The 144,179-nt window shown below is 46.8% G+C and overlaps 2 protein-coding genes across 2 annotated transcripts in view; both read right to left on the reverse strand.

Annotated features, from left to right (window-relative positions):
- Positions 1-4,104, reverse strand: part of ASAH1 (N-acylsphingosine amidohydrolase 1) — a 77,374-nt gene extending 73,270 nt beyond the window's left edge. The window contains exon 1 of the mRNA XM_075347112.1: positions 3,959-4,104. Coding sequence (XP_075203227.1) covers positions 3,959-4,045 — 87 coding nt within the window. The 5' untranslated portion in view covers positions 4,046-4,104. The remainder of the gene's footprint in view (positions 1-3,958) is intronic.
- Positions 4,105-34,680: 30,576 nt separating this feature from the next.
- Positions 34,681-70,319, reverse strand: FRG1 (FSHD region gene 1). The gene is made up of 10 exons (XM_075334459.1): positions 70,222-70,319; positions 68,287-68,382; positions 65,095-65,162; positions 62,774-62,896; positions 60,481-60,538; positions 60,263-60,377; positions 49,683-49,787; positions 45,476-45,567; positions 43,234-43,344; positions 34,681-34,832 (listed from the first exon to the last, which is right to left on the reverse strand). Exons 2-10 carry the CDS (start codon positions 68,346-68,348, stop codon positions 34,796-34,798), a joined length of 771 nt encoding a protein of 256 aa, XP_075190574.1. The 5' UTR covers positions 68,349-68,382; positions 70,222-70,319; the 3' UTR covers positions 34,681-34,795.
- Positions 70,320-144,179: the final 73,860 nt, after the last annotated feature.

Consider the following 144,179-nt stretch of genomic DNA (forward strand, 5'->3'; position numbering starts at 1 on the left):
GGCCGCAACACGCGACTCCTCTACAGTCAAGGGGGCAGGGCCGCAACACGCGACTCCTCTACAGTCAAGGGGGCAGGGCCGCAACACGCGACTCCTCTACAGTCAAGGGGGCAGGGCCGCAACACGCGACTCCTCTACAGTCAAGGGGGCAGGGCCGCAACACGCGACTCCTCTACAGTCAAGGGGGCAGGGCCGCAACACGCGACTCCTCTACAGTCAAGGGGGCAGGGCCGCAACACGCGACTCCTCTACAGTCAAGGGGGCAGGGCCGCAACACGCGACTCCTCTACAGTCAAGGGGGCAGGGCCGCAACACGCGACTCCTCTACAGTCAAGGGGGCAGGGCCGCAACACGCGACTCCTCTACAGTCAAGGGGGCAGGGCCGCAACACGCGACTCCTCTACAGTCAAGGGGGCAGGGCCGCAACACGCGACTCCTCTACAGTCAAGGGGGCAGGGCCGCAACACGCGACTCCTCTACAGTCAAGGGGGCAGGGCCGCAACACGCGACTCCTCTACAGTCAAGGGGGCAGGGCCGCAACACGCGACTCCTCTACAGTCAAGGGGGCAGGGCCGCAACACGCGACTCCTCTACAGTCAAGGGGGCAGGGCCGCAACACGCGACTCCTCTACAGTCAAGGGGGCAGGGCCGCAACACGCGACTCCTCTACAGTCAAGGGGGCAGGGCCGCAACACGCGACTCCTCTACAGTCAAGGGGGCAGGGCCGCAACACGCGACTCCTCTACAGTCAAGGGGGCAGGGCCGCAACACGCGACTCCTCTACAGTCAAGGGGGCAGGGCCGCAACACGCGACTCCTCTACAGTCAAGGGGGCAGGGCCGCAACACGCGACTCCTCTACAGTCAAGGGGGCAGGGCCGCAACACGCGACTCCTCTACAGTCAAGGGGGCAGGGCCGCAACACGCGACTCCTCTACAGTCAAGGGGGCAGGGCCGCAACACGCGACTCCTCTACAGTCAAGGGGGCAGGGCCGCAACACGCGACTCCTCTACAGTCAAGGGGGCAGGGCCGCAACACGCGACTCCTCTACAGTCAAGGGGGCAGGGCCGCAACACGCGACTCCTCTACAGTCAAGGGGGCAGGGCCGCAACACGCGACTCCTCTACAGTCAAGGGGGCAGGGCCGCAACACGCGACTCCTCTACAGTCAAGGGGGCAGGGCCGCAACACGCGACTCCTCTACAGTCAAGGGGGCAGGGCCGCAACACGCGACTCCTCTACAGTCAAGGGGGCAGGGCCGCAACACGCGACTCCTCTACAGTCAAGGGGGCAGGGCCGCAACACGCGACTCCTCTACAGTCAAGGGGGCAGGGCCGCAACACGCGAGTCCTCTACAGTCAAGGGGGCAGGGCCGCAACACGCGAGTCCTCTACAGTCAAGGGGGCAGGGCCGCAACACGCGAGTCCTCTACAGTCAAGGGGGCAGGGCCGCAACACGCGAGTCCTCTACAGTCAAGGGGGCAGGGCCGCAACACGCGAGTCCTCTACAGTCAAGGGGGCAGGGCCGCAACACGCGAGTCCTCTACAGTCAAGGGGGCAGGGCCGCAACACGCGAGTCCTCTACAGTCAAGGGGGCAGGGCCGCAACACGCGAGTCCTCTACAGTCAAGGGGGCAGGGCCGCAACACGCGAGTCCTCTACAGTCAAGGGGGCAGGGCCGCAACACGCGAGTCCTCTACAGTCAAGGGGGCAGGGCCGCAACACGCGAGTCCTCTACAGTCAAGGGGGCAGGGCCGCAACACGCGAGTCCTCTACAGTCAAGGGGGCAGGGCCGCAACACGCGAGTCCTCTACAGTCAAGGGGGCAGGGCCGCAACACGCGAGTCCTCTACAGTCAAGGGGGCAGGGCCGCAACACGCGAGTCCTCTACAGTCAAGGGGGCAGGGCCGCAACACGCGAGTCCTCTACAGTCAAGGGGGCAGGGCCGCAACACGCGAGTCCTCTACAGTCAAGGGGGCAGGGCCGCAACACGCGAGTCCTCTACAGTCAAGGGGGCAGGGCCGCAACACGCGAGTCCTCTACAGTCAAGGGGGCAGGGCCGCAACACGCGAGTCCTCTACAGTCAAGGGGGCAGGGCCGCAACACGCGAGTCCTCTACAGTCAAGGGGGCAGGGCCGCAACACGCGAGTCCTCTACAGTCAAGGGGGCAGGGCCGCAACACGCGAGTCCTCTACAGTCAAGGGGGCAGGGCCGCAACACGCGAGTCCTCTACAGTCAAGGGGGCAGGGCCGCAACACGCGAGTCCTCTACAGTCAAGGGGGCAGGGCCGCAACACGCGAGTCCTCTACAGTCAAGGGGGCAGGGCCGCAACACGCGAGTCCTCTACAGTCAAGGGGGCAGGGCCGCAACACGCGAGTCCTCTACAGTCAAGGGGGCAGGGCCGCAACACGCGAGTCCTCTACAGTCAAGGGGGCAGGGCCGCAACACGCGAGTCCTCTACAGTCAAGGGGGCAGGGCCGCAACACGCGAGTCCTCTACAGTCAAGGGGGCAGGGCCGCAACACGCGAGTCCTCTACAGTCAAGGGGGCAGGGCCGCAACACGCGAGTCCTCTACAGTCAAGGGGGCAGGGCCGCAACACGCGAGTCCTCTACAGTCAAGGGGGCAGGGCCGCAACACGCGAGTCCTCTACAGTCAAGGGGGCAGGGCCGCAACACGCGAGTCCTCTACAGTCAAGGGGGCAGGGCCGCAACACGCGAGTCCTCTACAGTCAAGGGGGCAGGGCCGCAACACGCGAGTCCTCTACAGTCAAGGGGGCAGGGCCGCAACACGCGAGTCCTCTACAGTCAAGGGGGCAGGGCCGCAACACGCGAGTCCTCTACAGTCAAGGGGGCAGGGCCGCAACACGCGAGTCCTCTACAGTCAAGGGGGCAGGGCCGCAACACGCGAGTCCTCTACAGTCAAGGGGGCAGGGCCGCAACACGCGAGTCCTCTACAGTCAAGGGGGCAGGGCCGCAACACGCGAGTCCTCTACAGTCAAGGGGGCAGGGCCGCAACACGCGAGTCCTCTACAGTCAAGGGGGCAGGGCCGCAACACGCGAGTCCTCTACAGTCAAGGGGGCAGGGCCGCAACACGCGAGTCCTCTACAGTCAAGGGGGCAGGGCCGCAACACGCGAGTCCTCTACAGTCAAGGGGGCAGGGCCGCAACACGCGAGTCCTCTACAGTCAAGGGGGCAGGGCCGCAACACGCGAGTCCTCTACAGTCAAGGGGGCAGGGCCGCAACACGCGAGTCCTCTACAGTCAAGGGGGCAGGGCCGCAACACGCGAGTCCTCTACAGTCAAGGGGGCAGGGCCGCAACACGCGAGTCCTCTACAGTCAAGGGGGCAGGGCCGCAACACGCGAGTCCTCTACAGTCAAGGGGGCAGGGCCGCAACACGCGAGTCCTCTACAGTCAAGGGGGCAGGGCCGCAACACGCGAGTCCTCTACAGTCAAGGGGGCAGGGCCGCAACACGCGATTCCTCTACAGTCAAGGGGGCAGGGCCGCAACATGCGATTCCTCTACAGTCAAGGGGGCAGGGCCGCAACATGCGATTCCTCTACAGTCAAGGGGGCAGGGCCGCAACATGCGATTCCTCTACAGTCAAGGGGGCAGGGCCGCAACATGCGATTCCTCTACAGTCAAGGGGGCGCAGCACACTTAAGGCCCAAACATGTTATGAAGTCGCTGTAGACAGTGACAATATAGCACATTTGTATATAATCCTGTAGTAATCGTCCCTAACCTGCAGGTGCACAGCACCGTGCACTGAGGCATTACGCAATGTATTCGGTATATAACACATGCGTATACACGCCTCTGCTCCCGCACTAATCAGTGATCACCACCCGGAAAAGCGCATTACAGCCACAGTCTGCGCTTTACGGCTCCAACAAACAAAGTTGCGGGCAATACCCCTAATAACAAGTCCCTTGCCCGGTACAGTCATGCTCTCCCACTCACCGGGGGCACGTCCTGGGCCAGGCAGCCGACATAGACGGTAAGCAGCAGCACGGACACCAGCGCGGACCCCGGCATCATCCCCGACATCCCCACACTAACAACCCAGGTCAGAATTTATACTGTCACATGACCGAGACCGGGACAATCACTAAAGGGGAGGGGTCAGTGTGTCACATGGTGCATTCACGGGATAACACAGCAGCCGCCCACACCGTGCAGAGCAGTGTGCTGTGTCATTAGCCTGAACCTCCCCGACTGCACTCCGGTGTGATAGGAAGATCACACAACGGTAGACATACACGGAAATAATGGAATAATGTGCCCCATCCTCAGAGACCCCTAGAGAGTGCCCCATCCACAGAGACCCCCAGAGAGTGCCCCATCCACAGAGACCCCCAGAGAGTGCCCCATCCACAGAGACCCCCAGAGAGTGCCCCATCCACAGAGACCCCCAGAGAGTGCCCCATCCACAGAGACCCCCAGAGAGTGCCCCATCCACAGAGACCCCCAGAGAGTGCCCCATCCACAGAGTCCCCCAGAGAGTGCCCCATCCACAGAGATCCCCAGAGAGTGCCCCATCCACAGAGACCCCCAGAGAGTGCCCCATCCACAGAGACCCCCAGAGAGTGCCCCATCCACAGAGACCCCCAGAGAGTGCCCCATCCACAGAGACCCCCAGAGAGTGCCCCATCCACAGTTATCCCCAGAGAGTGCCCCATCCACAGAGACCCCTCAGAGAGTGCCCCATCCACAGAGCCCCCAGAGAGTGCCCCATCCACAGAGACCGCCAGAGATTGCCCCATCCACAGAGACCCCCAGAGTGTGCCCCATCCACAGAGACCCCCAGAGAGTGCCCCATCCACAGAGACCCCTAGAGAGTTCCCTATCCACAGATACCCCTAGAGAGTTCACTATCCACAGAGACCCTCAGAGAATGCCCCATCCACAGAGACACCCCGGGTAGTGCCCCATCCACAGAGACCCCCAGAGAGTGCCCCATCCACAGAGACCCCCAGAGAGTGCCCCATCCACAGAGACCCCCAAACAGTGCCCCATCCACAGAGACCCCCAGAGAGTGCCCCATCCACAGAGACCCCCAAACAGTGCCCCATCCACAGAGACCCCCAGAGATTGCCCCATCCACAGAGACCCCCAGAGAGTGCCCCATCCACAGAGACCCCCAGAGAGTGCCCCATCCACAGAGACCCCCAAACAGTGCCCCATCCACAGAGACCCCCAGAGATTGCCCCATCCACAGAGACCCCCAGAGAGTGCCCCATCCACAGAGACCCCCCAGAGAGTGCCCCATCCACAGAGACCCCCAAACAGTGCCCCATCCACAGAGACCCCCAGAGAGTGCCCCATCCACAGAGACCCCCAAACAGTGCCCCATCCACAGAGACCCCCAGAGATTGCCCCATCCACAGAGACCCCCAGAGAGTGCCCCATCCACAGAGACCCCCAGAGAGTGCCCCATCCACAGAGACCCCCAAACAGTGCCCCATCCACAGAGACCCCCAGAGATTGCCCCATCCACAGAGACCCCCAGAGAGTGCCCCATCCACAGAGACCCCTAGAGAGTTCCCTATCCACAGAGACCCTCAGAGAATGCCCCATCCACAGAGACACCCCGGGTAGTACCCCATCCACAGAGACCCCCAGAGAGTGCCCCATCCACAGAGACCCCCAGAGAGTGCCCCATCCACAGAGACCCCCAGAGAGTGCCCCATCCACAGAGACCCCCCGGGTAGTGCCCCATCCACAGAGACCCCCAGAGAGTGCCCCATCCACAGAGACCCCCAGAGAGTGCCCCATCCACAGAGACCCCCAGAGAGTGCCCCATCCACAGAGACCCCCAGAGAGTGCCCCATTCACAGAGACCGCGAGAGAGTGCCCCATCCACAGAGACCCCCAGAGAGTGCCCCATCCACAGAGACCCCCAGAGAGTGCCCCATCCACAGTTATCCCCAGAGAGTGCCCCATCCACAGAGACCCCCCAGAGTCTGCCCCATCTGTAGCCGCACTTTTAGTATTCTTTTTACAGACCCAAACTCTAGACACCCTCTCCCCATCCCTGGGAGTAATCTGAACTTGGATCCCCATAGCCCTCCATATCCAGGGGCAACATTTTGGCCCTCACTGCACTTTTCAATGTTATATATGGAGGAGGGGGGGTAATTGCACCTCAGACATTAGGACAGTTCCTCCTGCATACTGCTACACTGTCTTTTGAGGCATTAATAAAGGCTTTTCTCCTCGGCGGTCCTAGACCTCTTCAGTCCATCCCCACAGACATACAGTCATGGCTGAAGTGTTGTTACTCTTGAAATTGTTCCAGAAAATGTTTATTTCCTTTCTATGTATTGGAACAAAACAAAAACACATATGAGGAAAAAAAGGCAAATTGGACATAATTTCCCACAAAACTCCAAAACTGGGAGGACATTGTTGGCACGGTATTTGGTTGTACACCCTGTGGAATAAATTACTGCAAACAATCCCTTCCTATAACCATCAGTAAGCTCCTTACACCTCTCACCTGGAATATTGGACCACTCTTGTTTTGCAGACTGCTCCAGGTCTCTCATATTTGCAGACGCCTTCTCCCAACAGCAATTTTAAGATCTCTCCACGGGTGTTCAATGGGATTTAAAGGGAATCTGTCAGCAGAATTTTCGTAATTAAACTAAAAGGTTCCCCTTCTGCAGCTCCTGGGCTGCATTCTAGAAAGGTTCCTGTTGCTACTGGCCCCCTTTGAGACCTAAATAAACACATTATAAATTCTTACCTTTTTGTATGCTAATGTGGTTTTATGGTCACGGGGTCGGGCTGTATTTCGTCCGTTATTCGCCCTCCTGCCGCTATTCGCCGTCCCCCATTGCTCATTTACATACAGTCATGGCCAAAAGTTTTGAGAATGCTACAAATATTAATTTTTACAAAGTCTACTGCTTAATTTTTTCTAATGGCAATTTGCATATACTCCAAAATGTCCTAAAGAGTGATCAGCTTAACAGCAATTACTTGTCAAGTCAATATTGGCTAAGAAAATGAACTTCAACCCCCAAAACACATTTCAACATCATTGCATTCCTGCCTTAAAAGTAGCAGCTAACATTGTTTTAGTGATTGTTCCATTAACACAGGTGTGGGTGTTGATGAGGACAGGGCTGGCAATCAATCAGTCATGATTAAGAAAGAATGACACCACTGGACACTTTAAAAGGAGGCTGGTGCTTGGTATCATTGTTTCTCTTCAGTTAACCATGGTTATCTCTAAAGAAACACGTGCAGCCGCCATTGCTCTGCACTAAAATGGCCTAAAAGGGAAGAGTATCGCAGCTACAAAGATTGCACCTCAGTCAACAATCTATCGCATCATCAAGAACTTCAAGGAGAGAGCTTCCATTGTTGCCAAAAAGGCTCCAGGGCGCCCAAGAAGGACCAGCAAACGCCAGGACCGTATCTTAAAACTGTTTCAGCTGCGAGATCGGACTACCAGCAGTGCCGAGCTAGCTCAGCAATGGCAGCAGGCTGGTGTGAGTGCTTCTGCACGCACTGTGAGGCGGAGACTGCTTGAGCAAGGCCTGGTTTCAAGGAGGGCAGCAAAGAAGCCACTTCTCTCCAGAAAAAACATCAGGGACCGACTGATATTCTGCAAAAGGTACAGGGAGTGGACTGCTGAGGACTGGGGTAAAGTCATTTTCTCAGATGAATCCCCTTTTCGATTGTTTGGGACATCTGGAAAACAGCTTATTAGGAGAAGAAGAGGTGAGCGCTACCACCAGTCTTGTCTCATGCCAACTGTTAAGCATCCTGAAACGATTCATGTGTGGGGTTGCTTCTCAGCCAATGGAATCGGCTCACTCACAGTCTTGCCTAAAAACACAGCCATGAATAAAGAATGGTACCAGAATGTCCTCCAAGAGCAACTTCTCCCAACTGTCCAAGAGCAGTTTGGCGCCCAACAATGCCTTTTCCAGCATGATGGAGCACCTTGCCATAAAGCAAAGGTGATCACTAAATGGCTCATGGAACAAAACATAGAGATTTTGGGTCCATGGCCTGGAAACTCCCCAGATCTTAATCCCATTGAGAACTTGTGGGCAATCATCAAGAAACGGGTGGACAAACAAAAACCAACAAATTCTGGCAAAATGCAAGCATTGCTTATGCAAGAATGGACAGCTATCAGTCAGGATTTGGTCCAGAAGTTGATTGAGAGCATGCCAGGGAGAATAGCAGAGGTCCTGAAGAAGAAGGATCAACACTGCAAATATTGACTTGCTGGATTAACTCATTCTAAGGTGGGCTTTGCACATTATGACATCGCAAGCCGATGCTGCGATGTCGAGTGCGATAGTCCCCGCCCCCGTCGCAGGTACGATATCTTGTGATGGCTGGCGTAGCGAACATTATCGCTACGCCAGCTTCACATGCACTCACCTGCCCTGCGACCGTCGCTCTGGCTGGCGACCTGCCTCCTTCCTAAGGGGGCGGGTCGTGCGGCGTCATAGCGACGTCACACGGCAGGCGGCCAATCAAAGTGGAGGGGCGGAGATGAGCAGGATGTAAACATCCCGCACACCTCCTTCCTTCTCATTGCAGCTGGGAGGTAGGTAGGAGATGTTCCTCGCTCCTGCGGCTTCATACACAGCGATGTGTGCTGCCGCAGGAACGAGGAACTGCATCGTACCTGTCTCTGCACCGGCATTATGGAAATGTCGGAGAATACACCTATGATACGATAACGACGCTTTTGCGCTCGTTAATCGTATCATCTAGGATTTACACACTACAACATCGCAAGTGACGCCGGATGTGCATCACTTTCGATTTGACCCCACCGACATCGCACCTGCGATGTCGTAGTGTGCAAGGCCGCCCTAACTGTCAATATAACCTTTTGGTACTCATAATATGATTGCAATTATATTTCTGTATGTAATGTAAACATCAGACAAACACAATTGAAAACCAGAGGGCAACAGATCATGTGAAAATATAATTTTGGTGTCATTCTCTAAACTTTTGGCCATGACTGTACATGAGGACACCACTCTCATGAACTTTGTGCTCCCGATGTCTCGCACATGACCAGTGGCACTATCGCGGGACTGAGCACTGTGCAAAGCGTGAACGCTGGTGAGGTGACTGCGCAGGTGCGAGATTATGGGTGGCGCTGTGATTGTCATCAGCAGCGTCATCCAAGTACCCGCCCATAATCTCGTGCCCGCGCTTTTCCCTCTGCCTCCACCGTTATGCAGTTATGATCGGTGGTGTGCTGATCCTCCCATCTATTTCCAACTCCAGGGAAAGATGGGTAATAGGTGACGTGGGTTCATATGGCCAGCGCTTGCACATAACGGTGGAGGCAGAGGGAAAAGTGCGTGCACGAGATTATGGGCGGGTACTTGGATGACGCTGCTGATGACAATCACAATAACCCAAAAGAAGAGTCTTTAATTTGCTAAAAGCAGAAAAAACCCAAACAAGCAATAGTTTAGAATGTATAGAACATTTATTGAAATAAGTGCTGTAGGGTATAACAAATAACAGATTGGCTAAAAGGACCAGGAGGAGGAGTGCTGAAGGGGAAAGAAGCCCCACGTGTCCCAGAGAGATGTAAAGGAGTTTATAAAACTCTAGAGGTGATAATAAAAAGACCTATGGGCAAAGTGCCCAAGAAACAGAAAAACCTACATCTTTTTAAAACCAGGCGCTCACATACGGGCAAGGTGCTTCCATGTGTGGCATAAAGATGAGACAGTTCACTCACCGAGGTCAAATCACCCGGTTATCCCGGTACCTATGGTGATTTGACCTTGGTGAGTGAACTGCCTCCTTTTCATCTCTCCGGGACACGTGGGGTTTCTTTCCCCTTCAGCACTCCTCCTCCTGGTCCTTTTAACCAATGTGTTATTTGTTATACCCTACAGCACTTATTTCAATAAATGTTCTATACATTCTAAACTATTGCTTGTTTGGGTTTTTTCTGCTTTTAGCAAATCTAAAGACTCTTCTTTTGGGTTATCATGATTATTGAGTTGTTGCTTGTACCACTATGTGATTCTCTTGTGGTCCTTGTCTGTTTCAATTGAAAATCACAGCGCCGCCCATAATCTCGCTCCTGCGCAATCACCTCACAAGCGTTCACGTTTTGCACAGTGCTGAGTCCCGCGATAGTTCCACTGGGCATGCGTGAGACCTCGGGAGCACAAAGTTCATGAGGGCGGGGTCCTCATCTATGTAAATGAGCAATGGGGGACATCGAACAGCGGCAGGAGGGCGAATAACGGACGAAATACAGCCCGCCCCGTGACCATAAAACCACATTAGCATACAAAAAAGTAAAAATTTATAAAGTGTTTATTTAGGTCTCAAAGGGGACACAATAGCAACAGTAACCTTTCTAGAATGCAGCCCAGGAGCTGCAGAAGGGGATTCTTTTAGTTTAATTGCGAAAATTCTGCTGACAGGTTCCCTTTAACTCTGAATTCATCACTGGCCACTTCAGAACTCTCCAGCGCTTTGTTTCCATCCATTTCTGGGGCTATGCTTGGAGTCATTGTTCTGCTAGAAGACCCATGACCTATGTAAACCCAGCTTTCTGACACTGGGCACTAAATTGTGACCCAAAATTTTTTTGTAATCTTCAGATTTAATGATGACTTGCACACAATCAAGGCACCTAGTGCCAGAGGCAGCGAAACATCCCGAAACATCTTTGAACCTCTACCATATTTGACTGTAGGTACTGTGTTCTTTTCTTTGTATGCCTCATTCCATTTTTGGTAATCAGTAGAATGATGTGCTTTACCAAAAAACTCTATATTGGTCTCATCCACAAAACGCTTTCCTAGAAGGATTTTGTCTTACGTACGTTTTGGCACACTGAAGTGTAGCTTTTTTTATGTCAGTGTCAGCAGTGGGGAGATGATTTTGATGCAAGTGTTTTATTAGTAACCGACAAACTGCAAAAGTGTAAACCCTGACATTTAGCAACAACCAACGTTTCTGTTATGACACCTTTATCAAGGTAGTTGCCTGCAAAGGTTAAAGACACATAGTGAGTATATACAAGTGAAAAGAATTATAATATATACACAAATGTACAAATATATACAAAATGAACACATACTTAATATAGAGATGCTATGTCGTACGGGTCACCTCGGAGAACCGTCTATGAAGATTAGATGTAGGGCATTACATTTTCAAGTATGCAGTGTCTAGTATATAAGGAATACATACGTTAAATGAGCATGTACCAATAATGCAAAATACCAACAAGGGGAGATGTCCACAGTAATGACAATAACAGAATTAATGATAGCAGAATCTGCATATAAAGTTAAAGGTACTCAGGTTTACACAAGGAGGGCCAAGTGTAGCAAAGCCTCATGGTTGAATCCTTCTCCGATATTAACACGGCTACCGATAACATATCCTTCACTTTACATCACAACAATAGTTCCCTCCATTTTCTTGACGCTACAGTCGAGATAAGTACAGATAGATCCTTATCCACTGACCTCTACACTAAACCAACAGTCGGTTGTTAATAAAACACTTGCATCAAAATCATCTCTCCTCTCCTTTTTGAGTGCTTGGGTTTTGCTATTTGAGATACATATTTATTTACCCTATAGTACCTTAATTTATAGCAGTAGAGCCAGACTTTTTCTACATTATGTGTCAGCAGTGGGGTCCTGGGTCTCCTGCCATAGCGTTTCATTTAATTCAAATGTAGATGGATAGTTCATGCTGTGGCTGTGTGCGCACGTTGCATGTTATCATGCTGTTACGCTGCGTTCTGCACCGTAGCGTAAAAGCATGCGTCCTGCGTCCCCAGCACAATCTATGAAGATTTTGCAAATTCCATCCGCACGTTGCATTTTAGAATGCAGCGTTTCGCCTGCTGCCAAGACGCTGCGTTCTAAAAAGCAACATGTCACTTCTTTTGTGCGTTTTGGTTGCATTTTCCACCCACACTCTCTTTCTCTCTGTCTGTCAATGTCGGTCTCTCTCTCTGTCTGTCTGTCTCTCTGTCGGTCGGTCTCTCTCTCTCCGTCGGTCTATCCCTCTCTCCCCTCTCTCATACTCACCGATCACTGACCGATCACCGGCGTGGCGCTGCACAGCTGCCACACTGCGGCAGCTTCTCCAGCTTTTAAAAATGCCGGCCACTCATTATTCCATCTCGTATTCACTGCTTCCCCCGCTCACCGGCGCCTATGATTGATTGCATTCAGACGCGCCCCCATGCTGAGTGACAGCTGTCTCACTGCAACCAATCACAGCCACCGGTGGGCGGGTCTATGTAGTGCAGTAAAAGAAATAAATAGATAATTAAAAAAAAACGGCATGCGGTCCCCCCCAATTTTGATACCAGCCATGATAAAGCCACATGGCTGACGGCTGGTATTCTCAGGATGGGGAGCCCCACGTTATGGGGAGCCCCCCAGCCTAAAAAAAATATCAGCCAGCAGCCACCCGGAATTGCCGCATCGATTAGATGCGACAGTCCCGGGACTCTACCCGGCTCATCCAGAATTGCCCTGGTATGGTGACAGTCTGGGTAATAAGGAGTTAATGGCAGCCTATAGCTGTCACTAAGTCCTACGTTAATCATTGCAGGTGTCTATGAGACACCCCCAATGAGTAACCTGTAAGTGAAAGTAAATAAACACATACACCCAAAAAAATCCTTTATTTGAAATAAAAGACAAAAAAAACACCCTCTTTCACCACTTTATTAAAATCCCCAAACACCCCTCCAGGTCCGGCGTAATCCTCATGAGGTCCCACGACGCATCCAACTCTGCTACATGAAGCTGACAGGAGCGGCAGTAGAACACCGCCGCTCCTGTCAGCTCCACGCAGAAACTGAAGTGAGTCACACTGTCAGCGGAGACGTCACTCAGGTTACCCGCGGCCAAAGGCCTCAGGTGGAGGACTTGAGCTGGCCACGGGTAACCTGAGTGACGGCACTTGTGATCGCGCGGGTCACTTCAGTTACTCAAGAGATTTGTGGTCACCGGTGAGTCCATCACGTGTGATCGCAAATCAAGCTGTGGCACACGCACAGAGCCGCGCGATCACAATGAAGTCAGGTGAAGTTCATCTGAGTTCATTCTGATCGCATGGCTCTGTCTCGCAGCCAGCCATGCTCTTTTTGACAGTGCGGTCCCACTTGGCTCTGCTACAAGTCTGTAGGGATGCAGCAGAGCCGAGTGGGACCGCACTGTCAAAAATGTGCGTTCTGAATGCTTTTCCCACTTTGTCTATGGCAGAGCAAGCATCCAGAACGCATGAATTCTGCAGGAATTCTGCAGTAACAATGCGCCTCAGAGCGCAGCTTTTCGGCTGCGTTCTGAGAGGCACATTCAGTGACTTACACGCTGCGGAATAAAACGCAACGTGCGCACATAGCCTGACACTGATGCCTCCTGAGTCTGCAGGACAGACGGAATTTCTTTGAAACTTCATTGGAGCTGCTTAAGGCCCAGTCACATTAAACAACTTACCAGCGATCCCAACAATGATCCAACCTGATAGGGATCGCTGGTAAGTTGCTAGGAGGTTGCTGGTGAGATGTCACACTGCGACGCTCCAGCGATCCCACCAGCAATCTGACCTGGCAGGGATCGCTGGAGCATGGCTACACGAGTTGCTGGTGAGCTCACCAGCAACCAGTGACCAGCCGCGTGGAAGCGATGCTGCACTTGGTAACTAAGGTAAATATCGGGTAACCAACCCGATATTTACCTTGGTTACCAGAGCACACCGCTTAGCGCTGGCTCCCTGCTCTCCTAGCTACAGTACACATGGGGTTAATTACCCGATGTGTACTGCAGCTACATGTGCACAGAGTAGGAGCCGGCACTGACAGCTGAGAGCGGCGGAGGCTGGTAACGAAGGTAAATATCGGGTAACCAAGGTAAGGGCTTCTTGGTTACCCGATGTTTACTGTGGTTACCAGAGTCCGCAGAAGCTGGCTCCTGCTGCCTGCACATTTAGTTGTTGCTGTCTCGCTGTCACACACAGCGATCTGTGCTTCACAGCAGGAGAGCAACAACTAAAAAATGGCCCAGGACATTCAGCAACAACCAATGACCTCACAGCAGGGGCCAGGTTGTTGATGGATGTCACACACAGCAACATCGCTAGCAACATCGCTGTTACGTCACAAAAGTTGTTCGTTAGCAGCGATGTTGCCAGCGATGTTGTTTAGTGTGACTGGGCCTTTATCCATTGTCCTACTTATCTGCTTATCCTGCATTACAACCTTTCATCAAATTTTCTCTGTCATTCACATCCAAAGAGATTAGCTATCTTACCATGGGTTGTAAACTTCTTGATTATGTTGTTCACCATGGTCAATGGAATATCAAGATCTCTTGAGATGGATTTGTAACTGTGAGATTGTTGAGATTTTTCAACAATTTTGATTCTCAAGTCCTCAGACAGTTCTCTTCTCCTTCTTCTGTTCTGTTTTTAGTGTGGCACAGATCAACGCACAATGCAAAGATCGAGACAACTTCTCCCCTTTTAATACGGTTTCAGGTGTGATTTTCATATTGCCCACACCTGTTACTTGGTACAGGTGGGTTTGACCAAGCATCACATACTTAAAATTGTTTAACTAGTTTTATCTGGCCCATTTTTGAGGGTTTGTGTGAAATTATATCCAATTTGCCATTTCTTCTCTGCTTTCTGTGTTGTTTCAGTACCCACAAAGGAAATAAACTTGTATGACAAAAAATGCGCTAATTTCAATAATTTGGATAAATGCTTCATTTTCTGGAAGAATTTGAAGGGTGCCAACACTTTTGGCCATGACTGTATTTTGGACCTGTGATTCAGTAACTCTTCCTGTCATGTTAATGCCCAAGTATGCTTCGGAGCAGGAATCATTAGTTTCTAGCAGTAAAGGTCATGTCTGACGACACCAGGGCTGTTACCTCGATCATAGATGACAGTTCCTGTTTTGAGGAACTTCTGTTTTTAGTTGTACTTCTAGACGTGTGACTCGCCTCATAATCTGGTGTAAAGTGCGCACATCTGATTGTTGCTGAATATCGATTCCAGTACCACATAGTGACCCTGTGGCAGGCGGGATTTATCTATAGTCATGGACACTGTGATGGTGAAACGTCTCAGGCTTCTTAAAGTTACATAGCAGCGAGAAATGTGTTCACACATTGAGGAACCATCATCAACCAGCACAGAACAGGGGCAAAGTGCGGCACAGGCCTATTGTCACTACATTTTAGCTGTTTGTGCCCCTCAGAGGCCTACTTGGCCACCATTATTAACGATTGCACTTTTCTTTGCTTTAGGGCCAATATCCATTTTTTCTTTTTTTTTATTACCCATCTTTCCACAGGGTAGATGCTAGAGTGTATGGGCTCCTTCCAAGTATGACGTCATTTCTGTCATATGATAGGGGCATGTTCGAAATGTAGCCCAATGTTTCCAGGTGGAATAAACATTATTTTTTAAGTTCAGCTGCATGGCGTGTGCATGTAGCACAGATCTGACCTAACAAAAAACCTTCCTAAAAACATACATTTATTGATAAATATTTAAAATACAAGACAATAATAGATTATTTAAACACAAGCAATACCAAAGGAAGACAAACTCACTAGTGCACTGATGAGGGAGGAGAGCTAATAAATGCCCTACAATAGATACCTCCCTCCTGTACACTACCTGGCAGCGGAGGTCGGCACCCTATATAGTCGATATGGCGCCCCAAATCGTCATTGTCTCTTCCTTACCTACCCTGACTCACCCTTAACTCAATAAAGAAAAAAGTGCACGTGCCTATTAATAAAGTACTAAATAGTGCTCACACAACAGGGCACAATAAATCAGGGGGGCTACTTATCATTCTGATAGCTATCATTCTAGATAAGCTTAGAGACAGGATTTTGGCAAGGCACAGATCTGGCCAAGGTTACAAAATAATTTCTGCAGTACTCAAGGTTCCTAAGAGCACAGTGGATCCATAATCCTTAAATGGAAGAAGTTTGGGACCACTAGAACTCTTCCTAGACCTGGCCATCCAGCCAAACTGAGGAATCATGGGAGAAGAGCCTTGGTGAGAGAGGTAAGGAAGAACCCTAAGATCACTGTGGCTGAGCTCCAGAGATGCAGTAGGGAGATGGGAGAAAGTTCCACAAAGTCAACTATCACTGCAGCCCTTCACCAGTCGGGCCTTTATGGCAGATTGGCCCTACGGAATCCTTTACAAGACATATGAAAGCCCGCATAGCATTTGCAAAAAAACACATGAATGACTCCAAAACTATGAGAAAGATTCTCTGTTCTGATGAGATGAAGATAGAACTATTGGGTGATAATTCTAAGTGGTATGTGTGGAGAAAACCAAGCACTGCTTATCACGTGCCCAATACAATCCCAACAGTGAAACATGGTGGTGGCAGCATCATGCTATGGGGGTGTTGTTCAGCTGCAGGGAAAGAACGACTGGTTGCAATTGAAGGAAAGATGAATGCAGCAAAGTACAGAGATATCCTGGAAGAAAACCTTTTCCAGAGTGCTCTGGAGCTCAGACTTGGCCGAAGGTTCACGCACACGGCTAAAATAACAAAGGAGTGACTTCAGAACAACTCTGTGACCATTTTTGATTGGCCCAGCCAGAGCCCTGACCTCCACCCAATTGAGCATCTCCGGAGAGACCTGAAAATGGCTGTCCACCAACGTTTACCATACAACCTAATGGAACTGGAGAGGATCTGCAAGGAAGAATGACAGTGGATCCCCAAATCCAGGTGTGAAAAACGTGTTGCATCATTGCCAAGAAGACTCATGGCTGTACTAGCTCAAAAGGGGGCTTCTACTCAATACTGAGCAAAGGGTCTGAATACTTATGGCCATGTGATATTTCACTTTTTCTTATTTAATAAATTTGCAAAAGTTTCTACATTTCTGTTTTTTCTGTCAAGATGGGGTGCAGAGTGTACATTAATGAGAAAAATAATGAACTTTTTTGAATTTACCAAATGGCTGCAATGAAACAAAAAGTGAAAATTTAAAAGGGTCTGAATACTTTCCCTACCCACTGTATGTGTTTATAGGTGCATGTAGTGGAGCTGTGCGTGTCCATATTTGCATGTAGCAGAGCCATGTATGTCTATGGACATGTAGCAGAGCCATGTACTGTATGTCTATGGGCATGAAGCATATATAGGTAAGGATGGTTGACCTTAGGGAGATCAACATCCAGCACTGCGGAGCACCATCACGTGTTTTCTTAACGCAGTGATTCTAGAGCAATGCCCCCTGGGAAATATGCAAAACAAGGAAGCCGCGGAGATACCATCACATGTTTCTCAACGCTGGCAGGTAACTAGCCAGGTCTTTCACCGGGAATGAACAACCACGGGAAGGGCAGTCTCCAGTCACGGAAACCACCTATGCCAAAACATGGTATCCATCCACAGACAGCTGTTTCAGGGTATCTGTCCCTCATCAGTGTGGAGTAGGAAACTGGCTAGTGGGAGCAATGCCTTGTAGAAGACTATATAGGTAAGGATGGTTGACCTTAGGGAGATCAACATCTAGCACTGCGGAGCACCATCACGTGTTTTTTCAACGCAGTGATTCTAGAGCAATGCCCCCTGGGAAATATGCAAAACAAGGAAGCCGCGGAGACACCATCACATGTTTCTCAACGCTGGCAGGTAACTAGCCAGGTCTTTCACTGGGAAGGAATAACCACGGGAAGGGCAGTCTCCAGTCACGGAAACCACCTATGCCAAAACATGGTATCCATCCACAGACAGCTGTTTCAGGGTATCTGTCCCTCATCAGTGTGGAGTAGGAAACTGGCTAGTGGGAGCAATGCCTTGTAGAAGACTATATAGGTAAGGATGGTTGACCTTAGGGAGATCAACATCTAGCACTGCGGAGCACCATCACGTGTTTTTTCAACGCAGTGATTCTAGAGCAATGCCCCCTGGGAAATATGCAAAACAAGGAAGCCACGGAGACACCATCACATGTTTCTCAACGCTGGCAGGTAACTAGCCAGGTCTTTCACTGGGAAGGAATAACCACGGGAAGGGCAGTCTCCAGTCAAGGAGACCATCTATGCCAAACATGGTATCCATCCACAGACAGCTGTTTCGGGGTATTTGCCCCTCATCAATGTGGAGTAGGAAACTGTCTAGTGGGAGCAATGCCTAGTAGAAGACAGCCCTTCCCGTGGTTGTTCCTATGAGAAACATGTGATGGTCACTACTCCATGCTGATTCTTCTGGATCTCTCTGCTGCATTTGATACTGTGGATCACCAGCTCCTCCTACTATGCTCCGCTATATCGGGCTCAAGGACACCGTTCTTTCTTGGTTCTCCTCTTACCTCTCTGACCGCTCATTCACTGTATATTTTGACGGCTCCTTTTCCTCTCCTCTTCTCCTTAAGGTTGGGGTTCCTTAGGGTTCAGTCCTAGGCCCCCTCCATTTCTCTCTCTACACTGCCACTATTGGACAAATGATCAGCAGATTTGGTTTCCAGTACCATCTTTATGCTGATGACACCCAACTGTACACATCTTCTCCTGACATCACCCCTGCATTATTACAAAATACTACCGATTGTCTGTCCACTGTCTCCAACATCATGTCCTCCCTCTATCTAAGTTTACAGAAAAAGTCAGCCTGGCACTTTATCTCCTGCTGTCCCCTGGCGTTTAAGACGTGCACACCCTGTTCATAGGCATTTCCAATGGTCTCCTTGAAGCATACCACAGCCTGATTTGAAAGTGGATCTCTGATATGCATTATATGGTTCAATCAACCTGGAGAGATTCTCACTATTACACACTTACCTTTAGGATTTCCATTGGATCCCTATTGCACTAAGCCTGTATTGACGGTTGCCATTAAAATACCCCTCTGTGATGCCATAGGCGATTCATATTCTTCAGCTCCCAAACTTTCTATTTTCCGCTGAGGACTATTGCCAAGGACAGCATCACTTTTTCGCCAGTGTATATTGGCATCATCACCATTCCTTTTCACACCTACTTGTATTATTGCAGCAATAGGCATCATCCCACAACCACGTTTTGATCCAATTGATCCATCTAATGTATAGTCTATGTCCTTATATATCTTTTTTAGTATCACCTTGGTAAAAGCTCTACGAGCTGAAACGTCGGTGTAGTTGTCGCGGGCGGAGGAGGGGACGCCGCGCTCTCCCACTGCTCGGGTCCGGCTGCCGCTGCGGCTGCTGCGGCCTGCCGCTGCCGCTGCTCGGTGGCTGGAGCGATGGGCCGGATCCCGGGGACTCGAGCGGCGCTCCTCGCCCGTGAGTGAAAAGGGGAGTTGGTGTTTTGGGATAGTTTGTTGTCCGTGACGCCACCCACGGTTGTGGTGATTTGTTAACACCACCGCTGCTCGGTATGGGGAGCCCGGGAGTGATGGTATGGAGTAGCCAGTTGTTGATGTGCCCCTCCGTGGGTAGGGGTTGTGGTGCTCCCGGGGCCCAGTGATGGGGTTGGTATGGTGGACAGGCGGGTATGGGGCCTGTGGAGGTGCAGGGGCGCAGGGGCAGCGCTGTGCCATACGGCACGGAGGTACTCACTCAGCCAGTAAACACGACACAGTTCTCGGTAAACAAACGGCTGGTTGGATGGGTCCCTCGGACGGTTCACGGTGCTGATGTTCCCTGCAGTTAGCGGTGACGGTCTCTTCCCTGCACCTATGAAAGTCTCTTTGGTAGCGATGGGTCCCCACCGGTAACCCGCTCCCAAGCTTGGATCTGAGCCGGAGGAGCTCCACTCTTGCCCGCAGGCGCTGGCCCTGGGAAACTGGTGCCTTGGCGGTGGCGGTGTCTCCCCTTAACGGTTGGACTGTTGCCTTCAACGGGACTTGGTTGTTGGGAGACAGTCGTCCCCTTTACTGACGGATTTGGTAACTTCGGCGACTCCAAGCCTTGCCGGGATCCGAAAGGCCCCTGCCCTGGTGCTGACTAATCTTTGTATACCGCTCCGGTACCGCCGGGTCACCACCCGTCCACGGTCCTTTCGGCAACCTCCAATCAGTCTCGCCTGCAGACGGTCACCGCCGTCTGCCAACCTTGCTGTCTCAGTCCGGGGCACACACCCGGACCAACTTCAGGCTTGCTTAACTGTCACTTTCCACTATCTCTACTCTCACTGTTTACTCCTTCTCAGACTCTAGTCTGACTTCAACTGCCTGGTTTTCCCGCCTCCAGGGCTGTGAACTCCTCGGTGGGCGGAGCCAACTGCCTGGCCCACCCCCTGGTGTGGACATCAGCCCCTGGAGGAAGGCAACAAGGATTTTAGTTTTGACCTAGTGTGTACCTGCAGGGAATGTGGGGTGCGTGTGGTGTTGTGACCTGTGACCCCTGGCTTGCCCAGGGCGTCACATAATTGATGAACCTTTTTTTGTGCCTTGCAATAAAATCACCTGAGAAATTTTTTTTTTCATTTCATATTCTCTTATTGAGTGTGCCGAAGCTTGCTCTTTTTTATTTACTCCCTCTATCTGAATCTGTCAAAAACTGAACTCCTCATGTTTCCTCTCTCCCCCAACCTTCTGAAACCCAATATTACCATTTCTGTGTGTCGTTCTACCATTACACCCCAGCAGCACGCCCGCTGTCTTGGGGTTATATTTGACTCCGATCTCTCCATCACTCCCCATATTCATTCACTCGCTCGTTCATGTCAATTCCACCTCAAAAACATCTCTAGAATTTGTCCTTTTCTTACATTTGACTGCAAAAACTCTTGCTGTCGCTCTCATTCATTCTCGCCTGTATAATTGTAATCCTTTACTAATTGGTCTCCCTGTTATTAAATTCTCCCCTCTCCAACCATCCTGAATGCTGCATCCTCTACAACCACTTCACTGATGCCTCTGCTCTGTGCCAGTCATTGCACTGGTTGCCTATCCGCTACAGAATCCAACATAATCTTATCACTTTCACTCACAAAGCTCTCCACAGTTCCGCACCGCCCTACATCTCCTCCCTCATCTCTGTCTATCACCCCACCTGTGCCCTCCGCTCTGCTAATGACCTAAGACTGACATCCTCAACAATTCGAACCTCCCACTCCCGTCTTCAAGATTTCTCACGAGCTGCACCTATTCTCTGGAACACACTACCAAGAACAATCCGATTAATTCCCAACATCCACACCTTTAAGCGGGCCCTAAAAACGCATTTCTTTAGACTAGCCTGTCACCTCACCGCCGTTTACTTCCAATTCCTGTCCCCTGTATCTTCTGACTCCATTCCTCTTCATGTACTTTTTTACACTCTGTACCTGTATAAATTTCTGGCTGGTGACCGGTCTACGCAGCGGGTTTTGAATCCCCTATTAAATCGATGGCTGGACCATATATGACAAGCTTTTCTCCCCCTATTTACCTTTTGTGCCTCCCCTATTTCCTCATAGACTGTAAGCTTACGAGCACGGCCCTCATTCCTTAGTATCTTAATTTTGTTACTTTATATTGTCTCATATTGTCTGTACATGTCCTCTCTGAAATGTAAAGCGCTATAGAATATGTTTGTGCTATAGAAATAAAAATTATTATATTATTATTATCTGGCCTCCACACCGTCCCCCTTATGTACCAGGACCACCACACTGTTTCCCCTTATATACCATGACCACCACACTGTTCCCCCCTTATATGCCATGACCATCACACCATGCCCCCTTTTCCATAATGATCCCACTGTCCCCACCCTGCAAGCTACCCCCTTTTTTTTTAACTGATCCCACTCCATGCTGCCCCCTTTTGCATACTAATCCAACCCCATGGGCTGCCCCCTTTTCCATACTGATCCAACCCCATGGGCTGCCCCCTTTTCCATGCATACCACGCTATGCTGCCTCGTTTTCCATATAGATCCCACTCTACAGGCTGCCCCTTTTTCATACTCATCCCACCCCGCAGTCTTCCCCCTTTTCCTTACTCATCCCAACCCTGCAGGCTACCCCATTTGAAATACACTTCCCACCATACAGGCTGCCCCATTTTCTATACAGATCCCACCCCACAGGCTGCCCCCTTTGCCATACAGATCTTACCATGCAGGCTGCCCTCTTTGCCATACAGATCACACCCCGCAGGCTACCCCACTTTTCCATACAGATCCCACCCAGTAGGCTGCCCCCTTTCCCATACAGATCCCATCCCGCAGGGTGCCTCTTTGTTATACAGATCCTACTCTACAGGATGCCCCCTTTGCCATAAATATCCCATCCGACAGGCTGCCCCCTTTTCCATACAGATCCCACCCCGCTGGCTACCCCCTTTGCCATACAGATCCCACCCAACAGGCTGCCCCCTTTCCCATACAGATCCCATCCCACAGGGTGCCACTTTGTTATACAGATCCCACTCTACAGGATGCCCCCTTTGCCATAAAGATCCCCTCCGCGCAGGCTGCCCCCTTTGCCATACAGATTCCAGCCCTTAGACTGTCCCCTTGACCATACAGATCCCACCCCCAGGCTGCCCCTTTTGTCATACAGATTCCACACTGCAGGCTGCCTCCTTTGCCAAACAGATCCCACCCTGCAGGCTACCCCTTTGACATACAGATCCCACCCCACAGTCTGCCCCCTTTTATATACAGACCTCCCCCCTATACTGCCCCCTTTCCCATGCAGATCTTACTCTATGGGGCCCCCTTTTCCATACAGATCCCTACCCAGGCTACCTCTTTTTCCATGCAGATCCCCCTCTTACTGCCACCTTTCCCGTGCAAATCCCACCACATGCGTCCCCATTTTCCATACAGACCACCCCAGGCTGCCCATTTTTCCATACAGTCCTTCCCCCATGCAGATCCTAGCCCCCAGTATCTTCTTCTCAAGGAGCGCTTACACTGTGATTATGTAAACTCATTGCGTTGCCGTGATTGGAGCTCCACTGAACCTGGAAGTGACGCGCCCATGGAGGTACAGAAATTAATTTGTATTGGACACTAATACAAATGAATACATGTACACCGCCCCCAAAAACAGTAATATCTAGTCTTCACTTAGTATTTTATTAGAATAGATATGACGGAGGACAATTATCACCAGAACACAGGAGGCGGCTGATGGAATGATCTTTATTTATCAAGTCAGTTTACCGTCTCAAGGTCTTTAAATGAATTCGCTGATCAGTACAACTAACAGTAGCAGAGCAGTCGGCAGAACTCTGACAGGTATCAAATTAAGTTTCTGTCGGGGTCGAAGAGGAGGAGTAAGATGGTAGTGATGGGGGTCTTAGCAATCCATTAGCACCTGCAATCTCATCGCTGGGAAGCTATTAAGTGTAGAGAAAGCCCTATCCTCACTAACCACCTAGATGCTGACTTAGGCATATGATGGGTTAAGCTGCCAGGATCTCTACATAGGTTACTATAAGTACGTGAGGTTCTTAGCGCACAATGTGATCAAATTGGGCGAGCCCATCTGCCAACGTCAAGGCGACCTCTTCAGATGGGTCCCTACACTAACTTATCACTACATTACTAACTAACTGGGACTAGAACAAATCTGATATTATTACTACCATTTTATTATTGCTGCACTATTACTTTTTTATATGTTCACCTCTTATCATTTTATTTATTTTTTATCATTTTTCTTACCCTTGTTGTTCTAATTGTTGTATTAAAAAATAAATATTGCCTAATGTTTTTGATCCAGAAGAAGGCAAAAACCCCAGGACACCTACAGGCATTTTGTGTCACAGGGGAAAAATTCCTTCTTGACCCCGAGAAAAGGCGATCAGTCCTAGAAGCCTGGATCAAATGTCTGTTCTATCTACTACTATTCTACTGTTATTTTGTTAAGATTTTTTTCTACTTTCTTATTATTACTCATTGTTATTATTTCTAGGGGCTCATACCTCCGCCGTTCATTTGAGAGGTCCCAGCAGGACGGTCTTATGATGTTTCTCCTCCCTCTCATGAACCAGTTGATGTATCGTTGGTTGTTGTCCTGCTTGATCCTTCTTTGTTGTCTCCTCCTCACAGGGATCTGGATATCCAATTTCAGCTTTTTTGGTGACTTTTCTGTCATGTGTTCTTCTTCAGCCAAGTCTTTGCAGAGGTCTCTCATGATCTTTTCTTCTTTCCTCTTTCTTTTCTCCCTGGCTTCGATGATCTTCGATGGTTGTGGCTCTTCTTCTCACCGCACTGCGAATCTTCTTTGAGCCTTTGGGTTGGTCGACATCAGGCGCAGGAAAGACGAGATTAAGTTAAAAGGATTAATAGCAACATCCAAATACACAACCGCATTATAAAAAAGACAGTAATGTTGCCCTTAGTTTTTTCACTGACCTTCTTCTTGAAGAGGGGAGAAGGCAACATCTTCACACAATAGGCCAGTCTTCTCAGCTGCTGCTTCGGTGTGACGTAAGGAAGGAAACACAACCAGATATTAGGATGAGTCCTAACCGTACAAGACGTGACGGAGCGCCACTACTGATCATTTAGTGCAGAATACAGACTACTGTGCAGCCATCTGTAGTCCTGAGGGGCTGCAGAGAAAATGGAGGGACTTACTGTCCTTCTCTCCCTATAGATTACACTCAGGCGATCTTCTCACTGGTGCTATGAGCTTTAATTGGGAATTTAGTTAACAGGAATGTGTCATTAAAAATTACCTATTGTTTAAATCGAGCTTTTTTGTTACATGTATTTTTTTTATTATTATGATCTTTTATTAAAAAACAATCTTGCAATATTCACACTAACTATTCAGGATTTTTTAGAATCGTATTTCTTGTACTTTCAGAATGAGTTTTCAGCAGGCTCCTTATCATCAGAGGCAGGATTACAGTGACAGGTAACACCTCTACACAGAGCTGATAACACAGGAGTCACCCTTCTCTATAGATGATGATACAGTTGACCCGACTCCCTCTTTCCTCACAATGACTTTTGCACACACTCAACTGGCTTCAGTATAAAACAGAGGACTAGAGTCTGTTCTTTGCTGCTAATATTCATGTGAATTTCCTGCAACAACAGGAAATTAGAGACTAAAAAGCCCCAGTGGCCACTGTGAGAACTGCAAGATTTATAACTGCTATTTCCAATAAAGATCGTGATATGGATAAAAAAAAAAGACAAATGTTATTAAAATTACATTGAACACAAATACCTGATATAAATAATCGGCCGATTTCTCATAACATCTTCTTTTTAGGGTTCTTGGTACTTCCTTGATGCTACAGTTATTTCCAAAATTACCAAAGAAGTTCTGCTCGGAGATAAGTAAAATAATTTGCGAGACCCTGACCCGTCCTCCCCATCAATAGTCCGTATAGGCAGGACCAGCCCCTGTCCCATCCTCCCCGTCAGTAGTTCGTGTAGGCAGGACCAGTTTGGTGCAAACTGTTTGGGTCAGTACTGGAATACTGTTATCCTGGTTATATTTTGCATTACTTGGCTTGTGCAATTAATATTGATGGATACCATTAAAGATGCAGTAAATTAACATCTTCACGACCGCGGGCAGTAAAGTTACGTCCTATTTCTACATGACTTAACGACCAGGGACGTAACTTTACTGCCTAAAATTCATTAGATTGCCATGGCCATAGCAGCGGCTTTCAAATGATGTCCCCTGCTGTTTCTTACAGCAGGGGACCTTTGCTTGACCCCAGGAGGGTGGCATCGCTACCCCCCATCCATGATCGTTGTGATTGGCTGTTCAAATCTGAACCCTCAATCACAGAGAACGCACTGTTTTCGTCTAAAAAAAAAATGCCCTAGATAGTGTGATTCTGTGAGATGCAGCTATGAGGTGCTGCAGCAGCACTAGACCATAGCTGGAGACAATAAAACATGGCGCCCTCCACCCCCTGCAGCTCTGATTGGAGCAATCGTGCTATGCCGTGCAATCACTCGAATCAGTGTGAAGGGGGGCGATCTGACCTGGGGGTGATCACCCTCCCCAGGCTTGTCTTGGCCTGGAGAGCCCTCCTCCAGCATGTCTGCGCCGTGCCCTGATGTTACTTGTAGTACCACGCCGCCGCCGTCCGATCGCCACTTCCTAATCTTGCTGTCGCTTTAAGTATTGCCCTGCACGCTCCCGATCTTCCACTCTGCCTGTCTTCCCTCTGATCTGTCCCGTCCTCCCGCCTATCTGCCCCCCTCACACACCGATCAGCTCCCCCTGCATTCTCTCCTCCTGCGGTCAGTGCGATCCCTCCCTCAGCTTCTGTTGTCCCCCTTCAACGTCCCTTACCTGCTGCCTGCTCCCACCGGGTTGTCTGAGGTCTTCTGCATGCGAGGTCCAATAGCATCTGCCTCCATCGCTGGGTCCTTCCTGGGTCCTCACTTAGCCGTCTTTCTTACTGCCTGCTCCTCTAATAAGCGTCCAGCTTTCTCCTGCTATAACTCCTGCAACTCCTGCAGTTCCTCTGTTGAATGATCCTCCTGCTAATACTCCTAGGAGTATGTTTTTTTTTTTTTCCCGTATCCCCCGTCGCTTTTTAGACCTCATCCATGTGTGCGTTCTGCAGCAGCTGAGCGCTGATCGGGATGCACAGCAGGGATCTGCATCTGTGCTCAATTTTCGGCACAATTTTTTTTTTCTGTATCCCCCATCGCTTTTTGCACCTCATCCGTGTGTATGTCCTGCAGCGTCCGAGCGCTGATTGGGTTGCATATAACGGATCAGCATCTGTGCTCAATTTTGGGCACAACGTTTTTTTTTATATATCCCCGTTGCTTTTTGCACCTTATCCTTCCGTGTGTCTTGCAGCGGCCGAGCGCTGATTGGGTTGCACATCACAGATCTGCATCTGTGCTCAATTTTGGGCACAACTTTTTTTTTTCTGTATCCCCCATCACTTTTTGCACCTCATCCTTGTGTGCGTCCTGCAGCGGCTGATCAGTGATGCACATCACTGCTTGGCATCCATGCATTTGAAAAGTCAAATGGCGCTTCTTCTCTTTTGAGCCCTGCCGTGCGCCAACACAATTCATTTCCACCACATATAAGGTATCTGCGTACTCAGGAGAAATTGCACAATAAATTTTATGGTGCATTTTTTCCTGATTCCGTTGTGATAAAAAAGCTACATGGTTGAAGTAACAATTTTGTGGTAAAAAAAACAAAAAATATATTTTCACTGCTCATCATTATCAACTTTTGTGAAGCCCCCGGGGGTTCAAGGTGCTCACCAAACTTCTAGATAAATTCCTTGAGGAGTCTAGTTTCCAAAATGGGGTTGCTTGTGGGGGAGCTCCACTGTTTAGGCACCTCAGGGGGTCTCCAAACGCAACATGGCGTTTGCTAATGATTCCAGCTAATTTTACTTTCAAAAATTCAAATGGCGCTCCTTCCCTTCCTCCTACTGTGCGTCCAAACATTTGATTTCCACCACATATAAGGTATCTGTGTACTCAGGAGAAATTGTCCAATAAATTATGTGGTGCATTTTCTCTTTACTCCCTTGTGCAAATGCAAAGCTTTATGTCTAAAGTAACATTTTTGTGTACAAAAGTAACCTTTTCATTTTTTCCTTCCACATTGCATTGGTTGCTGTGAAACACCTAAAGGGTTAATAAACTTCTTGGATGTGGTTTTGAGCAGTGTGAGGGGTGCAGTTTTTAGCATGGTGTCACTTTTGTGTATTTTTTGTCACCTAGGCATCTCAAAGTCCCTCCAAATGTGATGTGGTCCCTAAAAAAATGATCTTGCAAATTTAGTTGGAAAAATGAGAAATTGCAGATGAACTTAGAACCCTTCTAACTTCCTAAGAAAAAAAAAATTTGCTTCGAAAATTGCGTTGGTGTAAAGTAAACAAGTGGGAAATGTAATTTAGTAACTTATTTTTTGTGACGTATCACTTGGATTTATGGGCATAAAATTGCAAAGTTTTAAAATTGCGAAATTGTTTAAATTTTCACCAAATTTCCAAAATTTTCACAAATAAACGCGAAAAATATTGGCCTATATTTACCACTATCATGAAGTATAATGTCACGAAAAAACAGCGTCAGAATCGCCGGGATCCGTTGAAGCGTTCCAGAGCTATAACCTGCCAAATTGACACTGGTCAGAATTGCAAAAAATGGCCCAGTCAGAAGGGTGTTTTAGGTGCCAGGGGTGAAGGGGGTTAAAGGGGTTATCTGGGACTATTTTAGTTTCTTTACTGTGCCTAAGAAGTAACGGGCAGGGAGTCTGCATCTACCGGCCTGAAAGGTTCTAGGCCCAAAGTATAACAATGAAATCCTAAATCTAGGGAGCAGTCGGCACTCACAGACTAATGACACTACCCGATCCACCACTCGCACAATATCCAGTCCACATGGCGTCTGCCGACATCCTCGCTTCTCGTAATGTAGTGAAATCTGGCGCTGATCGCTGGTCTCGGTCTTCACATTCAGATGAGATGTAGCAAATTGTGGACAAACAACTTTTTGCTTTCTTTAATCCAAACTGAGCAATTCTATTGGCTGTTTATAAATGCTGTTACCATGGTGACAGATGAAGCTGCTGCAGATTTAAAGGGACAGGATGCAGTCTTTGCGCTATAGGACATTTTACCATAAATTTCACATAACCCTGAATATTACATGGAGCTGCTCACATAATGTGTGGGCAGACGCTTCTGTATCTCTTCATATTACATTGATTTACTTAGAGGAGCTGTAGAGATACCTGGGGTGAAATTTCTTGTGTTGTCATTGGTACTTGTATAAAGCAGGCCTGGTAGTGTCTGTAATGGGCCGAAAAATGTGTTTTTTTTTTATGTTCAGAAGAAATCTCAGTATTGATCAGACATCACCGGCCGCTATTGAAGGATTTTTTTTCCAATGTTCCCATCAACTTTCTGGTGTGTTTCCACCACAGAACACCGTTACATATAGGAGACACCATAGCAATCAGATCATTGCGGTCCAATTGGGGACAGTTTTAGACAATGTGGGGTCCTGGGCAAAAATAAAATTGGGGCCCCAATTCTGCGTTGAAATATTGATATTACTAGTACGTCTACTAACCCATAGCCTGTATAACAAGACACGTGAACAATACCTGGCAATCATGCATGCTACCAAGTATGTGTAGATGGGACCTTATCAGCTCATGTCACCTTCCAATGCAACAATGTGTGGTCCAAACAAACACTTTAAGGTTAAAGAGGTGGCCAACTACAAAGCCTAGTTGCCACATCGATTTAAAGCACGATAAGAAGGCTTTATCGAAATACTTTCTTTTTCCAATTCTGCCTGTGAGTGACGCTATCTCTGTCTGCTCATACCCATCATATGACCTAGGCTGATGTGGCCTCTGATGTCATGTCAACTTCTGGAAGTGGAAGTTGACCTGACATCACGGAGGCAGGATCCGGTCTCACTGAGTGACTGGGCTGTGGGCGGAGTTTCATCGTATGTCACAGTGGAGGACTTATGGAGCGCATGAGAACCTTCACTTCCCCTCTTCTCTCTAGACACCCGCAGTGAATGTGCGTGCAGCACAGCAAGAATTGATCTTCAGTATTCCTGAGTATAAAGATGCCTGGCTTCAGTTTGGCAGAGAACCAATCTGCCCAATTAGTGACTTCCATGGGGGTTCAGGTCAAATCTATGTATCAAACAGGACTTTATCTAAAGTCCGGCTCAACCCGCCGAACCGAACTTCCAAGGGTCCACTCATTGTAATCACAACGTGTGTGTGGTTTCTGTATTTCTGATGTGATAACATTCATGTGACTCCTTAGTGATCATATGATTGGCATGTGTACACACTAAGGGTACCGTCACACTTTAGTGACCCACCAGCGATCTGACCTGGTCAGGATCGCTGGTGCGTCGCTACATGGTCGCTGGTGAAATGTCAATCAGGCAGATCTCACCAGCGACCAGCCCCCAGCCAGCAGCGACGCGTGGAAGCGACGCTGCACTTGGTAACTAAGGTAAATATCGGGTAACCAAGGGCTTGGTTACCCGATATTTACGTTGGTTACCAGCGCACACCACTTAGCGCTGGCTCCCTGCACTCCTAGCCACAGTACACATCAGGTTAATAAGCAAACATTTGCTTATTTACCTGATGTGTAACTCCAGCTACGTGTGCAGGGAGCGGGGAGCCAGCACTGGCAGCGTGAGAGTGGTGGACGCTGGTAACGAAGGTAAAAATCGGGTAACCAAGGAAAGGGCTTCCCTTGGTTACCCGATATTTACGTTGGTTACAGCTTACCTCAGGCTGTCAGATGACGGCTCCCTGCACATTCAGATCATTGCTCTGTCGCTGTCACACACTGCGATGTGTGCTTCACAGCGGGAGAGCAACGTAAAAAAAATGAACCAGAGCTGTGTGTAACGAGCAGCGATCTCACAGCAGGAGCCAGATCGCTGCTCAGTGTCACACAGAGCGAGATGAGGTCACTGCTGCGTCACAAAAACCGTGACTCAGCAGCGATCTCGCTATGTGTGAAGCACCCCTTAGTCTGCACCTGAGGCTTGCTGGTATGATGACCAATAGGGCAGCTGTTACCGGGTGCATATAAACTTTTCACTGTTTGTGATTTTTCTCTCTAGAGCAGACTATACTTTATCTAGATCCACTATTGGGATTTTTGCCTGTGAGCCGTAGTTTAGTGTCAAGTGCATTGTTACACATCTGATGATCGTGGAACATTGAAACGTCTCAGGAGGCACTTGGGTCTAGTATAGGACCAGTCATGCATAAGATGAGATGTGGACTGTCCTTGTAAGGACGGGAGAATTGGGATGTAACAGGCCAGTTACACCCCGACAGGAATGATCAGGACCCATTCCTAGCCCCACCAAGATAGTACTGGCTTTTCCTGAATAGAGGATCATTGGAAGATATCAACCCTTGGACTTCAACATATGGGTGAGATTGCTCAAGGTTTTTTCTGTGTGTGTAGCACGCATGGTGTTGAAGCTTTGGGTGTCTGACCACGGTCAGTCACTGTGGCATCAAATTGTGGTTATCCTTCAGTGCTTTTTTTTCACAATGCTTGGCTTTACCTATGGACGTTAGAGAAAAGGGAGTACCCCCTATTACAATAAGTGTTGGATTCACTAAATACAGATGATCCATGAACAGCAAGCTGTGTATAATATCTCTTTGCTGTCTCAAGAGTTAAGGCTGCTTTACATGGTACGACAGATTGTGCGATTTCACAATCGATCGTACCCGCCCCCGTCCTTTTTGCGTCGCTGCCCGTGTCGCACCAAGTCAGTAACCCCCGTCAGACATACTTACCTCTCGTGCGACCTCGCTGTGGGCGGCGAACGGGCACTTCCTGGAGTGGGAGGGACGTTCGGCGTCACAGCGACATCACACGGCCGCCGGCCAATGGAAGCAGAGGGGCGGAGATGAGTGGGACGTAAACATCCCGCCAACCTCCTTCCTTCACATAGCCGGCGGCGGCCGCATGACGCAGGTGAGCTGCTGTTCATCGGTCCCGGGGTGTCACACGGAGCGACGTGTGCTACCCCGGAAACGATGAACAACTAAATTAAACGATATTATGGAACCTAGCGAGCAGTACACGACTCACGATTTGTGAGCGATACTGCGTCGCTAGGAGGTGTCACACAGGCCGGCATCGTCAGCGATGCCGGATGTGCGTCACAAAAACCGTGACCCCGACGATCTATCGCACGATAGATTGTCTGGTGTAAAGCAGCCTTAATATTCGCTAAAAGGTGCTTTACACGCTGCGACATCGCTAACGATATATCGTGGGGGTCAAATCGCTAGTGACGCACATCCGGCGCCGTTAGAGACATCGCAGTGTGTGACACCAAGGAGCGACAATCAACGATCGCAAAAACATCAAAAATCATTGATCGTTGACACGTCGCTCCTTTTCATAATATCGATGGTGGTGCATGCCGCTGGTTGTTCGCTGTTCCTGCGGCGTCGCACATCACTATGTGTGACGCCGCAGGAATGACGAACATCTCCTTACCTGCGTCCACCGGCAATGAGGAAGGAAGGAGGTGGGCGGGATGTTCCGGCCGCTCATCTCCGCCCCTCCTCTGCTATTGGGCGGCCGCTTAGTGACGCCGCAGTGACGTCGCTATGACGCCGAACGCACCTCCCCGTTGAAGGAGGGATTGTTCGGCGGTCACAGCGACGTTGCTGAAAAGGTATGTGCATGTGACGCTGCCGTAGTGATAATGTTCGCTACGGCAGCGATCACCAAATGTCGCACGACGACGGGGGCGGGTGCTATCACACACGACATCACTAGCGATGTCGCAGCGTGTAAAGCACCCTTTAGATTTATTTCCATAAAAGAATGGTACCCCGGTTCAAGTAAGTGTATCTCATCTATTCTTTGTTTGGTTCTGGTATCCTGGTACCGTCATACAGCAGCAGTTTATCCACAGGTGTGGAATTTTAAATTGTATGTTTGCACTTTATTGTGGGTCATTTACACATTATTTATTGTGGGTCATTTACCCATTAACGATATTATTAAAAGTGAAGTTTTAATTTTCACCTTGGTGCTTTATTATATAATCATGGGGGATCTCAGTGTGAATAAAAGTTGGAAAATCCCTTCAAGTGACGCTTTTCATTTGTAATTCATGGTGAGAAATTCAACTATTTCAATTACCCACTTGGTACATTTTCACGCACAGTTACATCAAGGGAAGAATGGGGGGAAGCAACATTATTAGCTGCCGTCCTTTAATGGTCCAGTTGTCTTTGCCAACTTTATGTGGCAGGTAGAGGTAGGAGAGGCCGCTACTCATGAACCAGAGCTGGCTGAACTCAGAGACAGTCTATAGTGAAAATTTTAGGCCATGATCATATCTTAAAGTCAAACTTTAGAATACCCTGTCTGACAACTAACATTGTTTTCTTATTATACAGTATATTGCTGCCTATAGTGGGTAAGGAAACTAAGGAAAGTATTCAAACCCCTTTAAATTTTTCACTCTGTTTCATTACAGCCATTTGGTAAATTCAAAAAAGTTCATTTTTTTCTCAGTAATGTACACTCTGCACCTGATCTGGACAAAAAAATACTGAAATGTATACATTTTTTAATCAAGAACAACCTGAAATATGACATGGTCATAAGTATTCAGACCCTTTGCTCAGTATTGAGTAGAATCTACCTTATGAGCTAGTACAGCCATGAATCTTCTTGGGAATGATGCAAAAAGTTTTTCACACCTGAATTTGGGGATCCTCTGCCATTCTTCCTTGCAAATCCTCTCCAGTTCCATCAGGTTGGATGGTGAACAGACATTTTTAGGTCTCTTCAGAGACGCTCAATTGGTTTTAGGTCAGGGCTCTGGCTGGGACAGTCAAGAATGGTCACAGAGTTGTTCTGAAGCCACTCCTTTGTTATTTTAGCTGTGTGCTTAGGGTCATTGTCTTGTTGGAAGGTGAACCTTTAGCCAAGTCTGAGGTCCAGAGCACTCTGGAAGAGGTTTTCTTCCAGGATATCTCTGTACTTGGCATTCATATTTCCTTCAATTGAAACCAGTCGTCCTGTCCCTGCAGTTGAAAAACACCCCCATAGCATGATGCTGCCACACCAGCATTTTTCACTGTTGGGATTGTATTGGGCAGGTGATGAGCAGTGGCTGGTTTTCTCCACACATACCGCTTAGAATTATCACCAAAAACTTTTATCTTTGTCTCATCAGACCAGAGAATCTCATTTCTCATAGTTTGGGAGTCCTTGTGTTTTTTTGCAAACTCTATGAGGGCTGTCATATGTCTTGCAGTGAGGAGAGGCTTCCGTCGGGCCACTCTGCCATAAAGGCCCAACTGGTGGAGCACTGCAGTGATAGTTGACTTTGTGGAACTTTCTCCCATCTCCCTACTGTATCTTTGGAGTTCATCCGCAGTGATCTTGGGGGTTCTTCTTTACCTCTCTCACCAAGGCTCTTCTCCCACCATTAATAAGTTCGGCTGGATGGCCAGGTCAAGTAAGAGTTCTGGTGGTCCCAAATTCTTCCATTTAAGGATTAAGGGGGCCACTGTGCTCTTAGGAACTTTGAATACTGTAGAAATTATTTTGTAACCTTGGCCAGATCTGTGCCTTGCTACAATTCTGTCTTTGACCTCATGATTCTTATTTTTTCTGACATGCACTGTAAGCTGTTATATAGACAGATGTGTGCCTTTCCAAATCAAGTCCTATCAGCTTAATTACACACAGCTGGACTCCAATGAAGGAGCAGAACCATCTCAAGAAGGATCACAAGGAAATGAACAGCATGTCACTTAAATATGAGTGTCTGAGCAAAGAGTGAATACTTATGACCATGGGATATTTCAGTTTTTCTTGTTTAATTTGCAAAAATGTCAACATTTCTGTTTTTTTTTCTGTCAAGATGGGGTGCAGATTGTACATTGAGAAAAAAAAATGAACTTTTTTGAATTTACCAAATGGCTGCAATGAAACAAAGAGTGAAAAATTTAAAGGGGTCTGAATACTTTCCGTACCCACTGTAAATAACTAATTCAATAAGTAATGAACCTATAGCTTAATGGTAAGACATCGGCGTCACACAGTTTTGGTTTGTAGGGGGTCAGAGGATGGGAGCTAGACTTTGATATATGATCATGTTCTAAAATGGACACTGTAGCAGTCAGCCCGCTTACCAGTGAGTATACATCCGGTGGTGAGGTGTCTGTCCTGTTCCACAATGTACCACAGACAATGTCTGGGGGATTTTTTTTTTATAAAATCTTTAATGTACTATACAGACACTGTCAAAAAACAACACTGAAAAAAAAAAAGAAAAACGGATTCTTCCCATCCACAGCATTAACAGGATAAACACTGGTCATCACTTGCAGTATCTGTCTGCTTTTAATTTTGATCTCCTGTAAGAACAAAATAAATAAATAAATAAATAATGTATAAGATGCTGAAAAAACACAAGCATTATATATTGTAATTAGCTGCGCTTGGTATTTCAAATGCATTGTATTCTTATACGGACATTAGTCGGTATGTCTCTGTGGTACTATTCTAGCCATAGTCACCGCCTGCCATGCGGTCACTACAGATGTAATATCAAGCAGAATCTGGAACATATTTCTTTGGCTGCATTCATCCACCTTATGCCAGAAGAAGGGAATTTTGTTTACTTACCGTAAATTCCTTTTCTTCTAGCTCCTATTGGGAGACCCAGACAATTGGGTGTATAGCTTCTGCCTCCGGAGGCCACACAAAGTATTACACTTAAAAGTGTAAACCCCTCCCCTCTGCCTATACACCCCCCCCGTGCATCACGGGCTCCTCAGTTTTGGTGCAAAAGCAGGAAGGAGGAAACTTATAAATTGGTCTAAGGTAAATTCAATCCGAAGGATGTTCGGAGAACTGAAAACCATGAACCAAAAGAACAATTCAACATGAACAACATGTGTACACAAAAGAACAACAGCCCGAAGGGAACAGGGGCGGGTGCTGGGTCTCCCAATAGGAGCTAGAAGAAAAGGAATTTACGGTAAGTAAACAAAATTCCCTTCTTCTTTGTCGCTCCATTGGGAGACCCAGACAATTGGGACGTCCAAAAGCAGTCCCTGGGTGGGTAAAAGAATACCTCGGTAATAGAGCCGTAAAACGGCCCCTTCCTACAGGTGGGCAACCGCCGCCTGAAGGACTCGCCTACCCAGGCTGGCATCTGCCGAAGCGTAGGTATGCACCTGATAGTGTTTCGTGAAAGTGTGCAGACTCGACCAGGTAGCCGCCTGACACACCTGCTGAGCCGTAGCCTGGTGCCGCAATGCCCAGGACGCACCCACGGCTCTGGTAGAATGGGCTTTCAGCCCTGAAGGAACCGGAAGCCCAGAAGAACGGTAGGCTTCAAGAATTGGTTCCTTGATCCACCGCGCCAAGGTTGACTTGGAAGCCTGCGACCCTTTACGCTGGCCAGCGACAAGGACAAAGAGCGCATCCGAGCGGCGCAGGGGCGCCGTACGAGAAATGTAGAGTCTAAGTGCTCTCACAAGATCTAACAAGTGCAAATCCTTTTCACATTGGTGCACTGGATGAGGGCAAAAAGAAGGTAAGGAGATATCCTGATTGAGATGAAAAGGGGATACCACCTTAGGGAGAAATTCCGGAACCGGACGCAGAACCACCTTGTCCTGGTGAAACACCAGGAAGGGGGCTTTGCATGACAGTGCAGCTAGCTCAGACACTCTCCGAAGTGATGTGACTGCCACTAGGAAGAGCACCTTCTGCGAAAGGCGTGAAAGAGAAATATCTCTCATTGGCTCGAAAGGTGGTTTCTGAAGAGCCGTTAGCACCCTGTTCAGATCCCAGGGTTCTAGCGGACGCTTGTAAGGAGGGACTATGTGGCAAACCCCCTGCAGGAATGTGCGTACCTGCGGAAGCCTGGCTAGACGCTTTTGAAAAAACACAGAGAGCGCCGAGACTTGTCCCTTAAGAGAGCCGAGAGACAAACCCTTTTCCATTCCAGATTGAAGGAAGGACAGAAAAGTGGGCAAGGCAAATGGCCAGGGAGTAAAACCCTGATCAGAGCACCAGGATAAGAAGATCCTCCACGTCCTGTGGTAGATCTTGGCGGACGTTGGTTTCCTGGCCTGTCTCATAGTGGCAATGACCTCTTGAGATAACCCTGAAGACGCTAGGATCCAGGACTCAATGGCCACACAGTCAGGTTGAGGGCCGCAGAATTCAGATGGAAAAATGGCCCTTGAGACAGTAAGTCTGGACGGTCTGGTAGTGCCCACGGTTGACCCACCGTGAGATGCCACAGATCCGGGTACCACGACCTCCTCGGCCAGTCTGGGGCGATGAGGATGGCGCGGCGGCAGTCGGACCTGATCTTGCGTAATACTCTGGGCAGCAGTGCCAGAGGAGGAAATACATAAGGCAGCCGAAACTGCGACCAATCCTGAACTAATGCGTCTGCCGCCAGAGCTCTGTGATCTTGGGACCGTGCCATGAATGCCGGGACCTTGTTGTTGTGCCGGGACGCCATTAGGTCGACGTCCGGCTTCCCCCAGCGGCAACAGATCTCTTGAAACACGTCCGGGTGAAGAGACCATTCCCCTGCGTCCATGCCCTGGCGACTGAGAAAGTCTGCTTCCCAGTTTTCTACGCCCGGGATGTGAACTGCGGAGATGGAGGAGGCTGTGGCTTCCACCCACAGCAGAATCCGCCGAACTTCCTGGAAGGCTTGCCGACTGCGTGTGCCGCCTTGGTGGTTGATGTATGCCACCGCCGTGGCGTTGTCCGACTGAATTCGGATCTGCCTGCCTTCCAGCCACGGCTGGAACGCCTTTAGGGCTAGATACACTGCCCTTATCTCCAGAACATTGATCTGAAGGGAGGACTCTGGCTGAGTCCAGGTACCCTGAGCCCTGTGGTGGAGGAAGACCGCTCCCCACCCTGACAGACTCGCGTCCGTCGTGACCACAGCCCAGGATGGGGGCAGGAATGATTTCCCCTTCGACAAAGAAGTGGGAAGAAGCCACCACTGAAGGGAGGCCTTGGCTGCCCGAGAAAGGGAGACGTTCCTGTCGAGGGACGTCGACTTCCTGTCCCATTTGCGGAGAATGTCCCATTGAAGTGGACGCAGATGAAACTGCGCAAATGGAACTGCCTCCATTGCTGCCACCATCTTCCCTAGGAAGTGCATGAGGCGCCTCAAGGGGTGCGACTGGGCTCGAAGGAGAGATTGCACCCCTGTCCGTAGTGAACGCTGTTTGTCCAGCGGAAGTTTCACTATCGCTGAGAGAGTATGGAACTCCATCCCGAGATATGTCAGCGATTGGGTCGGTGTCAATTTTGACTTTGGGAAATTGATGATCCACCCGAATCTCTGGAGAGTCTCCAGAGCAATGTTCAGGCTGTGTTGGCATGCCACCCGAGAGGGGGCCTTGACAAAGAGATCGTCTAAGTAAGGGATCACCGAGTGTCCCTGAGAGTGTAGGACTGCTACCACTGTTGCCATGACCTTGGTGAAGACCCGTGGGGCTGTCGCCAGGCCGAAAGGCAGTGCCACGAACTGAAGGTGTTCGTCCCCGATGGCGAAACGCAGGAAGCGCTGATGCTCTGGTGCAATCGGCACGTGGAGATAAGCATCCCTGATGTCGATTGATGCTAGGAAGTCTCCTTGGGACATCGAGGCGATGACGGAGCGGAGAGATTCCATCCGGAACCGCCTGGTTTTCACGTGTCTGTTGAGCAGTTTGAGGTCCAGAACGGGACGGAAAGATCCGTCCTTTTTTGGCACTACAAACAAGTTGGAGTAAAAACCGTGACCCCATTGCTGAAGGGGAACAGGGATCACCACTCCTTCTGCCTTCAGAGTGCTCACCGCCTAAAGAAGAGCATCGGCTCGCTCGGGGGGCGGAGATGTCCTGAAGAAACGAGTCGGAGGACGAGAGCGGAACTCTATCCTGTAACCGTGAGACAGAATGTCTCTCACCCATCGGTCTTGGACATGTGGCAACCAGGCGTCGCAAAAGCGGGAGAGCCTGCCACCGACCGAGGATGCGGTTTGGGGAGGCCGAAAGTCATGAGGAGGCCGCTTTGGGAGCGGTTCCTCCGGCGGTCTTTTTAGGACGTGACTTAGACCGCCATGAATCAGAGTTCCTCTGACCCTTCTGTGGCCTGTTGGACGAGGAGAATTGAGACCTGGCTGAGGGCCGAAAGGACCGAAACCTCGATTGTACCTTCCGTTGTTGAGGTCTGTTTGGTTTGGACTGGGGTAAGGACGAGTCCTTTCCCTTGGATTGTTTAATGATTTCATCCAATTGCTCGCCAAACAGGCGGTCGCCAGAAAATGGCAAACCGGTTAAGAACTTTTTGGAAGCAGAGTCTGCCTTCCATTCACGTAGCCACATGGCCCTGCGGACTGCCACCGAATTGGCGGATGCTACCGCCGTACGGCTCGCAGAGTCCAGGACAGCATTCATGGCGTAGGACGCAAACGCCGACGCCTGAGAGGTTAAGGACACAACCTGCGGAGTAGAGGCACGTGTGACTGCATTAATCTCAGACTGACAAGCTGAGATAGCTTGGAGTGCCCATACGGCTGCGAATGATGGAGCATAGGACGCGCCGATAGCTTCATAGATGGATTTCATCAGGAGCTCTATCTGCCTGTCAGTGGCATCCTTGAGTGATGCACCGTCTGCCACTGCAACTATGGATCTAGCCGCCAGTCTAGAGATTGGAGGATCCACCTTGGGACACTGAGCCCAACCCTTGACTACGTCAGGGGGGAAGGGATAACGTGTGTCATTAAGGCGCTTAGTAAAGCGCTTATCTGGAAAAGCTCGGTGTTTCTGGACTGTATCTCTGAAGTCGGAGTGATCAAGAAACGCACTCCGTGTACGTTTGGGAAACCTAAAATGGAATTTCTCCTGCTGAGAAGCTGACTCCTCAATCTGAGGAGTAGGAGGAGAAAGATCCAACACCTGATTGATGGACGCTAAAAGGTCGTTTACTATGGCGTCCCCTTCAGGTGTATCAAGGTTGAGAGCGGCGTCAGAATCAGAGCCCTGATCTGCCACCTCCGCTTCATCCTCCAGAGAGTCCTCATGCTGAGACTCTGAACAGTGTGATGAAGTCGAGGGAAGCTCCCGGCGAGCCCGCTTAGCCGGTCTGGGACTGCGGTCCGTGTCGGAGTCCTCACCGTGGGACCTATGAGTCGCCCCAGGAGCACTTTGCTGCGCCGACCGAGGGGGGTCTGAGGGAACTGATTCAACAGTGCCCGGGGCCTGTGTTACAGGTCTGGACTGCAAAGCTTCTAGTATCTTAGCAGACCATTTATCCATAGACTCAGAAAGTTTGTCAGCGAATACTGCAAACTCTGTCCCTGTCACCTGGACAGTGGCAGCAGGTGGTTCCACCTGGGCCGAGGGTCCCACCAGTGGCAGAGGCTCCGGCTGAGTGAGTGTCACAGGGGCCGAGCATTGCACACAATGAGGGTAGGTGGAACCTGCAGGTAGCATAGCCGCACATGAGGTACAGGTTGCAAAGTAAGCCTGTGCCTTGGCACCCTTGCTTTTTGCGGACGACATGCTGTTGTCTCCTCTTAGAGCAATCAGAGAGGGTATATAGCCAAAGCAATAGTGCGGCCGTACAGAGTAAATGTATACACAATATGGATATATATATACACACTTCGGCACCCAGGGGGGCCAGCACCTAGTAACAGGTGCGGCTTACCGACCGCCCTCAGCGGTTGTATGACCACCAGATTCCCTGCCTGGGCCTCCCAGAGCTGTGGAGCTCGTCTCTGAAGTTCTCCAGCGTCAGAAGTGCTGATAGGAATGGCTGCCAGCGTTCTGAGAGGAGGAGGGAGCCGTGGGCGTGCCTTAGAAAGTGCGGGAATCTGGTGCCCCACGGTGCTCAGTGAGGGGGGAGGAGGATACTATGTATGCTCCAGCCCTCAGCGCTGACGTCCAGTGCAGCGTCCCGCCCTTACCCCTGACTGGCAGGCCCGGGGGCGGGAATATGCGGTACTAGGCCGCAAAAGCCGGGGACTAAAGTTATAAGCGCGGCCGGCAAACAAGCGCGGTAGTCCCGGCGCACAAACACACCCAGCAGCTGCTGCAGCGTCCATTAGACAGGCGCTCTATGCGCCGTCCCCAAGGGGACACAGAGTACCTCAGAGGAGCAGGGCCTGTCCCTGACAATACCCGGTCTCCTGTCCAGCAGATTCCCCCAGGGGCTGCGGAGGGAGCACGGTCCCAGTGCCTGGTGACCGGTTAGGATCCCACTTCACCCAGAGCCCCTAAGGGATGGGGAAGGAAAACAGCATGTGGCTCCAGCCTTTGTACCCGCAATGGGTACCTCAACCTTAACACCGCCGACCAGAGTGGGGTGAGAAGGGAGCATGCCGGGGGCCCTGTTATGGGCCCTCTTTTCTTCCATCCGATATAGTCAGCAGCTGCTGCTGACTAAATTGTGGAGCTTGCGTGCATGTATGCCTCCTTCAACACAAAGCATAAAAACTGAGGAGCCCGTGATGCACGGGGGGGTGTATAGGCAGAGGGGAGGGGTTTACACTTTTAAGTGTAATACTTTGTGTGGCCTCCGGAGGCAGAAGCTATACACCCAATTGTCTGGGTCTCCCAATGGAGCGACAAAGAAATGTGCCTTTTCGGCATCTGGTGGGCCGATATCCCCTTTTTACTAAGATACATATATAAAAGCGAAGAAAAACACATTATTTTGTGTCATATAACAAAAAGACGTGTACTACCTATTTATATGGTAGCCTACTGTATACAGTTGCATATGCCAAAAGGTATACGCTGGGTATTACTCATGTAAGGTGCCGTTCGCACTTTGTCTGATTCCTCGAATAACAGGATTCAGATAGAACTTGTGTTACAGTGCAACGGAACAAACTGAGCTCAAATAAACCCCATTAACACATTATCCGGCAGGTACAAGAATGTAGCGAACCATAGACTAGAGTCCACTTGAACTGGTTTTGTCTTACCGAATGTTATGGTTCTGTCAGAGGTTCCTGATGGGATTTGCCTGGTGAAATAACCGGCAGAAGGGCAAAATGCAATGTGAATTGTCCTAAGGCTCAAACACATTGTGAACAGGCCTGTAATACTGCAGTTTGTCATTTCTCTACTTTGTGCCTGAGATTTTTATAGCCGAAAAAGCCCATTTATTAGGACATTAATCAAATTATTCCAATAATTGTTTCATCATTCGCAGAAGCATTGCAGCTAGTAAGGCAATTTCACAGGGAAACAGTAATGGACTGCATAGCGTTAAAAGGTTATTCCCACCATTTAGTTAGCCCCATCCATATCTATCTGATTGATGGGGTCCGATTCAAGAGTGGTGCTCTGGAATGACGAGGCATGCATGATCAACCAATGCTCCATTCATTGTTTTATGCTGCAACTAGCGAGCGCTGTACTCATCATCTACCACAGACAATGAATTGAGCCGACTAAGTATGCGCCCCTCCGCTCTATTCTTGTGATTATGGAGCCCTGTTCTTGTCTTTGGAACCCGAGCAATAAGCAAGTTATTTTTAATTCTATGGATAGCGAATAAACCTTTAGGAGCAAAAGAAAAAAACATTAGAACTTGGTAAAAATCAGACAGCTATGGAATGCGAGCGCACAATCACATAACCTTTAGGATGGTTCATCAATATGAGATGTGAGATCTGACACCTGGCACGACCACTCATTAACTGAAAACTGCATGGGCCAGAACTGCAATGTACGATGAGGAACATTGTTTAAAAGAAAATATTCACTACCCTAACTCATTTCATTTTTTTATTCATCAATCATGCTATCATGAGCCACTAAATGCATCCATACTCCTATTATAGTAATATAAACATTTTATCATGCAGATAGCATCACTTGGTGTCTCCCAGTAGCAGCTCTGATGTTTACATCCATCCCTTTCTCTCCCCAGGTTTACTGTGCTCTGTTACTACAAGTTCCATAATGCAATGCAGTAGCCTGTGATACAGCATTTAGCTTGCCCCTCCCTTCTCCACCCTGTGCTATTGAAGATATTAAGAGATACCAAGTGTCAGAGCAGCCAAGGGTAGGTACCAGCCCATCTGGCAATTGCCAGGTGGCCAGTACAGCCCAGTCACGGTGTTTGTTATACACATTTGGTGCTATTCAGCTCTCCACATCAGTGATTGGATTACCTAAACCATTGCTAGTGAAGTGCTGTGATCTGCATTTCAAAAGCACAGGGACTGGCCCCTCCTGTTACTGCTGAATGAAACTGTCAGCTCAGCCTGTAAGGCAGACTAATTGTGATTCACCCTAAAATGTCTTCACCCACTGTCATGACCCAACATCCTTTTATTTGGTCTGATTTCTGTGCTGGAAAAGGAAGTATCAGAGAAGGAAGAAGAGGCTGCATAACAATCCAGTACTATGTGATCCCTGTTGAGATGCGCTCATAGAAGCTATACATCCAATACAAGTGTATTACAAAAGGTATTGTTTTGAACAGCTATGATATATGGCAAAGGGGTGAAAAAGTAGTGGAAAACGCCTTTAAGTGGCCTCAACCAGTTTTCACCTAATTGGTGAGGGTTCAACAACCTGCACCCCTACCAATCTCATACTGATTTCATAGGTCATCAACCGTTAGGTCCTGGACAACCCATTAAAAAAAAAAAACAAAAAAAAACCAAACCCCCAAACAAATCAGACTGAACGCTTTCTCTATGGCGACAATATATTCAGTTTGATTGACCTTTTTCCTTCGTAGCTAACGATAGATATTTACCTATCCAGCAGCGCCTCATGGAAAGACCCATCGTTTCTGGCCTTTTTCAGATCTTTGTGGTCTTCCTTGCTGATTTTAATCTTATGGTCCTGAAAGCTTTGAAATTTTTTGCTACAAAAGAAACAGAAATTGCATAAAATTAATCTACATAATTTACAAAGTCTACAGTAAATGGTCAGGGAGACAGTCTCCTAAGTACCTCCTCCAAATGACACAAAAAAAAAAAATAACCTGAACACTAATATTCGCGTTCTGGGAAGCCATATGTTACCCTCAGTCACTGAGGGGAGTGGGAGGCGGTCCTCCCGTGTCTGACACCAGAGGGGAGGGGGGCCTCCCGTGTCCCACACCAGAGGGAAGGGGGAGGGGGCGTCCCGTGTCCCACACCAGAGGGGAGGGGGAGGGGGGCCTCCCGTGTCCCACACCAGAGGGGAGGGGGAGGGGGGGCCTCCCGTGTCCCACACCAGAGGGGAGGGGAAGGGGGGCCTCCCGTGTCCCACACCAGAGAGGAGGGGGAGGGGGGCCTCCCGTGTCCCACACCAGAGGGGAGGGGAAGGGGGGCCTCCCGTGTCCCACACCAGAGAGGAGGGGGAGGGGGGCCTCCCGTGTCCCACACCAGAGGGGAGGGGAAGGGGGGCCTCCCGTGTCCCACACCAGAGGGGAGGGGAAGGGGGGCCTCCCGTGTCTGAGAAAAGATAGAAAGCAAACACCACTTTTACTTTACAAACTTTAAAATACAGAAAAACCTGAAGATTTATTTGGGGTTAACACACATTTCTTTACTGTAAGACTAAGATTTTGAATTTGTGCCACTAATATTCACCTGACGCTCACAAATCTGAATTGCATCTTGTCTATCCCATAATAACACAGATACATGCCATCAAATATGCAAGGACATGATTTAGAGGCATAATCTTTATTTTACGGCTTCCTAGAGGATAAATTCAGCTGTAATCGTCCTGGTAATGATCATAAATAGGCAGCACATTCAGCGTGTGACATTACTGACAAGGTAATGTACTCTGGAGGTTATCTCGTCGCACAAGCTGCCATTTGTTCTGAAGGGGCTTTTACTGCACTTGACACAAGTGTTTCTTCAAGGACAGAAACTACAATCCACAGGTAAATGTGTCCAAAGGACATGAGGAGTGCGGCTGCTGGGCACCATTTTCTTACATATATGTAACTTTTTTCAGAATTTTCTCAGTGTAGTCATTATCAGAAGCAAACTGATGATCAGCAGGAATCTGATAATAAACAGATGCTCATCACCTCAATGCAACAGCCTTCAGAACAGTCCACAGATCACAGACACCACCAGGGAAATGCTAGGTGATCTATAATTGCCAAGAATGTCCGGATCAATTCTGCAATTTCATAGCATTATAAAGTCCTGTAACTTTTTATTATACCTCGTGCTTCAGATCTTCACCATCTCCAAGTTCTCCATTTGCTATCCATGGATGAAAACATTCTTGCTTACTCCTGGGGCTGAAATCCTGTACATACCTAGTCCTGTCCTGGCTGAGTGGTATAATCCACTGCTGCGTGAGTTATAGGGAACACGTCATCACACATACAGGTGCCATAGCTTTATACAGGATGGAACAGGTAAGGCTAAGGACACACATCCAGCTTTTCTCCCGTTTGTCGGATCCGGCGCACTCCCGTACACTGTGTACAGTACAGTGGCTGCACGACAAGCTCCGGTCATGTGCTGTCATGTGACCAGAGCATGTGACCAGGAAGTTGCAGCGCAGCCACTGTACTGTATACACTGTACGGGAGCGCGCTGGATCCGACATACGGGAGAAAAGCCGGATGTGTGTCCTTAGCCTAAGGATGTCACTTCTTGAACTCTCACTTGCAGCATAAAAGTTATAAAAAAAGTGGGCGCCACTAAATAGTCCAGTAGGTGGTCCTCGTCTGCTTAGAAGTCCAGCAAATCTGGCCTGATTGACAGACCAGGATAAATGTCAGCAGAATGCAATGCATGGGCTATGAGAAAATAATAATGAGGCCAGTAGATCCCCATCTCCCATGATGAGCAGGATCCCATCAAGCCAGTAGAGGCGTGGGACTGCACGAGTCCAGGCTATACACAGGACTCAACAGGTAGCGTACACCACTATGCAGCCTCCGGATAAACAGGAATGTTCTCATTCACTCACAGCAAACAGACACGAATGAGCACCAGAAACATGGAACTTGTGAAAAGCACAGGTCTCAGCTTACTCACACATAATTGAGTTCACAATGTTTAACATTGCCCCGATCTTCATCTGGTAAATCGTCTTTTCTCTTTAATTCCCTTTCTGTAGAACATCGAATCTGCAATAACGGCAGAACATGATGAGCTATAATACACAAGTGATGCCTGCATGATTAATAGTTTTACTTCTCACATAAAGGCTTGGGTTTAGGTCAGGGGCACACAAACGTTCCTAGTCCAAAGAACTGTCTGAATATCAAGTGCCACAATACAATGTAACCATTTTTGCATTTTTGTTTTTCTACCCCTTCTTTCAAGACTCTTTTTCCCCACAACATAGCCGTACGTTTTCATTGGACATTTTCTGATGCTTAATTTTATTTTTTTATCACCTTTTCTATACATTGCAATAAAACAAAACATGCTCTTTTAAAGCCCCACCACAGACATGGTTTCATCAGGGGGCCAAGATGGCAGAGACAGGGACCTTTAATACGCCTCTAGCTGTCTTTGTAAGAAACTAGCATCCCATGATCACACACACATGGAGAGCCAGCCATTTAAATGTAGATGACAGACTGACAGCAAGGTGAGTCACCATCATGATTGGGGACACCTTGTCATGGTGGGATGGCTTTTACACTTTTTTAATCAAAATAGTGTTAACTAAACATCCCAAGTTATTTACTTGTACTATTACTATTCACTTACACTTATTCCAGGCTATTTGTTCACTTTTTTTTTAACCTAGGTTTTCTCTACTAAAGATAATGTGAATATCTACACATTGCACTTATACTAACAGGTGTGCTGGCCCAATTCTTTGATTTTATAGCCGGCATCTGCCCCGTATAGATTGAGCTCACTCCTGAACACACTGTATATAACCACACGCTCTATATAACCACACGCTCTATATAATCATATGCAATATGTGCAGTGCATCTACAGCAAATGTCAGGAAGGTGTTAAAGTGGTATTCCCAGCTGAGGCGTATTTGGTCTAATGACAGTACATGCTGTAGATATCTGATAGGTAGTGGCTACTCTCCTGGGACTCCTCACCTCCCAGTGTTTGACAAGAAAGAAGATAATATATGTTATCTACAACTGCCAAAAACTAATATGGAGATAGTCATATACATGTACCTCCCCAATTTGTCTCCTGGAGCGTCCTCTGCAGTACTGAATCTGTAGATATTTGGTATATCCCATGGATAACTCATAATGTCCGAAATGGTAAAAACTACTTTAAAGAAGCAATTCTGGAAAAACGAATGTGCTGCATTGGGACTAATAAACGAATGATAGAAGGTGCAGCCGCAGAGATCCTCCCCACACCAGCGCCTGCCTGATGGTTGGGGCTGCAGGCTGCACATTATTAACTCCTGACTTGTGTCATTAAGTTTTTTGTAATCTGAAGCTATGTACTATACTTTGCCAGATGTATGAATATTATGAATTTCTCTGCAGTGAAATATTAAGCTTGCAGAGAACTAAGGAACACCCTGTGAGATTACAGATCTTAGTATTCAACCCTAGGTCATTCACTTTACAGTTGACCTTCCCCAGTTTGAGTGTATTAAACTGACTACATCATGGAATAGTGATTGCTGTTCCAAGTAAAATGTTGTTTTGTTTTTTTTTATTAATGCTCATATTTGTTGTGGACATAGTACACAGTAGAGCTAATGGCACTACCGTGTTTATCCAAAATTAAGACAGTCTTATACTTTTTTTTTTTTTCTTGGAGAAATACAGTTGGGGGTAAGTTTACCCCCCCCAAAAAACAGGCCCTTTTCCCAGGAGACTCATACTTACCAGACCCCAGACGGCTGAGTGACTCCAAAGTCCTCCCTGTGATCTCTGGCAGCCGCTGTCAGTAAGTATGCTGCACACTGCCTTCTGCTGCTGGACGGACACACACATACTCTCACACACACACTCCATCCATCCAGCGATACAGAGTGCGTCCGTTAGGTTATACATGTCAGGAGCCTGTACATTCTAGCATCTACCCCGGCCGCAGGGATGGGAGGAATCAACGTGTCCCAGGTCCTTGCACTCCACTGCATGGCTTCGCAGGATCGGTATCGCTGGATGTGGTGAGTGTGTGTGAGCGATCTGAAGGGTGATTGTGTGTGATGTGTGATTGTATGTGTGATGTGATGTGTGCAGAGGTGCGATGACTACAGGTCCTGCCTCTCAGCATCTGGTCAGTGTGATTGCAGGGTGTCCGCTGTCTATAATGAAGTGTCCTGCAACTAGGGCTTATTTTCGGGGGAGGGCTTATATTTAAGCCTTGCTTCGAAAATGCTTAAAATCCCTGCTAGGGCTTATTTTTGGGGGAGGTCTTATTTTATGAAAAATACGGTAATATGCTAATTTCCACAATCTAGGGGGCATTAGCATAGATTCTTCACATTTTCCTCTACATGATATTGTCCAATCATAGGTAGACATCATGCAGAAAAAAACCCTCAATGTGATATAGAAAGACTGGCATGTCTACCCAGGTTACACAGAGATCTCACTGCTCGCACCTGTGCTATTACATACATCGCTTTGCAAAAGGAACCTGAAGACCCACCTCTTCCGACAAGCCTACAACCTGCCGTAACCCTCAGTCTGATACAGCGCCGCACAATCAGCTCTACCCTAACCTACTGTATCCTCACCTATCCCTTGTAGACTGAGTCCTCGTGGGCAGGGACCTCTCTCCTCCTGTGTCTTGTATTGTTTGATTATTGTACTTGTCCCTATTATGTATACCCCTTTCACATGTAAAGCGCCATGGAATTGATGGCGCTATAATAATAAATAATAATAATAATAATAATCTGTCCCAGGCATAATACAGAGCAGCATATGTAATGACACACAGCTTTGCTCCCCTTCTGCTCTTGTAATCACACTGTGTCAGCAGTGAGATCTCTGTGTGACAAGGGAGACACATCAGTCTTTCCATATCACGCAGAGTAGACCTTTTTGGACATTCTTCGGGGACATTCTCTTTTTCTCTTGTACGAAGCCTCCTGCTTATGATTGGACAAAAGCAGGGGAAAAAGTAAACTCTCCCAGAGAAAAATCTCTGCTAATGACCCTTGGTTTAATGGAAATTAACATATTAGGCACCACAAACTTTATTAGCCAATATCTCTGCAACAAAGATGAGGAATAAAAAAACCAAAAACGGATGTTTTATTCAGCTCTGCACACACTAATCCATGATTTCACCAGTTTAAAATGCTAAGGTTTAGCATTTTAAAGCTTTTATTAGTTGCTGTGTCAAATGCTTCTCTAAGGCTAGTTTCACACTTGCGTTGGACGGGATCCGTAGCATTGCGTTGTGTGACGCATGCAACGGATGCGTTGCATATAGTAGCACAACGCAATGCTATGGATCGTACAAAATAACGGAAAGCTTTTTTTTTTTTTTTCTTTTTCTTACAGTTTACCGGCAGCCGACTATTGTGAACGATCAGCTGATCGCTCTTAATAGCCGGCAGCCGAGCGCTCTCACATGCCGGCGGCCGAGCGCTCAGCTGAGCGCCCTGACATGCCGGCGGCCGAGCACTCAGCTGAGCGCCCTGACATGCCGGCGGATCAGCTGAGCGCCCTGACATGCCGGCAGCCGAGCGCTCTCACATGCCGGCGGCCGAGCGCTGAGCTGAGCGCCCTGACATGCCGGCGGTCGAGCGCTCAGCTGAGCGCCCTGACATGCCGGCGGATCAGCTGAGCGTCCTGACATGCCGGCGGCCGAGCGCTCAGCTGAACGTTCGGCCACCGAGAAATAAAATAAAGTTTGTGATTAAGAAAAGAAAAAAAAAAAAAAAAAAAAAGAAGAGCACGCGCAGTGAAAAATAAAGGTTTCCGCTGCTCAAAAAAACGTTACATGCAGCGTTCCATCCGCCCGACGCTCACTGACGGTCAGCGTCAAAACAACTGATGCGCTGCGGGGCGGATGCAATTCAAGACCATCCGTTGCTATCCGTAGCTAATAGAAGTCTATGAGGAATACCACGGTTTCCTGTAACGGTTACCGTAATTCCTCAAGGCTGCGGATAGCAACGGAAGCCGTCTAACGCAAGTGTGAAACTAGCCTAAATCAGAAAAAAAAAAGTTGCATGCTAAAATAAGTTTAACATTTAATTCACGTTTTTATAAAGTTATCCCATCACCAAATTCCTAAAATGTATGCTGTTTGAAAGCTTAAGGACATGGAGACTAAGTACCTTTATCATCTCCCCGTCACCTGCCGTCTTACTGTGCGCTACCAAGTCTCCTTCTTCATTGCAGCCGACAAAACAGCTGTTTGATGCCAGTAAGGCCATCTTCCCCTGAAAGTAATCACATAGCCCAGTATAAGTATAATCCAGCTGCACTTGCAGTGTAATAATACAGGATTTAAGAAAGGTCTATGATGAAATGCTGTAAAAGGAACAACTGCTCTGAACGCTGCTTTGGCAGCGGTAATATACAAAGTGTATAAATATTTAACAAGTGGATCATTTGTATATACATTTTAGTGTTTAATTCACTTATAGTTTTTATTGTTACCTAAACAGGTTCAAAACTCTGTGCTTTTCCTCCTTTCAAGAGCCAGTGACCCCTTGTGGCCTTGGTTTCTTTTTTTCCTTGAAGAAGTTATATTTTTACTAGCGCCATTTAATTTACCAAATTAATGCACTGATATAAGATGTTATATTTATTCAGCAGATCGGGATGATACTACATTTATATAGCATTTGCATGTTTCAGTATTTACGACTTTTATATTTTGTTTTCCCTTTTTTTTACTGTATCAAATTGGAAAAGTAGGGGAATTTTCTGGTTTTTTTTTAATATATATATATATATATATATATATATATATATATATATATATATATATATTATATAATAAAAAATAAAAAAAAAAAGGTAAAATATTGCACCGCAGATAATTGATAAGACATCCATTTCCATTTGGTGCACATTCTACTCTGCGTTGATTTTCTAATAGGTCACTGCATAGTAAATCAGCTGCATGACATTGTGTGGCTGTGGCAGCGAAATGCCGGCTGTCAGACACAGCAAGACTCTCTATAGAGAAGTCAGCGATGGTTTGTTACCCCGAAACAGCTGTCGGTGGATGGATACCATGTTTGGCATAGGCGGTCTCCTTGACTGGAGGCTGCCCTTCCCGTGGTTGTTCCTTCCCGGTGTAAGACCTGGCTAGTTTCCTGCCAGCATTGAGAAACATGTGATGGTGTCTCCGCGGCATTCTTGTTTTGCATAGGTTACCGTCTCTGACTTTCTGATCACTGGATACAAGGCAATAAACAAGCACAGTGTGAATAGCAATAGAAAGCACTAACTGTGCTTCCTCCTGCGCACCCATGTTTAGGGTGGGAGCAGGAACGGTTTGTTCTTAACCCTTTCACTACTTTGCAAATTTTCATTTTTGCACTTCCCCTTATAGCAAGAATATTTAATTTTTCTATCTCCATAGCTGTGGGAGAGCTTTTTTGTTCTGGGATGAGTTGTACTTTTAAATGACTCCATTCACTTCTTTTGTTAAACAAAAATGATAATAAAAAAAATTATTTGATTTAAAAATAAATAAATAAATAAAAAAATGACTCCATTCTCTTGATCATGTGATGCACTGGAAAGCAGGAAAAAAATTCCAAGTGCGTTAAAATTGCAAAAAAAAAAAAAGTGCAATTCCACAAACATTTGGCTTTTTTATTTACCATGTTCGCCATATGGTGAAACCGACAAGGCATTATGATTCCCTTAATCAGAGTACACAGATACCAAACATGTATTGTTTTTTCTGTTTAAGTAGTGAAAAAAAATTCAAAATTTTGTAAGAAATTTTTTTTGGCTTTTGTTGCCATTTTCCAAGACTTTTTCCGGGATCTGCAGCTGGGTGAGGGCTTATTTTTTGTGCCCTGAGCTTACGTTTTTATTCCTACCATTTTGGGATAGATTACCTCTTAATGCGTTTTATAGCAGTATTGCGGCAGTCATATAAACAAAAGTCTGGCGTTTTGATTCTTTTTCTCATTATGTCATTTACCAATCGGATTAATTTAATATTTTTATAGATCGGACGTTTACAAATGCAGTGGAAATGTGTATTTTTTAAAAATAATTTTCTTTTTAATGGTTCAAAAAAAGGGGGTGGGGGTGGGATTTGAACTTTTGTGTTTTGTTTTTTATATATCGTGTGGCCAGCATTCAGAGGAGTATCGTAATGAGAGATACAGGGGTCACCAGCAGACCCCCGGCTGTCCTGATAATCCATCTGTGCTTCTCAATCACGTCTCAGATGCAGCGATGGGCAGGAGGAATGATGCACTCCCCACTGGTGCATGTTAAATGCTGCAGCTGGATCGTCGGTCTGCATGCTGATTAGAGGCAGACGATGGTTAATTAAATCAGCCTTTATGTGTGGGGAATGATGCGGGCTCGGTGTGCGAGCCAGGATCAAAAGGAAGGGACACTACCTTACAGTACATGTATGTCAGAGGCAGTGAAGGGGTTAAGGGACCTCATCAGCTTTGCTATGCAGCCAGGTGACTGAATTTTGCACTGGGACTAATATATATATATAATATATACAAGTAACATCAGATTTAAAGAGAATAAATAAATAAATAAATTGTATTTAGGATGTTGGAAGTTTTTTACAACTTTATGGGGGGGTAGTTACAAAATGTGAAATAAATGAAAAATAAATACAAGGGAAGAAAAAAATATAAAACCTATAAAAACATGTCCGATATATAAAATAATTGTTATGTAAAAGGAAACAAATTTTGAAATTTTTGGGTGGGCGGCACGGTGGCTCAGTGGTTAGCACTGCAGCCTTGCAGCGCTGGGGTCCTGGGTTCTAGTCCCACTAGGGACACCATCTGCACGGAGTTTGTATGTTCTGCCCGTGTTTGCGTGGGTTTCCTCCCACACTCCAAAAACATACAGATAGGGAATTTAGTTTGTGAGCCAATGGGGACAGTGTTGCCAATGTATGTAAAGTGTTGTGGAATTAATAGCGCTATATAAGTGAATAAATATATTATTATATTATTATTAAAATGTATTTCACTGGTTCTTTGTTGTCATTAAAAAATAAATGAAAATATTTATATCAGGAAAAATAAAAGTATGAAAATGACATAAAAAAATTAGACTATAAACATCATGAAAAAAGATGCTAAATTTAATGGATATTGAAAAGAGAAGTTTTTACAGCTTTTTGAACCGTATGCACGGAAAAACCTGAAAAAAAAACAAACGGATTTTTGTGTATTTACCGTAAAATCGTTTTCTCTTAGCCATCATTGAGAGACACAGGACCATGGGTGTTATGCTGCCTATCCATAGGAGGACACTAAGTAGATGCAAAAGCATAGCTCCTCCTCTGCAGTATACACCCCCTGGCTGGGCCAGGCAGCCTCAGTTTTAGTACACAAGCAGTAGGAGAAAAAAAAAACAGTAAAAACTTCTCAGAGGAACAAGAGAAAAGAAGAGTCATAACCAAATAAGGTACTGAGAGAACCAAGGCGCAACAGGGCAACAGGGTGGGTGCTGTGTCCCCCAATGATGGCTAAGAGAAAACGATTTTACGGTGAGTACACAAAAATCTGTTTTTCTCTGACGCCTCATTGGGGGACACAGGACCATGGGACGTCCTAAAGCAGTCCATGGGTGGGAAAAGTAAAAAAAAAAACAAGATAACGCAACCCAAGGACTAGGAACCAGTTCCAGACAGCCTGGAGCACCTACTGAGAGAGGTGCTCTACTGCCGTTTGCAGAATTTTCCTACCCAGATTTGCCTCAGCTGAAAACTGGGTATGGACTCTGTAATGCTTTGAAATCGTATGTAGGCTAGAGCAGGTCGCAGCCTTACACACCTGTTCCACTGAAGCCTGATGCCAAATGGCCACGAAGCGCCAACTGCTCGTGTGGAATGAGCCCGCAGCCCACTAGGAATGGGCTTGAGTTGCAAGCGTTAGACTTCCTGGATCGCAGAGCGAATCCAGCGAGCCAGAGTTGCCTTTGAAGCTGCCTGTCCCTTCTTAGGCCCCTCAGGAATGACGAACAAAGAGTCCGTTTTCCTAAAGGGGGCTGTCCTGGATATGTAATATCTGAGAGCTCTGACGAGGTCTAACGAATGCAGAGACCTTTCCACCCTATGAACTGGGTGTGGACGAAAGGAAGGCAGAACAATGTCCTCGTTCAAATGAAACGGGGTAGGATCCTTTGGAAGAAAATCCGGAAGGGGGCGCAGAACCACCTTGTCCTGGTGAAAGATCAGAAAAGGCTTGCGGCAAGAGAGTGCTGCCAGCACCGAAACCCGTCTGATGGACGTAATTGCCACCAGGAATGTTACCTTCCAGGACAGAAGAGCAAGGGAGGATTCCTTGAGAGGTTCAAAGGGAGACCTCTGGAGACCGTCCAGAACGAGATTGAGGTCCCATGGGTCCAGTGGCCGTTTGTACGGGGGAACTAGATGGGAAACGCCCTGGAGGAAGGTCTTGACTTGCGGTTTTTGAGCCAGGCGGCATTGGTGGAAGATTGAGAGCGCTGAGACCTGCCCTTTAAAGGGAACTGAGAGCCAACCCCGCTTGCAAGCCAGACTGCAGAAAGTCGAGAATTCTAGGTTTGGCCAGAGGAATAGGCTGGACGTTAGTTTCTCTGCACCATGAAAGGAAGATTTTCCACGTACGGTGGTAAATGTGGGATGAAGCAGGCTTTCGGGCGCTGATCATGGTGGAAATAACCGTGGGGGAGAATCCCGCTCTTGTTAATACCCAGGTCTCAATGGCCATGCCGTCAGCTTCAGGGCTCTGGAGTTCTGATGGCAAATGGGCCCTTGGGTCAGCAAGACTGGGATGTCTGGAAGGCGCCACGGTACGTTTGCGAGCATTTGTACTAATTCAGCGTACCAGGAGCGCCTGGGCCAGTCCGGTGCTATCAGTATCACCGGGACTCCCTCTGCCTTGATCTTCCTGATTACCCGTGGCAGCAGGGGTAGAGGTGGAAATACCGTATTTTTCGGACTATAAGACGCACCGGACTATAAGACGCACCCTTGTTTTAGAGGAGGAAAAAATATAAAAAAATAAAATTAAAGTAAAAGAATGTGGTCATGACACACTGTTATTTTACTGCTGACAGTGTTACTGAGGTAATAATATCCCCAAATTCTGTCCTCATATCCTCCTTTCTCGGTACCTTGTATATATGGCCCCCATCGTGGAATATGTATGTTCCCCATCATTATGTGTGTGATCCTCCAATCTGGAGTGTGTGTGTGTGTGTGTGTGTGTGTGTGTGTGTGTATAGTTATAGTGTGTGTGTGTCTGTGTGTATATAATGTGTGTGTGTCTGTGTGTATATAGTTATATAGTGTGTGTGTGTATGCGTGTGTAAAGATATACACATACATATAATATATATATATATATATATATATATATATATATATATATATATATATATATATATATATATATATATATATATATATATATATATATATATATATATATATATATATATAATCCAACCCCATCCAGGTGTACAGTAATGCCTTTATATATTATTTATTGCCTTACTTTTACTGATGTGCTGCTCACCATGCTTCAGTTTGGTCCTGGCATTACAAACAAAGTCTGCCATATCTGAAGAGGACCTGCAGTGATGTAATGAAGAGGCGGGCACTGTGCTGTTCTGTGCTGCCCTGGCCCACCCCTCTGCATTACATCACTGTAGGTCCTTGTCAGCTACGGGAGACTGTTTCTAGTGTAAAGGCAGCAGGAGCAAAGTGAAAGTAATTTGAGCCCTCAGCACAGAGACTGCGGCTGTGCTGTGAAGGTATGCCGTGCTCTGGCCGGGACACTGCAGTGATGTGCACTTCCCCCCGGGCCATACATGACTGCAGCGGCACCCTGCTCCTGCCTCCTACACAGCGGACACACAGTCTCCCCAGCCGCTGCAGGAAGCCGGCGTCTGGAGCTCCCACGTGTGACCGCTGTTTACATTAAACAAGTATTCATTAGCTCCCCGCTGACTGCAGAGAGAGGTGAGCGGGGAGCAGCTAATGAATATTCACTGACTTTAAGCAGCGGGCACACGTGGTTTCTCCAGCAGCCGGCATCCTGCAGCAGCGACCCTCCCTGCCTCCTGTGATCCCACTGCATAGCGCTGACTCCCCACAGCTCCCTACCCCGCAGCTTCAGACCATAAGACGCACCCCACACTTTCCTCCCAAATTTGGAGGAAAAAAGTGCGTCTTATGGTCCGAAAAATACGGTATGTAAGGCAGGCGGGAGTGGTGCCAGGAGCAGACTAGAGCATCCGCGCCGATGGCATGCGGGTCGCGTAACCTGGCTATGAACGCAGGTACCTTTGCGTTCAACCTTGAGGCCATTAGATCCACGTCTGGTGTGCCCCTGCGAGTGCAGATGTGTAGAAACACTTCTGGGTGGAGAGACCATTCTCCGGCGGCCAGGCCTTGGCGACTTAGAAAGTCTGCTGCCCAGTTCTCTACCCCCGGTATGTGTACCGCTGATATCACTGACCCAGTTGACTCGGCCCAGCTGAGGATCTTGTGGGCCTCGAGATAAGCCGCTTTGCTGCGGGTGCCACCCTGCCGATTGATATGGGCTACAGCTGTCGCATTGTCCGATTGGACTCGAATCTGACAACCCACTAGCAGAGGGCAGAACGCCCTGAGCACGAGGAAGATTGCGCGGATTTCCAGGATGTTTATGGGTAGGGAAGACTCCTGGGACGTCCAACGTCCTTGAGCAGTGTGGTGCCGGTACACTGCTCCCCAGCCTAGGAGGCTGGTGTCCGTGGTCAGGACCAGCTAGTTTACTGGGAGAAAAGATCTCCCCTTCGATAGGGATGAGGACCGAAGTCACCAGCGGAGTGCATACCTGACTTAAGGCATCAGGTGAAAATGTTTGTCCAGGGAGAAGGGGCTCTTGTTCCAGGCAGCTAGAAGAAGGACTAGCTGCAGTGGGCGGAGGTGCAGTCGAGCAAAAGGTACTGCCTCCATAGCCGCCACCATCCTGCCGAGCACCTTCATGCTGAATCGAATGGAGCGAGACGGAGGACGTAGAAGGCAGCGTACCGCTTGTCGAAGAGCGATCGCCTTGTCCTGAGGGAGATAGATCAAGCCCCGACGGAGGTCCAGGGACATGCCCAGGAAGGTGATGGATCGTGCTGGGACCGGGGATGATTTGTCTAGAATCAGTAGCCACCCTAAGCGGGATAGGGTGTCTAAGGTGATCTGTACGCTGGTTGAGCAGTCGCGTAAGGAGGGGCCTTGATGAGGAAGTCGTACAAGTAAGGGAGAACGACTACTCCCCTGGCGTGAAGGACGCTAATGGCGGCCGCCATGACTTTGGTGAAGACCCTTGGTGCGGTGGCAAGGCCGAAGGGTAGGGCTACGAATTGAAAATGGGAGTCCTGAACTGCGAAGCGGAGGAACTTTTGGTGATTTGGAGCGATGGGTATGTGCAGGTACGCGTCTTTGATATCTATGGAGGCGAGGAATTCTCCTTCGACCATGGATGCAATAATGGACCTTAGGGACTCCATTCTGAATCTCCGTACGTGCACATGTTTGTTCAGGTGTTTGAGGTCCAGGATGGGTCGAACTGACCCCATCCTTTTTGGGGACCACAAAGAGGTTGGAATAAAAAACCCCTGAACTTCTCGTCGTCCGGGACGGGTATTATCACTCCTGCTGTTTGGAGCGAGTGGATTGCTGAGAAAAAGGCCTCGCGTCGTTTTCGAGTCTTTGGGGGGTTTGAGAGAAGGAACCGACTCGGGGGTCTGGTCCGAAATTCTATGTGGTAACCGGAAGACACAAGGTCTTGCACCCATTTGTCGTCTGAGGCGGCAGCCCAGATGTGTTGAAAAGAGCCGCAGTCGACCCTGCTACAATGAGTGTGTCTTCCGGGGGCGCCAAAGGAGTCATGAGGGAGGTAAACATCGTGGACGAGTCTCCCTAGTCCTGGACTGTTTCGGTCTAGGCTGCCATGACGAAGTGGGTTTCGGGGAGAGTTGAGAAGGTCGGTCCCTGCGTAGTCCGCGGCTAGTGGCGGGGCAGAGCGGGATGTCGACCAACCAAATGAGTTCCGAAAGGAGCGGAACGAGGACTGTGGACGCCTGGTGAAGGTCGTCCTGGGCTTCAGCTGGCGTCAGAAATGAGCTTTTCCAGACGTTCGCCAAACAATCGGTCTGGAAAAAAGGGAAGGCCTGTGAGAGACTTCTTAGAAGCAGAGTCCGCTCGCCATTGTCGGAGCCAGAGAGCTCTACGGATGGCTATGGTATTTGAGGCGGCAAAAGCTGCGAGGGTAGCAGCATCAATGGAGGCCTGCATGAGGTACTCCGCCGCAGCGGCAATTTGAGCTGTTACCTCTGTGACGGAATGAGGGAACTGGGATTCCTCAAGCGAAGTGTTAAGGGATTCTGCCCAGACCGAGATCGCCTTTGCGACCCACACAGAGGCAAAGGAGGGCGAGAGGGAGGAACCCGCAGCCTCAAAGACAGAGCGGGCGAGGTGCTCCACTTGTCTGTCTGTCGGGGGGATCTTGATGGAGGAACCATCGGGTAACGACAGGAGCGTTTTTGTGGCAAGGCGGGAGACCGGGGGGGGGTCGACCCAGCCCTTAGGGGCAGGTGGGGCAAAAGGGTACCGGGACTCCATGAGTTTACGGTTACCGAAGCGCCTGTCAGGCTTCTCCCTTTGCTTTGTGAGGATATCCTGAAACTCTGGGTGATCAGCGAAAACCTTTTGGGGTTTCCTTGCCCTCTTAAAGGAGACCACATGGTCAGTGGTAGTGGATGGGGGATCCTCCACATGCAGAGCTTGGTTGATTGCTGCTATAAGGGAGTCTATTGCAGTTTGATCATCTTGGGAGGGTGAAACCAAGGAATCATCCTGGTACAAACAGCATTCTCCCTCCTCCATCTCTTCAGAAGTCGTGGAGCGTGTGCGAGAGCCTGCCCTGTGTGATCCCGAGGGAGAGCCCGCTGGAGATACCCGGCCGTGTGATCTTTTCCTGATCCCTGCAACCGGTGAAGCATGTGCCCGGATTACCTCAAAAGGATCCTCCATAGGGGTATCCTCAGGCTGCGTTCCGTCCAGGGACCCAGAAGGGTGTGGAGGACGACATTGCATAGCCAGCACCAGGTTCTGTGACAGTTTTTCCATGGATTGGGACAGAAACTGGCCCATTCCGGTGGGCTGGGAGCCCTAGGCTCTGGGCTGACGGTTGCGGCGGTGGTAGCAGGGGGGTCTTGGGGAGCTATAGGGACACAGGACTCACAGAGAGAAGAGGTGTGTTTACGTGGTAACTCAGCGTGGCAGGCAGTGCAGGCTGAATAATAGACTATGTGGGCTTTAGCACTCTTAGTGCCCTTAGAATTCTGCATGTTCCTAATAGGAGTATGCCAGGAGGGGGAGCAATGCTCAGCAGAGCTGCAAGTGAAGCAAGCACCTCACCAGAATCCCAGAATCAGCCGATGGCCCTATCCTCAGGAAGGATGAAGCTCTATGGAGATCTTCGCACGCATTCCTGAGGGGGGCGGGGCTTAGTGCTAAAAGAGCGCGGAGATGAAGTCAGTGTGCCCCCCCCCCCCGCTGTGGGTAGTAAAAAACGGCGGGAAGGGAGCTTCTGATAGTTTTCCTCCCTCCAGTCAGCACACAGCTTGTCACTGGTGGTTACCAGCCGGCTTTTCTGCTAGAGCAAATAAACAGCATAAGTCCCTGAGCTCTGTGCACTCCCCCTGCCACCAGGAAATTATCTGTGCAGATTCTCTGCAAACAGGAGTGACTTCCCCCTCCTCCAGCCAGCAAGCTAGAGAAAAGTTAACCCTGTGTGTTCAGGATCCTTCTCTCCTCCTTTCACTCAGCAAGGGACTTTCTCATAATAAATACTGTAGATGTCCTGGGGCCTTCCCTGCAGCGTCTTTTCTCCCTTTGTCTGGGAAACCAGTCAGGGGGGAATCTCACCTTAAACACTGCTTTACAGGCAGTGAAAATAGCAGATTCAGCTTGCTGTGTCCAGTCACGACGGTACCATATTCAACTCAAAGCCTGCAAAGAGGGGCTGAGAAATTGGTGCCATATTCAACTCAGAGCCTGCAGAGAGGGGCTGAGGAATTGGGCTTTAGGGGCATAGGCCTCTACCCTGGGCTTTGGAAAAATCGGTGTCTGTGGAACCCGTCGTCCAGCCCAGGATCCAGCGTCGCAGGAGGGGGTACGTGGAGGCGTTCCCTCCCGTTGATGGTAGTGGGAGATCGGTCCCAAAAGGAAACCGTCGCCCTCAAAAAATAACAAACCTTGAAAGAAAGTGCCTCCTACAGACACTAAGCTAAAACTGAGGCTTCCTGGCCTGGCCAGGGGGTGTATACTGCAGAGGAGGAGCTATGCTTTTGCATCTACTTAGTGTCCTCCTATGGATAGGCAGCATAACACCCATGGTCCTGTGTCCCCCAATGAGGCGTCAGAGAAATGTCTCTTTTCAATAATGGTGATAAATGGCATGATTAAATATTTTTTAATTTTTCAGTGTTGTTTTCTTGCTGGTACAATACTTGGCCACTCTTCTGTATTGTCCTTTTAGTGATTTCCTGTAATAGCCTTGTAACATGAAGACCCCGAGGTCCTCGTTAGGCCTATCATCAGAGGACACATATGATATGGATCAGCACAGAGCTTTGGACCTGATAACTACATGGCTGGAAGATGTACTTTATAGATAATAAGTACTGCAGAGAGAAAGCAGAAACCACAACTTACATCTTGAAACACGGGCTCCCACTGCTCCCGAGCGCCAATCGCGTCTGAGCGCCCCATTACCAGGCCGTCTGAGTTTATTCCCAAGTACTTCCCATATCCAGACTTCAGCGCAATCCTTCAAAAGAATGAGATGTTACGATCAGTAAATACATGAAATGCGCCTCAATAACATCTTGTATACAATGCAATACGATCCCATCATTATAAATGGTTATTACCTTGAGTCTGATAGCTTAATAGCCGTGAACTGCTCCGGGGGAGCCGGACCTTCGTCTTCTGGAAGGGAAGATATTAACGTTTGTTAAGTTCAGAGATAATGACTGTATAATGTAGAAGTGATAACAAGAAAGAGATGGAAGCCGTTCATCACTTTCCCGACAGAGTCCCCGACACCGGCTGGTTTACAGTGACGTGTCTGTGGTCTGTACACAGAATACTGCCTTATTACTGCTTGTAGATGATCCGGATAATACAAGTATATTAGAAGACTGCTGTTTATGCAGCTCCCTAATATATACACATAGAATATAATAATATAATGTTACAGATCTATCTGGAAAGTCCATTAACTGATGGGGAATATGTACACAATATGCAAACCAGGCAGCAACAAGATAGCGGGATCAGCTGTGGAGACTTGGTGCTGGACTAGGGGAGGGGGAGTAAAGCACTGTCTCTTTTACAAGACACTGCAGTTGGGTACACAGCTAGTCTTGAAAGCAGAAAACCCCATTAAGCCCTGTCTGTGATAGTACTACTATGGGAAACAGGGTGGCATTCATTGGGCCCCTGACTGCTATAACCATCCCTAGGCTTTCTGCCATCATTTTGCTGAAAGGGGGTAGTCAATGAGATGAACACTGGCTGTATCTAATGGACTAAGCTGCCGGGATCTGAAATATCTCCGATCACTGCAGCTGCAGGCAGATGATCACTGTATTACACAGCCATTGTATACTGTACAGGCTCTGCTCCTGAACACATTCCATAAACTCCAACCAGACATGTGCTTTATATGTACGTCATGTGTCGAAAAGGAGTTTTTACATCAAGACGACTTCTTTTTACAATTGTAGATGGCCACTGGGGCAGCAGCAGGTGAGCGAGTCTACAAGTGCATCCTGCTTCAGGCTGGACTCACACGAACGTATGAAAAAGCAGTCCCACTCTCATCCAGGAGAGTAGGACAATTGTTTCTCACTTGTCATCCATGTGTTGTCAGTGTGCGCTCAGTGTGCAATCCGTTTTTTTCTCAGCAGCTAGTCATTTAGTCTATGTACGCACACTGCATGTTTGTGGTGACCACAAAGATGCACATTTTTGGTCCCAAAAAAAACGCTCCCTCAGCATGCGTTTTAGCCACATTTTACTGTGTTTTTTTACCGAGTTTTTTCCCAATGCGTTAAGTCAAATCTTTTCACTAAAAGGGCTCAAAAACGCAGCAAAAAACGCAGCGTGCGAACAAAGCCTTACATGACCATTTACAGTGTTCTACATGATAGTAATGTATCCATAAAAACGGACGTCACTAGGATCCTCTATGTGCCATCCGTGTGGTGTCCGTTTTTTTTTCTCACACCCATTAACTTGTATTTGTGAGTCTCGGACGATATTGGCAGCAAATCACAGCATGTTGCAACTTTTCTCTCATCCAGAATCTGGATTAGGCTACTTTCACACTTGCGTTGTGCGTCGTCCGTCGCATTGCGTTATGTGACGGATGTAACGGATGCGTTGCATATAGTGGCACAACTGATGCGACGGATACTGCAAAACTACGGAATCCGTTGTAGCTTTTTTTTTTCAACAATTACTCAACTGAGCATGCGCAGTTGTGTAAAAACGGATCCGTCACAGGAATCTGTCAAATGACGGATTCCGCCACCATAGTCTTCCATTATAAAAATGACGGACGCCGAGAGAATCCAGCACATTGCAATTTTTTTTACGCTCAGAGAAGCGCAGAAAAACGCTACATGCTGCGTTCTTTCCGTCCGGCGGATGCAACGCAGCATCGGGCGGCGGATGCAACGCAGGACCATCAGTCGCAATGCGTCGTCAATACAAGTCTAATGGGAAGCAGCGGAATCCGTGAACAGATTTTTCCAAAACGGCGGATTGCGACTGAAGGAAAAAAACGCAAGTGTGTAACTAGCCTAAGAAAAAAGCTGACCCACTGCTCTCCAGTGCTCTCCGAACATTGGTCCGAGGGCAATGAGAGACTTTCTTGCATTGCACTAGTCTGATTCATACGCTCGTGTGAGCGTACGCTAAAACTGGTAAATGGGGGGCGGCAGCACACTCTGTATGAGGGCCATTTGCCCTTCTAAATGACTGTATGGAAGGAATTTTCGCTGTCCATTTGGCTATAAAAAGGATTGTCCTAAAAGAAAACACCTGTCATTTCTTTTGCCATTGGTTAGAATATGACAAATACATATTTTGTACATAACAGAGCGCACACGTCCAGTGAAGATTGCTCCTAGGTAAAGTATTCTGCTCCGTGCTCACCCTTGTGGGGGGCTCCAATGGTGAACAGTCCAGTGTCCAGAGCATGGATGTAAGCGCCTTTGTCCATTTCTATCGCTACCGTCCCTGTAATGTCACCCAAGGATTTCACCGCCCACCAATTTCCTAAAATAAGCAGAATTACAATGTAAAATATCACTGCATAAATAAAACCAACATCCAATAAGCAGAACAACATTTTTTTAACCGCTTCTTGCCCAACCAAATTTTTTGTTTTTTGTTTCAAGAGTCATCATGTTTTAGTTTTGTTTACACATCCATATGAGGCCTTGTTTTTTGTGGGATGAGATGTAATTTTGAATGACACAAGCCATTTTACAATATCATGTTTTGGACAATGGGTAAATTCAAAGTGTTAATTAAATGGCAAAACAAACTACAATTCCACCAGTGATTATTTTTTGGATTTTACGTCATTCATTGTACGGTAAAAAAGTTTCTCCAGGTCAGCTGGATCATCAAATTTGTATTGTTACTAATGTTTTATTTCTAATTAAAGTGGTTAAACACCCCCCTATATAAAATAATTTTTTTTTGTAAGGCAAGCTAATGATTTTATTGATATAATTTTGAACAACTTACATTTTCAAAGCTTTTTATTTAATTTTTTTGGGTATAGTGTGGCAACTAAAAAAAAAAAAAAAAAACAACCCACAACAAAGTACATTTTTTACATTTTTTTGGTTCCATACTTTTTTTCCCCCTTTTGCTTCACTCATTTATTGTTTATATTTTTTATAGATTGGATACATTATTTTTAAAGGTTGAAAAGAGAGGTGAAACAAATAAAAAATAAAATCAAACTTCTATTCAGTCCCCACAGGAGACTTGAAACACTGATCATTTAAAGGGAATCTGTCACCAGGTTTTTGCCACCTAATCTGACAGCAGCATAATGTAGGGGCAGACATCTTGATTCCAGGGGTGTGTCACTTGCCAGGCTGCTTAGTGTAGTTGTGATAAAATTACTGTTTAATCAGCAGTAGATCATTAGAGGACTACTTGGTCATTCTGCCAGGTAGTCCAGCATATTCATGATCTCTGTATAACTAACTGCTAGATCTGCAGCAGAGAAAACATGGATTCATCAAAATGACAGCAAAAAGCTCAGTAAGTGACACATCACTGGAATCAGGGTCTCAGTCTCTACATTATGCTGATCTCGGATGGGGGAGCAAAAACCTGGTGATGGGTTCCCATTCTATATATAGCATTTATACTGTATTGCAGTACATAGCCATGTAATCTAATAGACCTTTTATGAAGCCCCGTCTTTGGTTGGGCAGCGCAGGAGTACAAAGATGGGGTGTCCTTCAGCAACGCACCCTCTGATTGCCTCATGGGAGGAGGCCATGGATGCCTAAAGTGGCACAACCCATTTCATTGAGTAAGCAGTGATCATAGCTAGCTCTGGTTGCTCACGTTACAGACTTATGTCAGCTGTATAAGTCATTCTGCATTGGCCAGGTATGGAGCGGGCTCAGCTACTCCGCCTGCTCCATACACCCGCACCCAACATGTGCTGTGTATTACTCATCAGTATGGGAGGAGGTGCTGCCCAATCACATTACACTATATTGCACTAGCTCCAATCCAAACAAGAATCGCTGTCTCCTTGCACAGTGTTACAAGACGCCCCCAGTATGGGTGGAAGATGGACTTGTGCTGCCATTAGGAGACGGAAGAAACCAATGTAGTTTCATATTTTAAAAATACAAGTAATTTGCCAAATATAGGTAGGATAAGTATAAGCACACCTTCCATGGCTGTCATCTAGACCCATGTATGGAAAGCTAAAATTAGCCGTTTCAACGCGAGGGTCAATGATGTAAGGTCTCTCTACTGGATCATCTGATGTTTCCTACTTTGTCTGTTGCATTGTGGGATATAATATTTCAGGTTTTTGCAGACTTCCACACTGATAAACCATATACTACATATCTTGGTAATTATCCGGAGCTTCTTAAAGGCAGCACTCTTTCTGATGAAGACTGGACAGCCACAGGCACTTTCTGACTTTGCAGCTCAGATGAACACACAGAGTTGCATTTGTATGTGTTTATGGCCATAATGCAAGTTGCTGCTACATTAAAGACGAGATAATGTGCACTACGTGGCACCTTCAGTGGTCTACATTACATGCTGCCACCAGTAAATACAATGTTTTGCAGGCTCCGTCCACTCCAGCAGATGATGTGGAGAGGAGAGGGGAGATGTTACCTGCTCTCTTATACGGAGATATCACCGACCCTCTCTTGATATGGACTATGAGTAAATTCAGTAATGGTCATCACTTCACTTACCGACAATATCCGGGGCGTCATCTTTACATTCATCTCTTTTCCTTTTACCACTTTTATTCTTTTTCTTGCTGAAAAGAAATGATGAGTTTACTATCAGTCTGTGCAGCTCTCTGGAACAGGTTAATATGGCTGCACCATTACTGCAGTACAGGACGCCCACATTACCCAGCGTGTGTATACATGTGTGGAGATAGTAAGATCAGTGACCATAAAGATGAGACTGAAATCCCCGGTCACCGCCATGTCTAGCTGGTAAGAGACAGATGACATCTTGCTTTCTATAGCGGTAGCAGATTGGTTACTTTGGATAAGTGGTACTTATTCAGTGTGTCCACCCATATCCTGTCCATCGCCATTAACTTGAGAACTGCGGCAGCTATAGGCATAGAAGTGGTGTCTAGGTATAGTAAAGTATCCATGCACTACGCAATGAAACCTCCTATAGTGTCACCTGGTGGAAAACAACGGAGTTAGCATTTTTTTCTCGAAAACGGAATGAGATAGAGAAAAAAAGTGAATTACAAAATTGTAGGGCATCATCAATTCAATACGAATCGACACCTTTCATACAGAAATGCTATGATTAGAATGTGCAAAACTCACAAGGCTGCGGACGTGAAGCGATACTTCATGGAGACCTTCCTACAAGTCATTGGGTATGGTGGCTGTGTGGAGTGGCCTCCACGCTCACCTGACCTGACCCCATTGGACTTCTTTCTTCGAGGTCACATCAAACAGCAGGTGTATGCGACCCCCTCCACCAACACTGCAGGACCTACGATGACGTATCACTGATGCTTGTGCAAACGTGTCACCTACCATATTGCACAACGTGCAGCAAGATACAGTATGCTGTCCAGAGTCCAGATGTGCATTGCAGCTTATGGTGGCCACTTTGAGCATCAAAGTTAAATGAGCGCCATATGCGGGACCAGCATTCAATGTTTTGGGGAGGGGGGGGGGGGGTCATTGGTTTCATATCATAGCATTTTTGTATGCAAGATGTCGATTTGTATTGAATTGATGATGCCCTACAATTTTTTAATTCACTTTTTTTTTCCTCTATCTCATTCCATTTTCAAGATAAAAATGCTAACTCCGTTGTTTTCCACCAGGTGGTGCTATAGGTGGTTTCATTGTGTAGCGCATGGCTACTTTACTATACCTAGACACCACTTCTATGCCTATAGCTGCTGCCGTTCTCAAGTTAATGGCGGTGGACAAGACATGGGTGGACACACTGTATAGTAAAAGGAACTTGTCACTTGGGTTGTGGCCACTAAGCCAGCAGCTGGTTGTTATTCGCTCGGATTCACCCTGGCAAACATGCCATTGTCAAGGCTAAGAGCAGGAGAAGTAACTTAGAAATTACCCAAGAAACCTCGGCTGTAATCCATCGGGTACATTTTCGTTCACTGTGCTCAGCTCATTACAGAGGTTTATTTTTCACTATCTAGTGCCAAAAAGAAATGGTTTGGAAAGCTACAATGGAGCTGTATAATGTCATGACTGATGCCCTCTAATATATTTATATACAGTGATAACCTAATATACAAGTTCCTGGCATTCTAATAACATTGCAGGATATAAAATCCTCCTTCCCTCTGTGCCATCAGTGGGGTCCCACCATACCATATCATGAGTGGGCCATTTACACAAAAAGCTCCATGTTTTTGTTGTTAAAGGGAACCTTTCACTAGATTCATACTGCCAGATCCACAGGTGACAAGAATCAGACCCTGGCTGTGCGAATGCGATCAGGTACGTCACATCGCAGCGTATCACAGAAAACAAAGTGTGAAGAGCTGTCTGGGGACTATAAACCTGACTAGTCCAGTGCTACCTGCGTCTCCTCGCTCCAGTACATAGACCGATGTCTCCCAATGCACAAAGAGGACATACCCAATCATGAAACTGGGCACGGATTGCTGCTGTCTGTGGGTCATGACTATGACAAGGGAATCTGTCAGCAGAATCTGAACCCCTAAAACTCTTATATGCAAATGTAGCTGTGGTAAAGACACATCCAGCCAGACAGTTCATTTCCCAGGTACTGAGAAATCAGTGTTTCAATTGATATGTACATTCGCTTTTTTGGCATGTGGAATCCCCTGTCTGTACGGCTCCATCTCTCCCGCCCTGCGCAGCCTCCTCCTACATGACTGACCGCTCCTTTGCCAGACGTCACACAGCATAGACGGTCAGTCCTCCAGGAGGCGGCAGCACTGGACGGGGATTAGAACTGAAAAAAGCGGAGACTTACAAAGTGCAATCCCTGATTTCTCAGTATCGGAAGAACTAGCAGGTACAGGTATTACATGACTTGTCTTTGCAAGAGCTACATGCACATATGTATAGTTTGGGGGCAGAAATTCTTCTGACAAAGAGAAGTCATAATTTGAGATCTAATGCCTGCCATAGCATAAGTTAGAGTTGTATAGAAAATATACAAATACACAGAAGCAGAACACGCAGTGCACAGTCATACACACATCCAGTGTATACAGTGCAGGGAAGCTGGCGCTGCGCTTCACGGTAAACCTAACCATAAAGGAGCAGCCCTGGCATAGAGGGAGAATGGTTCTTTCTATCTCTATGAGACCCGGAAAGAAGCATTGACTTCTAAAGTTTCAAACAGGTAAAGGAAAGAAAAATTCCTGCCATTTCTCATTTGTAGGAGGAGCTTCGCTGTGCAATTATCTGCACAATCTTTGCATTTGTCATCATTCTTACTTTAACTGCAGCTGTTATGGAAGAGATTAGTTGTTGCCGGCACTAGAGATGAGTGTATGAATTTGCAGAACCCGGATCCAATGACCTGGCCGACATTCTGTGGCCGCTGGACTGGAGCCCTGTGAACCGCTTCTGTCCTCCTGGCATCCGTGGCTCTTCTTTTGATTAGTCAGCCTGGTGCAACATCATGTGTGCGTCACTCTGCAACAGCTCGGCAGGCCGGCCAATCAACAGATGAGCCACGGATGTCAGCTGGTAGGAAGTGGTGCACCGGGCTCCAGTCCAGAGGCCACAGAATTGTGACCTGGTTGCGTGACCAGGGTCTTACAAATCACTTTGTTGTTCCACCCTCACTTGGGGGTCATAGGAGAGCTCATACTAATATATCTGGTTTTTAACGTAGTTTGTCTATATATCATTAAAAGAAATCTACCGCATTTAACTTCCACAACGTCTTACCTTTTATCCTTCATTCCCTTCAGCACCAGCTTGGTGGACTTCACATGAGAATATTCAGCCATGGTGACGAAATTGCTGCCAGAAATGAGATCACAACTGGGGAGAAAACAGAAATTCAATATATCCATATATAATAGTATCTAGCAAATGAGGCACCAATACATTGGCCTAAATTAGCTCCAGCCCATGCACTGCGCTGTCTGCAGAGAGGTCTTCTGATAATGTGAAGCCATCATCCCCACATATACTGGAATCTAATCTTCCTGTATATATTTGGTAATCTGACATCTTTATGTGATGATTTATGGAGGCTGCAATTATCCAACTAGTAGTGTTAGGGTACCTTCACACTTTAGCGATGCAGCAGCGATCCGACCAGCAATCTGACCTGGTCAGGATCGCTGCTGCATCGCTACATGGTCGCTGGTGAGCTGTCAAACAGGCAGATCTCACCAGCGACCAGTGACCAGCCCCCAGCCAGCAGTGATGTGCAAGCGATGGTGCGCTTGCACGGAGCCGGCGTCTGGAAGCTGTGGACACTGGTAACTAAGGTAAACATCGGGTATGGTTACCCGATGTTTACCTTAGTTACCAGCGCACACCGCTTAGCTTAGCTGTGCAGGGAGCAGGAGCCGGGACTGGCAGCGTGAGAGCTGCGGAGGCTGGTAACGAAGGTAAATATCGGGTAACCACCTTGGTTACCCGATGTTTACCTTGGTTACAGCTTACCGCAGGCGGTCACACGCCGGCTCCTGCTCCCTGCACATTCAGGATTGTTGCTCTCTCGCTGTCACACACAGCGATGTGTGCTTATCAGCGGGAGAGCAACAATAAAAAAACGAACCAGGGCTGTGTGTAACGAGCAGCGATCTCACAGCAGGGGCCAGATCGCTGCTCAGTGTCACACACAGCGAGATCGCTAATGAGATCACAAAAACCGTGACTAAGCAGCGATCTCAGTAGCGATCTCGCTGTGTGTGAAGTACCCCTTAGACCCTGTTCCACAAACATCAGATAAATCACCAGAATCTGCTGTTTTGGGGATTGGTAGATAATCTAATGTGGAAGTTATTCATCGCTTGTATACAGTCTGATGAGAAATGGTGGGGGGGAACGTTCAATCTCCTCCCATACATACGGTAGCATGTTATTGGCAGACAGCATAGCAGCGAGTCTCTACCCACTAGCTCAGAGACAACAGAGGAGAAAACCAATGAAAAAGGCAGGATACAAATCATATAATGACCGCAATAAATCCTGAACACACAGGGCAGATTGTCCTAATAAAGTTACTTCCAGCTCCCTGTTTAGAAGAGACTCTGCTCTCCAATGTGTACGGCCAGGTCTGGGGAATCTATACAATGATCTATAGGTACATCACGTGCACAGGAGCCACACGCACACCACTGCTCATAGGTAATCACATCTATACTGCTGCGGTAAGAAGGAAACATACAGCACAAGATTATACATATATGGATCAATAGTACACATCATGTGACAGGGAGTACAGTGCAGCACTTAGTATATACAGTGTAATAACCCTGCTACACACCACATACAAATACACACAACATATATGTACACATCACACTCCCAGCAAATACATACCACACACATATATACAGTATAATATATATATATACATATACACACACATAAATACACAGTAGATGCGCACACACTACACTATATACACATCACATACACAGCTTATGCATGTCACACGCTATATACACATATGTGTGCGCACACAATATATACACACTATATAGACATCACACACACAGCATATGCATGTACACATACACTATATACAGAGCATATACACACAAATCGCATACAGATCAAACAGCATGTACGCACTATATATACATAGGCACACACTATAGTACATATCATGCACAGTATATACACACACCGCGCACCACTCACTTGTTTCCGGAATTGTTGCAGCTAGATCACAACACGACACACCAGAAGTTTCCCTGGGAAAGCTCAAGAGGACAACCATGACTATACCCTGCACTAACGAGACGCTGCATAATATTAGACTTCAGTTGTGGAGCGCCCTCTAGCGGCATTTCTAGTAAATTGCTGGTGAAGCAATTGCGTGGTTTATTTTTGGGAACAACTAAATCAGAGCAGAGCACACACAGCTCCTGCTGCAATAATCAGAAGTGTGTGCTCCGCTGTGCTACTGTGATAGACAGTGTTATAAGGAGCATTCACCTGTACCGTGTGCTTAGTATTGTTCTGCAGCTGTTCTGTGTATGGATAATAGTTACAGTTTCCATTCAGAATCTGTGAATGGATAATAATACATTTAAATTGTTCAGATACATAATGACTGCCTTACAGGACCTAGGAAGGGTAGTTATGTGTTAGACATTTACTATTAAACGGAGTCTGTCAACAGGTTTTTTCCACCTAATCTGAGAGCAGTGTAATGTAGGGGCAGAGATCCTGATTCCAGCAATGTGTCACTTACTGAGCTGCTTAGTGTAGTTTTCATAAGTCACTGTTTAATCAGCAGCAGATTATCATTACAGAACTACTTGTTCTGCTGCCAGGTAGTCCAGCATATTGATGAGCTCTGTATAACTGCTAGATCTGCAACAGAAAACATTGATTTTATTAAAATGACAGCAAAGCTCAGTAAGTGACACATCGCTGGAATCAGGGTCTCTGGCTCTACATTATGCTGCTCTCAGATGAAGGAGCAAAAACCTGGTGACAGATTTCCTTTAACCCCCTAATCAGGAATGTTTATTTTACCGCCATCACAGCTAGAAAGCAAAAGGACTGTAAGCATTAACCCTTTACTGCCCTAAACCAAAGCAGTGGTCCATTGCTAGTATATGAAGCACCAAGCACAACAGGCAGGTAGTCACCTCTGCTAGTTTGTAGGCACATAGTAAAATAAAGCCCCAGACAACCCTTTTAATTGTACAGTAAATCTGACCTGCCTATCTAGTATTCCAGGTCGGCACGTTTGCGGCGATACCAAACTTTTATAGGCTTTTTTTTTTGTTAAAGGGAAGGTATCGTGGTTTTTTATTTCTGTATTAAAAATAGTGATTATGAAATAAAGTATTTCTAATACAAAATGAAAATCGCAGCTTATTTAGTTTTTATGTAATTCTTATTTTACTGGAGGCACTGGGGGCTGCCATGCTGGATTTGCCGTGTGTGTAACGACAGTAACTCCTTCCTTTATGGCAGCCCCTGTGCATAGACTCTGATAGTCGGGCTCCGACACCATGAAGTACGTTACAGTGAGCGTCTGCTGTGACCTGGACGCGCCCCCATGGCTGTCCAGATCACAGCAGAGGGTGGAGTTCAGCGCCATTATTGTGGAGCTCACAGCGTCTGCTGTTTGCTCCACTTTACCCCTGTCACCTGCCGGGATGTGTGAGTACGGGGCGCCTCCCCTCCCCTCCCCTCGTTACTGTCTCCGATGACATCCCATCCCTCCGTTCTCCCCAGCCCCTTGTCTGCCCCAGCTACTGACGCCGCCCCTCCCCCCCGCCGTTACCGTCTCCAATGACACTCCCCTCCCTCCGTTCTCCCAAGTCCTCGCTCTGCCCCCCGCTGCTGTGTGTGTGTGTGTGTGTGTGTGTGTGTGTATGTGTGTGTGTATAGCACAAGGTCCCCATCAGGGGTGATTGTGTGTGTGTGTGCGCGCACCCCACTGCATGTGAGTACCTGTGTGTGTACCGGTGATACTGTCTGCAGGGTTGTGTATCTAATCCTATCCTGTATGATACTGTCTGCTGAGCCGTGTATCTAATCCTCTCCTGTGTGATACTGTCTGCACAGCTGTGTATCTAATCCTCTCCTGTGTGATACTGTCTGCTGAGCTGTGTATCTAATCCTATCCTGTGTGATGTCTGCAAAGCTGTGTATCTAATCCTCTGCTGTGTGATACTGTCTGCAGGGCTGTGTATCTAATCCTCTCCTGTGTGATACTGTCTGCTGAGCTGTGTATCTAATCCTATCGTGTAATACTGTCTGCAGGGCTGTGTATCTAATCCTATCGTGTAATACTGTCTGCAGGGCTGTGAATCTAATCCTATGTTGTGTGATACTGTCTTCTGAGCTGTGTATCTAATCCTATCCTGTGTGATACTGTCTGCAGGGCTGTGTATCTAATCCTCTCCTGTGTGATACTGTCTGCTGAGCTGTGTATCTAATTCTCTCCTGTGTGATACTGTCTGCTGAGCTGTGTATCTAATTCTCTCCTGTGTGATACTGTCTGCTGAGCTGTGTATCTAATCCTATCGTGTAATACTGTGTGCAGGGCTGTGTATCTAATCCTATCGTGTAATGCTGTCTGCAGGGCTGTGTATCTAATCCTATCATGTAATACTGTCTGCTGAGCCGTGTATCTAATCCTCTCCTGTGTGATACTGTCTGCTGCGCTGTGTATCTAATCCTCTCCTGTGTGATACTGTCTGCTGAGCTGTATCTAATTCTCTCCTGTGTGATACTCCTGCTGTCCTTGGTGACACTTTAGACATTTCTGGTCACCAGAAAAATGGCTGTGCATTGTGTCCTTACATGTTATTCTCTGTTATCTGTTGTAATCACTCAGATTAGGAGGGGGGGAGGCGTGCCATCACACACAGGAGAGCAGACTCCGCCCACTTTACGGCAGGCTGTAATCTGAGCTTTTTATACAGTGGAATTTCTATAGGATTTCAGAAGCTGCTCCCCCTAGTGTTTAACAGTGGAAAATATCAAACTTTTTAATTTTTTTTTTTATATTTTGCACAATTAAAAACAAATAATAATATTTAAATAAAACATTTAAACATTATTACTTTACATTTTTTCAGTTATTTTTTTTTTTTTTTTTGACGATACCCTCCCTTTAATTTAAGTGGTGAAAATATTTGGACATTGGTTTGTGTTGCTATTTTTTAAGCCTACAACTTTTTTATGTTCAATGGGTCTTGCTGAGGGCTCATATTTTGTATTGATGCCATTTTAGGGAACATAAAAACGCTTTTCTTTTTAACTGCATTTTTTTTCTATAGAGGTGTCACAACAAAAAAACAACAAGTCTGGAACTGTGATGTTTTTTATCTTTAAGATTATACTTTTATGGACTTGGTGACCCCCAATATGCCTATTTTATTTTTTAATAATATCTTTTTAATAAAAAAACTGATCCCCTGCAAAGCCTAACCACTGGCTGGGCATTCACAGGTTAACTAAGATGGTCTTTTAGTAGGCTAGGCTCTCACCCGCCATGCCAACACATCGGCAACCCATGAATACATTGTGGGTGGAGGGCGCAGGGGCACCAGCAGATATGTAATTTCATATTTAAACAGCGGCAGCTGGAGCCCGCATCTGTTGGTTATAATGTCCACTACATACATGGGCACTTGACATAGGATGTCAATAGAATAATAGTAAAGGGTTAATAGACTCGAGGAGATTTGTTTTATATATATATATATATATATATATATATATATATATATATATACATATATATATATATATATATATATATATATATATATATATATATATATATATACAGTGCCTACAAGTAGTATTCAACCCCCTGCAGATTTAGCAGGTTTACACATTTGGAATTAACTTGGCATTGTGACATTTGGACTGTAGATCAGCCTGGAAGTGTGAAATGCACTGCAGCAAAAAAGAATGTTATTTCTTTTTTTATTTTTTTTTTAAATTGTGAAAAGTTTATTCAGAGGATCATTTATTATTCAACCCCTCAAACCACCAGAATTCTGTTTGGTTCCCCTAAAGTATTAAGAAGTATTTCAGGCACAAAGAACAATGAGCTTCACATGTTTGGATTAATTATCTCTTTTTCCAGCCTTTTCTGACTAATTAAGACCCTCCCCAAACTTGTCAACAGCACTCATACTTGGTCAACATGGGAAAGACAAAGGAGCATTCCAAGGCCATCAGAGACAAGATCGTGGAGGGTCACAAGGCTGGCAAGGGGTACAAAACCCTTTCCAAGGAGTTGGGCCTACCTGTCTCCACTGTTGGGAGCATCATCCAGAAGTGGAAGGCTTATGGAACTACTGTTAGCCTTCCACGGCCTGGACAGCCTTTGAAAGTTTCCACCCGTGCCGAGGCCAGGCTTGTCCGAAGAGTCAAGGCTAACCCAAGGACAACAAGGAAGGAGCTCCGGGAAGATCTCATGGCAGTGGGGACATTGGTTTCAGTCAATACCATAAGTAACGTACTCCACCGCAATGGTCTCCATTCCAGACGAGCCCGTAAGGTACCTTTACTTTCAAAGCGTCATGTCAAGGCTTGTCTACAGTTTGCTCATGATCACTTGGAGGACTCTGAGACAGACTGGTTCAAGGTTCTCTGGTCTGATGAGACCAAGATCGAGATCTTTGGTGCCAACCACACACGTGACGTTTGGAGACTGGATGGCAGTGCATACGACCCCAAGAATACCATCCCTACAGTCAAGCATGGTGGTGGCAGCATCATGCTGTGGGGCTGTTTCTCAGCCAAGGGGCCTGGCCATCTGGTCCGCATCCATGGGAAGATGGATAGCACGGCCTACCTGGAGATTTTGGCCAAGAACCTCCATCTTCCAACAAGACAACGACCCAAAGCACACAGCCAAGAAAACCAAGGCCTGGTTCAAGAGGGAAAAAAATCAAGGTGTTGCAGTGGCCTAGTCAGTCTCCTGACCTTAACCCAATTGAAAACTTGTGGAAGGAGCTCAAGATTAAAGTCCACATGAGACACCCAAAGAACCTAGATAACTTGGAGAAGATCTGCATGGAGGAGTGGGCCAAGATAACTCCAGAGACCTGTGCCGGCCTGATCAGGTCTTATAAAAGACGATTATTAGCTGTAATTACAAACAAGGGTTATTCCACAAAATATTAAACCTAGGGATTGAATAATAATTGACCCACACTTTTATGTTGAAAATTTATTAAAATTTAACTGAGCATCATAACTTGTTGGTTTGTAAGATTTATGCATCTGTTAATAAATCCTGCTCTTGTTTGAAGTTTGCAGGCTCTAACTTATTTGCATCTTATCAAACCTGCTAAATCTGCAGGGGGTTGAATACTACTTGTAGGCACTGTATATATACTAGAAGGTGACCCGATTCTAACGCATCGGGTATTCTAGAATTTATTGTGTAGTTAATGTATGATTTCTGTTATATATATAGAGGTTGTTGTGTGTAGTTGCCAAATGTTTGTGTAGGGTGCTGTAAATGTTCTGGGTGTGGGGGTGTGTGAGAGCGGTGTTGTTTGTGTGTTGCGTTGTGTGTGTTGCGTTGTTTGTGGAGCGCTGTGTGTCTGCAGCGTTGTGTGTGTGTGGTGCTGCGTGTGTGTGGCGCTGTGCATGTTTTGGGGGGAGTATGTTTTGTGCAGTGTGTGTGTGTTGGAGGAGTAGTCCTGGGGAGAGAGGAGTATAATAGGAGGAGTAGTCCTGGGGGGAGAGGAGTATAATAGAAGGAGTAGTCCTGGGGAGAGAGGAGTATAATAGGAGGAGTAGTCCTGGGGGGAGAGAAGTATAATAGGAGGAGTAGTCCTGAGGAGAGAGGAGTATAATAAAAGGAGAAGTCCTGGGGGGAGAGGAGTATAATAGGAGGAGTAGTCCTTGGGGGGAGAGGAGTATAATAGGAGGAGTAGTCCTTGGGGGGAGAGGAGTATAATAGAAGGAGTAGTCCTGGGGAGAGAGGAGTATAATAGGAGGAGTAGTCCTGGGGGGAGAGAAGTATAATAGGAGGAGTAGTCCTGGGGAGAGAGGCGTATAATAAGAGGAGTAGTCCTGGGGGGAGAGGAGTATAATAGGAGGAGTTGTCCTTGGGGGGAGAGGAGTATAATAGGAGGAGTAGTCCTGGGGGGAGAGAAGTATAATAGGAGGAGTAGTCCTGGGGAGAGAGGAGTATAATAAGAGGAGTAGTCCTGGGGGGAGAGGAGTATAATAGGAGGAGTAGTCCTTGGAGGGAGAGGAGTATAATAGGAGGAGTAGTCCGTGGGGGGAGAGGAATATAATAGGATGAGTAGTCCTGGGGAGAGAGGAGTATAATAAGAGGAGTAGTCCTGGGAGGAGAGGAGTATAATAGGAGGAGTAGTCCTGGGGAGAGAGGAGGATAATAGGAGGAGTAGTCCTGGGGGAGGAGTCTACTAGAAGGAGTAGTCCTGGGGGGAGGAGTCTAATATGAGGAGTAGTCCTGGGGGAGAGGAGTCTAATAGGAGTAGTAGTCCTGGGAGGAGGAGTCTAATAGGAGGAGTATACCTGGGGGAGAGGTGTCTAATAGGTGGAGTAATCCTAGGGGGGAAGTGTCTAATAGGTGCCCAATGTGTGCGGGGGGCGTGGCGAGCGGGAAAAGTGTGGGGGGGGCGTGGCCGAGCGGGCAAAGTGTGCGGGGGGGGCATGGCTGAGCGGGCAAAGTGTGCAATGGGCATGGCCGGGCCAAGCGGGCAAAGTGTGCGGGGGGCGTGGCCGGACCGAGCCGAATGAACAAAGTGTGCGGGGTGCGTGGCCAGGCAGAGCCAAGTGGCCAATGCGTGCGGGGGCAGGGCCGGGCCGAGCGGAGCGGCCAATGCGACGGTTGTCACTGTAATGACCTCATTTTGGAGCAAGACAGACAGACAGACAGAATAAGACAAATATATATATATATATTTTTATATATATATATATATATATATATATATATATATATATATATATATGTGTTTAGAGGCCCATTTCCAACAACCGCCACTCCAGTGTTCTACTGGTACATTGTGTTGGCTACTGGATGGTTAGAAATCCCTTGAAAACCCTTGTGCAAGTATGTTAGCACAGCTGAAACAGTTTTGCTGATTAGAGAAGCTATACAACTGACCTTCCTTTGAACTTGTTGAGAATCTGGAGCATTACATTAGTTGGTTCCATTAAACTCTCAAAATGGCAAGAAAAAGAGAACTTTCATGTGAAACTCGACAGTCTATTCTTGTTCTTAGAAGTGAAGGATATTCCATGTGAGAAATTGCCAAGAAACTGAAGATTTCCTACAGCGGTGTGTACTGCTCCTTTCAGAGGAGAGCACAAACAGGCTCTAACCAGAGTAGAAAGAGAAGTGGGAGGCCCCGCTGCACAACTGAGCAACCAGACAAGTACATTAGAGTCTCTAGTTTGAGAAACTGATGCCTCACAGGTCCTCAACTGGCAGCTTCATTAAATAGTACCCGCAAAACGCCAGTGTCAACATCTACAGTGAAGAGGCGACTCCGGGATGCTTGCCTTCAGGGCAGAGTGGCAAAGAAAAAAACATATCTGAGACTGGCTAATAAAAGGAAAATATTATTATAGGCAAAAGAACACAGACATTGGACAGAGGAAGATTTGAAAAAAAAATGTTATGATCAAACTAGAGATGAGCGAACCGGTCGCGGTTCGGCTCGAGGTCGGTTCGCCGAACGGGGGTCCCGTTCGAGTTCGGCTCGTCGAACGTTCGACGAACCAAACTCGAACCTATAGGCTATTGTCGCGGGCGGGGAGGAGGGTGTCAGCACACCGCGCTCACCCCTTCTGCTCGGGTCCGGCGGCGGCTCCTGGTGGCTCGAGCTGTGGGCCGGATCCCGGGGTGCCTCGAGCGACACTCCTCGCCCGTGAGTGAAAGGGGGTGTTGGTTGGGTGTGGGGATTGTTATAGTTCGTGACGCCACCCACGGTTGTGGTGATTGCACCACCGCTGCTCAGTGTGGGGGTCCCGGGGATGGTGATGCGGAGCAGCCAGGTGTTGTGTTGCCCCTCCGTGGGTAGGGGTTGGTGATCCCGGGGCCCGGTGATGAGAGATGTAAAGTGTAGGGCCTGGAGGGCGCAGGGACGCTGACGGAGGTGACGGTGACGTCTCTCTTCCTTGCACCTGTGTTGTCTGATGGTAGCGGTGGATTCCCTCCGGTTACCCGCTCCCCGACTGCAATCTGGGCCGGAGGAGCTCTACACTTTGCCCGCAGGCGCTGGCCCTGGGGAAACTGGTGCCCTGGCGGTGGCGGTGTCTCCCCTGCAATGGTTGGGCTGTTGCCGTCAATCGGGACTTGGTTGCTGGGGGATCTACGTCCCCTTCACTGACGGATTTGGCAAATCTGGCGACTCCTAGCCTTGCCGGGGTCCGAGAGGCCCCTGCCCTGGTGCTGACTGTCCTTCGGAACACTGCTCCAGACCACCGGGCACACAGCCAACGGGGTCCTTCCAGGAACTTCCAAACGGTCCCCCTCCGGACAGTCACCGCCGTCGCTGACCTTGCTGATCTGGCCCTCCACAAAGCTGGACCCTTCAGGCTTTCTTTCCTTCTGTCACTTTACTTGCTCTTCTCCTTTACACTTCTCTACTTTCACCACTTTCACTTAGCTGTTTACTTTCTCTCTTTTGCTCCTCACACTTGCCCTGCCTGGGCTTCTCCTCACTCCTTCCACTTCCTCCTCCCTGACAGAACTCCTCACTAGCCCTCAGCTAGACTTCAACTGCCTGGTTACTTCCTGCCTCCAGAGTTGTGAGCTCCTCGGTGGGCGGAGCCAACCGCCTGGCCCACCCCCTGGTGTGCATCAACAGACTCCTGGAGGAAGGCAACAAGGATTTCTGGTTAGCAGATGTGCCTACCTGGAGTGTGGGGTGTGGTGGTGTTGTGACCTGTGTCCCCTGGCTTGCCCAGGGCGACACATTCCCCCTTAGCAAAATGCAGACCGTCCGCGGGCTGCCGTCCTACACCGGTTTTATTTTTCTGTAAAAAGGGGATAACAGGGTTAAGCAAAACATGAATACATTTTTAATCAAAAACTCTTCCCAAGACGGGAGGCACATTTACTTAAACGTTGCAACGGTTTACGGCTACGGTTTCCGCTCTCTCCCACCCAAGCAACCTGGCCCTGATGCTGCCCCTAAAGCCCAGGCAGCACCCCTTGACCCACAGTCCAGCACAAGTTACCCGAGCGGGATCTGTCCTTCCCTCCAGAGGGTGGCCACCGGTTCCTTTGGTGGCTGGGCCCTAGCCTGCTCTGCTCAGGGCCCTCCCTCCAACCTGCCTCTCCGGAGGCGGCATTGCGGAAACGGTAACGGTAACCAACATATTTACAAGCCACTTAACGGTTGGGTGTTGGGATTGTTATAGTTCGTGACGCCACCCACGGTTGTGGTGATTGCACCACCGCTGCTCAGTGTGGGGGTCCCGGGGATGGTGATGCGGAGCAGCCAGGTGTTGTGTTGCCCCTCCGTGGGTAGGGGTTGGTGATCCCGGGGCCCGGTGATGAGAGATGTAAAGTGTAGGGCCTGGAGGGCGCAGAGACGCGGGGGCAGCGCTGTGCCTTGCGGCACTGTGGTACTCACTCAGCCTGACACACGGACACAGTTTGTACGGTAAACCAACGGCTGGTAGGACGGTCCCACAGACGGCTGCACCTGCACTCCCGGTAGGTGACGGTGACGTCTCTCTTCCTTGCACCTGTGTTGTCTGATGGTAGCGGTGGATTCCCTCCGGTTACCCGCTCCCCGACTGCAATCTGGGCAGGAGGAGCTCTACACTTTGCCCGCAGGCGCTGGCCCTGGGGAAACTGGTGCCCTGGCGGTGGCGGTGTCTCCCCTGCAATGGTTGGGCTGTTGCCGTCAATCGGGACTTGGTTGCTGGGGGATCTACGTCCCCTTCACTGACGGATTTGGCAAATCTGGCGACTCCTAGCCTTGCCGGGGTCCGAGAGGCCCCTGCCCTGGTGCTGACTGTCCTTCAGAACACTGCTCCAGACCACCGGGCACACAGCCAACGGGGTCCTTCCAGGAACTTCCAAACGGTCCCCCTCCGGACAGTCACCGCCGTCGCTGACCTTGCTGATCTGGCCCTCCACAAAGCTGGACCCTTCAGGCTTTCTTTCCTTCTGTCACTTTACTTGCTCTGCTCCTTTACACTTCTCTACTTTCACCACTTTCACTTAGCTGTTTACTTTCTCTCTTTTGCTCCTCACACTTGCCCTGCCTGGGCTTCTCCTCACTCCTTCCACTTCCTCCTCCCTGACAGAACTCCTCACTAGCCCTCAGCTAGACTTCAACTGCCTGGTTACTTCCTGCCTCCAGAGTTGTGAGCTCCTCGGTGGGCGGAGCCAACCGCCTGGCCCACCCCCTGGTGTGCATCAACAGACTCCTGGAGGAAGGCAACAAGGATTTCTGGTTAGCAGATGTGCCTACCTGGAGTGTGGGGTGTGGTGGTGTTGTGACCTGTGTCCCCTGGCTTGCCCAGGGCGACACACTATAATGGGAGGCAATCACAAACACATAAAAATGCATGATAAATGTACACAAACAGTTAATAAACATTGCCATAACACTTACCGGTCCCCGCGATCCCTCCTGCACTCTGTCTCCTGCCGCTATTCCATCCGATGATCGCTGAATCCTCCCGGTGACCGGCACTGCAAGCAGTGATGCAGGACCTATCGTGACGTCAAAATAGCCATGTGACCAGTCACGCGGCTATTATCTCATTGGCTACAGACTGGTCACATGACTATGACGCGTCATGTAGGACCTGCGAGTGCATCTCTCCGGTACACGGTGCACATTTGTGTATCGCCGTGTACCGGCGACATGCTCTAGCACACGGTCGACTCCCCGTTCCGTTAGGGACCGGCTGACACAGCCGGTCATTAACGGAGATCACCGTTGCCATAGCAACGCAGTTAGCGGTGACGTCACCACTAACTGCGGCTCCGAGAGCACCGTTGCTATGGTAACGCGTCTGTCAGCGTTACTGCTGACAGCCAGCAGCACTGATCACTCATGGAGTGAAGGCTGCACGCTGCTTCTCATGCAGCTTTCACGGAGTGAAGGCTCCACGGGAAGCAGCGTCTTCCCCCATGCAGCAGTGATGTAGCAGAGCTGCATTTGTTGAACGAGAAAGACAGAAGAGCAGGATCGTGGAGGGCTGACAGGGGGTAATAAAGATGGAGTCTCTAATGTGTCTGTGTATTTATTTCTATTAAAGTATTTTTTTTCTGTGTGGTGTCTTTTTTTTAACCCTTTATTGGAGATTCTTAATGGCCAAGTCAAACGTGCCTGACATTAAGAATCTCTGGCTTAATACTGGCTAGTAAAACAAAGCCAGTATTAACTCATGATTACCCAACAAGCCACCCGGCTCCAGGGCTGTTGGAAGAGTTGGATACAGCGCCAGATGATGGCGCTTCTATGAGAGCGCCATTTTCTGGGACGGCTGCGGACTGAAATTCGCAGCAGAGGCGCCCAGAAACCTCGGGCTAACCTGTGCTGCGGATTCCAATCCCCAGCTGCCTAGTTGTACCCGGCTGGACACAAAAATGGGGCGAAGCCCACGTCATTTGTTTTTTAATTATTTCATGAAATAAGTGAAATAATTAAAAAAAAAAGGGCTTCCCTATATTTTTGGTTCCCAGCCGGGTACAAATAGGCAACTGGGGGTTGGAGGCAGCCCGTGGCTGCCTGCTGTACCTGGCTAGCATACAAAAATATGGCGAAGCCCACGTCATTTTTTTGGTGGGCAAAAAACTTCTGCATACAGTCCTGGATGGAGTATGCTGAGCCTTGTAGTTCTGCAGCTGCTGTCTGCTCTTCTCCATACAGACACACAGCAGCTGCAGAATTTCAAGGCTCAGCATACTCAGCATACTCCATCCAGGACTGTATGCAGAAGTTTTTTGCTGAAAAAATTATCTGGGCTTCGCCATATTTTTGTATGCTAGCCAGGTACAGCAGGCAGGTACGGCTGCCCCCAACCCCCAGTTGCCTATTTGTACCCGGCTGGGAACCAAAAATAAAGGGAAGACCTTTTTTTATTATTTCATGAATTTCATGAAATAATTAGAAAACAAATGACGTAGGCTTCGCTCCATTTTTGTGTCCAGCCAGGTACATCTAGGCAGCTGGGGATTGGAATACGGAGCACAGGTTGGCCTGAGCTTTCTGGGCCCCACTGCTGCGAATTGCAGTCTGCAGCCGCCTCAGAAAATGGCACTTTCATAGAAGCGCCATCTTCTGGCGCTGTATCCAACTCTTCCAGCACCTTCCTGCTATACCTGGCTAGCATACAAAAATATGGCGAAGCTCACGTCATTTTTTTGTAGTTTTTTGGCCAAAAAAATAAAAAATGCTTCCCTGGATTTTCCATTGCCAGTGAAGGTAACACCAAGCAGTGGGGGTTAGCAGCCAGTAGCTGCTTGGATTACCCTTAGCTAGCAATACAAAAAATGCAGCGGGAGCCCATATATATTTTTTTTAATTATTTATTTAAATAATTAAAAACAAAATGGGCTTCCCTGTATTTTGATTGCTGGACATCACAGTGCTGTAAAAATAAATCTTTAAAAAAAATGACATAGCGCTCCGCGGTATTTTTGATTCTCAGCGCAGATAAAGCAGACAGCTATGGGTTGCCACCCCCATCTGCCTGTCGTTACCTTGGTTGGCAATCAAAATACAGGGAAGCCCATTAATTTTTTCTATTTAAAAAATAGTTAAAAAAAAAATGACGTTGGGTCCCCCCATTTTTGATAGCCAGCTAGGGTAAAGCAGACGTCTGTAGCCTGAAAACCACAGCTGGCAGCTTTACCGTGGTTGGGGATCCAATGTGGAGGTCCCCCCAGGCTCTTTTTTTATAATTATTTTATAAATATTAATAATTACACAAAAAAAGTAGGGTCCCCTCCAAATTGGATCACCAGCCAAGGTAAAGCGGACAGCTGTGGTCTGGTATTCTCAGGGTGGGAAGGTCCATAGTTATTGGGCCTTCACAGCCTAAAAATAGCAGGCCGCAGGCACCCCAGACGTGGCGCATCCACTAGATGCGCCAATCCTGGCGCTTCACCCCAGCTCATCCCGTGCCTTGGTGCAGTGGCAAACGGGGTAATAAATCGGGTTGATACTAGCTGTAAAGTCACCTGAGATCAAGCCCAGCAGTTTGTGATGTCATGGCGTCTATTAGATACCCAACATCATAAACTGTCAGTACTAACAAAAACAAAAAATCGACAAAAGAAATTTATTTGAAAAAACAGTCCCCAAAACATTTCCTCTTTCACCAATTTATTGTAAGAAAAAAAATAAAGGGGTCCCACGACGACTCTGGACCGTCTAGAATATGGGGGGGAGACACTCAGGGAACGTATCCCCCATTTGCTAGGAGTGCGGACCCTTCATGTGAGGAGTGTGGGTGCAATGAATCTGCACTCACTCTCCCCGGGTCCACAGCAGCAGAGTCCATGTCGTAATGGTTGCTACCAAAGCTGCAATGCCCTGCTCATGAGGTAAGGGCATGCCTAATCAGGAGAACTACTGTAGAGGAAGCTCTGCTCACTGGTATATAGGTGCTCAGAGGTAATAATAGATAAAATTAGTGAGTAACCTCAGCACTCTAAATCTCCCAGACTAAGTCAGTAAGTCACAACGGATAGTAATGCAAAATCACTCTTTATTGGTCCGTATTAAGAAATTTTTTTTTTTCATAAGCATATATGTTTTTGTCCAAAACAAGTTACAAATGACGTTTCGGCGTGAGCCTTCGTCAGATTGGACTTATCTGCATGTAATCATGAAAAATGACAATAATCAGTATCACATAAGAGTGAGAGAACAATAACATAAACTCGAACAATGTAGAGGTACAATTGAGATGCAGCAAAAAAATTGCAACACAGCAAGAAATGAAACACATGATACAAATGTCATAATACAGTACAAGGACAATATAGTAATGACAAATATGGGGTCAGAGTAGGCTTAGACAGCTCTGGTACGAAAGAGATGTCAATCATAAAGTAACATGTGCAGTAGGTGTAGAGCTACACTATGCATGGCAGAGCTAATGGGTAGACCGACCATAGAAAAAGAACGGAGAAAAAGTGGAGAAAAAGTGGAGAAAAAGTGGGGAAAAAATGTAGAAAAAGTGGAGAAAAAGTGGAGAAAAAGTGGAGAAAAAGTGGAGAAAAAATGGAGAAAAAGTGGAGAAAAAGTGGAGAAAAAATGGAGAAAAAGTGGAGAAAAAATGGAGAAAAAATGGAGAAAAAGTGGAGAAAAAATGGAGAAAAAGTGGAGAAAAAGTGGAGAAAAAATGTAGAAAAAGTGGAGAAAAAATGTAGAAAAAGTGGAGAAAAAGTGGAGAAAAAGTGGAGAAAAAATGTAGAAAAAGTGGAGAAAAAGTGGAGAAAAAGTGGAGAAAAAATGGAGAAAATGTGGAGAAAAAGTGGAGAAAAAGTGGAGAAAAAGTGGAGAAAAAATGTAGAAAAAGTGGAGAAAAAGTGGAGAAAAAGTGGAGAAAAAATGGAGTAAAAGTGGAGAAAAAGTGGAGAAGAAGTGGAGAATTGGCGAAGAAGTGGAGAAGAAGTGGAGAAGTGTTTGTTCATGCCAGATGGGAGATAAATAATTTTTTACCGGCGCTGTCATTTACTGTAACGTGATCATCAGTGTACGGTGTATACCTGTGATCACGTGAGCGGGGACCGGAAAAACCGTCCTGAATCATGATCTCCAGGGTCTCAGCTAGCCCTGAAACCCCGGAGATTTTTTGACGCTGGGGGGCGTTATTCACTTATTTCTGCCTGCTGTTTATAAACGGCAGATCAGAATAAGGCTACATTAACACGACCGATCCATTTTTGTGGTCTGCAAAAAACAGTCCGTTTTTTTTCACGGGTGCATCCGTGTGGCATCCGTTTCCGTTCCGTAGACGGTCCGTATGTCATCTGTTTGTCATCCGTGTGCCTTCCGTTTTTTTTGTGTACTGCAAAAAAACTGAATGAGGGTAAATGCATAAATTTACCCAGGATCCATAGCTTCATCCTACATGAGGCGGTCACATGTTCACTCCAGTGCCATTTTCTACTGCTTATCACAGCGTAGAGCGCTCTGGTGATTTTCATGTGCTTGTGCACTTCATATCAGTCTTTTCTGTCATTATAATGGCAGAAAGACACATAATGTCCCATTCTCCTGCATTTTGTAATTTTGCACCCTTTGGTGCCTTTCATGTGGCACTAAGGGGTGCTTAGCTTTGTATTTAGCCAAAAAAATGAAAAAAAATGACGTAGGGTTCCCACTAGTTTTGTAGCCAGCTAGGGTAAAGCAGACGGCTGCAGCCTGCAGACCACAGCTGGCAACCTCACCTTGGCTGGTAATCCAAAACTGAGGGCACCCCACGCTGTTATTTTAAATTAAATAAATAATTTAAAAAAAAAAAACACGTAGGGGTCCCCCCAAAATTGGATCACCAGCCAAGGTAAAGCAGACAGCTGGGGTCTGATATTCTCAGACTAGGGAGGTCCATGGTTATTGGACTCTCCCCAGCCTAAAAATAGCAGGCCGCAGCCGCCCCAGAAGTGGCGCATCCATTTAATGTGCCAATCCTGGTGCTTCGCCCCAGCTCATCCCGCGCCCTGGTGCGGTGGCAAACGGGGTAATATATGGGGTTAATACCAGATGTGTAATGTCACCTGGCATCAAGCCCTGGGGTTGGTGAGGTCAGGCGTCTATCAGATACCCGACATCACCAACCCAGTCAGTAATAAAAAAAAATAGACGACAAACACATTTTTATTTGAAAATACACTCCCCAATACATTCCCTCTTTAACCAATTTATTAGAAAGAAAAACAAATCCAGGTCTGGTGTAATCCAAGGGGTTGCCATGACGATCCACACTGTCCCAGTCAATGAAGAGCAGGATGTTCCTCATTGGCTGGGAGAGCAGTGCAGTGACCTGAGCTAACATCAATGGGTCAGCCCAGGTCACTGCAGGGCATGACAAGTGCTGCTGCCAGCGAGGTACATTACCTGTGCTGATCTCCAGCACACTGACAGCACCTGTCACTGAGTTCAATGACCGGCGCCTTCACACCAAGTATCGCGAGAGGCCCGTGACGTCACCGCTAGTCAGTCTCGGGTCAGAAGCGAGAGAAGGTGATGTGACAAGCGGCGGCCATGTAGGACAGTGACATCGCTGAGGTCGTGATGGCGGGACTTCATCACCGCAGGTAAGCCGAGCGGGACCATGTGTGTGTGTGTGTGTGTGTGTACGTGTGTACATGCCGCGGGCAGGAGGGGGCGGAGTGAGCTGAGCGGGGAAGTGTCGGCTTCCCGCACGTAACTAGGATAAACATCGGGTTACTAACCAAAGCGCTTTGGTTGGATACTCGATGTTTATCTTGGTTACCAGCTTGTGGCAGGCTGTCAGCGATGGCTCTTGCACACTGTAGCTGTAAAAAGCCCTGCTTTTTGCTGCTAGAACCGTTCTCGAACGTATCTAGAACTATCGAGCTTTTGCAAAAAGCTCGAGTTCTAGTTCGATCTAGAACAGCCCCCAAAATCACTCGAGCCCCGAACTGGAGAACCTCGAACCGCGAACCGCGCTCAACTCTAGATCAAACAAATCAAAGTTTGAGGTGTTTGGATCACACAGAAGAACATTTTTGAGATGCAGACCTACAGAAAAGATGCTGGAAGAGTGCCTGACGCCATCTGTCAAGCATGGTGGAGGTAATGTGATGGTCTGGGGTTGCTTTGGTGCTGGTAAAGTGGGAGATTTGTCTAATGTAAAAGGGATTTTAGATAAGGAAGGTTATCACTCCATTTTGCAGCGCCATGCCATACCCTGTGGACAGCGCTTGATTGGAGCCAATTTCATCCTACAACAGTACAATGACCCAAAGCACACCTCCAAATTATGCATGAACTATTCAGGGAAGAAGCAGGCGGCTGGTATTCTATCTGTAATGGAGTGGCTAGCCCAGTCACCAGATCTCAACCCTATTGAGTTGTTATGGGAGCAGCTTGACCGTATGGAGCAAAAAGCACGGCAAGAAAGATGGAGTGGGAACCATGGCCTCTAGGGAACCACAGAAAGGGTGACCCCTGTCACCCTGAGCAACCCTGAGCTTCCTGACATCCCTAGACAGGTTCTTTCACCCCTTGCGGTGATCACATGCCTATCCCTGTCTTAATGATTAATCAAAACCCTGTATACAGCCAATATTAAAAAGTATACAAATCTAAAAATCCCTCCAGAGGTGTAGGCAGCATCACCATAGAAGTGAATTAATGACAAAAGATAAATGTGTATTAAAATTATATATATATATATATATATATATATATGTTTATATATATACACACAGAATGTAAATAGAAGCTATAACACCCATGTGATGGAACCTAATTGTTGCAGAGTTGGCTGAAGATTCAACCAGTCTATGGCCCGATGATTTGTAAACAGGGTCATTGGGATTTTGTTGAAGTTTCACTTGTTTTGACACCAATGACAACCTTTAATGCAGTAATTTTAGCTGCCAGGATTTTTTGCTAAGGACAACAACTTGACCACAGTGATTGTCTTGACACTGAAGACACGCAGGAATAGTATGTGGGTCCTTTACAGTCCAATAGTTAATCATCTTGCACCTCTTTATGAGCTGCTTTGTAGGTGAATGTAATCATGCTTGAGTTAATGATATGTCCACCCATGGTTTGGAGCATTGCCATCATTGTGCCACTGGACTAAAATGCATGTTCTCTGATGCTACAAGCAGAGACCGTTTTGCCTCTGCATTATCAGAAGAGTACTGTAACATTAAATGTGAACAGATCAGGAGCTAAGAGTGCAATCAAATGATCCCGACCAGCCTCAGAGCAGCACTTATGTGGCGCCCCTGTGGCTCCAGTTGACACAGAGTATTGCCCCATACTTAAGGTGCGGTATTCACCTCGGGTAAGGGGGGGGACTTAATCACCGGTGTTCCACATTCACTCTTTACATATAGCTTAGGAGCCTTCTCACTGGGGAGCTGGACTAGGGTAGGCAGGGGGGTTGGCCAACACGAAGCATGGGACTTTCCCGGTCACTGGATATGAATAAGAAACAAGGAGCGCTGTGAAGTAACTTCATGAATTGGAACCTTACTAAAGTGTGCTCGGGTGCTCACCTTGGGGGGCTGCACAGCTTTGTACAACACCGGTGAGAGCAAATGAGGAGGCCGACTGCTGATACATACAGACACTGCTGTCTCCTCTGTCTGTGCTTCTGTGGGCGTGGTCATCAGAGAATCATGTGACCGGTCACATGGGATCGTGTCACCGCAGGTCCTGGATGATCACCCTAGTGCCATCCCAGTTGGTCATAGGGGGGATTGGAACAAAGCTGCTCCTATCGTTGAATCCACAAGGGGAGATGAATAATATAAAACGCTGGAGATGTAAATGATTTAAGGTGTGCTAAGAAGGAGGAATTTCTTCAATCTTTAAAAGCCTTTATTGTTCATAAACCAAAACGCGTTTCAATAAGCAAGTTATTTTCATCAGCATTTTATACTTTCCCGGTCACTAGGACAACCACCTGGGGGATGGGTTCCACTTGGGGTAGAAGTAGGAGCAACAACATACACTCACCAGTCAGTCTACCCGGGACATCAGTTCTAGCGACACGATACCACCATCACCTTCTTCTCTTTTTCTTTCACTGGGCCTGCGGCTTAGGGCGAAACGCTCAGCCCGGGTTCCTCATTCCTGGAGGGGCAACTCTGAGAAAGGACATTTTCCAAACACCGGTGGCTTCTTCCAACTTATCCGAGGTCGACGGGGCCCAACACAGCGGGTGACCGGTACTTCTCGGGCAAGCGGCAAAAGAATGAGTAAAGACACCTGGAACTGCAGCAGCCGACTCAGACTTTTATTACCGTTGCTGTCACCCCGCACTTCAGCGCCAATGGTCACCGCCACTACTACGCCCCTCCTCCCCGGGGCCCGCTCCACCTGTGGGGAGCGATACCATCTTTGCTGCTATTACCATCCACCCCGGAGGACAGCGACAGCAGCAGCGGATAATCCCAGTCCGCGTAGCACAGGTGGCGTCACAAATTAATCTCCATCAACATCTACCCCCTATCCAGGATAACATGCCCGGGCAAAAACCCAGGTACTCTGCGCATTATTGGACTGTGTTAAACATATTGCTTAAAAAGGATAGTCGACATTAGTCATTCTGCGTGGGAAAAGAAGGGGCCTGTTATCATGGGCGGTACTCGCAAAGAGCCCAAAAATGTCGGTGGAGCCTAAAAAGAGCGTGAAAGAGAGCCCCACTGCCAGCAACTAACAGCAAACATTGTGTGTGCAAAAACATGTCCAGGGAGGAAAGAGAGCAAATCGTCCCTGTAGCCGGACCTGCAGCATTGACCCCAGCTCCAATGCTACCATTTACCATGCCATATCTTCCAGGGGCAACGTGACTCCCCCAGTATTCCGGGGAGGCATATACCCTGGCTGATTTCAAGGAAAAACTTTACAGTTTATTCTGTGTATATCCTATGACAGGACCAGAAAGCAAGTGTCCTTATTGGTTAATTGACCGGGGCAGCCCGACGTGAAGTCAAGTCATGGCCACAGACCGATAAAAGAGTAGCGAAAGATATTTTGACTAAACTCAAGGAAACCTTTGATACCCATACAGCAACTGAGATAAAAATGCGGTTTTACAGATATAAACAAAAGCTTAAAGAAAGTATTCGGGACTATGCTTTAAATCTTCAGGAGGTGATGCAAGCAGTGCGGCAGGTGGAACTGGAGGAGGTGAAAGATGAGAATTGCTTACTAACTGATCAATTCATCGAGGGACTTCTATCCAATGACTACTGGACCGAGATGCGCATTGTATCCATGCAAAATCCTGATCTTAGCTGTGCAGAGTTTAAAGACCGGGTCATTCGAGCGCTGCGCGAGCCGGATCGCGGCAGCGTTGTGCTAAAGCAACCGGGATTACTGCCAACTACACCAGTGAGGGTGGGTGCCAAAGAACAGACTGTGGGTGAGAACTCCAATGTTGGACTGCGACTCCACATACTGGAATTTATTAAAAGTATGGCTACTTTGACCAAAGCGGTGCAATCTAAGCAGGGGTCTGAGCAACCTGCAACCATTGAACTGGCTGCCAGTGCTGATGACCTCCCAGGGCGATGCGGGAGATCCCTGCAGCCACAAGTTCCTGATCATTATGATGTTGATGGGCAACCGATCTGCTGGGGCTGCGACAAAGTTGGACACTTTGCCCATAGATGTCCTTTGAGTGCCCTCTGGCATCACCAGCAGCTAAACAAGAATAATTGTTTTGTATGCAAATGTTGATGTTTATTGCATGATGATACTTCTGACCCGTAACTGTTGAACATGTTTGAAACTATTTATTAATGGTGCCTCCCATAAAAGGAAGAATATTTACCTTTTATATTGCATATTAAAAAATTGCGGTGTGCTAATTTTGCTTGGTTGCAGCCCAGGAGTGCTGCCATTTGATATGGGGGAATGTGGCGCCCCTGCGGCTCCAGTCACCACAGAGTACTGCACCTCATTTAAGGTGCGGTATTTGCCTCTGGTAAGGGGAGGTTAATCACCGGTGTTCCACATTCACACTTTACATACAGCTTAGGAGCCTTCTCACTGGGGAGCTGGACTAGGGTAGGCAGAGGGGTTGGCCAACGCAAAGCTTGGGTCTTCCTCGGGCTTTAGGACAACCACCTGGGGTGCAGGCTCCACTTGGGGTAGATGTAGGAGCAACCACACACAATCACCAGTCAGTCTACCCGGGACATCAGTTTTGGCGATACGATACCACCATCACCTTTTTTTCTTTCTCTTTCACGGGGCTTGCGGCTTGGATGGAAAGCTTAGCCCGGGTTAATCACTCCTGGAGGGACAACTCTGAGAAAGGACATTTTCCAAACACCGGTGGCTTCTTCCAACTTATCTGATGTCGACGGGACCCATCACAGCGGGTGACCGGTAATTCTCGGGCCAGCGGCATAAGTAAGAGTGAGTAAAGACACCTGCACCTGCAGCAGCCGACTTGGACTCTTATTACTGGCGCCGTCGCCCCGCACTTCGGCGCCAATGGCCACCGCCACTACTATGCCCATCGTCATTCTCCCCGAGGCCCGCTCCATCTGTGGGGAGCGATACCATCTTTGTTGCTATTACCATCCGCCCCGGAGGACAGCGACAGCAGCGACAGCTAATCCCAGGCCGCGTAGCGCAGGTGGCGTCACAAATTAATCTCCCATCAACATCCACCTCCTATCCCCTTTTATTGTGGACACCTCGGGGCATGAAATTGGGCAGGCCACTTGTTACATCCCAGATTCTGCGCACTGGCCCGGTGATGAGTAACAGGTATGAGGCCAGATCTGAATCCCCTGCCTCCTGGGTGTTACACTTACAACAGAGCTGCATTTCTTGCTATCACAGGTGTGTCCCTGTGACAGACAGTCATGTGGTTTCGGGCCATAGAAGGTCACAGCATCTGGCTGCGCAGAATGCTCACTGAATTTCCATTGTTCCTGCTGTCAGTATTCATTGGTATAGGTAGCTTTCCTGCTGGACTCATCTCTGTCCCTTTTGTACCCAGCCGGAGCTTGACTTCCACCCAGCTGGTGATTATCAGTATTCCCTTAGTGTTTAAATATCCCTTCCTTCCTTTGGACACTACTTGTGATATTTTCAGTTCCTTCAAGCCGAGGTTGCAAGCAGGTGGCTTGTACTCCTCTGTGGTATTGTTTATGAAAGCTCTGCTGAACTCCTGCCTGTGTCACCTAATGATAAGTAGTTCATGCTTTTGCTCCTCTGTGTCCCCCTTGTGTCTTCTATAGTTATTTAGTGTGGTTGATGAAGAGCTCATCCCATCTGTTCCCTATTTAGGGCCCAGCACTAGGGATATCTAGGGTCAGGTATCCGTCTCGGCGCATAGGTGCAGAACCTAACTAGGGTGGTGAGGCACCAGCAGTAAGTTCGGTCAGGGGTCACCACCTTCCTCTCCCTAGACACAGGGTTTCCCTTCCTTTGCCGTGCACTTGGTACTTCGCTGTACCTAGCGTGACACGTGCCTAATGTACGGCTGATATACTGCAAAACCATAAAACTAAAAATCCTTCCCTTTTTAAGAACAAAGAGGATTTTTCATCACAAATAAATTGCAATGTTTCTGTTTTTTACATAACTTTGCCATCTTACCATTTATTATAATGAGAATAATCATTTAATCCCAGGCTGCAGTACCAGGATGCAGAAAATCCCCACGGATCTCCGGATCAGTAACAAAAAAGGTAACGTACCCCAGAAAATGAGATACACAGGGCCCAATCATCGCTGTCTTTCAGACCAAGTTTTTCCAGTGTATAAATAAAATGTCATCAGCCGGGATGGAAGGAAAAATGTGTTATAGACTATTCCTGTGAGATTCCCATCCAGACAGAACAGCCTTGCTCCATATGTCGAATCCACAATCATTGTGAAGAAAAACCAATAAATCAGTGTAGATTTCTCTTCCTACATGCGGAGTGCCGCTGTTCTATTGTTTGTTATGTGCGGTGATCGCAGTCATTAATATGATTTAGTAAATTTTCGGTATAACGGTTCAGACTGTCTAGAAAAGCCCACGTTGCAAGAATTGCAGATAATAGATCCCATACTTGTCATGTGTTTTGCAATGGAAATACTAAGACGTTCCAAAGAAATCTTCCATGCCGGGGCTGTGACTGTCTGTACACCCTTATTACTGCCAGACACGTCTCCGAAACTGTGACATTCTGGAAATAATTAGTGCTTGTCCTAGATATAGTCAGTGGTATGTATCATAGTCTGCTGTGCAGAGCAGTGTATAATAGCCGGGCTCATATGGAAGCCTTCTCCATTTTTACTATTGTAAATGACATAATAACATTACTCACAGCACAGCTGTAATCAAAGCGGCTTTAGGCGCTGTTCACATGACGTTTTTGTTCTACTTTTAGCGTGTCATGCTGAATGTATCCATATTGTTTTCTTGCAAAAAAGAGTGACTTTTGGCCCTGGTCGGCCTGGAATAGAACAATATATTTCAAAATAATACACAGAAAAAAAATGCAGCTGAGTCCAGAATTCTCCATCCGGTTCTGGCCTCCTATGTGTTTCTGATATAACTTTGTCCTTAACGTGAACTGGTCACCACTTTTTTGGCCTATAAGATGCAGCCACCACCACTGGGCTCTTATATACAGCATTCTAACATGCTGTATATAAGAGCCCGGGCTGCTGTGTAGAATATAAAAAACACTTTATAATACTCACCTAGAAGGTCGCCCCGATGCACAACGGTTGGATGGGTGTATCCGTTCTCCGGGACCGGCGCTTCCCCTTTTGGCCATCTTGCTCTTCCTTATTCTGAAACTGCGGTGCATGACGCGTCTACATCATACACACTCGCGGGTCCTGCGCAGGTGCGCTACAATACTTTTATCTGCCCTGAGCAGGGCAAATCAAAGTGCGCCTGCGCAGGACCTCAATGCCGGCGAGTGTGGATGACGTAGACGTGTCATGCACCCCGGCTACAGAAGGACGAAGATGGCCGAAAGGGGAGGCGCCGATCCCAGAGAACAGCACCACCCATCCGACTGGTCTGCACCAGCGCGACCTTCTAGGTGAGTATTATAAAGTGTTTTTTATGTTCTACACAGCGGCCTGCGGTCTTATATACAGCATGTTAGACTACTGTACATAAGAGCCCACTGGTGGTGGCTGCAGTTTATAGGACGAAAATGTGGTGACAGGTTCCCTTTAAAGAGAATCTGTCAGCAGTTTTGCCACCAAATCTGTGAGCAGAAAGATATAGATTCTAATTCTAGTAGTGTCAGTACTGGGCTGCTTGCTGTAGTTTTGATAAAAGCCCTGTTATTTTTTTCAGCAGGAGATTATCTTTAGAGGACTAGTAAACCAGTTTTCATGTAGTCCTCCATATTCCTGAGCTCTATATAACCACAAGCGTACCACTGTCAGATTTCTTCCTATGCACAGTGTACACAGAGAGCTGTCAATCATTGGTGCAGTGTAGATATACAGACAGCTGTCAATCATTGGTGGAGTGTAGATATACAGACAGATGTCAATCATTGGTGGAACAGGGATGTACAGAGAGCTGTCAATCATTGGTGGAGTGTTGATATACAGAGAGCTGTCAATCATTGGGGAGCAGAGATGTACAGAGAGCTGTCAATCATTGGTGGAGCAGAGATGTACAGAGAGCTGTCAGTCATTGGTGGAGCAGAGATATATAGAGAGCTATCAGTCATTTGTGGAGTGGAGATATACAATGAGCTGTCAATCATTGGTAGAGCAGAGATATATAGAGAGCTGTCAGTCATTGGTGGAGCAGAGATGTACAGAGAGCTGTCAATCATTGGTGGAGCAGAGATATACAGAGAGCTGACTGTCATTGGTGGAGTGTAGATATAGAGAGAGCTGTCAATCATTGGTTCAGTGTAGATATACAGACAGCTGTCAATCATTGGTGGAGCAGAGATGTACAGAGAGCTGTCAATCATTGGTGGAGTGTAGATATACAGAGAGCTGTCAATCATTGGGAAGCAGAGATGTACAGAGAGCTGTCGGTCATTGGTGGAGCAGAGATGTACAGAGATCTGTCAGTCAGTGGTGGAGCAGAGATATACAAAGAGCTGTCAGTCATTGGTGGAGCAGAGATATACAGAGAGCTGTCAGCCATTGGTGGAGCAGAGATATATAGAGAACTATTAGTCATTGGTGGAGCAGAGCTATATAGAGAGCTATTAGTCATTGGTGGAATGGAGATATAGATAGCTGTCTGTCATTGGTGGAGTGTAGATATATAGTGAGCTGTCAATCATTGGTAGAGCAGAGATATATAGAGAGCTGTCAGTCATTGGTGGAGCAGAGATGTACAGAGAGCTGTCAATCATTGGTGGAGTAGAGATATACAGAGAGCTGACTGTCATTGGTGGAGCAGAAATATACAGAGAGTTGTGAATCATTAGTGGAGCAGAAATGTATAGAGAGCTGTCAATCATTGGTGGAGCAGAGATGTTCAGAGAGCTGTCAATCATTGGTGGAGCAGAGATATACAGAGAGCTGTCAGTCATTGGTGGAGCAGAGATGTTCAGAGAGCTGTCAATCATTGGGGAGCAGAGATGTACAGAGAGCTGTCAATCATTGGTGGAGCGTAGATGTACAGAGAACTCTCAATCATTGGTGGAGCAGAGATATATAGAGAGCTGTCAATCATTTTATCCCCAAAAACAAATCCCAGTCAAGGAACGGAGGCCCCTGTCTCGACTCGTTTCCCCCGTCAATATGTGGGTTCCTCAGAAGAAGAGAGGGTCCTTGGTGAGGCAGAATCACACCCTGTACCAAGGAGGGGACAAGTAAATGCACACCCCCTCTTTGCTAAAAGCTAAGCAACATCTTTCCTAGCCCCTTATGTAGATACAAATTAGTTATTTATTTATTGCACTTTATTGGGGGTTGTAATTAGGGTTGTATAGTGAGGGATACCATATTGCAATACTAGGTTGTCATCCTCCACTGCTACAATACAAAACTTCACTGCACTCTCAAGCATATGCTGTGCAAATAAAAGTTTATTGTGATGTTCACAAGCGTAAAGAAATTGATGGGCGACTTGTGTCAAATACGTTGACGTTTCGAACCTCCCAGGTTTTTGTCATGTAGTCACTAAACAAAAGAAAATATTTTGAGTGAGGTCATAACAAGCTACATTACAGAATATAAAATGAGGGCAATCTCAACTTTGTATATATTGTATATATTGTATATATTGTATTTAATGTTGTTTCCTTATGTTATTTTTCCCATTTAATTATTTCAAAATATTTTCTTTTCTTTAGCGACTATTTGACAAAGACCTGGGAGGTTCGAAACATCAACGTCTTCGACACAAGTCGCCCATCAGTTCCTTTACTCTTGTGAATATCACAATAAACTTGTATTTGCATAGCATATGTTTGAGAGTTCAGTGAAGTTTTGTATTGTGATTCTGGGATATTGCTTTTTTTGACAACCACCTCACCTACTTAAGAGTACAAAACCATTTATTTCTATCGAACCTCCACTGCTAGGTAGAGATCACATTGGCATGACTTAAGGTCGCTTTACACGCAGCGATATTGCTATCGATATCGCTAGCGAGCGTACCCGCCCCCGTCGGTTGTGCGTCACAGGCAAATCACTGCCCGTGGCGCACAACATCGCTAACATCAGTCACACTACTTACCTGCCTAGCGACATCGCTGTGGCCGGCGAACCGCCTACTTTCTAAGGGGGTGTTTCGTTCGGCGTCACAGCGACGTCACACGGCAGCCGTCCAATAGCAGCGGAGGGACGGGGATGAGCGGGACAAACATTCCACCCACCTCCTTCCTTCCTCATTGCGGCCGGGCGCAGGTACGGTGTTGTTCCTCGTTCCTGCGGTGTCACACATAGCGATGTGTGCTGCCGCAGGAACGACGAACAACCTGCGTCCTGCTACTGCAACGATATTTGGGAAATGGACAGCATGTCAACGATCAACGATAAGGTAAGTAAAATTGCTCGTTAATGGTCGTTCGTGCGTTTCACACGCAACGACGTCTCTTACGAGGCCGTATGTGCGTCACGAATTCCGTGAACCCAACGTCATCGCGTTAGTGATATCGTTGCATGTAAAGCAGCCTTTAGGGCCATGATTAATAACTTTTTGACTCTATACATTCCTGAATTGCTCCTGTTCCTGATTGTACCTGCACCTGACTAAGCTAATCTGTAAGAGGGACCACAGATTTATAACTGGGATCCCTTTGGGGATGTACCATTTATACTATATTACCTGCTATTAGCTAATCAACTCTTTTCCTATCCACTATATGTAAAATAATTATTTACAGTGACAAGCAAAAGGGTAACAGTATTTAGAACGTTTGACTTTCAGGTTTCATATCTCACCATCCACAACAGCTTTGAGTAAATTTGACTTGCAACTATTTAGCATGTGATTAGTTATGCAGATTCTTGTCATGTCACTGCATTTTGCTCTCAAAGCTGTAGTGGATGGTGAGATATGGAGCCTGAAAGTCAAAAGCTCAAAACATTATCATTTTTCTCATCAGTGTATTTATTGCCCTTTACTAGGGTTGAAATTTGAGTTGTATAGTGATGGATAGCCTAAGTTGAGTGGGGGCGCCATGCTGCAATACTAGAGTGCCAACCTCCTCTGATAAGTAGGGAACAAAAAAAGGGACATAGTGTCAATACTATCTATGTAATATTTTTGACTCTATACATTCCTTGACTGCTCCTGTTCCATCTCCTGCTTGACCAAGCTATTTTTGTTTTGTTTTTTTAATATCAATTATATTTCACTTTTGAGTGTTTTATTATTTTTGTAACAGACTTTTCTTTATTTGAGTTTTCAACTTTTAATAATAAGTAATAAAGATAAAATTTTAATGACAGAGCCCCTAACATACCAGAAATACAGCAAGTCAAACAGCACTGAGGCTGCCAATCAAGCTGGAGGAGGTGGTGCTGAGTGGAGAATAGAGCTTGAGTGATAGAGACTTCACATCTACATGCTAATGTGCATGTCAATTCAAATGCTGATGTTTCTTAGTAAAGGAGGAGTGGACTGGCCATATAAAGGTATTGCAGAACTTGGTTTTAAAAGGTCTACGTGCACATATAAATAGTTTTGGGGGGTGAAATCCTGCTTACAGATTCCCTTTAAATGTGGTGCTTGGGGTTGTAGAACTGTGGTCAGTCTCATAGTACTATGAGAATATGTAGTTTGTCTGGTACAAAAGGCAAGGGCACAACGATCATGGTTGCAGAGGGTGTGACCTCGACGAGGACTGCACTGGAGGGGGGACTGCCAACACCAGTGTCTATTTCATCTAGATGCGCAATGCTTCCGAGGATGCATATTCACCTTAAATGTATTGCGGTGCAGAGACATGATGGGTCTCGGAGCTGCAATAACGCCACCAGTTAATCAGAGGCTGGCAACTGGTGTCGACATGCCAGGCTTTGGCGTCGCATGGCAGTGACACCATGCATCAGCCATAGCAGGCTTGCCGATGTCAGCTGCTGGCCTCTGTGCTAGCTACAGAAGAGGATGCAGTGCGTTGTAGGATATATACACTACAGTTTAAACGTTTAGGGTCACTTAGATATTTCCTTATTTTTGAAAGAAAAGCACATTTTTTTTCAATGAAGTTAACATTAAATTAGACAGAAATACAATCTATACATTGTTAATGTGGTAAATTACTATTCTAGCTGCAAGCGCCTGTTTTTTAATCCAATATCTACATAGGTGTATAGAGGCCCATTTCCAACACCCATCACGCTAGTGTTCTAATGGTACATTGTGTTTGCTAACTGTATTAGAAGGCTAATGGATGTTTAGAAATTCCTTGAAAACTCTTGTGCAAGTATGATAGCACAGCTGAAAACAGTTTTGCTGATTAGAGAAGATATAAAACTTACCTTCCTTACCTAGTTGAGAATCTGGAGCATTACATTTTTTGGTTCCATTAAAAACTTTCAAAATGGCCAGAAAAAGAGAACTTTCATGTGAAACTTGACAGTCTATTCTTGTTCTTAGAAATGAAGGATATTCCATGCGAAAAATTGTCAAGAAACTGAAGATTTCCTACAATGATTGTGTACTACTGCCTTCAGAGGAGAACACAAATAGGCTCTAACCAGAGTAGAATGAGAAGTGGGAGACCGCGCTGCACAACTGAGCAACAAGACAAGTACATTAGAGGCTCTTTGAGAAATCGATGCCTCATATGTCCTCAACTGGCAACTTCATTAAATAGTACCCGCAAAACGCCAGTGTCAACGTCTACATTGAAAAAGCGATACCGGGATGCTGGCCTTCAGGGCAGCGTGGCAAAGAAAAAGTCATATCTGAAACTGGCTAATAAAAGGAAAAGATTAATATAGGCAAAAGAACACAGACATTGGACAGAGGAAGATTGGAAAAAGTGTTATAGACAGACAAATAAGTTTGAGGTGTTTGGATCACACAGAAGAACATTTGTGAGACACAGAAATACTGAAAAGATGCTGGAAGAGTGCCTGACTCCATCTGTCAAGCGTGGTGGAGGTAATGTGATGGTCTGGGGCTGTTTTGGTGCTGGTAAAGTAAGAGATTTGTACAAGGTAAAATAGATTTTGAATAAGGAAGGCTATCACTCCATTTTGCAACGCCATGCCATCATGTGTGGACAGCGCTTGATTGGAGCCAATTTCATCCTACAACAGGACAATGACCCAAAGCACACCTCCAAATTATGCATCAACTATTTAGGGAAGAAGCAGGCAGCTGGTATTCTATCTGTAATGGAGTGGCCAGCCTAGTCACCAGATCTCAACGCTATTGAGCTGTTGTGGGGAGCAGCTTGACCGTATGGTACGCAAAAAGTGCCCATCAAGCCAAGGGGAAGCATGGGGTGAAATATCTCCAGATTACCTCAGCAAAATAACAGCTAGAATGACAAAGGTCTGCAAAGCTGGAATTGCTGCAAAAGGAGCATTCTGTGACGAAAGCAAAGATTGATGGAGAAAATTATTTCAAGTAAAAATCATTATTTCTAACCTATTCAATGTCTGGACTATATTTTCTATTCATTATGCAATTTGATAAATAAAAGTATGATTTTTCATGGAAAAGTCAAAATTGTCTGGGTGACCCCAAACATTTGAACTGTAGTGTACCTGGAAGGGGCCCAGAATGGGTGATATGTATACCAGAAAGGGGCCCAGGATGGAGGACATATATACCAGAAAGGGGCCCAGGATGGCGGATATGTATACCAGAAAGGGGCCCAGGATGGCAGATATGTATATCAGAAAGGGGCCCAGGATGGGGGATGTGTATACCAGGAAGGGGCCCAGGATGGGGATGTGTATACCAGAAAGGGGCCCAGGATGGGGGACATATATACCAGAAAGGGGCCCAGGATGGGGGATATATATACCAGAAAGGAGCCCAGGATGGGGGATATGTATACCAGAAAGGAGCCCAGGAGGGGGGAACATATATACAAGAAAGGGGCCCAAAATGGAGGACATATATACTGGAGCCAATTGGACTTCAATAATACCACAAAAAAGGCTATGAGTAAAATAAAGCTTTGGTTTACCCCTTGATAGCAGATGTTTTTATTCAGAGGTGTAGGTGCACTTTAAGAACATTAAGAGCTGCTAATTCACAATGAAATTCCAATAAATATCATTATTACAGTGATTTGTACGTTAAGGTGACATTCATTTACAGCCCCAATAGGATAAAACACATTTTTGGCAGGAATAACAGGAGGTTTTATGACAAGGAGATGGATTTTGATTGAATATAGAAAAATAAAGGAATACTTCTTATAGGCTGTAAAACAAAATACTTTTTACAGGTTTGAAATTGGGAAGTCGGACGTTCTGCTCTGAAGAATAATTAGCCGGTCACTGAGAGTTTTGCGGCTCATAATTCTCAGCTGATGACTAATTTTTCTCTCCCCTACTCTCAGGAAAGTAACCTGACAATTCAGATTGTTGTTAACTTTATATTTATTATGATTTACAAAAGCACTTTAGTGGCTGTAGGAAAATTGCTGCTTTCAATGTGAAAAATGATTGTGTGTCTGAACGGATAAAATGCAAACACTTCCGAGCTAATTGCATCCAATTGTTGCTATATGGTTCATATATTTCACATATCTCTATAAAAAGCATTATAGGAAAGCTGATTCATAGACATTCAAAGAAGAGTATTGTACAACGAAACACATTGTACAACTATCCCTGCAAGTCAGTTCCCAGCAATCTCCGCCTGAGGCTAAACCTATAACACCAAACTGACGCTGTTCCTCAAAACGATCTGTTTACTGTGTGAAAATAAGCACAAAATAAAACATTTCTTTTGTTTTTCACTTCTGTTGTAACATTTTAACAGCAAGTGTGAAATATCAAACATTGAGCAAATATGAAAGTCAAATTTTAAAGGATATATCAAGTGACAATACTAGTGTGACCATAACGCCCTCCTTAACCCTTTCCCAATTTTTGTTTTTGCTCTACAATTTTATCTCCTGTTCTTCCATTATGTTTTAAGTTCTAAAAAAAATTCAGAAATTTGAAAACAAAAAAAACAAAAAAGATTTTGTCTTGTGTCACTATTTTTTGTGACCCTATTTTTTTTATGTATGTACTGTACCTTTTATACCTTTTTTGGGAAACATACAATGTTTTTGTTTTCTTTTTATTGCATTTTTTGGGGGGAGTTTCTGAAACTGAAAAGCATCAATTGTGTGGTTTTGATTTTTTTTATTCATTATGGAATTTACTGCAAAGAGGTTTTTCCACAAACAAAGTTCATTTTAAAGATGATTTTAATCAATAGATATTGGAATAATACAAATTTCCACATTTGGCTGTGTTTAAAAAAAATGTGCCTGTGCTGAGATAATCTTATATATGAGTCCCAACTAAGTACTGTGTAATGGCCGTGTTGGTTTTACAGGGACATGGTGTAGCGACAGCGTTCCTGCACTGCCCTGCCTCTCCCCAGCAGGGACGCCGACTCTCTCACCGTCGCGCAGAGACTGTGACCTTCCTCGCTTTTCCGCGGTCCTCCACTTTTCAGCTGCCTCCTTCTCCGAGGGCCTGTGTGACCACACAGATCCCCTGAGCTCGCCTAGGGTGCACACGGCTGCTTTCTTAAAGGGCCAGTGCACCTATTTACGGAGGCTTTATGTACTTAAGACATTCTCCTTCTTTTGGAGGGGCCTGAGCAACCTTCTCTCTGTACCTGCTGTGCCCTCCAAACCCGCCTGCACCAGCTATCCTGTCTGCCTCAGCCATCCTGGCTGAACTTGTCACCATTAGAATCTAGTGGGTCAATTCCCACTCACTGCCTTATTACAGGCGTTCATTACAGATTGCTCAGACTTCCCTGGTCGATTGCAAGTTCCAGGAACAAGCCATGCAGGTGTTAGTGAAAGTAAACCTATGTGTCTGGCTCCATCCCTCCAGAGGCCGGTGATTTCCCAGTTTCCGGTTCCCATTCCAGCTCCTGAATCAATGCAGGTTGATTATGTGCCGCCCCTGTGCCAGCAGCCGGCGCTGCTCGGATCCGGACCCGCTGCATGGATCAAGGGATCCTCTGGACCCGGGCGTCATGCAGACACGCCGAATGAAAAGGGGGGGACGTAGTTGTACGGCCTTGACCGTATTCGGTTCATGATGCTACCCACGGTGTGTGGTGAAGTGGGACACCACCGCTGCTGTTGTGGGATACCCGGGAGAGATGTAATGGCAGCCAGATGTTAACCCCTCCGTGGATAGGGATGGTTGCCCCGGGGCCCAGTGTCTCTATGCAGGGTATGGAGATGGCAGGGGCTTGCGCGCCCGAACGTACCAGGGAATGTTTGGTTACTCACAAGTATATGAATCACACGAGTCTTTTGGTAAACCAAGGTGATGGTGGCCGGCCGCCGTGGCCGGTTGTACTCTGGTCCCCCACCCGGGCTGGTGGTCACCGTCTCTTCTTCTGCACTAGTTGTGGTTGTGTGTTTGGACTTCTCGGTATGGAACACGGGAGTCAGCTCCCGGCTTTCTGTGGGCCTGAGGAGCTGTGCCCGCTGACGCTGACCCGTGGGATCTTTGGGCCTTGGCGGTTGCCCTATCCCTCTCTGTAGGTGGTTGTCTGCTTTTAGGACTTTGGTTGGGACAGGACCTGTAATCCTGCCCTCAATCGGTTGATTAGCTAGGCCATTGGTTCCGGCCCTGGCTTCGGGGTCCAAGTACCCCCTCTGTGCATGGTTTCCGGTCGGGTCTCCGGTGTTGGTACCGGCGGGCTCCAACCCTGCTCCGGTCCTCCTCGGATCTGCTGAGCCGTCTTCCCGTCTCCTGCTGACGGAGACCACCGTCTACCACCTAGCCAAGGTACCAGAGCTCCGACCCTAGCATCGTTCAACTTGTACTTCTCCTCCGCTGGAGCTACACCTAGCTCCAGCCCGCACTCCTCTCAACTTGAACTTCAACTTCAATCTGCTCTAGACTGACTGTTTTCCCACCCCGGGCTGTCTAGACCCCTAGATGGGCGTTCCCTTCCCGCATGGTCCCGCCCACTGGTGTGCCTGTCTTGCCCTGAGGGGGGTGACTAGGGTTTCAGGCCGGCCTATTGTGTGACTACCTGGTTTTGCCAGGGCGTCACAATTATATCAAGATATCCAAGCAACGACAAGAATATCGCCAAGCTATGGCTCTGTGTCTCTACTGTGGAGGCCTTTCGGAGAATTTTTGATGAGTCAGGCCATTTCATTTCTGCTGAATCCTCTCTTCTGCAGCTGCGTCAAGGTCAGTATGCAGTGCAATTCTGTATCCTTTCCTCAGAACTGGGATGTAATATTCAGACCCAGGTGGCACCTTTTGGGGAAGAAGTCTCTCAAGCAATGGGCATCTGGCCTACCTCTTCCGTCAACCATTTTTTCATACATCAACTCCGAGAACATCATTCTGGAGAACAAATTTCTTTTAGGGCTGGTGAAGAGGAGGCATATGAGGCTACTGTAGCACTGGCATCCCTGCACTCCCCTGCCTCTCCCCAGCAGGGATGCCTCTTCAGTCACCTGTGCCCTGCTTCACATCCTTGCACTCCTCCATGTGTGTTTCTCCTGCCTCCTGCTCCAAGGGCTTGTTCACGCCGCACTGGTTCCCTGGAAACACGCTTAGGGTGCGTACCCACGCTCACTCTCATAATGGGCCAGCGCACCTATTCCCGGAAGTGCTTCTCAGCCATAGGCTAAGAGGCATTAGCTACTTAAGTCATCCTCCCACTAGGGGAGAGGCCTGAGCAACATGGTCAGTTAGTTAATGTCCGTTTAGCTAGCTAGTTGTCAGGTAATGTTTGTCCACTGTCTGTAACCTTCACCCTTTCCTACTAACCTGTACCTTTTTCCTAGGTTCTGGCCTCAGGTCTTATACTCACTTTCCGGGGTCTTCACCTTTTTTGAGTGGCAATCTAGTCCCACAGCGCCATCTTGTGCCTTCTTGTAACTTCTAACTGGCCAGAATTCAGAAGTTACGTCACAAGTGCTCAGTGCAAGCCTGTGAGAGCCAAAGCGATGTTCTCATAGACTAAGCTGCCGGTAGGTTACATGCTGCCTGAAATCGACCGGAGCATTGGTGAAAATGGATGAATACACTGGAAGGTGAGTATAAGAAAGGAGGCAGGGCATTAGATTTAAGCTCTACTCCAGCTGTGAAATAAAAAACAACGCTTGAGTGGTGCTTTAAAAAAATTCCAATATCAATTGAAGCGTATTCAATCCTTTTTCCTTGTGTCATTTCTCATTATTACACGTTACTAAATTTGGTTTGATTTCTTTGCCTGTAGATTGGATGGGTTGTTACTGACATCTGGTGAAATATTCATGTCAATAGCACCCTTAAAAATGTATTTACTTAGACAATTAGTGAGGTGTTCAATACATTTATCACCTGCTGTACAGTATATACATAATTCTAAGTGAGGCGACACCAGGTGATTTGAATTCTGCTATTTTTTTATTTATTTTTTTATATTTTGAGAAACTTTTCATTTAATCTATTATTCCTTATAGGGGGTTTGAACCTGAACTATTTACTTCAATGCAGTTTATTGTGATTATGACAGTTTGCTATGAAATCCAACCACGGGAACTGACATCAGTAATGCAATAAATAAAGTCCTGGGGAGAAGAAATAGCTGTTTGTTTCCAAGATTATAAAAAGGAAAGCAAAATCAGTTATTTTGCTGCAGTGAGGAGGTAAAGGAGCAACCTACATGTTTGAGTAACTACTAGCTTATTAAAAAGTTAAGGTTGAATAGCTTAGGACGGTAATAAATGGAATGTAGTGTCCAAGATTTAGTGAAGAAGTCATTGGACCATCAATCAGTAGGGATATTATATTTGGCAAGGCCAAGGAGACATCGGAGGAGCCACCACACTAACAAATAGTCACAGAAGAAATCAATTTTTGAATCCCGGCGGGGGTGTGATACCTAGGCATTAGAATAGTGAACAGATAAAGGACACAGATAAAGGATTTGGCTGCCCTTGCCTAGATCATTGCCATTGTTGAATGGGCATGAAATGAGCTAAGCATATAGAACATTTTTTCTTACCTTTTGTGGTTATTGAGGATTTTGTATATATCTGAATATTTATAATAGTCTTTTCAGTGCCTAAAAGCTGTCATTGTTCTCGGCAGCGCATCCTGTTTACACAAGAAAATGTACCTCTAAGAACTATGATTTTTTTTAAGTCACTAAAAAATAATTTCAGATAACGAATAAGCATTTTACTCATTCATCGGGTGCTTGATTGGCAGCCTGACTGACTGCATGATTTGTAGTAAATTAATGCTCCTTGGAATGCGCGATCAGGATAATCAGACGTTATAAATCCAGCTTTAGTCTTTCCATATATTTCAAAGTGAATAGCCTAAAGAAACTGCGCAAAATATGGAATGTTGTTCACAGTGCACCATCACCCAAACTAAATAATTCTATCAATAACTTTTATATTTCATGGAATTCATTATAGTACAATGTCAGAATAGTGAGGTTCTGACCCTTAAAAGATGAATATCACAAAGGTGGTAGAAGTGGAAATCTGTGACTTTCCACTTAGCGGGGTTGTCTGTGACTTTTATATTGGTTGCTTATCCATAGAATAGGTAATCAATTTCTGATCCAAAGTAGTGCAACCCTGTCGATCAGCCAGATGTGCTGAGTTGCAGAGCTGCTCAACACAGTTATGTCAGTGTGTTGTGATGGTGTGATATTGTGGGTTGTGTATCATTTTGTGTAGGTTTCTATTTTAGGAGCCTTGCTCCATTCATTCTGTGTATTCCTTGTCTTGTCTGCAGGTTAATTAGCTCAGCTCAGTTACCATTTGCTTGCCTTGTGTGTACATTGTCCTGTTTGCAGGTTAATCACCTTCAGCTGGGTTTTTGTCCTGAAGTCTAGGGAAGGGAGGCCTGGAATTCACCCAACCTCTCTGTTTACTGTTGGGATTATTCAATCTGTCTGAGACAGAGAAGAGAGAAGCAGGAAGATTAATGCTGTGTGGGAGAAGCTGAGGCTCCCCAGAGAGACTTGGACATTTTTAGCTTACTGAACTGTATCAGTGTTCTTGGACTATTTTACCCTCTGTGTGGTGGATTATTTTTATGGACCTTCTGATTTGCTTGGAATAAATATTCTTTGGATTGCTCACTCATCTCTTGCTCTGTTGATTGTGTGATACTGGAGAAGGACCCCTGTGACAGCTTATCCTTAGAATAGGTAATCAATTTCTGATCCAAAGTTGTACAGCACTCAGCATCCCTGTCGATCAGCCAGATGTGTTGAGTTGCAGAGATGCACAACACATTTATGTCAGTGGGTATTGCACATCCACCCCCTATTTGACTCAATAGAGCTAGATGTGCATTATCCAGTTGTGGTTACTATTCAATTGACAGAGTTGTGCTGGGCAGTTCTGCACCTCAGCACATCTGGCTGCTGCCTGCATTGGGAGCAGATCGATGAGGTTGCCGTATAACTCCTTTAAATTTGTCAGAAGGATTTTGCTATGTAATCTGAAGCCAGCATGCTATAGGAGTTAACACACATATTTCAGCAATGCCTCTCTTATCCAGATCCATCCTGTTGTTTACCTGCAATGTATGTTTTAGCTTCAGGAGATTGTCATTGTCAGACTAGGTCAGCTAGAGGTCAGCAAGTCCGACACGTCACCTGCTCTGATTAGCAACTCATTGTCTATAGACTTTGTATATAGAGAGTCTGGTGTGGGCGGGACAGGTCTCTGTGCTCTGCTGCATTGCTAAATTGAAAAACTCAGAATCAGAACCACTGCATCCAATAAACTAAATGATACATTATTGGAATCAGGGTCTCTGTCTTTGCCTACACCTTGCTGTGCTCAGATGAGGTAGAAAAAAAATCTGCTAACAGATTCCCTTTAAGTGAATTTAAATTGCTAAAGTTATAAGCATTACAAATTTTTGATCAAATTGGTTGAAAATGGCATTGGTGGTGCCGTTGGTGAACAAAAGAATGATCCAGCTTCATGTTTCCATAAAAACACAGCTTTAATGAAAAACTTTTTTAAAATACAAAGATTATTTTTCTTGTAATAAAGATAAGCCACAAAACTATACCATCTCTGAGTCAGGAAAAATCTGAAGGTTCTTTAAACCACACACCAGATGCGTTTCGAGCACATGGCTCTTAGACCTTGGCTCCTTTAGTAAAGCAGTCTTGTAGGTGTGTCACCAAGGTCTAAGGGGTACTTTTCGCACTACAACATCGCAGCTGCGATGTCGGTGGGGTCAAATTGAAAGTGACGCACATCCAGCGTCGTTGTCGACATCGGAGTATGTGAATCGCTTTTACTATGATTAACGAACGCAAAAGTGTCGAAATTGTATGATCGGTGTAGTGTCGCGCATTTCCATAATGTCGCTGCAGCGACAGGTACAATGTTGTTCCTCGTTCCTGCGGCAGCACACATCGCTGTGTATGAAGCCGCAGGAGCGAGGAACATTTCCTTACTAGCGTCCCAGCTGCAATGAGGAAGGAAGGAGGTGGGCGGGATGTTTACGTCCCGCTCATCTCCGCCCCTCTGCTTCTATTGGCCGCCTGCCGTGTGACATCGCTGTGACGCCGAACAACCCGCCCTCTTAGGAAGGAGGCGGTTCGCCGGCCAGAGCGACGTCGCAGGGCAGGTGAGTGCATGTGAAGCTGCCGTAGCGATAATGTTCACTACGGCAGCTATCACAAGATATCGCATGTGCGACGGGGGCGGGCACTATCGCACTCGGCATCTCTACAATCGGCGTGCGATGTCATAGTGTGCAAACATGTCTGGTGTGCGCTTTAAAGAACCTTTTGTGGCTTATCTTTATTACAAGAAAAATACTCTTTGTATTTTAAAAAACTTTTTCATTAAAGCTGTGTTTTTATGGAAACGTGAAGCTGGATCATTCCCTTGTTCACCTGTACCTCAGACGCTGAACAGCAGCTGGATCTCGTGCTTCAACACCACCAGAAGTGCGGACGTCTTGGGGTGAGCTGGATATTTGTTTCTTTGCACTTATTGCTGGTGCCGTACCCAGTAACACAGTAAGAATATGAGCAATTTTAATTTTTGTGATTTAATTTCTTCCTTCCCTTGTGCAAACAGCCATAACTTTAATATTATGCTGTGGATCTGATTTTTTGCAGGAAGAGTTGTAGCTTTAAAAGACACCACTCATTTTAATATACATTGTCATTGTTATTTGGGTTTCATTTTTATGGCTTCAATTTTGCAGTAAAAGTGTCATGAGGGTCTCCTGTCCTGGGGAGACTTGTGACAGATTTGGAATCTGAATTTGACATTGCCTTGTGAGACTCTGGATATTAAAAGTATTTGCTTTCTTTTAGTGCAGCAAGAGTTAAGGACTCTTTCCTTGCAGGTAGTTTCTTGTTAGTTCATGTCAGGTACAATCGGTTTGTGACCACTCTTATTCCCTTTAAATAATCACATGTCCCATCACCTAAGGCCAGTTATAGGATTGTATCTGATTCTGAACTGATCACCACTGAAAAAGGAAGTCTGTGGAAGCTCTTGGAGCCATATTGCTTATGTAGCGCCCCACAGGGCCTGCAGGGCTACTAGTCACCGGGTCAGTGGTATTTTGGAAAGAAACGTATTCCAGCTAACCGCTGTGATGTGTAAGTCTGAGGAGTGGACCACCTGATCCTGCACGGAATTCCCAGGCACAGGGAAAGGTACAAATTCAGAAGAAGTGAAGTCCGGCGGATCACAGGCAAAATCGATTAAAACCTTTTCTTTATTTTCATCTCGTTAAAAACGGACAGACAACAACCACAAGGTACAGTTATCCAACGCGTGTTGACATAACGCAGTGTCGTTAGTTCTTATTCATGGATAAGAACTAACAACACTGCGTTATGTCGAAACGCATTGGATAACTGTACCTTGTGGTTGCTGTCTGTCCGTTTTTAACGAGAATAAAAATAAAGAAAAGGTTTTAATCTATTTTGCCTGTGATCACCTGGACTTCACTTCTTCTGAAGTGGTATTTTGGGGTTGCTGTCACTGGCCTGACTCGGCTCCGTGGCCCCGTTGGCTACGTGAAAAGAGGGTGCAAGGGGAATGGGGGTTTTCCTTTGCAGCACTACCTGTGGTGCGTGGCCATGGATTTGCCACCACTGCGAGATGTTGCTCTCCTCCAGGGCTGATGTTATCGCAGCCCAGATAGTCCAGCTCCCCACAGGTGGAGCGAGCCCCAGGCAGGACGGTGCCGACAGGGGAAGGGCCGTTGGCGCTGATGCACGGGTCAACAGCGCTGATAATAAGAGGCTGAGGCAGGGGTTGCGGGTCCAGGTCTTTTAGAAACAAGAAGAAAAAGAGTATACCTATCAAGGGATCACCAAAAAAATCGAATCGTATGAAAGTATGAATCTTTATTACAAAAACAGAGAATACATGAATCTCCTCACTGGGAGTAAAGGCACATCAAAACAATTAAAAACATTTAAAAACAGACTTGTATCCCCAAGCCAAAAACCATTTGTAATAAATGTGAAAGTGAATCACACAAAAAAAAATATCAGATAAACCTCATACAAATATTACATAAATAAGTAATGTAACCTGCTACACAGTATGCACTTTAAACTGTACAATATAGGTTATGTAATTATAATATATGGGCTTGGGCAGAGCCTTAGATGGTATAAAGAGGGAATAGCAGTACCTCAAGGGCTATGAGCTGTCTTTTTTAGGATGACAAAGATAAAACAAGCCTGTTCCAATTAATTCACATCAATATAGTACAGTAAATAGTATTGATGAAAAAACCTCTAAGAGACTAAAGTATCACAGACAGAGCCAGGAGATGCAACCCTGATCAAGGCTTGCGTGTTTCAGTATATATAAAAAGTGCAACAATAAGCACAGGCAGAGATGATCAGACCCCTGAGTACAAGGAACATATAGACTGGTGCAATAGATTTAAGACCACACGCACTATCCTAAATGAAGAGTGTATGTGTAACAGCCCCTGTAGGACCGAAATGTCACCAGCAAAATCAGAGGTTAGTTATCCTGATCAGAGTCTGCAAGTATACTGCAGCTATAAAGTGCAAAAGTACAGCAGAAAATGCATACACCCTATATAATGTAGTAGTATAGGCTAGTAGAATAAAACTGAGGCATACCCTATACCATGGTTCAGGGCAATGCCAAATAGTCTCATACTCACTATCCTAAAGGGGTAAAGCAGATGTATAGCAGGGTACCAGGAGGGGTAGGTTATTGGCAAGATAACCCCACGCGTATCGCCCCCATAAAGGAGGCTTCCTCAGGGGAAAAAAAGACAGACAGTGTGCGGTCAAACATGTGCCCTATTTCTATCAAACACTAAATTAGATGATTGCTCACCAAAGTGCAGCTTCAGAGAAAAAAAAAAATATATATTTTTAGATTGAGCAGAATTATTTTTTATTTTTCAGCAGGGTTTATTTCTGGAGCGCATGCGCAATAGGTATTAGCCCATACTTGGTAGATTTGTCACGACGCATATACATAGGATGAAGAGTCGAATGCGCTTACGCGCTAAGCACCTTTGGCACTCAATACGGATGCCGATGTCGCGGGCGGAGGAGGGGACGATCCCACTGCTGCTCGGGTAAGGCCGCCGCGGCTGCCGCGGCCTGCTGCTGCTCGGTGGCTCGAGCGGTAGGCCGGATCCCAGGGACTCTAGCGGCGCTCCTCGCCCGTGAATGAAAGGGGATTGGGATTTGGGATAGTTTATTGTCCGTGACGCCACCCACGGTTGTGGTGATTTGTTGGCACCACCGCTGCTCTGTATGAGGATCCCGGGAATGATGGTAGGGAGCAGCTAGTTGTTGTGTTGCCCCTCCGTGGGTAGGGGTTGGTGATCCCGGGGCCCAGTGATGAGGTGGGAGATGCAGGGCTTGGTGGGCGCAGGGACGCGGGGGGCAGCGCTGTGCCTGGCGGCACTGTGGTACTCACTCAGCCTGAGACGATGACACAGTTCTCGGTAAAGCACACGGCTGGAAAGACGGTTCCCACGGACGGCTGCACTTGCTTTCCCCAGTAGGTGACGGTGACGGTCCCTCTGTCCTGCACCTATGTTGATGATGGTTGCGATGGGTTCCCACCGGTAACCCGCTCCCCAGCTTGGATATGGGCCGGAGGAGCCCTACTTTGCCCGCAGGCGCTGGCCCTGAGAAACTGGTGCCCTGGCGGTGGCGGTGTCTCTCCGTTACGGTCGGACTGTTGCCTTCAATCGGGACTTGGTTGTTTGGAGACAGACGTCCCCTTCACTGATGGATTTGGCAAATTATGGCGACTCCTAGCCTTGCCGGGATCCGAGAGGCCCCTGCCCTGGTGCTGACTGTTCTTCGTATACTGCTCCAGACCGCCGGGCCACTATCCGTCCGCGGTCCTTCCAGAAACCTCCGAGCAGTCCCCCTCCAGACTATCACCGCCGTCTGCTGACCTTGCTGTCACTGTCCGGGCACACAGCCGGACCAACTTCAGGCTTTACTACTGTCACTTCAGCTTCTCTCTTTAGCTTTTCTACTAATTCCTTCTACTTTCAACTCTAACACTCATCTGCCTGGTTCCTCCCGCCTCCAGGGCTGTGAACTCCTCAGTGGGCGGAGCCAACCGCCTGGCCCACCCCCTGGTGTGAACATCAGCCCCTGGAGGAAGGCAACAAGGATTTTTGGGTTAGCTTGGGTGTTCCTAACTGGGGTGTAGGGTGTGGTGGTGCGATGACCTGTGACCCCTGGCTTGCCCAGGGCGTCACATTCCCCCTTAGCAAAATGCAGACCGTCCGCGGGCTGCCCGTCCAACACCGGTTTTATTTACTGTAAATTTAAAAAGGTAAATTGTAACATTGTAATGCATAACATCATCCCACAACGGGAGGCACATTTCTTAATCGTTGCATAACGGTTTACGGTTACGGTTTCCGCTCTCTCCCACCCAAGCAACCTGGCCCTGATGCTGCTCCTAAAACCCAGGCAGCACCCCTTGACCCAAGTCCAGCACAAGTTACCCGAGCGGGATCTGTCCTTCCCCTCCAGAGGGTAGCCACCGGTCCCTGTGGTGGCTGGGCCCCAGCCGGCTCTACTGCGGGCCCTCCCTCCAACCTGCCTCTCCGGAGGCGGCAACTGCGGAAACGGTAACGGCAAACAACTTATTTACATTCCACTAACGTTTGTGGTTGCCCTGCAAGTTCACGGGCTTGTCCATGAGCAGTTCCTCATGCAAAACTTTTTAAACGGTCCCCACGGGGACAACGATGCCGGCAACGGCCGGTTTTCTCACAATCACGGTAAATCAGGTGAAGCTTCGGTAATCATTCTTCATTTTCAACTTTTAAACAAACACTTGTGGTCCCAACGGGGAAAGTGCAACGGGGCTCCGCTGCCGCTACTGTGCACTTCCGTCCTCCTCACCCGGCTCTGGGTGGAAGAACACGGGCACCAGCCCCTCCAGCGCATAGCAAGCGCGGCGAGGAAGGGCTGCCCGATATCCGTTGTTTCCACTCCGGGGGATGTAAGTGGCCTCCGTGCCCTGCAGAGCGACGACTCCTTCATCTTCCTCCGAGACGGGCTCGGTGTCAGGCCCGGAATCACTATCGTCCGCCTCTGCGCCAGGCGGGTTGCCGCCAGCTGCCGCAGCTTCCAGGCTTGTCACTCTCTCGGCCACGGTCACGAAGGGGTGTACGCCCGATGGACCAGGCGCAGCGCGGTGCACGGGCAAGGAGGGCAGATGTGGCATGGGGGCCAGGGGTAGACCGGGTCCCTCAGCCGCAGCGGCCGGTCCCTCAGGGACATAGGGGCGTGGGTCACTCACCAGCTCCTCCATCATGGCCTCCATTCCATACACTCGTGCAACTGCAGCTGCATCCTCCATCTCCGCGGTCCAATGTTCCATCAACCGGCAGATCTGGTCCCGGTAGTGTCGGCAGATCCCTGCCGTCCGGGCCCTCAGCCATGCCGCTGTTTCGGGCACCGGTTCCGTAGCCTCCGCATAGCTAGGGGGAGCGGCCATTCTTTGCAGGGGTTGGCGGATCGTGGGGCCCCAGCGTCCTTATCTGTATAGCCGCGGCTACATGCGACCAGTCGCCATTTCATCCCCCTTAGCTTCTTTCCGGCCCCTCCTCTATCGGGGCGGGGTTTTGGCCTTCGCGCCTCTGCTACTCGAGAAGATGCTCGAGCGGGAACTTTTCGCGCCAAAGATGGCGACTTCTGAAATTTTTCAGCCGGATACCTACGGCAGTTACAAGGTGCACCTCTACCCAATGGCAGAGCGGTAAGATCCTGTTCGTGACGCCAAGTTGTCGTGGGCGGAGGAGGGGACACCGCGCTCTCCCACTGCTGCTCGGGTCCGGCCGCCGCGGCTGCCGCGGCCTGCTGCTGCTCGGTGGCTCAAGCGGTGGGCCGGATCCCGGGGACTCTAGCGGCGCTCCTCGCCCGTGAGTAAATGGGGATTGGGATTTGGGATAGTTTATTGTCCGTGACGCCACCCACGGTTGTGGTGATTTGTTGGCACCACGCTGCTCTGTATGAGGATCCTGGGAATGATGGTAGGGAGCAGCTAGTTGTTGTGTTGCCCCTCCGTGGGTAGGGGTTGGTGATCCCGGGGCCCAGTGATGAGGTGGGAGATGCAGGGCTTGGTGGGCGCAGGGACGCGGGGGGCAGCGCTGTGCCTGGCGGCACTGTGGTACTCACTCAGCCTGAGATGATGACACAGTTCTCGGTAAAACACACGGCTGGAAAGACGGTTCCCACGGACGGCTGCACTTGCTTTCCCCAGTAGGTGACGGTGACGGTCCCTCTGTCCTGCACCTATGTTGATGATGGTTGCGATGGGTTCCCACCGGTAACCCGCTCCCCAGCTTGGATATGGGCCGGAGGAGCCCTACTTTGCCCGCAGGCGCTGGCCCTGAGAAACTGGTGCCCTGGCGGTGGCGGTGTCTCTCCATTACGGTCGGACTGTTGCCTTCAATCGGGACTTGGTTGTTTGGAGACAGACGTCCCCTTCACTGACGGATTTGGCAAATTGTGGCGACTCCTAGCCTTGCCGGGATCTGAGAGGCCCCTGCCCTGGTGCTGACTGTTCTTCGTATACTGCTCCAGACCGCCGGGCCACTACCCGTCCGCGGTCCTTCCAGCAACCTCCGAGCAGTCCCCCTCCAGACTATCACCGCCGTCTGCTGACCTTGCTGTCACTGTCCGGGCACACAGCCGGACCAACTTCAGGCTTTACTACTGTCACTTCAGCTTCTCTCTTTAGCTTTTCTACTACTTCCTTCTACTTTCAACTCTAACACTCATCTGCCTGGTTCCTCCCGCCTCCAGGGCTGTGAACTCCTCGGTGGGTGGAGCCAACCGCCTGGCCCACCCCCTGGTGTGAACATCAGCCCCTGGAGGAAGGCAACAAGGATTTTTGGGTTAGCTTGGGTGTTCCTAACTGGGGTGTAGGGTGTGGTGGTGCGATGACCTGTGACCCCTGGCTTGCCCAGGGCGTCACACCGACTTGTCACAAATATGCACAGTTAGCGCTTATTCATTAGAAAGATATCCACATATGGTGCGTAACAATCCAGAAATGCGGCGGATTACTTTTAGATAGATCAAAGTTATTTTTCATACCAGCAGGTTTTTATTTATAAGGAGCGAATGCATAATGAGGATTAGTCCATACTCAGTGAACTTGCCACGGCACATATGCAAAAAATGCAGTATCAGGTGCGCTTGCGCACTAGATACCGTTAGCTTTCAATACCAGTGCCAACCAGATACATACAATTAACCCTTGTAGAGCACCATATATTAATAAAAAAAAAAAAAAGGCAGTTTATCTCTGAACCTGAAAAGACCGATTTCATTAAGGAGTTGGTAATCAGTAGATCTTGGAAAGAGTTTATACAGAGTTGAAAACAAACATTATCGTAAAGTATCCTGCAACATATTTTGCAGAATATTTTATTCTATTTTGTTTAGAACCATAAAAAGGCGCAGCCCACATACGGAAATACAGTCAGTAATTCACTTCCTGTTTCAGTTAGGGGGAATGTCTCAAAACAGTAAAAGGTTACCTAATTCAAATGACTAGAACAGGAAGCATTGCCAATTCAATGTGTCTCAAGGTGGTACATGGGGTAAGCATGATGCCCAACACAGTGTACTGCTATAAACCATATTCTATACCATCCAGAAAGGCAGCCCACATACAGGTGAAACGGCTAAAATATTAATTAAATTTCAGTTGGAACAGTAGAAAGGTACGAAAGTCATAGATCTACAAGGGAAAGATTCCCTAGTTTGAATTAATCAGTGAAAAGGCATTGTGTGTTAGGTGTGACTCAGGATAGCATATATGAACCGGATAAGGACTCCATAAGTACAGTTCTAACCCAATGGATCTATAAGGGAAGGTTCCCTACTTCAAATGGCTCAGAGGGAGAGACATGGTATGTTAGGTATGGCTCAAGGTAGCACATATGAGCCAAGTAAAGACTGCATTTCTAGCCCAATGAAAGAAGTATTTGGGGGTACAACTGAAGCTGTGCTTATAAGCCCAAATATTTACACAGATCAAAGTACCCTAATTCAAATGCCTCAGTGAGGAGACATTGTCTATTCAGAACGGCTCAAGATAGAAATGAGCCAGATGAAGACTCCATGGGTCCATTTCATACCCACTTAGGGATATATATGAAATTATACAGTCAGGCCAAGGGAAAAAAAAAAAAAAAAAGGGGGTTCAGCATAAGGCAGTGCTCTCACACCCTGGAGATCAAATCAGTAGGGGGAGGTTTCTGGCTAGGTATGGGCCAGGGTGAGGTACCAGAAACAGTCTACTTAGCATGACAAGAACCCTGTAACCACATATTCCGACAGTACACTCGCACAGTGTAAGCCAATGCACAGTCGGAGGAGGGGAAACAAAATTCCACTATTTGTATAAGAAGAAATGGTTGGGATACAAAGATAACATGATCAATCAAAAACCATTCCTGGATACTCCGGTCCCCAGTTAGCCCGGAGCGTATAACCTCTTCTGAAGTAATGACATTAGTTGATATGTCCACAGGGGTGACCAATCCTTAGAGTTAATGATTAGGGTCCAATAGCCTATAAAGGCATCTCTGTTGATCATGAGGGCCAAACCGACTGAGGTACAGATGATCACTTCTCGATGTAGCAGAGCTCAAAACCTTCCTTTTTGTCTTCTTTTTATTTTCATCCTATTGGCCTCTTTGATGACCTTTGGTCTTGCTTCCTTATTTCTCCATCTCTTCATAATCGGGGAACAGATCCCATGGACATAGGTAAAGATTAGAGACCATGGGAATAGTGGGTTGATTAAATAATTTAGAGGCCAGGTTACTAGAGAGGGGAACACAAAATGAAGAATTTAGGTCAGAATTCATAAAACCTTATAGAATCCCGTATATAACAATTCTTCATTCAATCCGTGTGGAGCCAGGCTTCTGAGGTTGTAGATCCACTTGGACTCCCTTTGTAGTAACTCCTTGGCATGATTCCCCCCCCTAATGTCTGGGTTCACCGAATCCACAACCAGGACCTTTGTGTTGGCATAACGTCCCCCATGATGTGTGAGGTAATGTGAGGCTACGGAGGTGTTTTTCCTTTTTTCAGATCTATACCAGCTGTATTTATGTTGGAAAAGTGCTGTTGTATCCTCCTCCTTACTTCTTGGGTGGTCTGTCCTACATAAATCTTAGGGCAGTTGCAGACGAGCACGTACACGGCGTTCCTGGAGCGACAGTTGAAATAGGTCCCACTGGTAATCCGCCTAGGAAAAATCGGTAATAGGATATGGTCACTTGCCACCATGAAGGGGCATACTGAGCAGGACCCGCAGGGAAAAGTACCCTTCAATCTGATACCTGTACCAAGGCCCTGTACGGGTCTCCTAAAGTGACTCCTAGAATGGATCCCACCTAAGTTTTTAGCTCTTCTGGCCACCAGTTTTGGCTTATCGTCTACAAACTAAGCCAATTTCTTATCGCTCCGTAGGATATCCCAATTAGATTGAAGGAGTGCATAGAGATCCTGCCACTGGTTGTTGAAGGGGGTGATCATACTCACTGTCCTTTCTCTCTGTCGTATTTTTGGCTGTAGAAGGGTCTCCCATGTAAGAGTCTTGCAGTCCTGCAGTGCGCCTGATACAATTTTTTTCAGGTACCCCCTCGTCCGGAATCTGTTGGACAGGTCAAAAGCATGAGATTCAAAATCACTGACATTACTACAATTTCTCTTGACCCTCATAAATTGTCCTTTCGGTATACCGTTTTTGACGTGGGCTGGGTGGAAACTACTGTAATGGAGTAGGCTGTTAGTTGCTGTGGGTTTGCGATAAAGGGTTGTACAAATCGCATCATTCTCCCGTGATACCCGGAGATCCAGGAATTCTACTGAGTTTGAGGACATACTCGAGGTCAACTTGATGTTCAGATTATTTTCGTTCAAGATGAGTATGAAATTCTCGCACTCTTCTACAGTACCCAACCAGAGGAACAGCACATCATCGATGTATCTGAACCATCTGATCACATGATTTTTGTAGTTTTCCAAAGTATAGACCTGTGTCTCCTCCCACCACCCTAAAAAGATATTTGCATAGGGTGGCGCACAACAAGCCCCCATTGCGGTACCGAACGTCTGACGGTAGTAAACCCTATCAAAGACAAAGTAATTTTTGTCCAGGACCAAATAAAGAAGGTCAACCACGAAGGAATCGTGCCTCCTGTTACCGGTGGTCTTGCGATCCAAAAAGAACGAAACCGCCTGTGACCCTAGATTATGCCGGATAGAGGTATAGAGTGACTCTACATCTAGGGTAACTAACAAGGTGTGAGATGGAACCTTGAGGTTGGCCACCTGTTCAATCAGATGTGTAGAGTCTCTGATGTAAGATGGAGAAGACTGCGCCAAAGGTTGAAGATAAAAATCGATCAATTCCTGCATAAGCTGCTGGTTCTCATCACGTACAGCTGATGAGTTGCCAGTTGCTCCAGTATTCAAAGCTGCACCAAATACATCCGAAGACTGGTTAGACCATATTAGTTCTCTTGCTGCTAAATCCATGTATTACAAAGGTATAGCAAAAAAATTGGGTACAAATATTTCCAGCCTGGGAGACTGATGGGCAGTTCAGGGTGACTTGGGAACAGGGAATACAGGCATGCTCTCTGATTCTCTTGGACATGTTGATTGAGCATGACAGCTCCCTTCTGGTACAATTAAAAGAGGAAATTAAAAATAAGGAACACATTCTATTTCAACTTGACAAGCCAACAGTGGTGACTCCCTTTCAGAACAGATTAAAGAATATCTTAGATGTTTTTGAGTAGGATATCATAAGGGGCAAGAAAAACAAATTTCAGAGAGATAAAAGTGACTACGCCGAGAATAGGGCCTATAGGTGGACGCATCGCGGTAATAAACGCGGAATAGTTAACAGGGTATCTTACACAACCCAAGTGACGTCTGAACCATCTTCAAGCAATTTTTTATCGACGGACATGAGCGATCAAGAAGGCGTACCAGGAGGGGCCGCTGTAAGCCAAAACCCAAGAAGGAGGGGCAGAAAGAACCAGCTATGGCGGACACCCCCACAGAGAGAGATGAGGAGCAGGAGGCGCAATTGGTAGCAGGTAATACGGATGACCTACAAGTAGTGAACCTCTCTAGTTATCAGCTTTCAGAGGTGGAATTGGCATTACTTTCGAAGGGCGTGTCATTTGCCCCGATGAACAGGCTTGACAAATTTATTGTAACCAAAGATCTGTACTTATTCTGTAGGCAGCTCATGTTCAAATATTTATATAGTTGACCAGAACGTATCGACACGCTACCTCCGGAGGACAGACAAGTATTCGATGATCTTCTGGGCCTTCTGGAGGAAAATGAGAACGATCAGGGTAAGAACATACCTTTTTCTGGACGCTTGCTTTCCCAGGCCACGCCTCCCTTTGCTCTGTGTCCAGCTATTAACATCTTTTTTAACAGGGTCTGTAGTGAGATTGAGAAGTTAAGATTGGATAACAACAGGGCCAACAATCTAACAATAGGAGAAAGACAGACCCTTTCAAAACTTAAGGATAATAAGGATTTTCTTATAAAGGAAGCAGACAAGGGGGGAATGCGGTTTTGTGGCCAACAGATATGTACATCACGGAGGCCAAACGACAACTCTCTAACAGAGAGTGCTATGTGGCATTGCCATCGGATCCAACATCCACGTGTAAGAAGAGTCTGGATAGACTCATATCTACTGCCCATAGCCAAGACATCATCTCTCTGAAAGAGAAGAATTTTCTCACTACAAAACACCCGGTCACGCCCACCTTCTACATGCTACCAAAAATCCATAAGGGTAGACCTGAACCCCCCGGCAGGCCTATAGTGTCGGGTATTGGCAGTTTGTTTGAAAGACCTTGTATCTATTTAGATTTTTATCTTCAACCTTTGGCGCAGTCTTCTCCATCTTACATCAGAGACTCTACGCATCTGATTGAACAGGTGGCCAACCTCAAGGTTCCATCTCACACCTTGTTAGTTACCCTAGATGTAGAGTCACTCTATACCTCTATCCGGCATAATCTAGGGTCACAGGCGGTTTCGTTCTTTTTGGATCCCAAGACCACCGGTAACAGGAGGCATGATTCCTTCGTGGTTGACCTTCTTTATTTGGTCCTGGACAAAAATTACTTTGTCTTTGATAGGGTTTACTACCGTCAGACGTCCGGTACCGCAATGGTGGCTTGTTGTGCGCCACCCTATGCAAATATCTTTTTAGGGTGGTGGGAGGAGACACAGGTCTATACTTTGGAAAACTACAAAAATCATGTGATCAGATGGTTCAGATACATCGATGATGTGCTGTTCCTCTGGTCGGGTACTGTAGAAGAGTGAAAGAATTTCATACTCATCTTGAATGAAAATAATCTGAACATCAAGTTGACCTCGAGTATGTCCTCAAACTCAGTAGAATTCCTGGATCTCCGGGTATCACGGGAGAATGATGCGATTTGTACAACCCTTTATCGCAAACCCACAGCAACTAACAGCCTACTCCATTACAGTAGTTTCCACCCGGCCCACGTCAAAAACGGTATACCGAAAGGACAATTTATGAGGGTCAAGAGAAATTGTAGTAATGTCAGTGATTTTGAATCTCATGCTTTTGACCTGTGTTACACGTCGTGGCTCTCTTATTGCAAGGAATGAGGTGGTCCCCCATTCCTTGTCGGCCACGAGCCCTCCTGCTCAGCAACACCAAAGGTCTGGGAGACTGCGCAGTCTGCAGGAGTTGCCTTCTCAGAGACACAGCAGAAGGGTGACACCTAGTGGTTCTCCCCTTGCAAGGAATGGAGCGGTCTCCCATCCCTTGCCTGCCACGAGCTCTCCTGCTACACATCACGGAGGCTCTGGGAGGTTGCGCAGTGTGCAAAGAATAGATGCTCAGGGAAGCAGCAAGACTTCCCATGTCTCTGCACATTGTGAAACCGGGGATCCCGCCTTTATGACCCAGAGGCAGGAAGATGAGCATGTGCTCCACGTGACGTCTTCTGATTCGCTCACTGATATCACATGGCCCCATGACGAGGCTGGTGATGTGCTGAATCCTGACTGGCTGGGCCAGGATGTCACGAACCCTGATTGGGTCACGCCCGTCTCGCGCCCGCCCTTGGGTGGAGCTACACCTCCTTAAAAGCTCCCCCTGCCATCATGGCGGTGCGCGACCGTCCTTCTATGTTTGGATGTCTGGCAGCGTGCTGCCACGCCACTGCTTAGGCATTATTGTCTTTTGTGGGCTTTGCCCTTGCTGCTCAGGCAGCACCTAGTTTGCAGGTCTTGCCCCTGCCTTGCTGCTCCGGCAGTATCCCGTTTAGCAGGCTGTGTTCCTGTCCCAGGTGAGCTCCTCAAGTCTCTGTCGGACTCACTTGGTTTCTGAAGCACACGTGCGTGGGCACCTCTGTGCTACCCCCGTGCCATATTCCTGTGACTCCCGCTGGCACACGTGTGTAGGCACCTCTGTGCGTCCCCGTGCAACAGGTACACCGTACGAGAAGCCCCGAGCCATACAACCCACACGGGTTAGGGCGGACCGGTGTACATAGATCGTCTGTGACGTTCCAGACGATCACTAGCAGCAACCCGCTCACTCTTTCCTGATCATAGCAGCGGTCCCTTACACCGCACAGTGGACCTTGACCGGCGGAAGCTGTCCATTTCCCATCTTGGCACGCTTCCCCGGGTCCCCCTCGTAACAGACCTGTCCAACAGATTCCGGACGAGGGGGTACCCGAAAAACATTGTACCAGGCGCACTGCAGGACTGCAAGACTCTTACACGGGAGACCCTTCTACAGACAAAAATACGACAGAGAGAAAGGACAGTGAGTATGATCACCCCCTTCAACAACCAGTGGCAGGATCTCTATGCACTCCTTCAATCTAATTGGGATATCCTACGGAGCGATAAGAAATTGGCTTAGTTTGTAGACGATAAGCCAAAACTGGTGGCCAGAAGAGCTCAAAACTTAGGTGGGATCCTTTCTAGGAGTCACTTTAGGAGACCCGTACAGAGCCTTGGTACAGGTATCAGATTGAAGGGTACTTTTCCCTGCGGGTCCTGCTCAGTATGCCCCTTCATGGTGGCAAGTGACCATATCCTATTACCGATTTTTCCTAGGCAGATTACCAGTGGGACCTATTTCAACTGTCGCTCCAGGAACGCCGTGTACGTGCTCGTCTGCAACTGCCCTAAGATTTATGTAGGACAGACCACCCAAGAGGTAAGGAGGAGGATACAACAGCACTTTTCCAACATAAATACAGCTGGTATAGATCTGAAAAAAGGAAAAACACTTACCTCCGTAGCCTCACATTACCTCACACATCATGGGGGACGTTATGCCAACACAAAGGTCCTGGTTGTGGATTCGGTGAACCCAGACATTAGGGGGGGAATAATGCCAAGGAGTTACTACAAAGGGAGTCCAAGTGGATCTACAACCTCAGAAGCCTGGCTCCACACGGATTGAATGAAGAATTGTTATATATGGGATTCTATAAGGTTTTATGAATTCTGACCTAAATTCTTCATTTTGTGTTCCCCTCTCTAGTAACCTGGCCTCTAAATTATTTAATCAACCCACTATTCCCATGGTCTCTAATCTTTACCTATGTCCATGGGATCTGTTCCCCGATTATGAAGAGATGGAGAAATAAGGAAGGAAGACCAAAGGTCATCAAAGAGGCCAATAGGATGAAAATAAAAAGAAGACAAAAAGGAAGGTTTTGAGCTCCGCTACATCGAGAAGTGAACATCTGTACCTCAGTCGGTTTGGCCCTCATGATCAACAGAGATGCCTTTATAGGCTATTGGACCCTAATCATTAACTCTAAGGATTGGTCACCCCTGTGGACATATCAACTAATGTCATTACTTCAGAAGAGGTTATACGCTTCGGGCTAACTGGGGAACGGAGTATCCAGGAATGGTTTTTGATTGATCATGTTATCTTTGTATCCCAACCATTTCTTCTTATACAAATAGTGGAATTTTGTTTCCCCTCCTCCGACTGTGCATTGGCTTACACTGTGCGAGTGTACTGTCGGAATATGTGGTTACAGGGTTCTTGTCATGCTAAGTAGACTGTTTCTGGTACCTCACCCTGGCCCATACCTAGCCAGAAACATCCCCCTACTGATTTGATCTCCAGGGTGTGAGAGCACTGCCTTATGCTGAACCCCTTTTTTTTTTTTTTTTTTTCCCCTTGGCCTGACTGTATAATTTCATATATATCCCTAAGTGGGTATGAAATGGACCCATGGAGTCTTCATCTGGCTCATTTCTATCTTGAGCCATTCTGAATAGACAATGTCTCCTCACTGAGGCATTTGAATTAAGGTACTTTGATCTGTGTAAATATTTGGGCTTATAAGCACAGCTTCAGTTGTACCCCAAATACTTCTTTCATTGGGCTAGAAATGCAGTCTTTACTTGGCTCATATGTGCTACCTTGAGCCATACCTAACATACCATGTCTCTCCCTCTGAGCCATTTGAAGTAGGGAACCTTCCCTTATAGATCCATTGGGTTAGAACTGTACTTATGGAGTCCTTATCCGGTTCATATATGCTATCCTGAGTCACACCTAACACACAATGCCTTTTCACTGATTAATTCAAACTAGGGAATCTTTCCCTTGTAGATCTATGACTTTCGAACCTTTCTACTGTTCCAACTGAAATTTAATTAATATTTTAGCCGTTTCACCTGTATGTGGGCTGCCTTTCTGGATGGTATAGAATATGGTTTATAGCAGTACACTGTGTTGGGCATCATGCTTACCCCATGTACCACCTTGAGACACATTGAATTGGCAATGCTTCCTGTTCTAGTCATTTGAATTAGGTAACCTTTTACTGTTTTGAGACATTCCCCCTAACTGAAACAGGAAGTGAATTACTGACTGTATTTCCGTATGTGGGCTGCGCCTTTTTATGGTTCTAAACAAAATAGAATAAAATATTCTGCAAAATATGTTGCAGGATACTTTACGATAATGTTTGTTTTCAACTCTGTATAAACTCTTTCCAAGATCTACTGATTACCAACTCCTTAATGAAATCGGTCTTTTCAGGTTCAGAGATAAACTGCCTTTTTTTTTTTTTTTTTTATTATATGGTGCTCCACAAGGGTTAATTGTATGTATCTGGTTGGCACTGGTATTGAAAGCTAACGGTATCTAGTGCGCAAGCGCACCTGATACTGCATTTTTTGCATATGTGCCGTGGCAAGTTCACTGAGTATGGACTAATCCTCATTATGCATTCGCTCCTTATAAATAAAAACCTGCTGGTATGAAAAATAACTTTGATCTATCTAAAAGTAATCCGCCGCATTTCTGGATTGTTACGCACCATATGTGGATATCTTTCTAATGAATAAGCGCTAACTGTGCATATTTGTGACAAGTCGGCATCCGTATTGAGTGCCAAGGTACTTAGCGCGTAAGCGCATTCGACTCTGCATCCTATGTATATGCGTCGTGACAAATCTACCAAGTATGGGCTAATACCTATTGCGCATGCGCTCCAGAAATAAACCCTGCTAAAAAATAAAAAATATTTCTGCTCGATCTAATAATATATATATATTTTTTTTTTCTCTGAAGCTGCACACTAGTGAGCAATCATCTAATTTAGTGTTTGATAGAAATAGGGCACATGTTTGACCGCACACTGTCTGTCTTTTTTTCCCCTGAGGAAGCCTCCTTTATGGGGGCGATACGCGTGGGGTTATCTTGCCAATAACCTACCCCTCCTGGTACCCTGCTATACATCTGCTTTACCCCTTTAGGATAGTGAGTATGAGACTATTTGGCATTGCCCTGAACCATGGTATAGGGTATGCCTCAGTTTTATTCTACTAGCCTATACTACTACATTATATAGGGCGTATGCATTTTCTGCTGTACTTTTGCACTTTATAGCTGCAGTATACTTGCAGACTCTGATCAGGATAACTAACCTCTGATTTTGCTGGTGACATTTCGGTCCTACAGGGGCTGTTACACATACACTCTTCATTTAGGATAGTGCGTGTGGTCTTAAATCTATTGCACCAGTCTATATGTTCCTTGTACTCAGGGGTCTGATCATCTCTGCCTGTGCTTATTGTTGCACTTTTTATATATACTGAAACACGCAAGCCTTGATCAGGGTTGCATCTCCTGGCTCTGTCTGTGATACTTTAGTCTCTTAGAGGTTTTTTCATCAATACTATTTACTGTACTATATTGATGTGAATTAATTGGAACAGGCTTGTTTTATCTTTGTCATCCTAAAAAAGACAGCTCATAACCCTTGAGGTACTGCTATTCCCTCTTTATACCATCTAAGGCTCTGCCCAAGCCCATATATTATAATTACATAACCTATATTGTACAGTTTAAAGTGCATACTGTGTTGCAGGTTACATTACTTATTTATGTAATATTTGTATGAGGTTTATCTGATATTTTTTTTGTGTGATTCACTTTCACATTTATTACAAATGTTTTTAGCCTTGGGGATATAAGTCTGTTTTTAAATGTTTTTATTTGTTTTGATGTGCCTTTACTCCCAGTGAGGAGATTCATGTATTCTCTGTTTTTGTAATAAAGATTTATACTTTCATACGATTCGATTTTTTTGGTGATCCCTTGATAGGTATACTCTTTTTCTTCTTGTTTCGTTTTGCCTTTCGTATACCTGGAGATCCCATAGGGTGGTGCCTTTCCTCCCCATAGTCTACCTTGGTCCAGGTCTTTTACTCACAGTTCTTAGGATGCTGCCCTCAGGGTACCAGCCACCACCGTGCTGGGCCCCAGCCGATCCTGGATGAATCAGAGGTCACCACCGGTGTTGTGGAGTGTGTGAGACCTTCCTCCTTGCGCCTTGTAGTGTGGATTCCTGTGGCGTGAAGCTACTTGGGGACCCCTGTATTTGGTAATTAAGTTCCTGTCCCGTCCGCAGGCAGCGTGAATCAAATGTGGGCCCGACCGTGGCCCTGACTCTTGACTCTTTATGCTGCTGTGCCCCGGGATCTTTGGTGGCCAGAGAGAAGTGAAAGCCCCCTGTCCTGCAGATTCTGGTGATGCAACTTGAAGGGCACGTTATCCTGTTCGTGATGCCAAATTGGAGCACTCCATGGGGCAGATGTTGATGGTGCACCTGAGTTGATATTGCTTCCCACAGGTAGAGCTTGAGGCTCAGGAATCATGAGAGGGCGTGGGAAGGATGTAGACAACACTGTGGGTTGCAGTCAATGTCTTTACTCACGCTACCAGATCCACAGGTGTATAGTAAGCTGGCAATCACCCGCGGTATGCTGGGATCCACTGTGATGGGCTCCCGCTGATCCCGAGCAACTCAGAGGTCAATACCGATGCACCCCTAAGATGTGCCTTTCCTTGTTGTCTCTACTACGCTGACTCTTGCCCTCCTGTCCCACGCCTCTGCACACAGTTACCTGAGCCAGGGGCCGCAGACCTTCAAAGGGTTTACTGCCTGCTTGGCCCCCTAATCTTCTGTTGCCCCCTTCCAGCGGATGCGTGTGCTGATTTTTGGCCCTGGATACTTGTAGCCACCCACACTCCCGGTGTTGCTAAAGAGTACGTTAGTTTTCTTTTAGTCTTGGGACTGGGTCCCTGTTTTGTGGCCAGATCTTTTCACCCAGTGTTCTGTGGAGCAAGCCCACGGGTGCTTCCCACACTCCCGTGTCTCTAAGATCCCGTCTTCTGTGTCACCCGGGTCGAGCAGGACCCCCAGGTCTCTACTCGCCACACCACTAACTGACACTGTCAACTGTCAACTCAGCTCCGCCCACTCACCTCAGACACCTCACCCAGTAAGCTCCACCCCAGACTGGCTTCGTGGGATGGTGCTAGCCACTATACAAGTCCAGCTACACTAGGCCCTAACCACGGTTTAGTGGAGTGTTTTGATGAGTCTGTCTGTGTGTGTGTCGTGTAAACCGGTGGATGACCCCTTCCTTACCCTGAGATGGGATACCACACCTCTGGATGAGGTGCAGCATCTCTGTGGCGACAGAAGGTTCAGGGGTGCCACACTCCCCCACAGCGAATCCCAGTAGGTCCGAGGGCTGGAACAAAAAAAAAATAATAATTGATACAGTGGTGTTATGACTTGCAAAATTTTGAATGATATAAAACAACTTTAAAACTCTTCTTTCCTTTATGGGAAGTGCATCACTTAAAACTTTGCATAACTCAAAATAAAAAATAAACATTCCTATTATTGACACCATGTACATTGCTTGAGTGTCTAGTGTGGTCCCCAACCGGGTGTCCGTCACACTGCTCCAGGTGTAGTTAACAGTCATGGGGGACCGGCCACCAACAAACCCCCAACGTAGGCTCTGGGCTGGCATCAGAGCATTACTTGACCACGACTTCTGCCAGCCAGACGAGTTTTTGTTCTGTGGTATATCAATTCTGGTAGAGAGCACAACGGGTGCTAACTATAAATACGCAAAGTTCTGGTCACCCATAGTCCAGTGACCCAGTTGTCCATTAACTTAATCACCTAAATCAAAAAAGATTTTTATGAAGGTAAATACTTTATTTTAAACAACTATTACACTAGGGTCCTGTAAAATCTACTTAGATGCGGGGATCCCGCTCCAGAACAACCCCAGGCATCAGGTAGGCCATTGACAGGGTTGTCTGCACCCCCTGGTGATAAGGCCCCAGTTTTACTGGGCATCCTGTGGCTGACCCTTCAACTTTCACAGCCTTAGATGCTCTAGGCTGTGTGGTGACATCTAGGGCATACCACCCTCGTTCTCCCTTGTGCCGGGTTGAGGGCACCGCCTCTGGGTACATGATGTCAGGGTGCCAGAGGGGTGCAACGTCACCTGGGGTTGACTCTCGCAGTACCCATACGACCCGATCCTTCAATTGTGCAAAGTCTAGGTCAGGGTTCTGTAGGGCCATAATGCACAGCTGTGTCCAAAGGAGCCCTTCTATAAACTGCTCTGTTAGTTTGTCTTCCCTAAGCACACTTGCAGAATCCACCTGCTTAACAGCCCTCAGCGCCTCTTGCAGGGAAGGACGTAGACGACACTGGAGTTGCAGTCAAAGTCTTTACTCACGGTACCAGTTCCACAGGTGTGCAGTAAGCTGGCAATCACCCGCGATATGCTGGGATGCATTGTGATGGGCTCCCTTTGATCCTGGGCAGCTCAGAGGTCAATACCGGTGCACCCCTCAGATGTGCCTTTCCTGGTCGTCTCTACTGCGCTGACTCTCGCCCTCCTGACCCGCGCCTCCGCACACAGTATCCTGAGCCAGGGGCCACAGACCTTCAAAGGTTTTCTGCCTGCTTGGCCCCCTGATCCTCTGTGGCCCCCTTCCAGCGGATTTGTGTGCTGATTTTCGGCCCTGGATGCTTGTAGCCACCCAGGCCCCTGGTGTTACTAAAGAGTACGTTCGTTTTCTTTTAGTCTAGGGATCAGGTCCTCGTTTTGCGGCCAGTCCTTTCCACCCAGTGTTCTGTGGAGCAAGCCCACGATTGCTTCTCGCACTCCCGTGTCTATTGGATCCCTTCTTCTGTGTCACCCATGTCAAGCATAATCCACGGGCCTCAAGCTGTACCTGTGGGGAGCAATATCACCTCAGCTGCGCCATCAACATCTGCCCCGGGGAATACACAGCGCAGCGGCGGGCCACATAGCCGCAGTACCACAGGTGGCGTCACGAACTTATACTCTTAACTACAACTCCCATCATAATCATCATTTCTTTATTATCGAAAGACACCACCAGGGTCACGGAACTGGGCCACGCCGCCGTGACATCACCAGACTATTCTGGCCCAGTAAGAAGTAGCCCCCGGCCCTGAAGCTGGGTGTGTCAATTTGGTATCACGAACAGGATAATGTGCCCGGTACCACCGGGTAGTGTGTGCCTAAGTACTGTGTGCTTATGAACTGTTGAATTGCGCAGTAGTAAACTAGCCGCGCACAAGGAGAAAAAAGGAGGAAAAGAGCGCAAAGAAAGCCCGTCTTCAGAGCGACGGTTAATTAACCCTGGACTCCCCGATAGAGAAACACGGAGCCTGGTAAGGTGCACTAAGGGGGGTGGAAGATGTCCAGCCCAGGTGGAGATGAGGCTGCCGTTGTAGCCCCAGCTGCAGCGCCCGTTATGCCGCTCACAATGCCATACATCCCGGTAGCGGCCTGGCTACCACAGTGCTCAGGGGAGTCGCATACCCTGACCAACTTTAGAGAAAGGCTGCACAGTCTGTTTTAAGTGTACCTCCTGAGTGAAGGTCAAAAAGTAGGCATAATAATAAGACAGTTAACCGGTGCAGTCCAGCGTGAAGTAAAGTCCTGGCCGGACATTGACAAAGGGACAGTAGCACAAATACTGGAAAGTTAAAAGACACTTTTGACACCCGCACAGCTGCAGAAATAAAGATGAGATTCTTTGGGTTCAAACAAAGGATGCAGGACAGCGTACGGGACTATGCTCTAAACCTGCAAGAGGCGCTGAGGGCTGTTAAGCAGGTGGATTCTGCAAGTGTGCTTAGGGGAGACAAGCTACTAACAGAGCAGTTTATAGAAGGGCTCCTTTGGACACAGCTGTGCATTATGGCCCTACAAAACCCTGACCTAGACTTTGCACAATTGAAGGATCGGGTCATACGGGTACTGCGAGAGTCAACCTCAGGTGACGTTGCACCCCTCTGGCACCTTGACATCATGTACCCAGAGGCGGTGCTCTCAACCTGGCACAAGGGAGAACGAGAGTGGTATTCCCTAGATGTCACCACACAGCCTAGAGCATCTAAGGCTGTGAAAGCTGAAGGGTCAGCCACAGGATGCCCAGTAAAACTGGGGCCTTGTCACCAGGGGGTGCAGACAACCCTGTAAATGGCCTACCTGATGCCTGGGGTCGTTCTGGAGCGGGATCCCCGCATCTAAGTAGATTTTATAGGATCCTAGTGTAAATAGTTGATTAAAATAAAGTATTTACCTTCATAAAAATCTTTCTTGATTTAGGTGATTAAGTTAATGGACAACTGGGTCACTGGACTATGGGTGACCAGAACTTTGCGTATGTAAAGTTAGCACCCGTTGTGCTCTCTACCAGAATTGATATACCACAGAACAAAAACTCGTCTGGCTGGCAGAAGTCGTGGTCAAGTAATGCTCTGATGCCAGCCCAGAGCCTACGTTGGGGGTTTGTTGGTGGCCGGTCCCCCATGACTGTTAACTACACCTGGAGCAGTGTGACGGACACCCGGTTGGGGACCACACTAGACACTCAAGCAATGTACATGGTGTCAATAATAAGAATGTTTATTTTCTATTTTGAGTTATGCAAAGTTTTAAGTGATGCACTTCCCATAAAGGAAAGAAGAGTTTTAAAGCTGTTTAATAGCATTCAAAATTTTGCAAGTCATAACAACACTGTATCAATTATTTTTTTTTGTTCCAGCCCACGGACCTGCTGGGATTTGCTGTGGGGGAGTGTGGCACCCCTGAACCTTCTGTCGCCACAGAGATGCTGCACCTCATCCAGAGGTGTGGTATCCCATCTCAGGGTAAGGAAGGGGTCATCCACCAGTTCACACGACACACGCACACAGACAGACTCATCAAAACACTCCACTAAACCGTGGTTAGGGCCTAGTGCAGCTGGACTTGTATGGTGGCTAGCACCATCCCACAAAGCCAGTCTGGGGTGGAGCTTAGTGGGTGAGGTGTCTGAGGTGAGTGGGCAGAGCTGAGTTGACAGTTGACAGTGTCAGTTAGTGGTGTGGCGAGTAGAGACCTGGGGGTCCTGCTCGACCCGGTTGACACAGAAAAAGGGATCTTAGAGACACGGGAGTACGGGAAGCACCCATGGGCTTGCTTCACAGAACACTGGGTGAAAAGATCTGGCCACAAAACAGGGCCCAGTCCCTAGACTAAAAGAAAACTAACGTACTCTTTAGTAACACCGGGAGTGTGGGTGGCTACAAGTATCCAGGGCCAAAAATCAGCAGTTTGACAGCAACATTTAGGGTTTTACAACAGCTCTGTTAGAAGCAGATGCTTGATATGTAAAACAGTCAACATCTGCCTTGGGTGGAGCAACTCCCGAGCTCCACAAACCCTCACTCATACATGTCCATCATGGAGCATTCAAGGATTAAGTCAATTTAGGATACAATGGCATTTGGTACATGAGTGGTTTCTGGAGTCCTCACTCAATGATAAGAAAGAAATGCAGGTGTACACAGAAGATAGTTTAGGAAAATGTTACTCACAAAGAGGCAATGAGCTTGATGGTTATAAAGTCTATTAGAGGCAACATGCTTGGTTGTTACAAAGGTTCTTACAAGAGGTAAAAATCTTGAATAGAGATAGGGGACTGGAAGAAACCTCACTAATGGGCATTCAGTTGCAAATTTTTCACAAGCTGCTACAACATTCCTCAGCTGCCGTTTTGCAGACTTGTTAGTCATTCATGACTCAACCCATAGGATATTTCATCAACTGTACCTGGCTTTGAATAGCAAGGGAATATGCAATGTAAATAGGGAATTTGCCCATCAATAACATAACTTGGATAATTATAACTGATCTCCACTTTAACAACTATGATAATTCCTAAAAGGAAAGCATCTATTCTTGACAGTCCAAAACATGGCATTTGGGTTTTGGTACCATGCAAGGAAGTTATAATTAAGGCAATAAAAAGAACAGATGAGTTACCTCCACCTTATGACCTTTTTTCTTAACAAAAGATTGTGAGGAACCTGGAGAATCTCCTTGTCTGATGAGTATTTAACCATTTAGGATCCTGTATGTGCACTTGCATTTTACTACTTTCTATTTGTATACAGTTACATCCAGAAATGGACAATTATACAAATTGTCAATATATCTATATTCTAAAACATATTCAAGATAAATTAACAATGATTAAAGTGACACCACCAAAACGCATCTGAATGTTTTAATCCCCCCAACTCTCCTAATCTTTTTTCATGTTATGGACTTTGAATTTTTATGGCTGCACTTGGATTAAATGAAGTACTATTGGATCAAGAACTGGAACCACTACTTCTTAGGCCCCCTTCACACGTCCGTGAAAATCATGCACGTGTTTCACGGACGTGTCAAAGGTGCGTTTTCCCCTCTGTGTGTCATGTTTATGGCACTACATGTGTTCTCCATGTGTTATCCGTGATAACACATGGAGAACGAGAGCTTTCAACTCACCTGTCCCTGGCGTCGCTGTCTGTGGTGCTGATCAGCGGTCTCCAGCCCTGCCGACTCCCCGCTGCTGCCGCTTCCGCCGCAGTGAAGTGAATATTAAATTAGCATAATGAGCGGCGGTCGGAAGCAAGTGACAGCAGTGGCAGAGACAGGAGGGCAGGAGAAGGGGAGTAAAGATTTCTTTTTTTTCTCTGACACGTGAGTTTTCTCCGGCGCGTGTCACACGGAACACATCCACACTACATCCGTGTGGTCCGTATGCGGGCTGTGTGACACCCGTGATGCCGTAGAAAAACAGACATGCATCCGTGTGGAGCACACGGGCTCACGTCTGCTCCACACGGAGGCACGGGCCAATGGCTGCACACGTGCGTGTACATAAACCCATTGATTTTAATGGGTTTACGTGTACTCATGTCTCCGGTACATGCGGGCACGGACCTAACACGTACCGGGGACACGTGCGTGTGAAGGCGGCCTAACAGAGAGATTTCTGCACAACAACCTTCCGGGCACGGTCCTTTGGGTGAGCTGTCATTTCATTATTTTTTTATAATCAAGATAAAGTTACATAACATTGGGCAACACAAAAAAATCAGCAGCAAAGGTAATATGTCTGTTTTATGGAGTTTGATGTGCTGCTGATTGCAAAAATATGCTTAGTTTTGCTCTATCACCTAAAGTTTCTGAGATAGAAGTATTTTTGCTATTACGATATTTCTGCATTTTCAATGTTTGCTGGGCCCCTCATGTGATATGCTCAAGTTGTTGAAATGGTCTTTGTGACTGCTTGAATATGAGGAAAGTGGCTATGCCATTTGCTGTTCCCATGATTTGGAGAAAACCCAAAAAACATAGTGATGACTGCTATTTTTGTTTTGTCAAACTGAAGGGCCACCATTGTCTGGATTGGATGAAAATGAAGTAGAATATTAAGACTATGGAGCTGAAGCTACTGGTGAAGGCATGGAGACCTCAAGTCAAGATGAATATGTACCTGATGGAGCAGCTGAGCAGCCAGAATGGTTTACTCAACATGAATTACAGGATCTCATTAGAGAACTTTTGTTGTCAAAAGATAAAGCTGAACTTCTTGTATCTATGTTGAAACAGAAGAATCTTCTTCATGATAATATCAAGTGTGTTGTTACCGAAACAGAAGTAACACTTTAACACAATTTTTCATAGCTGCTGGACCAATGGTGTACGGTAACAATGTGAATGGCCTCTTTGAAGAACTGAATCAAGAGTATTTTGTTGCAGAATGGCAATTGTTTATTGACTCATCCCAGAGACGTGTGAAAGCAGTGTTGCTTCACAATGGAAATATGAAACCATCAATCCCTATTGCCCATTCATGTCATCTAAAGGAAAGTTATGAAAATCTGTCAGTTGTTCTGGATGCTATACAATATAAGCAATCATCAATGGAATATCTGTGGAGATTTGAGAAGTGTTTGGTCTGCTAATGGCAATGCAAGGAGGTTTCACAAAATATTGTTGCTTCTTGTGTTTATGGGACAGTAGAAATACAGTAGAGCATTATGTTCATCGTGATTGGGGACAGAGAAACATATATGCTCCAGGTAGATACAATGTTCAGCATAATCCTTTAGTTGCTCCAACTAAAATCTTTCTTCCTCCACTACATATAAAGTTGGGATTGATTAAAAACTTTGTGAAAGCCATGGAAGCTACAAATTCACAAAGGTTCCAGTACATTTCACAGAAATTCTCCAGCATTTCACCAGCAAAACTGAAGGAAGGGGTATTTGTTGGTCCTCAGATCAGAGAGCTTATGAGAGATAATGTGTTTGAAGGAACTCTAACTGATAAGGAATTGAGATCTTGGAAAAGCTTCAAGTGGATCTGTGAAAACGTCTTAGGAAATAATAAATCTCCAGAACATGTTGAAGGTGTTAAGGAACTGCTAAATGCATACCAGTGTCTTAGATGTCGCATGTCTCTGAAAATCCACTTTTTGCATTCACATTTAGATTTCTTCGGACTGTGCAGTAATAACTAACGTCCCCTAGGGGGACTTGTAAAATTAATAAAATATGTAAAATAAAAGTTTTAAAAATCTAAAAAAATAAAAAACCCTAAAAGCTCAAATCACCAATCTTTTGCCTCATTGAAAATAAAACAATTAAAAAAATAAAAAATACACATATTTGGTATTATCGCATTCAGAAATGCCCAATCTATCAGAATAAAAAAATCAATTAATCCGTTCGGTAAACGGCATAGAGAGAACAATTCCAAATGCCCAAATGCCAAAATTATGTTTTTTTGCTCACTGCAACATTTCATTAAAATGCAATAACAGGAGATCAAAACATCACATCTACACAAGAATGGTATAATTTAAACCATCCTCTCAAGGTGCAAAAAATAAACCATCACTGAGCCCCAGATCCCGAAATATGAGAACGCTACGCGTCTCGGAAAATGGTGACAAAAGCGCAATTCTTTTTTACAAACTTCAGAATTTTTTTTCACCACTTAGATAAAAGTAAAAGTATACATGTTTGGTGTCTACAAACTCGTACCGACCTGAGGAATCACACTGACAGGTTTTTACCATATTAACCATATAGTGAACATGGTGATTAAACCCCCCCAAAACCTTTGTGGAATTTCACTTTTTTCACAATTTCTCCACATTTGGAATTTTTTTCCTGTGTTCCAGTACACTATACAGTGAAGGAAAGAATTATTTGATTCCTTGCTGGATTTCATTTTGGATATTCTATCTCTTACTGTTAAAATTAACCTACCCTTAAAATTATAGACTGTTCATGTCTTTGTCAGTGGGCAAACTTGCAAAATCAGCAAGGGATCAAATACTTATTTCCTTCACTGTATGGATAATGAATAATGCCGTTCAAAAGTACAACTCGTCCGAAAGAATAAGCCCTCGCATGGCAATATCGAGGGAAATATAGAAAAGTTATGGCTCTCGGAAGAAGGGGAAGAAAATACGAAAATGAAAAACGGAAAATCGCCTGGGGGTGAAGGGGTTAATTTGTCTCAAAACAGGGTGTTTTAAAAGGGGTAGAGTAACCTTCTCGTTGTAAAGGCCACTTTACACACAGCAACATCGCTAGTGATGTTGCTGGTGAAAGCACCCACCCCGTTGGTTGTGTGTCACGGGCAAATCGCTGCCCGTAGCGCACAACATCGCTAGGACCTATCACACGTACTTACCTGCTTAGCGACGTCGCTGTGGCCGGCGAACCGCCTCCTTTGTAAGGGGGAGGTTCGTTTGGCGTCACAGCGGCATCACTAAGCGGCTGTCCAATAGAATTGGAGGGGCAGAGATGAGCGGCCAGAATATCCCACCTTCTTCCTTCCTCATTGCCGGCGGTCGCAGGTACGATGTTGTTCATTGTTCCTGCGGTGTCACACATAGCGATATGTGCTGCCGCAGGAACGACGAACAACATCGTACCTGCAGCAGCAACGATATTTGAGATTAGAACGACGTATCAACGATCAATGATATGGTGAGTATTTTTGATCGTTAGCGGTCGTTCGTACATTTCACACTCAACGATGTCGCTAATGAGGCCGGATATGCGTCACGAATTCCGTGACCTCAACGACATCTCGTTAGCGATGTCGTTGCGTGTAAAGTGGCCTTAAGGCAATCACATCTTTCTGCAGGGGTTGTGGAAATTATATTGAATGGATAGGAATCATCTAAAGAAAATCGTCACCAGCATAACTAAGAGATAACTTAAATTAAAAGTTCTAATTTCTTTGGACAGTGGATTTTAATATCTACTTGCTTGTTTCTATCCATTTTAGAAATAATTGAACTGCCACCAAATAACAAAGCACTTGAGCAGGGTCTGTTTATCCCATCCTTACAGCCAAGTTTCTGTACACTACTTGGGAACGTTGCCAAAGCCTCTTGTGCTTGCATGTATAATTGCAGATCACTACTTGATAGCAATACTGACTGCCAACGTTCCCATTAAAAAAATCTATGAAATTCAGAGCAAGCAGCCAAATGTATACTAAGCTACTTCTGAACCCAAAGTGCGGTGTACTGCTGACATTTATGGGGCCCCAGTGATTTCTGGCTAGTGGATAAGCATCATTTATATGTCAGAGGAATTTATGTTTAAATGGAGAACTATTCAGATCAGCAATTCTGATTATTTGTCAGCATCTATGTATTTTATTGGAAAAATCCTTCAGAGAGTTTTATCCTCCAGGAGCTAACTGAAAATATGATCCTCTTCAATTAATTGATTTCTGAGTAAGCGCTTGGTAAGTGTCTGTGTGCAAAACTGATAGTATAAAGACAGCAGTCTGACCAATGCAAATCAATGGGGTAGCTCACATACATTTTTTTACACATGGATTGATAGTCTGCATGTAAAAAAATCACAACATGCACCAAATTGATCCATATTCTAGATTAGAATTGCCCGTTAATAGTCAATGGGTGCATATGTGGCGCCCTGGACTAGCCAGGTAGCCGCAGACAAAACACACACACACCCCCACCCCCCAGACAGTTACATTAGTCAGACAAAAACCCTTGTTGCCTCCCTCCAGGGTCTGATGTCCACACCAGGTGGGGTGGAGCCAGGTGGTTGGCCCCACCCACCGAGGAGTTCACAGGCCTGGAGGCGGGAAAAGCAGTAGTTAAGTTCAGTTCAGGAGGTGAAAGTGAGAGGTCACAAAACTGCAAGTGTCTGGGTGGGAGCCCAGGCACTGACAGCAAGGCTGGCAGACGGTGGTGGCCGTCTGCAGGAGTTGGTGGAACTCTGCAGAGCTGTAAGGACTGGGGCTGGGCGGTGGCCTACCGGTACCGGACCGGGGAACGGAGTGAAGCTAAGCACACAGGCAGGGCCATCGGACCCCGACCAGGCTTGGAGCCGCCATCAATAGTCAAATCCGAATGTGACAGGAACCTCCGAAGTTCCCTAACAACCAAGTCCAGATTTGAAGGCAACCGCTCACACCGTGAGGATATACATCCACCGCCACCGGCTAGAAATCCGAGGGCCAGCGCCTGCGGGCAAAAAGGGCTTCTCAGGTATCCATATACTGGGGAGCGGACTACCGTTGGGAAGCCATTGGAGTCAACACAGTACACAGAGGTGCAGGGAAAGACAGCCACCATCACCCTGTCCGGGGAGAGACACTGCAGCCGGCTGCGGGACCTGTCCATCCACCCGTTTGGTTTACCGGAGACTTTGTGCATCTATTGCTGAGTGAGCACACCCATGCCATCCGGCACCGCGCCGCGCTGTCCCTGCAACCCTGCACCTCACCAACCCCGCCTCCCCGTCACACCACCAGGCCCTACCCACGGAGGGGGAAAACAACATCCCAGCTGCTCCCTACCATCGCTCCTGGGATCCCCGTCACCAGCAGCGGTGGTGACCATCTTCACCACAACCCGTGGGTGGCGTCACGGACTAAATCCCCAAACAAACCACCCCCCTTTTCACTCACGGGCGAGGAGCGCCGCTCGAGTCCCCGGATCCGGCCCACCGCTCGAGCCACCGAGCAGCAGCAGCAGCGCTGGACCCGAGCGTCAGCGAGCGCAGCGCCCCGCCGCCCGCGACACATATAAAAACAGATCACTCACAAGTTACCATGCTTATGTCATGTGTTTTTTCGCGGCTCCAATATACTGATTTTTCGTTTTATAAGATGCACTGTATTATAAGACGCAACCCAATTTTGGAGAAAAAGGGTGAAAAAAAGGGGTCTGTCTTATAATCCGGTGGTGTCTTACCAGAGGAGGGCGGCAGCAGTGTTGGAGCGGGGTCACAGGAGGCAGAGGTGGAGCAGGGCGATGCTGCAAGCTTACAGCCGACAGGTGTCCCGGATGTTGTCCTAGAAACTGTTGGCGATGGAGACGGTGCTGGGGCAGCTGTACTGGTGCTGGGGCAGCTGTGCTGGTGCTGGGGCTATGGGCATTGAGAGCTTCAAATAGTGGTGCCCGGAACTGGCGCATGTGCAGATTGAGATCTCAGCTCAATGACAAGCCGAAATCACATCTGCGCACATGCCACCTCCAGGCCCCATTTTCCTTAAGTCCGCTGCTGCGAGATCAATGGGTTGGAGGCGGTGCGTGTGCAGATGAGATCTTGAACCAAGAGCTTCATCTGCGCATGCGCCGGCTCCAGGAACCATTATTTGAAGCCCTCACTGCCCGTGCACAGCCACCGCAGACCCTGCGCAGCCGCCACAGCATTGCCCCTGCCTCCTGCTATCCCTTTCCACCACCCCCCGGTAAGCTAAATACAGATTTTAAGACACACCCCTCACTTTCCTCCCAAATTTTTGGGAGGAAAAGTGCATCTTATAAACCAAAAAATATAGTAATTAATAAGACAAGAAACTGTATTTGATTTTTATTATTTATGAACCAGAACCTATCATGTCAGAAATTGCTATGAACCTGCAGACATAGGGTTAATCTGCAGGTTAAGTGCATTTGGAAGATGCTCGACCGCCACAATGAAAGTGTAGATTCCAAGACAAAATAAACTTTATTTTTCCTGGGAGCCATGGTCTTTCTATGATGCAGGCATGCCGGTGTGGCTACAGTCACTGCTCATAGCACAACCCGGCACTTCGACTGACAGCCGGCTCAACAGTAATTCAGTGCAGGGTGTGTTTATAGTCACTTCTCACAGTGCTGTGCGGCTTCCAGGAGGAATAAAGTCATTTTCTCCCAGAAGCTGGTGAATAACATACATTGACCTTAAATTGCTCATATAAAGGACGAATGCCATGCAGATGTATAGTCCCTGACAGAAGTTCTGTCGCTTATCCATGTTATGTAAATAAAAGCTTATAACCTGACTTTAAATTCATCCATTTGTTTCATAAATTATTCTTTTGAAAGCTGAAACCCTCCCAATATGGTTTAGGTTATGAAAATAAAGTTGATGCAAAGCTGAAATATCGATCATTTAATGAACACAAAAAGGTCAGATTTTGGCAAGACAAATGTTTTGTCGCCTTGTCATATAATGCACCAAATCCTAGTTTACATCCTCACCTGTACTCACTAAATGATCGGTTAATTAGTGGGTCTGTATAAAAAGAAATCCAGCACCCCAGACCTTCAGTTGAACTGCAACTTGACCTCTGACAACATGTCAAAAATCCACCCTGGTAGGGTTTCAGCTTTCAAAAAGGGGAATTTATGAAACCAATGGATGAATTTAAAGTCAGCTTTTATTTACATAACATGGATAAGTGACAGAACTTCTGTCAGGGACTGTACAAACTGCACATATGAAATCATACAAATGTAAAAAACAAACACTTAAGTCTTAAGACAATATGGATGAAAAATTGTCTATTTTTTCTGCATGAAAAATGGACACTTTTGCATATACTCATGTGGACAAAACCTTACACTGGTCTCCTCCTACACAGATACAGAGGCTGGTTGTTATGAGTGTGTCACGGCCTGATGGGATCTTGAGGGGATCTGTGATCAGAAGGTCAAAGCGTATTGCCTGCTTTTTGTTTACCCTGAGTTGGAGCATATTTAATTACTTACGGTACTGAAGGGGTTAAGGTTAATTTCTATCCTGCAATGATCTAACAGGCAGTTGTAACCTCAGCTGCAGCCATTCCCTTCTGCTATAAATCTCCACTCCTCACTCATCCCTATGACGGCTATAGCTTATACCTATGCTGTCCATGTTGGAGGAGCTCGTCTCTGCATAGCTGTGGGGTTGTTTCTGTTGCAGCTGCGAAGATTCCTGCTAAAGAAATCAAGGAGTGTTTATTATTGTGTCTTTCCCCAACCGTTTGTCTTACCTTCCTTGAGTTATTTTATTGCAGTGGCGAGACTAGTGTCTCACTCGCCTTCACTAGTCAGGATGAGCTCAGGGCCAGCGAGGGCCTAGGCACGTACCCGTCTAGGGACGGTAGGGAGTGTCAGGATCAGCCTCAGGTGAGTGTTAGGAGGTGACTCTGCTCCTCTCTCCTTAGTGCCAGGGCCTTCTGGGGTATTTCTACCCTGATGTTACCTCTGTGTTGTGCAGCTCGACAGGAGTCCTCTCGTACCCAGCTTGGCACCTGCAGTCACATGGAACTGGGTGACAACCACTAATATCAGCACTTTTAATTACTGTTGTGGTTGTCAATTTATTTCCTCAGCCCCAGCATGTCATATACCTTTCTCCTTTTATTATGTAGGGTTACAAGGGGACAGGTTCTACCAGAGATCAGGTAACATAAGGATTAGCTTGGTATATTGGTAATTTGTGACATCCAAATGCTAGCAATGTTTTATATATATATATATATATATATATATATATATATATATATATATATATATATATATATATACAGTCAGGGCCAGAAATATTTGGACAGTGACACAAGTTTTGTTATTTTAGCTGTTTACAAAAACATGTTCAGAAATACAATTATATATATAATATGGGCTGAAAGTGCACACTCCCAGCTGCAATATGAGAGTTTTCACATCCAAATCGGAGAAAGGCTTTAGGAATCATAGCTCTGTAATGCATAGCCTCCTCTTTTTCAAGGGACCAAAAGTAATTGGACAAGGGACTTTAAGGGCTGCAGTTAACTCTGAAGGCGTCTCCCTCGTTAACCTGTAATCAATGAAGTACTTAAAAGGTCTGGGGTTGATTACAGGTGTGTGGTTTTGCATTTGGAAGCTGTTGCTGTGACCAGACAACATGCGGTCTAAGGAACTCTCAATTGAGGTGAAGCAGAACATCCTGAGGTTGAAAAAAAGAAAAAATCCATCAGAGAGATAGCAGACATGCTTGGAGTAGCAAAATCAACAGTCGGGTACATTCTGAGAAAAAAGGAATTGACTGGTGAGCTTGGGAACTCAAAAAGGCCTGGGCGTCCACGGATGACAACAGTGGTGGATGATCGCCGCATACTTTCTTTGGTGAAGAAGAACCCGTTCACAACATCAACTGAAGTCCAGAACACTCTCAGTGAAGTAGGTGTATCTGTCTCTAAGTCAACAGTAAAGAGAAGACTCCATGAAAGTAAATACAAAGGGTTCACATCTAGATGCAAACCATTCATCAATTGCAAAAATAGACAGGCCAGAGTTAAATTTGCTGAAAAACACCTCATGAAGCCAGCTCAGTTCTGGAAAAGTATTCTATGGACAGATGAGACAAAGATCAACCTGTACCAGAATGATGGGAAGAAAAAAGTTTGGAGAAGAAAGGGAACGGCACATGATCCAAGGCACACCACATCCTATGTAAACATGGTGGAGGCAACATGATGGCATGGGCATGCATGGCTTTCAATGGCACTGGGTCACTTATGTTTATTGATGACATAACAGCAGACAAGAGTAGCCGGATGAATTCTGAAGTGTACCGGGATATACTTTCAGCCCAGATTCAGCCAAATGCCACAAAGTTGATCGGACGGCGCTTCATAGTACAGATTGACAATGACCCCAAGCATACAGCCAAAGCTACCCAGGAGTTCATGAGTGCAAAAAAGTGGAACATTCTGCAATGGCCAAGTCAATCACCAGATCTTAACCCAATTGAACATGCATTTCACTTGCTCAAATCCAGACTTAAGACGGAAAGACCCACAAACAAGCAAGACCTGAAGGCTGCGGCTGTAAAGGCCTGGCGAAGCATTAAGAAGGAGGAAACCCAGCGTTTGGTGATGTCCATGGGTTCCAGACTTAAGGCAGTGATTGCCTCCAAAGGATTCGCAACAAAATATTGAAAATAAAAATATTTTGTTTGGGTTTGGTTTATTTGTCCAATTACTTTTGACCTCCTAAAATGTGGAGTGTTTGTAAAGAAATATGTACAATTCCTACAATTTCTATCAGATATTTTTGTTCAAATCTTCAAATTAAACGTTACAATCTGCACTTGAATTCTGTTGTAGAGGTTTCATTTCAAATCCAATGTGGTGGCATGCAGAGCCCAACTCGCGAAAATTGTGTCACTGTCCAAATATTTCTGGACCTAACTGTATATATACTGTATTTACCAAGTGTAACAAGAATATCAGTACGCAATTAATATATAGTTTTGCCTCAAGCCTCCATCTGGCAAAGAGCTGAACAGACTGGAAACGACATCAAGTGAATCTTTAAAAAATATATTCTCCATTGATTCTTAAAATATGAATCCTTCCAATTCACCGTCAACACTATATCTGGAAAATTGATTGCACTGCTGCTAATGAAGATATTTCTGTATCTGTTTGTGGCTTAATATAGAACTGTAAGGAAATGTATTATCGCTGAGAACACAGTGAAGTGTTATTTTCCAGTGTTGTTAATTTGTTACCGTGTTGAAATGTCAGACAACTATTTTTCTGTGTTGTGTGCATTTTCTTTTCCAAAGTCTCTTTCCAAAACAGCAACCATTTAAAGGGAATCTGTCACCAGGTTTTTGCTCCTTCATCTGAGAGCAGCATAACATAGAGCCAGAGACCCTGATTCCAGTGATGTGTCACTTACTGAGCTGTTTGCTGTCATTTTAATAAAATCAAAGTTTTTTCTGCTGCAGATCTAGCAGTTATACAAAGCTCATGAATATGCTGGACTATTTGCAGCACGCCAAGTAGTCCTCTAATGATAATCTACTACTGATTAAACAGTGATTTTGTGATTCGATGTGCTGTCTATATACTCTGCCCTTACTGTGAGTTCCACAATAATTGTCCTAGTAGCAAAAGCAGCCGTCACCTTGTCTATCCATTGTCAGTCAATTCCATATTGTCCTGATGATTGGAGGCAGCACAGTGGTGTTTGTGATTGGTGGCAGTGGTGCCATATCTGTGTGATCACCGGGCTCTCGCTGTGACACAGATGCAGATGATTTAATGCGAGGTACAGTCATATGAAAAAGTTTGGGCACCCGTATTAATGTTAACCTTTTTTCTTTATAACAATTTGGGTTTTTGAAGCAGCTATTTAAGTTTCATATATCTAATAACTGATGGACTGAGTAATATGTCTGGATTGAAATGAGGTTTATTGTACTAACAGAAAAAGTGCAATCCGCATTTAAACAAAATTTGACAGGTGCATAAGTATGGGCACCTCAACATAAAAGGGACATTAATATTTTGTAGATCCTCCTTTGCAGAAATCCCAGCCTCTAGTTGCTTCCTGTAGCTTTTAATGAGTTCCTGGATCCTGGATGAAGGTATATTTGACCATTCCTGTTTACAAAACAATTCCAGTTCAGTTAAGTTTGATGGTCGCCGAGCATGGACAGCTGCTTCACATCATCCCACAGATGTTCAATGATATTCAGGTCTGGGGACTGGGATGGCCATTCCAGAACATTGTAATTGTTCCTCTGCATGAATGCCTGAGTAGATTTGGAGCGGTGTTTTGGATCATTGTCTTGCTGAAATATCCATCCCCTGCGTAACTTCAACTTCGTCACTGATTCTTGCACATTATTGTCAAGAATCTGCTGATACTGAGTTGAATCCATGCGACCCTCAACTTTAAAAAGATTCCCGGTGCCGGCATTGGCCACACAGCCCCAAAGCATGATGAAACCTCCAACAAATTTTACTGTGGGTAGCAAGTGCTTTTCTTGGAATGCCGTGTTTTTTTGCCTCCATGAATAACGCCTTTTTGTATGACCAAACAACTCAATCTTTGTTTCATCAGTCCACAGAACCTTCTTCCCAAATGTAACTGGCTTGTCTAAATGTGCTTTTGCATACCTCAGGCGACTCTGTTTGTTTCGTGCTTGCAGGAACGCCTTCTTTCGCATCACCCTTCCATACAGCTTCTCCTTGTGCAACGTGCGCTGTATTGTTGACCGATGCACATTGACACCATCTGCAGCAAGATGAAGCTGCAGGTCTTTGGAGGTGGTCTGTGGATTGTCCTTGACTGTTCTCACCATTCTTCTTCTCTGCCTTTCTGATAGTTTTCTTGGCCTGCCACTTCTAGGCGTAACAAGAACTGTACCTGTGTTCTTCCATTTCCTTACTATGTTCCTCACAGTGGAAACTGACAGTTTAAATCTCTGAGACAACTTTTTGTATCCTTCATCTGAACAACTATGTTGAATAATTTTTGTTTTCAGATCATTTGAGAGTTGTTTTGTGGA

Source organism: Anomaloglossus baeobatrachus, chromosome 1 (genome assembly GCF_048569485.1).
Source record: "Anomaloglossus baeobatrachus isolate aAnoBae1 chromosome 1, aAnoBae1.hap1, whole genome shotgun sequence".
Lineage (NCBI taxonomy): Eukaryota > Metazoa > Chordata > Amphibia > Anura > Aromobatidae > Anomaloglossus > Anomaloglossus baeobatrachus.

Excerpts from the sequence above, each read along its gene's own strand:
- FRG1 (XM_075334459.1), bottom strand. The coding sequence starts at position 68,348 with ATGGCTGAATATTCTCATGTGAAGTCCACCAAGCTGGTGCTGAAGGGA. Across the intron at positions 60,378-60,480 it reads ATTAAGCTATCAGACTCAAG|GATTGCGCTGAAGTCTGGAT; the intron begins GTAATAACCATT and ends ATTCTTTTGAAG. Across the intron at positions 45,568-49,682 it reads GTGACGGGGAGATGATAAAG|ATTCGATGTTCTACAGAAAG; the intron begins GTACTTAGTCTC and ends CCGTTATTGCAG.